The 144179-nt window shown below is 37.5% G+C and overlaps 1 protein-coding gene and 1 pseudogene across 3 annotated transcripts; one reads left to right on the forward strand and one right to left on the reverse strand.

The window, feature by feature from the left end:
* Positions 1–4472: 4472 nt before the first annotated feature.
* On the reverse strand, positions 4473–13172 carry LOC117064245 (annotated as a pseudogene).
* Positions 13129–89936, forward strand: SS18 (SS18 subunit of BAF chromatin remodeling complex). 3 transcript variants are annotated; one of them, XM_033178083.1, is made up of 11 exons: positions 13129–13525; positions 16448–16524; positions 26382–26466; positions 47489–47642; positions 52701–52922; positions 66093–66260; positions 66918–67022; positions 69643–69735; positions 70438–70560; positions 73088–73221; positions 87833–89936. In XM_033178083.1, the coding sequence occupies exons 1-11, from the start codon at positions 13457–13459 to the stop codon at positions 87857–87859; spliced, it is 1257 nt and encodes a 418-aa protein (XP_033033974.1). In that variant the 5' UTR covers positions 13129–13456; the 3' UTR covers positions 87860–89936. The 3 variants fall into 3 exon arrangements, with proteins under 3 accessions (XP_033033974.1, XP_033033976.1, XP_033033975.1); XM_033178085.1 differs by lacking the exon at positions 69643–69735 and having other exon boundaries at positions 13328–13525; XM_033178084.1 differs by lacking the exons at positions 13129–13525; positions 16448–16524 and adding an exon at positions 25628–25911.
* Positions 89937–144179: the final 54243 nt, after the last annotated feature.

Below are 144179 nucleotides of genomic sequence, written 5' to 3' on the forward strand. Positions count from 1 at the left end.
TGGAGACTAAAGTAAAGGCTTCCTGTCTCTAGACCCTATTGTCCTGCCTCACAAGTACATTTTGTGTGTGTGTGTATATACACACACATACATAATGTCATATAGATACATAATATATATACATTATATGTGTATATATATGATTTCCTCTTATGCTAGTGGTAGAAGAAGCATCCTAGGTCCTTAAAATGTCCCTTAGCTACATGACTGCCTACAACTGCGTGCTCCTATAAACGTGGAATAGCAGACATTTTAAAAGCTAAAATTTTGGAATAACTGTCCTGGGTGATCTTTCAGCATTAACCCAAATATTGGAAAGCTGTTGGCAGTTTTGTTCTGTCCTCTGAGATTTCTGATGAGAAGTCAGGTGTTAATCTTATTAAGAATCCTGGCCGGGCGCAGTGGCTCATGCCTGTAATCCCAGCACTTTGGGAGGCCGAGGCGGGTGGATCACAAGATCAGGAGATCAAGACCATCCTAGCTAACACGGTGAAACCCCGTCTCTACTAAAAATACACACACACAAAAAATTAGCCGGGCTTGGTGGTGGGCACCTGTAGTCCAAGCTACTCTGGAGGCTGAGGCAGGAGAATGGCGTGAACCCGGGAGGTGGAGCTTCCAGTGAGCCAAGATGGCACCACTGCACTCCAGCTTGGGCGACAGAGCGAAACTCTGAAAAAAAAAAAAAAAAAGAATCTTTTGTATGTAATGAGCTATTTTCCTGCTTTGAAGGCTATTTCTTTGTCTTTCAACAGTTTGACCATGATACATTTAGGCATGGATCTCTTTTGGGTTTATTTTACTTGGAATTTGTTGCGCTTCTTGAATACACAGTTTAATTTTTAAAAATCACATTTAGAAATAATGGAATTATTTCTTCAAATAATCTTTCTTTTTCTCTTCTTTTTTCTTCTGGAACTCCTATAATGTGTATGTTGGTGGGCTTGATGGTGTCCTGCAGGTCTCTAAGGTTCTAAATAAAGTTAATTTTTAAAAATGGATACATAATGATTGCCCGTATTTCTGGGTTACATATGGTATTTTGACACATGCATACAATGTATAATGATCACATCTGGGTAAGTGGGATATTTATCACCTCAAGCATTGATCATTTCTTGTGTTGGGAACATTCCAAATCTCTTCTAGCTACTTTGAAATATACAATAAACTATTGTTAAATATATTTACACTACTGTGTTATAGAACACTAGAACGTATTCCTTCTCTCTGTAATATTGTACTTGTTAGCCAACTTCTCTTCATTTTCCTCTCTTTTTTTTTTTTTTTGAGATGGAGTCTTGCTCTGTCGCCACGGCTGGAGTGCAGTGTTGTGGCGCTATCTTGGCTCACTGCAAGCACTGCCTCCTGGGTTCACACCGTTCTCCTGCCTCAGCCTCCCGAGTAGCTGGGAGTACAGGTACCCGCCACCACGCCCGGCTAATTTTTTGTATTTTTAGTAGAGACGGGGTTTCACTGTGTTAGCCAGGATGGTCTCGATCTCCTGACCTCGTGATCTGCCCACCTCGGCCTCCCAAAGTGCTGGGATTACAGGCAATTGAGCCACCATGCCCAGCCATTTTCCTCTTTTCTATGCTTCTCAGACCCTTGTAACTGCCATTCTACTCTCTACCTCTGTGAGATTAATTTTTGTTTGTTTAGCTCTTACATGTGAGTGAGAACAAGTGATACTTGTCTTTCTGTGCCTGGCTTATTTTATTTATTATAATGTCCTCCAATTCTATTCATGTTGTGTCAAATGATAGGATTTCATTTTTTTTTTATGGCTGAATACTACTTGATTGTTTATACACACCACCCCTTTTTTTATCCATTCATCCATTGATGGACACTTAGATTGATTTCATATTTCGACTATTGTGAATAGTGCTGCAATAAATGTGGGAGTGCAGATATCTCCTCAACATACTGATTTTCTTTCTTTTGCAAATATACCCAGCAGCAAGATTGATGGATCAGATGGTAGTACTATTTTTAGTTTTTTTTGAGGAGCCACCATACTTTTTTCGTAATGGCTGTACTAATTTACATTTCCCTCAGCAGTGTATAAGTTTCCTTTCTCTGCATCTTTACCAACAGTTATCTTTTGTCGTTTTGAAAATAGCCATTCTAACTGGGGTGAGATAATATCTCACTGTGATTCTGATTTACATTTCTTCAATGATTAGTGGAGTTGATCAGTTGCATGTACTCTTTTGAGAAATGCCTATCAAATAATTTGTTCATTTTTAAATTGGATTGTATTTGCTTTTTTGCTATTAAGTTCCTTATATATTCTGGTTATTAATCCCTTATCAGATGAATAGTTTGCAAATATTTTTTCCCATTCCTCAGGTTGACTCTTCACTCTTGATTGTTTCCTTTGCTATGCAAAAGTTTTTTAGCTTGATATAATCCAATTTGTCTGTTTTTGCTTTTGTTGCCCGTGTTTCAGGGGTCTTATCCAAAAACTCTTGGCCCAGCTGGGCACAGTGGCTCATGCCTGTAATCCCAGCACTTTGGAAGGCTGAGGTGGGTGGATCATGAGGTCCGGAGTTTGAGACCAGCCTGGCCAACATGGTGAAACCCTGTCTCTACCAAAAAATACAAAAATTAGCTGGGCGTGGTGGTACATGCCTGGAATCCCAGGTACTTAGGAGGCTGAGGCAGTAGAATTGCTTGAACCTGGGAGGCAGAGGTTGCAGTGAGCTGAGATCATGCCACTGCACTGCAGCCTGGGCAACAGAGCAAGACTCTGTCTCAAAAAATAAAATAAAATAAAATAAAATAAAATCTTGTCCAGATCAGTGTTCTGAAGCGTTCCCCAATGTTTTCTTCTAGTAGTTTCATGTCTTACATTTAATTCTTTAATCCATTTTGATTTGACTTTGTATATGGTCAGAGATTGGAATCTGGTTTCATTTTGCATGTGGTTATCCAGTCTTCCTAGCACCTTTTATTGAAGATAATGTCCTTTTCCCAATGTATGTTTTTGGCACCTTTGTTGAAAATGAGTTCACTAGATATGTGGATTATTTCTGGCTTCTCTATTCTGTTCCATCAGTCTATTTGTCTGTTTTTATGTTAGTACCATATCTGTTTTTATTTTAGTACCATGCTGTTTTTGCTACTATAGCTTTGTGTTAATATTATATTTTGTATTAATAGTATATTTTGTATTAATAATATATTTTGAAGTCAGACAGTGGGATGCCTCCAGCTTTGGTTTTCTTTCTTTGGTTTCTTTCTTTGGTTTTCTTTCTTTTCTTTGAAAGTTCAAGATTGCTTTGAGTATTAAGGATCTTTTTGTGGTTTCATACAATTTTCTTCTATTTCTGTAAAAAATGTCACTGGTATTTTAACGGGAATTGCATTGAATCTATAGATCACTTTGGGTAGTATGGATATTTTGACAATATTAATTCCTTTAATTCATTAGCATGGAATATCTTTTCATTTTTTGGTGTGCTCTTGAATTTCTTTCACCAGTGTTTTACAGTTTTCTTTGTAGACTTTTTTACTTCTTTGCTTAAATTTATTCTTAGATTTTGTTTCGCTTTGTTTGGCAACTATTGTGAATGCGATTGTTTTCTTGATTTCCTTTTCAGATTGTTCACTGCATATATAAATGCTACTGATTTTTTGTATGTTGATTTTGTATCTTGCAACTTTACTGTATTTGATCTTATATGTTCCTAGATATAAGATCATGGTTCTGCGAACAAGTATAATTTGACTTTTTCCTTTCCAATTTGGATGCCTTGTCTTTCTTTCTGTTGTGTAACTGCTCTGGCTAGGGTTTCCAGTACTATGTTGAATAAGAGTAGTGAAAGTGGACATCCTTGTCTTTTTCCAGATTGTAGATGAAAGGCTTTCAATTTTTCCCCATTTAGTATGATGTTAGCTGCAGGTTGGTCATATACGGCCTTTATCGTTTTGGGGTATGTTTTTTCTATACCCAGTTTGTTGGGTTTTTTTTTTTTTTCGTGAAGGAAGGGATGTTGAATTTTATCACATGCTTTTTTAGTATCTATTGAAATGTAATATGGTTTTTTTCCTTTGGTTCTGTTAATGTTATATATCACATTTATTGACTCATGTATGTTGAACCATATTTGCATCCCTGGCTAATGAAGTTAACTTTTTCCTAATTATTTTTTCTGTTTCTCACACTACACAATCTCATTTGACATATCCGCAATTTACTGATTTTTTTTCTTCTAGTTCTAATCTGCTTTTGAGCCTTTCTCATGAATTTTTTATTTCAGATTTTGTACATTTCAATAATTTTTTTGGTTTTTGTGTTTTTAAATAATATTTATCTTAATATTTTTGGGGGTGAGAAACATTGTTTTCATATTTTTCTCTAATTCTTAATTTTTTTTCAGTTTATTAATCCTTTTGTGAAAACTCTATGCAGTCAGCACAGATAAAGTCATTAGTCATTGCAGAGTCTATACTCCTGCTCTAGCTCACTTTTTGCTGGTACCAACATTGGCCTTTGCAGTCCTCCTGACTTTCTTCATTCTGTTCTTGCATTTCTTTTGCTGTTTTTCTTAAGGTCTTCTTCTTCTCATACAGGCCATGTCTTGCAAGTCTATGTTTGAGTTCATTTTTCTTTGCATAATCCAAGAAATTATAAATCATGCCAAAGCCAGTTGTCTTGCCACCACTAAAATAGGTTCTGAATCCAAATTCAAAGATGACATCCAGTGTGGTATTGTACATTTTGACTAGCTTCCCCCAGATTTCTGTCTTAGGTACTGTTGCCTTCCCAGGGTGAAGGACATTGATGCCCATTGGTTTCCTCTGAAGTAAACAAATGTTGATAGGTCATGAACTTCCTCGTTGAAATAGTTACTGTTTTGTTTGTGATGGCAGTCAATCCTTAGGCAGCCAGGAAGTGGGGGGAAAGTTTCTTTAATTCTTGAAGCATCATTTCTTTTAGTTCTTTGAATGTATTTACAATGGGTGATTTAAAGCCTTTGTATAGCAAGTCTAATATCTGGGCTTCCTCGGGGGCAGTTTCTATTGATTGCTTTTTCCCCTTGTTTACAATCCACAGTTTCCTGATTTCTTCACCTGACAATTTTTTTGTTGACAAGTGTACATTTTCATGGTACTGTTAATATGGTAACTCATATTCTTCTCTCTCCATCGTTTACTGTTGCTTTTCGGTTATGACTTTGCTGTGATAATTATCTAAAGTCTATATTTATGAAATTTCTACTTCATTAGCTAGTTATCAGGTGATGTGTGGGTCAAGACTTCTTTTTAAATGCCTTGAACCAATATATCTCTCTCCCTTTGCCAGGGCTTTATGTATATGTTGGGGCGTAATTTCAATTCTCCATCAGTTAAAATCTCTGCTTTCCGGCTGGGCGCGGTGGCTCAAGCCTGTAATCCCAGCACTTTGGGAGGCCGAGACGGGCGGATCACGAGGTCAGGAGATCAAGACCATCCTGGCTAACACGTTGAAACCCCGTCTCTACTAAAAAAAATACAAAAAAAACTAGCCGGGCGAGGTGGTGGGCGCCTGTAGTCCCAGCTACTCGGGAGGCTGAGGCAGGAGAATGGCGTAAACCCGGCAGGCGGAGCTTGCAGTGAGCTGAGATCCGGCCACTGCACTCCAGCCTGGACGACAGAGCCAGACTCCGTCTCAAAAAAACAAACAAACAAACAAAAAAAACAAAAAAACTCTGCTTTCATTTTAACTTCCTGCTTTCTCAGATCCTCAGGGTCAAACAAAAATGAGAGATTAGGGTCTCTGCAGATTGTACCTGGGCATGTGCACAATTCTGCATATGCATGTGGCCTTTTACAGCTCCAAGAATATGACAGAGCTTTTCAAAGCAAGTCTCCTGTGTATATCTCATTTCCCTAATTTTCCTTTTCAGTTTTTTTTTAACTTATTATTATTTTTTTGAGACAGGGTCTTGCTCTGTTGCCCAGGATGGAGTGCAGTGGTGCAGTCCTAGCTCTCTGCAGCTTTGATCACCTGGGCTTAAGAAGGCTTAGGCTCCCGAGTCGCTGGGACTACAGGCACATGCCCCCATGCCCAGCTAATTTTATTTTTTTTAATAGAGATAAAGTCTCACTCTGTTGCCCAGGCTGGTCTTGAACTCCTGCGCTCAAGCAATCATCCCATCTTGTCCTTCCAAAGTGCTGGGATTATAGGTGTGAGTCACCGCACTTGGACTCTTTTTCAGTTTTTGGACCAGTCTCTTGTTTACTCCAAAAGGGATCTCTGTCTCAGGCAGCTGCAATGTTAAGCAATTGCCACTGTAGATTCTGAGGTCAAGTAAAGACATGTCCTATGAATCTAGTTTTATCAGAGACCTGCCTGACAGGTCAACTAGTGACAGATCTCTGGGGATGCAGCTTTGTTGTTATTAATTCCAAAACTGCTCTGTCCCCTCCAGTGACTGGTACACTGCTGATTTTTACAAGTACCATGGTTGTGAGTCTGCTGATTTTCAAGTATGCCATGGAGCTTGGGAGAGATGGATGGAGTATAGGGCAAGTTAAAAAGTTACAAAGCTTACTATTCTTACTGAGATTCAGCCATTTTCTTAAATATACAGTAGCCTTTGCAAGACTTTGGTTAATTTAGGATTTCTGCAAAAGTTTATAAAGACCTTTTTTCCCCCGTTTTCCTGTTGTTTTATGGAGGATTGGATTTACCCAGGCAAAGTTCTAACTTCACCATTTAGGAAGTGAGGCAGGAGAATAGGGTTTGGAGACAGGGAGTCTTCAGCTTCTGATTGGTCACGTCTTCATTTGCAATAGGGTGTAACTTCACTTCAGCCTCTGATTGGTCAGAAGCTGAGCCTTCACTTCACCCTCTGATTGATCATGAGCCAAGTCTTCATTTACATAGGGTGTAACCTATAGGAAACCTCTAAAGGGTATTTAAACCCCAGAAGATTTGCAACCAGGGCTCTTAAGCTGCTTGCTCAAGCCTGCTCCCACGCAATAGAGTGTCCTTTCACTTCAGTAAATCTGTATTTTTGTTGTTTTATTCTTTCATTGCTTTGTTTGTGCATTTTCTTCAATTCTTTTTTCAACACAACAAGAACCTGGACAACTCCTAGTCAGGAGCCTCCACCAATATCAGAAGTGCTTCTCCCAATGTCTGCCTTTTTTTTTTTTTTTTTGAGATGGAGCCTCGCTCTGTCACCCAGGCTGGAGTGCAGTGGCACGATCTCGGCTCACTGCAACCTCTGTCTCCCAGATTCAAGGTATTCTCCTGTCTCAGCCTCCCGAGTAGCTGGGACTATAGGCGCGTGCCACCATGCCTGGCTAACTTTTTGTATTTTTAGTACAGATGGGGTTTCACCGTGTTAGCCAGGATGGTCTCATCCCCGGACTTCGTGATCCACCCACCTCAGCCTCCCAAAGTGCTAGGATTACAGGCATGGGCCTCTGCGCCCAACCATGTCTGCCTTTTAACTGGAGTCTTTTGACTATTTGTTTTTAGTATATCAATGTGCTTGGCTTGAAATCTATTATCTTACTTTTTTTGTATTTGTTTCATAAAAGTTTTTTCCTACCCTTTCTTGAGTTATTTGAATACTTCTTAGTATTCCGTTTTATCTTCTTTATTAATAGTTATACCAGTTTGGTTTGTAAATATGATTATTTTAAAGTTTATTGATGCTGGGAAGTATCATTTTGGGGTCCCTGGAGGTCCTTTGTATCCTTTTATGGGTTCAAGGAGTTAAAAATATTTTTGTAATGACACTAGAGGTTTTTTGTCTTTTAAAATTCATTTTCTCTTATGAGTGTACAATAGTTTTTCCACGGTCTACATGATGTGCGATGATCTCATTGCCCTGACAGCTAATGGAGTCTCTGCTTGTGTTTAAAAGTTTCCAAGTTTTAATTTTTAATTAGGTAAATATTAAGAGATATTACCCAGCTAAACAAAAGGGCTTTCAGGCACATGCTAATTTTTAAAGATGCAAAGTATTTCTGAGACCATGCAGTTGGAGAACCACTGTTCTTGGGTTTGCGATGTGCATATTGAATGTATGATAGTGTACTTATAAATAACATTGTCCCCAACAGTGCAATTTTATTTTCCTCTATGTTTTGTACTGGCTTTAGCGTGGGTTTTATCTCTATAGGTTATAATCTCCACAATATTATATTATTTTTCTTTTAAGGAAAACATATAATAAATATAATCGTTAGGTTAGTTTAAGACACCATATTTTGTAATATATTTAATAATTTATTCTTACTGCATAATGTCTAATTCAAACATAAATGATATACTGGAGAACAACGTTGTATCGACTTCCTATTGCTCATCTAACAAATTACGAAAAATTCAGTGGTTTAAAACAACACATATTTATTAATCTCATAGTTTTGGAAGTCACATGTCTGAAATAGGCCTCACTAGGCTAAAATCACGATGTCAGCAAAGCCAGGAAGGGCCGATCAAATCTTTCTCTCAAGATGCCCTCTCTCTAATTCTGATTCTTCAGCCTCACACATTCCCATTTAAGGACACTTATGATTTCATTGGGCTCACCTGGATAATCCACATTAATCACAGTATCTCAAAGTCAGTTGATTAACCACCTTAATTCTATCTAAAACCTTAATTCCACTTTGCCATGGAACCTAACATAATCACAGGTTCTGGATTTGGAGGTCGTCATTTTTAAGGTGATGAAATTATTCTGCCTACTACACCCATTCATAGCGAAATTAGTTAACAGATAATATAATCCTCTCTATAAATTGTGAAATAGTTCAAGAACAGTAACATTGTTTTACTAAGTGCAGAATAACTGCATATCATGCACAAGGGCACAGAACATGCTAAATGTGAAAAAAGAACATTTGATATTTAAGGTCAGCAGATTTTCCAAGGGTAGACTGCCCTATCAAGTACTTTGGATTATAGTCCTAAAATGTCCATTTTTCCATATTATATTATTATATTACAAATCTTGTCCTTGTTTAGTAATTTACAATATCCCATTTATTTGTACACATTTTATATGTTAAAATTGAGACTTAATTAAAGGATCTAATGGAAGGTAATCGCTTAATTAAAGGATCTAATGTAAGGCACAGAGGCTAGTGCGTAATAAATGCTAAATAAATAAACATTGTTTGTAATAGCTTTTTAGATATGGCAGCTGTTTTTCAGGAAGTCCAGTGAGATACAGAAGTGACCTGTCCAGTATTATACCATGGGGAGAAGAACTGGGAACTCCAAACCTATGCATCTTTCACAAAGAGTGAAAGCTTTCTATAGGAATTACTTTTTTTTTTTAAAGCAATGCTTTTCTCTATCACTGAACCAAAAAATATAATTGATTCAGTTCATACTTAATTCATTCTATATTTGATACTATAAGAAGAGATGAAAATGCCTCCGATAGGCTTTGTTATAGTCTACTTTGAATGAAATCTTCCATAATATCAAAAATAAAAGTCCTTTACAGAGAATTGAGAAGGGTGATTTGTTCTTGCCTGCATAATGATTAAATAAATATATAGATGTATGCTTCTTTCTTTACGGTCTTGAAATCTGTGGGAGCCACAACTCAAATTGACTCATCAAATGCCACAGGGACTGTGAACAGAAATATTTTGAAAGATATTACCTGAGGGGTTTTGCTCTGAGCCCAATTATGAGCAGACAGGCTTGGTCTGTGCCTTCCCAATGTATTCTAAAAATTTATGACAGCTCAGGGGCTTAAAATACCAGCACATTTGGTAGTACGGATACTCTATTAATTCTAAAACATACATATTAAAGAAATGCTTGTATGAAAGCGAAATTATTTTAGTTATCTATTCGTACATTTTTTTGTGGATTAAGATAATTTTTAATGCCATGGTTATATAGTTTCACTAAATATTGAACATATTACAGGAGCACTTCACTTTGTCAGTTCATAAAAATACATTTAAGGAATACACGGTCAGGTGTGGTAGCTCATGTCTGTTGTCCTAGCACTTTGGGAGGCCGAGGAGGGTGGATCGAGACCAGGAGTAAAGGAGTTCGATAACAGCCTGAGAAAAATGGTGAAACCCGGTCTCTATCAAAAAATACAAAAATTACCCAGGCATGGTGGTGCATGCCTGTAGTCCCAGGTACTTGGGAGGCTGAGGTGAGAGGATCGTTTCAGCCTGGGAAGTCGAGGCTGCAATGAACTGAAATTGTGCTACACTCTAGCCTGGGTGACAGAGTGAGACCCTGCCTCAAATATGTGTATGTGTGTGTGTGTGTGTGTGTATTGGGGGGGGTGTGTTTTAAAGAGTACAGATTTACATAAAACAGTTTAAAAATTGAAACATAAAAATCAAACATGGACAATTTTTTTAAATCTTTTTTTTGGTTAAATCTGCCTACTTCATATTCATTAGTGTGAGTAATCAAGAATTAACTGTTCACACAGATTATTTTTCTTATTCTGATCCACTGTATATGTTCTTCAATTTAGGGTTATTCCAAACTCCTTCTTCCTCTTGGTTATGTGACTTGAATTCCTTCTTTGGATGTCTCTCATTCAAGAGCAGTTTAAATAGTGGGACTGATTTTTTTGGTTGGGTAGATGATTGCCTTAAAGGACTTACCTTAAAGTCCTTAGAGGACTTTCCCAGTTTTAGGCCAACTTCCCTTATTTATTCTCCTTTACTTCCTTAACTAAATGCTAGGGACTGTTTATTCTCCTCCTTCTACCAACTCTGCTGCCACTCAGTCTATCTTGGAATTCCTCTCAAAACTAATGGTCAGGTGAGATGGGACTTATTATGTTCCCCTAAGTATTCCCTAGCTCAGGACTCTTAAATTACAAAGGCCCCCAAATTTTAAGAAAGATCTTTCAGGCTTCAGTCTCAATCTTTCCTCTTTCCGAATTTTCTGTTTTTGCAGGTCAGGCTGATTGGACTGATTGGGTTTTAGCAAGGAAGCTTGAGGGTGAAGTAGTTCTCTTTTCTGGCTGGACTTAGAGAACAATGCTTTTCAACCGATTTCATGTGACCAGACATAGAAATAATGGTATTTTTACAGCATACATGGTGTCACAGAAAAGACTGTGGTTATCCATACCTGGAGGCTGTGGGTGCTCTAGGCCCTACCCTGCTACTCTGAAGAAATAAACACCTCAGGGCAACCTGTAAGCTGTTTTCAGTGGATTTACCTTTCTAACCTTGGGGAAGCTGTAATTTAAACAAAGAAGGTACCTATCTCCGGTGCCTCCCTGGAATAGAAGCTCCCTTGGACTATTTATTTTTTGCTGGGATATAGAAATTAGACAAGTGTTCCTATTGGTTCTTGTTGCCCTTTGAAGTTTCAGTGCTATCTGCCAAATGCACAGAACTGGAGCAGTAGGACTATTTATGATTCATGTTTCCTACTGAAATACTGTTCTTAGGTACTAAGTACTAAGGTACTTTTGTGTAAAGCATGAGACATGACTCTGCCTGCCAGGTGTTGAGTGCACAGTGATAGTGGTAGACAAGTGTTGGTTTCCAAATTCGACAGAAGTTTTCCAATTTGGTGTGGTTACCTTAACTCCAGCTATACCACAGTGTTTTCTTCAAGGCTTAGAATAGTGAAAGACAACAATTAAATTTTTAAGAATAATTGCTATCAGTAGGAGTATAAACTTTCTTCCCTTTATTCTTAGAACAGCTTGAGTCTTCATCCTTTAGGTCTCAGTTTAAATATAATGGGGAAGACTTTTCACACTAACTCATGTAGGTGTCCCTGTCATTCTGTTAGTTCCCCACCCCCTTCTTTTTGGCTATTTTTTCTTGGGACTTTACATATATACATATTTGTTTGTTTCTGGTCTGTTAGTCCCATTAGTGTATAAGCTCCTTGAGAAGAGGTTCCATGTCCAGCTTTTTCACAATTGTACCCTAGGTTTCCAGTATAAAGTCTAACAAACAATGCATCCAGATTTAATCAATGAAACTCTTGACATTTTTGTGAAAAGCATTTATTTGATACTTTTTTTTTTTTTGAGACACGGTCTTGCTGTGTCACCCAGGGTGGAGTACGGTGGGGCAGTCATGGCTTACTGCAGTTTCCACCCCCTGGGCTCAAGTGATCCTCTCACCTCAGGCTTCCGAGTAGGTGGAACTACAAGTGCACACCACGACACCCAGCCAATTTTTAAAATTTTTGTAGAGCCAGGGGTCTCACTTTGTTGCCGAGGCCGGTCTCAAACTCCTGGCCTCAAGTGATTACATTTTTAAAATAATGTATTTTTTTCTTTATTTTTCCAATTTATATGAAAAATGGAAATATTCATTTTTTATTATCCATTAACGTTGTGTAACACTTCATATAAACTTTCCCTTTGTGTTATATGGAAGTCTAAATTTACAGAATACTTTAAAACCCCATGGCAACACAAAACCCACATTTGTCCGTGTTCCTTCCATAATTTGAAAATTTTGCCTTTTTCCCTTACACTGACTTGAAGCCTGGCAGCTTGGGCCTAATTTACAAAGCACTAAGTACTCTTAAAAAACAGAGTGAGGATGCCCTGTTTCACAACTTAATTCCAAAGAGCCAAGTCAGACGAAATCGACCCACTTTCCTGCTAAGGGTTTGTCCCAAGAGGCGAGCTCTTCTCTGTCCGCTCCAGCCAAGTTGGCCGATTGCCCCCGAGCACTGGACACAACCTTGGTGTCCCGGTTTAGGGTCAGGGTTACTTTCCAATTGTTATGCACGACTTTGTGCGTGCGTGCGAGACTGTGGACTCGGAGGTGCGCATTTGGGGCGTAGCCGAGCCATTTAAACCAGCGAATCCGCGTTCACCTTGTCCTTCCCCCTCTGTCCTATCTCGGCAGATGCTCCACAGATTTGCACGAACTCCCGAGTCCTGACCTTCCTCCCCTCTCCGGGCTGCCCGGACATCTCGGGGCAGCGACTTCTTGCCAGGGGGCGGAAGTAAGGATGAAGTTGGAAAAACTGAACTAGGTCTAGGGCACGCTCCGCAAGGCAGTCGGGGAGACGCTTCGGAGCGCCGCGGGGGAGGCAAGCTGCAACCGCGCGAAGGGGGCGGGCCGGCTCGAGCCGCTCGCATTTCCTGTGACAGGGGCAGCCCCAGCCTCTCCCTCTCCCGCGGCGGCGGGACCATTTCCTGAATCGCTGAAGCGGAGGGAGGACTAGGGCGCGACTCTACCATTAGCGCAAAAGGCCAGGGGGTGCCCACAAGGAGAGGTCGGGGGATGCGAGGACGGTCAAGAAAGTTCGGCCGGGGCTGGGGGTCCCCCAGAGTGCGCAGAAACGAGATGTCCCTGGGCCAGAGTGCCTCCTTCAGGCCTGCCCCGCCGCCTGTCCGCTTGGCCCCGGAGCATCCCCCCTCCCCGCATTCCCGAGGTGGTTCAGCCCGAGAGGCCGGCGTCTCTACCCCAGTTTGCCGTTCACCCGGAGCGCTCGGGACTTGCCGATAGTGGTGACGGCGGCAATATGTCTGTGGCTTTCGCAGCCCCGAGGCAGCGAGGCAAAGGGGAGATCACTCCCGCTGCGATTCAGAAGGTGAAACCGCGCGGGGTTGGGGATGCCAGGCCCTTCCCGCCTCTGGGAGAGACAGACACGGGGGGGAAGGGCCGGGCCCGGAGTCGACCGGGCCGGGCCAGGGGCGGAGGCGGAGGCGGGCCTGCTGGGAAGCAGCCGTGTGTGGGAACCAGGGCTGCGGGCTGTGCCTGAGTTGGTGGCGGAAGAGGGTGAACCGGTTTTTCTCGGAGTCTTTCGCGCGTTTACGCGCTTTTCTACAGACACAAAAGCCCAAACAGCCGCCGCCTGATTTCTCTAGGGATGGGGCGGCGTTCGGGCGGTGGGGCGCGTGCGCCCGGCGGCGGCCGCGCTGGGAAGGGCGTGTGTCGGGCTGGGCCCGCGCGTTGCTCCGGAGTTACTTTGGCGTCGCCCCGCCCCGCGCGCCCGGGCTGCTTAGTGCGGACCCTAGCGCGGGTCGCTGCTGGCGGAGGGAAGTCGGAGCGCAGGTCGCTGCCCTGCAAACTCAGCCGAGTTTGGGAGCTCTCAGGAGAACTTGGGGAACGCTGGAGGGAACCTTAGTAGAGTCTGAGGAGCGGGCAAGGAAGGTCCCCATGGACTCTGAGGTTATCCCCAGACCCTTTTGCATCGCTGCCTATTCATTTACTTCTGCAGCAAATATTTATTGAGCGCCTCTTTTAGGCGCTGAGGCGACTGTGGTGAGTCATGGTCCCTGCCTTCCTGGAGCTTACAGTCTAGTGGTAGAGACGACTGTCGTGACCAGTTAATCTAAGTCGTGATAAATACACAGGGAGCTGCCTCCTTTTTAAAGGATAGTGCTGCTGCAGTCGCTGCTGTGTTACTGCCTGTCGGAACACAAAGGTTCTTCATTGTCCTCTACCCCTTGTTGCCTACTAGCAAGGCAGCATTCTAAATTTTACTGACCTAGACTTTCAAAAGTTGCTGCTATATTTAGCAGTTTACCTTAAATATTTTTGTTTTATGCCGTGTAGCAAAGATCAAAATAGAAAAAAAGGTCAAGTTTTAGTACCACTCAGACCACATGGATTATGCTAATCGGTTTCTGTTTACTGTCAGGTTCTTCGTAGTGTGGCTTTTGACATTTGCCCAACTGTTGCTTTATTTTATGAACAAACGGGCTTGGCAGTGCCTGGAAATGCAATGCTTTCATATAGTACTCTGAGTTAAGTCTACAGCCTGGCAAACAGCTCCAAGTACACACTCACGCAAAACTGCGTTTCTGGAGGGTTCACCTTTTTTATTTTTGTACACAGGAAAAGTCCAGAGTTTTTCTTTTTTTCTATAGTTTCTCTTACATACGTGTTAAGATATTTATCATGGATAATGATTAATTCCAAGTATGCTGATCAATTATTTTCCATTCTCAGCTGAACAGAAACATGGGCTCCAAATTAAGTGCCTTATTCTGCAATGGGAGAGATTAATACTAGATGTGAGACACATATTTTAATGGTGACGTTGAATAGTCTGAGGAATATACTGGAGATAAGTTGTGAAATCATTAGGTTGAGGATTTGATTCGTGCATTTTAAAGACTTTTTTTGGTCATACAATGATTCTATCTAAGAAATAACTGCATTTATTAGCAGATCATGTTAGTGGTTTTTTTCCCCCAGTAAGTGAAGGTTGTGATTCACGTGCAGAAAGAAGTGACAGTTAATGTTAAATGGATGTTCCTTTTATTGAGATAGAGTGATTATGGTATTGTGCTAATACTTTTGAATCCTGGTAGGATGGGCCAGGTTCTGGAGGAGCATGTCCTGAGTCCCTTGATCTTGGAGCTGAATCAGCCCCTGAAAACTTAAGTGACTTGCTCAAAATGGCAAAACTGGCACTGAAACTAACTGGCCTTTTAATTGCTACAATCAGTACTCTTTCTTCAGCTCCACTTTACTTATTAGATGAATTATTGAGCCCTCAAAGCCAAGATTGCTTTGAATTGTTAAAAGATGATAGAATGATAAATCGGTATCTTTTTCCTCTTAAACTTTTGAGACAGCGTAATTATGAAGTAAACTCATAAAGTCTGTAACAAATATTATACATGCATAGAAATTACTATGTTTAATTATTATCTCATAATTGGAGAATCACAAAACCATGCTGTTATAAAACTTGGAAACTAGCCAGCTACCTCATCATGACTCGTGGGCTGAAGTTTTCATGTATTTATTTCATTCTGGAGAAGTACAGAATTTTTCTTTACTAATCCAAACCATTAGAATGATGAAAAGCCAACTTGGACTCTTAACTTTAGTCTTAATTGGCTAGAGCTTCTATTACAGATAGCAGAGGTAATTAAATGTTTGATATAAAAGAATTCTGATTTTCCCTTCTGGGCTTGTTTATTCAGAGGGAGAATAATTGGAATATTAAAACTTTATTGATTAAACACGGTATCATTCCAAAGGTGTAAAATTAGGATTTTTTTTGTGGTGAGCTATCGTATATATTAAAAAGACCCAAGAGGATTCAATTTCTGTATTGATGCAACATTTCTAGAAATCTGAAGGGAAAAAAACTCAGTTATTGGAAAGATTGTCCATATGAACTGTGTATGGCATATTTTTACAAGACATTTAAACAGTACTTAATGAAATTTTATGCAAGAGAGCTGCTGATTCACTAATCTTGCTTTAACTCATATTTATTATTAAAATGAATTTTAAAATACTTTGTAACAGCGGGTAGCAATGTTAACAGAAAATCATTTTAAGGAAATTTTGTTTTTTTATGTTTCCATGTTTGCTTAATGGTTTATGATATGTCATGATTGTTGGGGGGGGACAGTATTTTGTTAAGGGATACACTTTAGAGTTCTTGTACAAGCAGTATTTACTAATGCCCTCCCTCTCTGAATTTTCTAGTTTTTTATTTTACTTGATGCACTAGTTTTATGCTAAACCTTTTCTAATTCTGTTTCAGATGTTGGATGACAATAACCATCTTATTCAGTGTATAATGGACTCTCAGAATAAAGGAAAGACCTCAGAGTGTTCTCAGTAAGATTGATAAGAAACTTTTTTTTTTATTCAGTTTTTTGTATTGGTTAATTTTTTACTTTTTACTAACAGCTTTATTGAGAAATAATTCACATACCATACAATTCACCTATTTTAAAGTGTACGATTCAGTGTTTTCTAGTATATTCATAGAGTTGTGCTGGTATTACGTCAGTCGGTTTTACAGCATTTTTAACGTCCCCAAAAGAAACTGGGTATCCTTTGGCAGTCACTACCCCCCGCCCCTCACCCCTTGACAACCGCTAATCTACTCTCTGTGTGAATTTGCCTGTTGTGACACTTCATATAAATGGATTGATATACTATGTGGTCAGTTTTGACTGACATTTTTCACTTAGTGTAATACTTCTGAGGTTCATTCATGTTGAACCATGTTTCAGTACCTCATTCCTTTTTATTGGCAAGTATTTTTTTCCATTATGCAGCTTTACCACATTTTATTTATCCATCGGTGATAGCCTTTTGTGTTGTTTGTATTTTTGACTAATTATGAGTAATATTGCTATGAACATTTGTGTACAAGCTTTTGTGTGACTTGTTAATTTATAAAAGAAATCTTTCTTTGGGAGGAGATTGGGTATCACTTCGTTTCTTATACTTGTTACCCTGCATGATACAATAATGACTTCAAATATATGTGTAGTCTGATCTATGGAAAAGTTAGATCTTTGTTTATGTGGGATATTGAGTTGCATCCATGTATGTGGTGGAGAAAACAAAGCTTATATCTAATAAATACAGAATTGATTGTCATTCATAAGGACCAAACTTTCTACCTTAAAGCTATGTATCTGAAGTAAATAATATGCCCTAATAGAATCTGATGTGGTAGAATGAGTTGAATATATTATCAAAAGTATTTAGAACAGCACTGTCCATTAGAAATACAAATGCGAGCCACATGTGTGATTTTAAATTTTCTAGTAGACACAGTAAACAAGTAAAAAGCAGGTGAAATTAATATTAGTAATACATTTTATTTAACCCATTAGTTCGAAAATAGTATCATTTCAATATACAATTAGCATAAAAATATTGAGCTATTTTATATTTTTTGTTGTTGTTGTTCTAAGTCTTGGAAACCTATTGTGTATCTTGCTTTAATAACACATCTCATTTTGGATTAGCCATATTTTACTGTGTCTAGTGGGTGCTATATTGGTCAACACAGCTGTAGAATATAGTTGACCCTTGGTATCCATGGTGAATTGATTCCAGGACTCCCCATGGATACCAAAGTCCAGGATGCCCGTGTGCCTGGTATAAAATGGTGTAGGATTTGCATATAACCTACTCACGTCCTCCTGTAAACTTTTTTTTTTTTTTTTTTGAGATGGAGTCTCGCTCTGTCGCCCAGGCTGGAGTGCAATGGCCGGATCTCAGCTCACTGCAAGCTCTGCCTCCCGGGTTTATGCCATTCTCCTGCCTCAGCCTCCCAAGTAGCTGGGACTACAGGCACCCGCCACCTCGCCCGGCTAGTTTTTGTATTTTTTTAGTAGAGACGGGGTTTCACCATGTTAGTCAGGATGGTCTCGATCTCCTGACCTCGTGATCCGCCCGTCTCGGCCTCCCAAAGTGCTGGGATTACAGGCTTGAGCCACCGCGCCCGGCCCCTCCTGTAAACTTTAAATAATCTCTAGATTGCTCATAATACCTAATACAATGTAAATACTCCATAAATAGTTGTTATACTGTATCGTTTAGGGAATAATAAGAAAAAGTCTGCATGTTCAGTACAGACAAAACCATCCATTTTTTTTTTTTTCAGAATATTTTCAATGCATGGTTGGTTAAACTATGGATGTGGAATCTGTAGATACTGAGGGCTGACTATTCTCACCCTGGTTTTGGGATGCATCTGTCTTTCCTAGAGACCTCACTGGTGTATCCTCAGGCAGATAATTCCCACCAACCTTGGCCCTTGCTTTGTTTGGTTTTCACATTGTATTGGTCTCTTGCTGTCATTTGATTTAACCGCTGTTTAATTCCAGGTTTCCATTACTTTTTCCCCTTTGTTTAAAAATATTTTTAAATTTAAAAAGTCATATATGGTAATTGTAAAAAAAAAAATTATAAAGTATGAGTTTGTGGAGATAAGTCACCTTTTACATGCCACTATCTTATCTCCTTCCCCTCCATAGGGTAACTGCTTCTGTTGCTTTAGTATGTATCCTTCCAAACATTTTTCTGTGCATTTACATATATGCGTTCATATTTATGCGTACACGTTGATACTGTTTTTAATATTTACGTAGGTTACAGTTTTAGAAATGGAATTACTGGGTTAAAGACCATACTAAGTTGCCAAATTAGCCAGCAAAAAGATTGTGTTGGTTTGCTTTCTCCCAGCAAGGTTTTTAGAGTCCTAGCTTTCAGCTATCCCTGTGAGCAGTGAATATTAGACATCTTTAAAATATTTTTGCACATCCAGTTGCTGAAAAGTGGTGTCTTAAAGAACTTTTTGTTTTGGCCAGGCACGATGGTTCATGCCTGAAATCCCAGCACTTTGGGAGGTTGAGGTGGGAGGATTGCTTTGACGACATGAGTTTGAGAACAGCTTGGGCAACAGTGAGATCTGTTTCTACTTAACACTAACAACAAGAAAAAACAAAAAGCCTTTTTGTTTTGAAATAGTTTCATACTTACAAAAATATTTCAGAGATAGTACAAAGAATTCCTGTATGCGTTGCACTGAAGTTTTTAAACGATAACATAGCCCACTTGCTTTTTTATTCATTTCTCCCCCATAATGTTTTCCAGAAACATTTGAGAGTAATTGCAGATATGAATCCCTCTTACTTTTAATAACCTCAGTGTGTGTTTCCTAAACACAAGCACATATTCTTAAATTACCAGAGTATGATTGTTAAAATCAAGAGTGCAATACTATTATCTAATATTTAGGGCTTTTTTGAATTTTGCCAGTTGTCCCATTAGTGCATATTTTCTGGTCCAGGGTCCAGTGCAGGATCTGGTGGTGTATTTAGTTGTCTTGTGTCTTAAGTATACTTTAATCTGGGGGTCTTTTTAAAATAGTCCATGATTTTGACATTATTGAATAGTATAGACCAGTAGTTTTGTAGAATGTCCCTCATTTAGGATTTGACTGGTGTTTCCCATGATGAAATTCACACTATACACTTTTAGCAGGAGTACCATTGACGTGATATTGTGTCCTTCACAGTGCATCCTCAGTAGCCATATGTTAGTAGTTTGTCCCAATATTGGTGATAACTTCGATGACTTAGTTAAGGTGGTATCTTAACTAAGGTGGTATCATAACTTTGTAGTTTGTTCACTATAAAGTTGCTATTTCTTGTAATTCATACATATCTAATACCTTGAGGCATACTTACATTGTTTCTCATCATACTTCAACACACTAATTTTAGCATCCACTAAAAATCCAATGATTTTTGCGTGTAATAGTTATCACTTTACGTGGTTACCCTTGATGACTAAATCTATCATTCCTTCTAGTTTTACTTAAGTCCTACTGTGAGGAAGAAATTTGTCCTCCTATTCCTTTATTCCTTCATTCTTTCATTCACTTATTTATCTCTAAATAGACTTAAACATTATTACTGTATTTTGTAGGTTATAATCTCTTACTTTATTATTTATTTTCTTTAATTCTTCCAGATTTGGCCAATGGGAGCCCCTCAAGCTGGCTTCTTGATATGTCTTCATTATTTTTTGAGCATTTTCTTATTTTCCTATACCACAAAATGTTCTAGGTTCTTCCTGATTTTTTTTCCTATGCAGGTTGGTAGTCACCCGTTTCTCCAAGCCCTGGTTCTGTTTTTGGAGAATGATGTTTACAAACTACGATCTGAGTGCTAGGTTATCTTACTGTTTAATCTCTTGTGTGTTTTGCATTTTATGTGATTGTTTCCGTTACATATATTATTACTTAGATGAATCTTGTCCATATATTTGAAAATGTTCTTTAAAAAATTAGCTTAATCTACTTCTTTGGTTTAACTGTGGATAATCATCAGTGATAAGGAGATCACTTCCTCAAGTCAACCATGGAATGATAAAGCTTAGAGGCATTGATTAGAATACAGTCATTCACGACCTAAGCTATTTCGGTCAACAACAGACCGAAAGATTATAATACCATATTTCTACTGTAATACCCCTAAGATTATAATACCATATTTCTACTGGACCTTTTCTTTTCAGATAATTGTAGATATACAAATACTTACTATTCACTACAGTACAGCCCACAGTATTCAGTACAGTAAAAGGCTTTGCAGGTTTGTAGCCTAGGAGCAGTAAGCTATACTATATAGCTTCTGTGTGTAGTAAGCTGTACCATCTGGGTTTGTGTAAGTACTCTTGATGATGTTTGCACAACAGTGATGAAATCACCTAACAACACATTTCTCAGAATGTGTCCCCATTGTTAAATGATGAATAACTGAAATTATTTTTACCTTTGGCTTTTAAGAACGCCCCATAGAACCAAGGGTAGTATATGTCACGGATAGTGTATGTTTAGGTCTAGAACCAACTGAGTCAGCAAAAGTTTACACTGTTTTCTTTATATTGTCAACTTTTTCAAGTGTATATATGATCATTTCCCTCATTCTCTACATATTGGATTAGACCTTTTTCTTACATATACTTGGTGAACAATTTAAGCAAATGGGGCTGAAATTGACTTAGGGAGAATCTTAAATTCTGCCCTTTTTGGTGGATTTAATTTCATTCTTTTGTTCTTCAGATATTCTTTCTTTATCAAGTTGTCAGTATTGGTTTGTGAGTAACGAGAAAAACAACGCCTCTTGACCTTAACAGGTGTTCCTGTTTCTCATTGTAGGAGAAGCAAAAGGAAAATAAAGAGAAACATTACATGACAGCCATCTGGGAACTGATACTCCAGTTTTAATTTAACAACTCCTTAAGATGTGATAACTTTGCCTGAAACAGTGTTTTGTGTTTTTTTTTTAAATTAAAAATAACTATTTTATGAAAGCAGTATGTGCAAATTAGAAAACAAAAATATGTAAAAATGAGAGAATGAATACCATATTCTTACTACCCAAAGACTTTTCACTGGTAGTACCTTTGTGTATGTTGCTTTATCAATGCTATCTGCACACACACACAAATTCAGATATTACACTCTTGAGTCAGTGGTCTGAATCGCTTGTGGAGCCCATATGCCTGGACCCTCTTCCTTTAAATTCTGGTAACGCATGTGAGAATGTTTTACTGATTCACTGTGGTATTTGATTTGAGCATTTTGTAAATCAGCCTGTGTTTGCTTAAATCAGCTCTTATTTTTTGCATTTTAGGATGAGTCCAAACTATTCTGGAGTTGCGTAAATCTCAAACAACAAAAAAAATTAGTGTTCATCATTCATCGTAATTTAAAAGAGTTAAAGTTTAAATCTGTAGTTTGGAAGATAACTTTTCTATACAGTGTATTCTTATTGTCCAATAAATATTCATAGCTTCTAGGTAAGGTTTATTTTATAAAATGAAATTACTTTCAGCTTAATTTTGTAATTATGTCAACAAATATAGTGTCCATTTTACTTTATTCAAAGTAATTGATGAGTTACTCTTAGTGGCCTCTTTGGGAGGTGAACTGTCTCTTTTAATAGGTTAATAATCATGGGTATTTGAGAATATTTGTCATATTAACTAGGACACTACCATCATCAAAAATAAAATACTGAATATGTTTTATAACAGCCCTTAGCTTATATACTCCTTTTTTTCCTCATATCAACATACAATATATTTTTTTGTTTGTTTGTTTTTCATGACATGGTCTCACTTTCGCCCAAGCTGGAGTGCAAGTGGTATGATAATGGCTCACTGCAGCCTCAACCTCCTGTTCTCAAGTGATCCTCTCACCTTAGCCTCCTAAGTAGCTGGGACTACATAGGTGCATGCCACCATGCCCAGCTAATTTTTCACTTTTTTGTAGAGGTAGGGTCTCACTTTGTTGCCCAAGCTTGTCTTGAATTCCTGGGCTTAAGTGATCCTCCTGCCTCAGCCTCCCAAAGTGCTGAGATTACAGGTATAAGCCACTGTGCCCAGCACAACATATACTGTTTTAGGAATAAAACATGAAGAAAGTAAACTGTTTCAGTGAGAAACGTAACTATTGTATAGAATAAAAATATCCAAAGTTTCTGAGGAAAATATATTTAATACCATTTTTAGTATTTCAGTATTGTTAGCTGAGTCCAGATTCTCCTGGAGTATTTGCTGATTGCTTTTTAGGTGACCTGTATACAAACTTATAAAATAATACGAGTATTTACTACTTTTTTGTTAATGTTTGTCTTTGAAACTTCAGTCATCTTAGAATATGCTTAATTGGGCTGAGTGTGGTGACTCACGCCTGTAATCCCAGCACTTTGAGAGGCTGAGGTGGGCAGATCACCTGAGGTCAGGAGTTCAAGACCAGCCTGGCCAACATGGTGAAACCCCGTCTCTACTAAAAGTACAAAAATTGGCTGGGCGTGGTGGTGGATACCTGTAATCCCAACTACTTGGGAAGGCTGAGGCAGGAGAGTCACTTGAACCTGGGAGGCAGAGATTACAGTGAGCCGAGATTGCGCCACTGCACTCCAGCCTAGCTAATAGTGAGATTCTGTCTCAAAAGAAGAAAAAAGAATATGCTTATTTGATGAATGCTATAAAAAATGCAGTTTTACAGAAAATAAACATATTGAAGTTAGAAAAGGCCAATTAAAATTTTTCATTTTTACCTACCTCCTTATACGAGGGAAAATGATTTGGAGATATTAGGACAATTGGAGAAATTTGAATGAATTCTGTGGATTAAATAGTGATAATATATCACTGTTAATTTCCGCATGATGGGTGTCCTGTTATATAAGGGAATAGCCTTGTTTGGAGGAAGCCAGTACTGAAGTATTAGGAGTAATGGGGTATCACTGACTCACAAATGGTTTTGGAAAAAAGTGACTGCATGTGTATGTGTGTGTGTGTTGCTGTGTGTATTTAGAGATGATAGGAAAAATGTAAAATGCTAACAATTTAGAGAATCTGGAAGAAAAAATATACGAGACTTTTTACTATTGAAACTTTTCTGTAAGTTTAAAATTATTTCACAATTAAAAATTGAAAAGATTTGATGGTTGAGAGAAGGTTGGGCAAATGTCTTAAAATGAAACTACTTCATAAAAGATGCTGGGTTTATAGATTTTAAAACTGCAAGCAACTTCAGAGTCCTGCTTTAACTCCATTATTTTACATATGAGACCTTAAGAGTGTGGCAGATTAGATTTAATAGTAGTTTCACACTGGCTTTGTCAAGTACTAATCAACATGATACTACAATTTTTTCTTAAAGGGTCATGAATAAACCACGTCTGTTAGTATGGTTTGGTTAGTGGTCCTCAGCAAATCTCATATCTTGCAACTATACTAATACTCAAGCAAAGGAAAACTTGAAGGACTAGACTGAAACAGGTTATATGTTCTAATTAAAAATAGCTGGTTGGTTTTTTTAAAAATGGCAAGATATGGAACACTATATTTTAAGTTCCTTTCTAGATCTCTACGGAATAATGAAATAGTTCCAGCTAGTGGTCCCTGTTAGTGCTGTTGAAGAATTTCAACAACACAATTAACCATTATGTATAATTCAGTACAATATAATTATTTCTTTGTCCATTTTATGTAAAGTTAGCTATCAGAGATGTATCATGTCTGATTGGACAACATAGCGTCCATGTGAGGCAAAGCGTTAAAAGCATGGCCTTGTTTGTGAAAGCGTTATTTTAAGGTCAGGAAGAAACAGTGTTATTTCCTTTCTTAAAAAAAAAAAAAAAGCTGTGAAACCTGTTGTTTGTAGCAGGAAAAAAGTAAGTAGCAAAGAATATGCTAGGATTCGGCTAGATACAGTGGCTCATGCCTGTATGTAATCCCAGTAGTTTGAGAGTCTGAGGCTGGCCGATTGCTTGAACTCAGGAGTTTGAGAGCAGCCTGAGCAACATGGTAAAACCCTGTCTATTAAAAATACAAAATTTAGCTGTGTGTGGTGGCATGCGCCTGTGGGCCCAGCTACTTGGGAGGCTGAGGTGGGAGGATTGCTTGAGCCCAGGAGGTCAAGGCTGCAGTGAGTGATAGAGTGAGACCTTGTCTCAAAAAAACAAACAAATGAAAAAAACCGAAAACGAACAAAAGAAAAACTAGGATTCCTTTTATGGTGTCTATTTTAGAAAATGAATTAATTTGGAATCTGAATTAGAGCCCTTTAGCTGAATAAACTTATTTTTATTGTTTTAAGTTGTATTTAGCATTTTTAGTAAATGAAATTTTAAGAAAGCCTAACAATTTGATGTAGGTTTTAAATTTGTACTCATGGGGCTTGTATGCCTGCACTGAGACAAAACACTAGTGATTGGATCACTGCTAATTTTAATATGGTTTTGTCAGTTAATTTTTTAAAATTGTGAAGAGAAGCTTAGCTAAACTAATTCATAGGTAAGATTACAATAATCATGTTTAACCATATAATGCTGATAATGAGAATTTATTTTATTTTCTTAAAGTTAATATTGAGTGTTGTTGGTGTTGTAACATTTCCCCCATCCTGTTTTAGCGTATCTCTTTTTTTCTGTAGTTGGAGATTGCCTATTCATTGCCTTCTTTATATGCTGAGTCCTGATAGATGGGTAGTATAAACACAGCGGGCATAAACTGTTGGTCACTGCTACAGTAGTGAAAAGGAAAAAAATGTGTGGTTCCCACCCCCTTTCCTACATTTTGGCAGAACATATTGACTGTACTTGGGTTTGAGGTTTTTAGCAAAATGAAAATGGCCGAAGGAAAGGGATAAGCATATTTCTTTTTTTTCTTTTTGAGATGGAGTCTCACTCTGTTGCCCAGGCTGGAGCGCAGTGGCACGATCTCGGCTCACTGTAACCTCTGCCTCCTGGGTTCAGGCAATTCTCCTGCCTCAGCCTCCTGAGTAGCTGGGATTACAGGCGTGTGCCACCACGCCCAGCTAATTTTTGTATTTTTAGTAGAGATGGGGTTTCACCATGTTGGCCAGGCTGGTCTTGAACTCCTGACCTCAGGTGATCTGCCCGCCTCGGCCTCCGAAAGTACTGGGGTTACAGGCGTGAGCCAGGAAAACATTTTATGCAGGCATTTACAAAGCTCCCCTGGCCCGTGGTGAGGCTCACTGGTCTTCAGGAAAGCAAACGTACAGACGTGCCTTCTTCACAGATCTTTTACTCCAAGCCCCCACAGTGACAGCCAATTAGAAAGACTGAGGGAAAGTGCAGCTGGGTTACTGCAACCTCAAACTCCTGACCTCAAGTGATCTGTCCACCTCAGGCTTCCAAAGGACTGGGATTACAGGTGTGAGCCACCGTGTCCGGCTGGGAGAAGCACATTTCACTGGATTCCTTTATTTAGTTCTTTTAAAAAAAACAAACTCAATGTACTAGTATGGACCTATTACATATGTCAGTTATTCCATCTACTAGCTATGCAATCATGTACAAGTTATCAACCTCTCTGAACATTAGTTTCTCTTCTGTACAATGGAGAAAAGAGCTCCTACTTCATAGTATTGGTTTGTGAATTAAGATATATATGCATATAAAATAATTATAACACTATTTAGCATACATGGTAAGATCTCTGAGCTTATTATTTTTAAATATTTATTATTTGGAACTTGTGCAGCATAGGAAAAATTAAAGTGCTGTTGATGTTCAGATAACAAATTTTTAATGAAACTTTAGAAATGATTACAATGCTGTTTGTACTTAGGCAGATAGGAAGAAAATTATTTTTTAATATTGATATTTGTTTTGTTTTAATAGGTATCAGCAGATGTTGCACACAAACTTGGTGTACCTTGCTACAATAGCAGATTCTAATCAAAATATGCAGTCTCTTTTACCAGCAGTAAGTACCTTTAAAATCATGTGAAGTAGACAATCTTTATAGTTACTTATGGTATGGCATATTTTTGTTGAATGATTTTTAAGTTTTGTTTAGTAAATCCTGCTTTACTCTGAGAATATGAAAGTATTCTGTGTTATCTAAAAGCTTTATTATTTTGCTTTATTGTTTTATGTTTAATTTGAATTCACCTAAAATTGATTCTGTGCCTGAGAAAGTTATTCATTTACCTGTCCACCTACCTACCTACCTATTTATTTTAATTTTTAAATGCACAAGTAATTTGTTAGTAAATCTGAAGTATTTCACAGCAAGTCCCAGACATCTTACAGTTTGACCAGTAAATACTGTATTTCCATATGCATCTCTAGCAGACAGGACTATTCTCTTACCCAACTAAGTTAACCATAATTTCTTTCTGTCTTATTATGTTCAATCTGTTTTCAATTTTTATCCGTCACCTAAAACAAACCTAAATGTTTTACACTTGATCTTAGCCAAAAGGCCGAGAAGCGATTAAGAAAACTCTAAATTTTTAAATAGTTGTTTGCCTCAGAATTCAAACAAGGTACACATAGTGCATTGGTTGATATGTGTCTTAGTCTCTTTTAATCTGTATCATTTTATCTTTTTAAATCTTCATTTATTTGTTAAAGGAACTGGGTTATAGGTTGTGTAGAATTTTTAACATTCTGGGTTTGGCTAATTGTATTCTCATGGTCCTTTAACGTGTTCCTTTGTTTCTCTTATTTCATGTGAACTAGTAATTAGAGAAACTTAATTAGTGAGGTTTAGATTTTTGGTAAGAGTATTTTGTTGGTGGTGCTTTGTATTTCCCATAATATCAGATCAGGAAGAACGTATTTGGTCGTTCCATTTTTAGTAATGTTACGATTGATCAGTGGGTATACTTGATACCAGCCTGATCAATCCATTATAAAGTTCCCTGTCTACCTATCACTTAATAGTTTTAATAGTCATTAATGCTTGTGGACCAGAACCTGTATTTCACTTTGGGATCACAGAATGGTGAATTTCTAATTTTATAATCCCTCCTACATTTATTGGCTGTAATTATTTTAAAGAGAGAAACTTCCTTTCATTAAATATTTGGTTATCCTGAAACTAGAGAGTCCCCATAGGAAAGTCATGCATGATAAACACTAGATTCTTTCCCTTTACCAATTTTCAGAATGAGTTGGTCTCTAGCAACCTGTATAGGTTACCATTTTAATATTTTTGTTTTTATTATCTGAACTTAATACATTTTTGGATTTTTAATGTTTAAATCCCTTGCAGTCATTCTTTGTTATGTTGAAATTTTGTTTCTCTGATCAATGGAAACCTCTTCGTTTGGCTCCTGTGTCCCTCTGACATAACTCAAGTATTTCATAGCTGCTTTGTTTTTGTGATTTGCTTTACACTACTTTGTATAAAACATCGAACAACGTAATGATACCGAAATTACCACTAACAGTAAAATGCCTGTCCCTAAGATACATCCCACTGGGGGATATTTTAATCAGTACATTTTGTTTTGAACTTGAAATAGTTCTTCATGTGGCAGTTGTCATGAACTTGATTACCAGCTAGGTAAAATTTTTTTTCGTGAATGATGTAAGGAATAAGTTCAGTTTCATTTGTTTCATTGTGGATAGTTTTTTGTCCCATCATTATTTCTTGGAAAAACGAAACACAATATATTTTTTTGTCATGCAATATATGTTGTATCAGGTGTCCATATATATGTGGGTCTGTGTCTGATCTGTTTATATCATTTCCTTGGTCTGTTTGTATGAATTCCACTCTCCTCATACTTAATATATATTCAAGAAGTTCTTATCCTTTTTTTTTTTTCAAGAATATCTTGGCTGTTGGTTCTTTGCATTTCAGTATATACTTAAACATCAGTATGTCAAGTTATATACACATACACGTAATCCTGTAGGGATTTTCATTCAGATTACCTTAACTGTAAATCAATTTGGGAAGACTTGGTATCTTTACAAAATTGAGTCTTCCAGATCGTGAGCACTGCATATATTTTCATTTAGTTAGTCCTTTAATGTCTGTCAATGAAGTTTTATGATTTTTCCCTATAGATGCTTTGCACCTCTCTCATTGGGCTTATTGCTAGATATTTAATACTATATATTTTTTGAGGCCACTTTAAATCGCGTGTTTGTTTTTTAAGTTTTCTAACTGCATTTGCTGTTCACATGGAAATGCAGTTGATTTGAATCTTACATTCTTGTTCAACTCTTCTATGTTTTTCTGTAGATGCTTTCAGTTTTCTGTATTCACGATCATATCATTTGTGAATAATCAGTTTTGTTTCTTTCTTGTCAATGCTTACACCTTTTATTTCTTTTTCTTGCCTTACTTCTCTGGCTAGGACCTCCAGTACATTCCTGAATAGAAGTGGTGATAGAGGACATCCTTATCTTGTTCCTGATCTCAAAGGGAAAGCTTTCACTGTTTGACCATTAAGTATGATGTTTGCTGTAGTGTTTTGTAGATAACTTTTGTCAGATTAAGGAAACTCCTTTCTGTTTCTAGTGTGCAAAGTAAAAATTTATATCTTAAATGGACGTTAAATTTTATCAAGTACTTTTATTGCATCGAATGAGATGATCATAAGATTTTTCTTCTTTAATCTGTTAATGTGGTAAAATATACTGATATACTTTTAATGCTCAGTCAGTCTTGCATTCTTGTAATTAACCTACTTGTTGATGACCCACTTGGTCATGGTGTTTTTAAAGAAATTGCTATATATTCAGTTTGTGGAAATTTTGGTTAGGATTTTTGCATCTTTGTTTATGAGTGTAATTGACCTGTAATTTTCCTTTCTTATAATGCCTTCATCTGGTTTTTATTTTGAGGCTATGCTAGCTTTATAAAAGGAGCTGGAGAATTTTCTACTTTTTCTTATCCGGAAGAATTTACATAATATTTCTTTCTTTGTTAAATGATTGGTATAATTCTTTAGAAAAGCCATCTGAATCTGAAATTTTCTTTGCAAGGAAGTTTTTATTTACTTATTTATTTAATTGTTATATGACAATTTCTATATTTTATAAATTTCCTATTTTGGTAAGTTGTGGTTTTTAGCATTTTAATAAATTTGAACATTAATTAGCATGAAAATAAAGTAAAAGCTCTTGAAACAATCCTATTTTCATAATGTCAACACTATCTGTAGTGATAATTTTCTTTTTAATGTCATTGTTTGTGACTTCTTCTTTAAAATATTTTTTGATCACTCTTGCCAGGTGTTTATTATGGATTTTTTAAGTCTTTTCAAAGAATCAACTTTTGGTTTTGATTGTGCTTTGTTGCAGCATTTTTCAAACCTTTTGGTCTCAGAACCCTGTTACAGTCTTAAAAATTATTGAGGACTTAAAAGAGCTTGATGTGAGTTATATTGTTAATATAAATTATACATTTTTCTCAGTTGTGAAATTAAAACAAATTTTAAAAATTAGTTTGTTAAAAAACTTATTGCATGTTAATATAAATAACATTCTTTAAAGGAAAAATAACTATGAGATGAACGGCATCATGTTACATTTTTACAAGTTTCTGTTAAATGTCTGTCTTAATAGAAGACACTATATTTTCACATCTACCTCTGCATTCAGTCTATTGTAGTATCTTGTTTTGGTTGTAGTAGAAGAAGAAAATGCAGTCTCACACAGACATGTAGTTAGAAAGGGGAAGATATTTTAATAGCCTTTTCAGATTTTTGTGCATAATCTTGTTTGATATTACAGCAGATCTCAATACTTTATTTTTTTTTTAAGGTTAGTTGCGGTATGGAATCTTAAATTGTATCATTATATTTTTCTTATTCTGGTACATTTAAGCCCATTGGTTTTTATTACACTTTGAATAGATTTTTGCTTATGTATAATTTTATAACATCATGCTTTGGTGATTTGGAAAGTATAAGTTTACTGAGTTAAACAGTTCTTCCAAACATTAACATATTTTTTTGTGTGATACCAAAGACTACATAAATCACTTCTAATCTCATCAGAAAAGTGCGTAAGTATGGGGATGCTGTCAAGCTCAAGGTGATAGATAAGTTTGCATGTTCCAAATTCTTGCTTGAAAATTCAAATTTGATCTTGGCAACAGATGTTATCAGTTGATTTTCTCACTCACTGTTTGTTTTTGAGAAAATGTCTGCCAAATACCCACGCCTGGATAAATATAGTTAACAATTGTTCTTTCAAGTAAAAATGGTGTTCTGTGAAAATGGTGCCTAGTTCAGCTGGCAACTCAATCACAAACTGCTTTTTCTTGATTATTTTACTTTGTGACAGATAATGTTTATTGTTTTCACATTTTGTCACTGAATATTTATTTACAAGACATGGAGAATCTACTAAATAATTTTTACTGCTTCATCAAGTACCTTTTAAATTGAAACTATCTTTTTCTTTCTTCAACTGTAAGTATGGGGCAGTCAGTAACACACTGACTAATAATAGTTTGATGTCATTGCCTTGATTTGTAATGAGATTCCAGCAATTATATCCACTATTGCTTTTGTACCATCATTATAAATGCGAACTTAGCATAAAAGGCAAACCTCATCTTATTGTTATGGAAATAGTTTTGCCCTTGGTCACCTTATGTATGTTTTTGTTTATGATTAATTTCTGATCTTTATGATTTTCTGCCTTTTACTTTCTTTTGGTATATTTTGCTGGTTTTCTGAATTTTAGATGAATGCCTCTTTCATCAATTTTCAGCTTTCTAATGCATTTAAAATGGGCATAAGTTTTCCTCTAATCATAGTTCTGATATGTAGTATATTTACATTTATTTAATTCCAAATATTTCCTAATTTTCATAGTTATTTTTTAATGCATTGGTTGATAAAAATATATTTCTTAATTTCCAAACATGGGTATTTTATTTTCTTCATTTCTGGCTTTATTGCATTGTGGTTAAATAACATTTTACGGTTTGAGTTCTTTGGAATTCGTTGAGATTTGTTTTAAGGTCCAGCATATATGGTCAGTTTTTACAAATGTTTCATGTGTGTTTAAAAAGAATATGTATTGTCTAGCCACTGAGTGCAGAGTTCTATATATGTCTATTAGGTTAGGTCAAGTGTGTTAATCTTGTTTGAATCCTCTAGCCTTAATGATTTTTTTTGCCTTTCCAATGTTTTGTTTGTTTGTTCATCAATTACTGAGAGATGTATGTTTAAAATATACAAGTCAAATTGTGGATTGACTGATTTTCCTTGTAGCTCTTTTTTTTTTTTTTTTTTTTGAGATGGAGTCTCGCTCTGTTGCCCAGGCTGGAGTGCAGTGGCGTGATCTCTGCTCACGAGCAAGCTCCGCCTCTTGGGTTCACGCCATTCTCCTGCCTCAGCCTCTCGAGTAACTGGGACTACAGGCACCCGCCACCACACCTGGCTAATTTTTTGTATTTTTAGTAGAGAAGGGGTTTCACTTTGTTAATCAGGATGGTCTCGATCTCCTGACCTCATGATCTGCCTGCCTCGGCCTCCCAAAGTGCTGCGCCCCACCTGTAACATCATTATGAATTATCCCTTGTTATCTCTAGTGATGCTTTTAAAGTCTACTTTGTCTGATATTAGTATAGCTAAATAAACTTTCTTTAGTGTTTCCAAGGTATTCTCCTTTTCTGTTTTATTGTGTTAGAGATACGATATTATGAGTAAGATGTAGATTTTTTTTTTAAACTCAGTCTAACTATCAAAGTGCTGGGATTGCAGCTGTGAGACACTGCCCGGCCAATAATTTTTATTTTTTTTATTATTCCTTGTTTTTTCTTTATAGTTGGGAAATCTTACATATTTAGTATTCTTTTAGTGGTTACTGTATAGATTATAACATACATCCCAGTCAAAGGACCATCAGATACTTCATTTCTGTTCCTTCCCTCAATGACCTTTTCATTGTTGTTGTCATGTATTTTAAGTCTCTGTATGTTTACCCACAAGTGGTTATTACTGTTTTTTTTTTGAAGTCAGTATTCATTAGATTCATCCACATAGTTACTTACCATTTCTGATGCTTTCTGTTCCTCCCTTCATTTATGACCTTCTAGCTTAAATCACTTTTTTTTCACCTCCTAAAGAACATACCTTAGTATTTCCTTTAGCACTGTTTTGCTGGTGAGACATACCTTCAGTGTTTTTGTTTTGGTTTAGTTTGAGTCTGAAAATGCCTTTATTTCACCATCAGTCTTTTTTTTTTTTTTCCTCTGGAGACAGCGTTTTGCTCTGTCACCCAGGCTGGAGTGTAGTGGCATGGTCATAGATCACTGCAGCTTCGAACTTCCGGGCTCAGGAAGTCTTCCTGCCACAGCCTCCTGAGAAGCTAGGACCACAGACATATACCGTCATGCCTGGCTAAGTTTTGTATTTTTTGGAGAAATGGGATCTTATTATATTGCCTGGGCTAGTCTTAAACTCCTGGCCTCAACTGATTCTCCTGCTTTGGCCTCCCAAAGTTCTGGGATTAAAGGCATGAGCCACCACACCTGGCTCACTGTGATTCTTAGAAGGTATTTTCCAAGGACAGATACTAGGTTAGTTGTTGTTTACTATTAGCACATTACATTTATCCTTGCATTGTTTTCTGTCTTGTATCTATTGAAAATTCAGCTATCAATGTAATTGTTGATATTTTGAAGGTAATCTGTTTATTTGACTGCACTTAAGAGTTTTGCTTTGTCTACGATTTTTAGCAGTTTTAGTTAGGTTTAGCTGTGGGTTTCTTTTTTTTTAAATAAATTTTCTTTTTCTCACACCGTAGTTAGATATTGGAAGATTTCTTTTTAATTATACTGCTTGGTGTCTGTTGAGATTTCTGAAATCTGTAGGTTCATGTCTTTCATCAGTTTTGGGAGTTTTCAGTCATTATCTCTTCAAGCAAATAATTCTTCCGTAAGACTCCAGTTAAACTTAGACTAGACCTTGTAACTGTATCTTTATGTTTCTTAATCCCTCCAGACTTTTCCAACCATTTATCATTCTAGGTATATATTTTTCTGACCAGTTTTCCAATTCATTTTTCACTGGGCCTAATCTGTTATACCTATCCCTTGAGTTCCTAATATATATTTTTCTATTTCTAGAATTTCTATAGGTTCTTTTTTAGATCTGCTCTGGCATTTTAAAAATAATTTTTGCTCTTTGCTGATGGGGTGTTACTAACTATAGTTTGAGATATTTGCATCTGAAAAAGAACTGTTATGTTTTAGGATGATCTTAAGTTTTCTAGAATGGGGTTTTTCACTTCATTTCAGTTGAATAGGGTGGGAATTAGAAATGTGTTCATAATTATATGTAAGTTTATCTTTCAGTTTTTTCTCATGTCCTCTAAAGAGAAGAATTATTTATTTATAGTTCTATTTCATGTGTCTGGAACTGGCCAAGATCGAGCACTAGCTAGAATCCAAAAATCAAGAATCTAAACACTGAGAATAAAAGGAGGAAAATAACTTCTAATGCCAGTGCACTAACACTTAGGCATTTTGCTTCTTAGTTTCAGCCTTGTGTCTTTTTTCTTAATGCCAAAGCATTATAACTTTATAACAAACTTACTCTTCACCTTACACACATTTTAACCGACTTGTTTACTTAATTTTAAGCCAGGAGGCAGCAAATAGCAAAAATGGGAGAAGTTGTTCTGTAAACAGACATATATACATGCAGTGTTACTTGACAGCCAAGATGGCAGAGAAATAGACATAGAATTTATAAAAAGCTGACAATTCAAAATGAGCACTACTTTGGCTCCATTTAGTGTAGATAGATAGGGCCTCTATTACTCTATTCTTGGTAAATCTTGCAGGCATCATTTAAATGTTGGTTCTCAGAGTTGGTATTTAATTTCTGAAACAACAAACTATTGACATAATTCTTTTCATAATTAGGAACCATTTTAAATTTATTTTTGTAGGTTTGTGGGTACAGGTGCAGTTTTGTTACGTGGATTTCTTGTGTAGTGGTGAAGTCTGAGCTTTTAGTGCACCCATTACCCCCAGTAGGGAACACTGTACCCAACAGGTCATTTTTCAGTCCTCATCCACTCCCCCCACCTGGGAACAATTTTACCAATAGAAAGTGTGGCTTTTTTTTGTGTATGCAGATTTTTCCTTCTCAAACATACTTTGAAGAAATGGCATTTCTAAGTTTTGATTTCGTGTTATTGTTAATTTATTTTTTATCATCTAGTATTAGCATATACAAAGTGGTAGGCACCATTTGTTTAGAAAAGAATTATGAGAGAACAATTTCAGTCAAGAAAAGTTTTTATTCATTAATTTTTCTTTGAGAAAAACCTGGCGAGAAAATAGTTCTTTCTATTGTGGTAGTTCATTTTAAGGCACACAGTCTGAAAGTATTTCTGTGTAATCAAACATTTTTAAGCTAGAAAGAACCTGGGTAATCATATAGTCTAGTGTTTCTCAGCCTTGGCTACACATTAGAATTATGTGGAAAACTTTTAAAAACTTCCAGTAACTTAATCGATCTGGGTTGAGGGCCCTGTCACAGTATTTCTTTCTTTTTTTTTTTTTTCCTTTGGTAGGTCTTTGTGGCAGACCTGTCACAGTATTTCAAAAGCTTCTTAGGTAATTCTAATGTACAGTTAGGTATAAAGAACCTTAAATTTCTCTGCCTTTCAAAGGGAGTATCCAGTGACATTTTGAGGACTTCAGAAAAATATAATTCCTGTTTCTGTGGTGTCAGCTTCACTTGATATTGTTTAACATGAATCATTTTTACAATATGAGAAAGATAATACGTATTACATATTTTATTAGAATGCAGTAAAACAGTTCATGGTGTCCAGCATGTAAAGGTACTCAGTGAATATTGGTGATGATGATGATGATAAAGATATAGGTACACATTTGAGGATATCGATGGAAAGGGGCATTAGGTTCTGGAGTATTTGAAGTAGAACTAACAGGATTCAGTTACTGAGCAGATATAAAGAGTAGAAGAGAGTGTTTGGAGACTTGACTGATGGTGATGCCATCCACTAAGTTGAGTACATAAAAGCATGTCTTGATTTTAAAAGAAGACTGAAAGCTGATTGGAATTCCTTATCTTGTTTTTACTTAATTCATTATGAGTACTGAGTTTGAAATATCCCCAGTTTAGCCAAATACACTTCTTGAATTTTAAATTTATTTAAATATATACTTAAAATTTTTGTAAGTATTTGTACGAAGATATCTGTACAAAGAATAAAAGTCTGACCTGTTAATAAAAATTGTTTGAAGCTATGTAGTCTTATATTTTATATATTGTTTGAAATTGAGTTGCATTTTTTTGGTAACATCATATTTGACGTTCTGAGCAGAGCCCTTGGGTAGCGTGTGATTAGCTGTTTCTTCCACAGGCTTTAGTAAAAATGATAATATTAGTCTTCAGATTCAGCAACTGTCCTGGCAGAGCATCTGTTAAGGTACTTCTCTGATTAAAATTTGATCTTATAGTTTCCTTTTTACAGGTGTGATTCGAGTAAGGTGAAGGAACACATGCTTAGAGCTGTGGAACATTTTGAAGATTAGCAGATTATATTACATTTGTAACATTTACTAAATTTTTACCATAGGTAAGTTTGCTATGGTTAGAACACCAAGGACTACAAAAAGCCATGCAAAAACCTACTGTCAACCTGTCTTCCACCTGCTTTTTATGCAATAAAAGCCAATATAAATACGTACCTTGCTCTTTTCTACACAAGTAGAACCTTGCCATGTACACTGTTCTGTACCTTGTTTTTTTAATTACAGTAAAAAAAAAGAAAGCATCTATATTCTCATTTAAAGTTATGGAAATAACTTTTCTTAAATTTTGATATTTTAATAATAATGTTTTAAGTATTTGATAAACAGGATAATGTTGTCTTATTTCAGGGGTCCCCAAACCCTAGGCCATGGCCTCATATGGGTCTGTGGCCTGTTAGGAACTGGGCGGCAAAGCAGGAGATTAGCGGTAGGTGAGAGAGCATTACCGTCTGAGCTCTGCCTCCTGTCAGATCAGTGGCAGCATTAGATTCTCAGGAAGGTGAACCCTGTTGTGAACTGTGCATGCAAGGGATCTAAGTTGCATGCTCCTTATGATAATCTAATGCCTGATGATCTGAGGTGGAGCAGTTTTATCCTGAAATCATCCCTCGCCGCCCCTCCCACCACCCGGCCCACCATCAGTGGAAAAACTGCCTTCTACAAAATCAGTCCCTGGTGCCAAAAATGTTGGGGACCACTGGTCTTTTTGGTAAGCATGATAATACTATTTTCTCCTTTGAAACTTACTCTTTAGTGTCCATGCTAGTTATCTTTTTCTCTTTCTGGCTGCTCAGCTCATCATTTTTACCATGTCCATTAAATGTTGCTATTCCATTATTGAACATTTTCTCATTATATGCACTCTTCCTGGGAGATTTTATCCATACTCATGGTTTCCTATATTCTTGACTTCAGGTGTTCCATCTAAACATTGATGGTTCCCAAATACAGATCTTTTTTATGAGTATGAGCCATGAATCCAGCTTCCAATATACATACCCATTTGGACATTCCACAGGCCTCTCAAAACAATATGGACAAAACTCATTTCTCCTCAATTCCCCCTCTGTTGTTCCCTGCTGTAAAAAGGGGTAAAAAGTTCACAGCCAGTATTTTCATATTTTCTGTCTCAAGCAAGTAGTATTATAAACACTTAGTTCTCTTAGTCAGAAGCTTGGTGGTCATCTCAGAGTTCTCCCCTTTCCTTCACCTGCCATAGCTTGGTGTCCAAGTGTTTTTCTTTCTGTGGTACCTCGCATGGTGCTGCACAATTAAAGGTGTCTAGTTAAAACATTTTGATATTAAAAACAGGAAGCAAGACTATGAGTGAAATGTCTCTGAAGTGTTTATTTTTGTGAGTTTTAGTGCAAATTAAGACATCAGTATCTCTCTGATATTGAAGTGAGGAAGGCTGTGTTGAGAATAAAAGCAAAAGAAAACTATAGAGAAAGATAATTGATTCCTTTAAGAATGTGTAACAAACCTTTATATATGCCAAAAAATTCTATAATTGAAAGACAACTCAATAGTTATTCTACAGTATAACGTGCTATTTTAGAAATACTTTGTATTCAGAATACATTTGAAACAGCAGAAGATGTGATTACTTCTGCCGTTAAGGATTGTAGAAAGTTCCACAAAGGCAGTATTCCTGTATTTCATAGAGAATTTGTCTACAGGGGCACATTTTTCTGAATTGATATTATAGGGAGCGTTTTACCAACATCATTGCCTACCTTCTTTTTCAAGTATCTTAGGGAAAAAAAAATGATGTTCACTGTTTGCTGGACAGTATATATAAAATTCAGAAGACTGAGTCCAGATAGGTAAAGAGATTAGATATATCTTACTGTGAAGAACAGAAATTGTGTGTGTGTGTGTGTGTGTGTGTGTGTGCACGCGCGCGTGTGCGTGCGCGCATGCGCGAATTTCCAGAACTATAATAACATCAGCGAAAGTAGCTTGCAAAATTACTAGGGAACCGAAAGAATGTCCCTTTGACATTAGGGATGACTCCATGGTTTTCAGAAGGGCAACTGGAAAGATGGAATTACCATCACTGAGAATATGGATAAGGCAACTTGAGGGTGAGGGGAAGTATCAGAGATTTCATGTCTGATAGACTTCCAAGTGGAGATGTGAAGGTGGAGTAGGCAATTTTGATAATTAAAAAACATGAAAGTTGGCAGAATGATATTGCCTCCTACTTTAATTCTTGAAGTGTTCATATTGCACAATCACTTTTCATTCAGCAGATACTTACTGAGTTCCTCTATTTGCTACTAGATGATTGGGGGCTCCAGTAATAAGCAAATATAATCATGGGCGCAGTCCTTACAGAACTTAAACCTGTAATGGGGAAAACAGACCTTAAATCATTACACATTTGAAATTATAGCCGTAGTAAGTGTTATGAAGGAAGAATATCTGAAAATGTTGGAGCAGACAGTGGGGATTTTATAATTCTGGTGCTCAGGGAAAAAGTGACATGAGGTATAATTCACATACAATAGAATCCATTCATTTTAAATACATAGTTAGATGAGTTTTTGACAAATCCATGTAATCACCACTATAATCAAGGTAACAATGTTTATCCCCAAAAGGTTTTCCAAATATCCCTTTTCTGCCCATTTTTAAATTGAGTTATATGTATGTAGACTGAACTCAATTTAAAAATTGAGCTTAAAATGTTTAAATAGTCATATATATGTACATATATATAGATTTGTAGGCGTTCTTTATATATTCTGGAACAAGTCTTTTGTTGGCTATATATATTGCAGGTATCTCCCAGTTTGAAAATTGTGTCTTTTTATTCTCAGTGGTGTCTGATGAACAGTTTCTAATTTAAATGAAGTCCAATTTATCAATATTTTGAAGGGATAATTCTGTATCCTATTTAAGAAATATTTTCCTATGTCATAGTCATGATATGAAGATACATGTATATTTTGTTGTATAAGTTTGTTTATTCATGATCCATTGCAAATTAAATTTGTATATAATCTGAGATAGGACTCAAGGTTCATTTTTGTCCATGTGATAGTTGATCCAGCACCATTTATTGGAAAGATGATTCTTTAACCATTAGATGTAAGTTGTTTTGTTGTGACTGTATGTGTGGGTTGCTTATTATTTCTCTGTTCTGTTGGTCTGTTTGTTGTTGTACTAATTATGTCTTATTTATTGTAGCTTATGATAAATCTATTTATATTCTAGTGTTCTTCCTCAAGATTTTCTTGGCCATTCTGCATCCTTTGCATTTTCATGCAAAATTTAGAATTGGCTTGTGAGTCTGCAAAAAGTTTGTGGAATTCTTATTGGGATTGCATGGAATTTTGAGGTCAGCATCAGGGAAACTGATTATCCTCTACAGTATTATTAATAAATCTTCCAGTCAACAAAGATGGCATATCCTTCCATTTTGTGAACTCTTTCTCTCAGCAGTATTTCATTGTAGAGGTATTGCACATCTCTTGTTAGATTTATTCCTAGTGATTTGGGTTTTTTGGATGCAATTATGCTATCAGTTTTTAAGTTTCACTTTCTAATTGTTTTTTTGGAAATATGTAGAAATATAGTTTATATATTGACCTTAATTATTATATTCACTTATTCTAATGGTTTATTATAGGTTCTTTCGGGTTTTCTATGCACTTAATTATGTCATCAGCAAATAATGATAATTGTAAGTCTTCTGTGTAAATCATTATTTCTTTTTTACTTTGTTTTCTCCTTTCTTTTATTCTTTATGCCATTGATTTGTGTTGGTTTATTTATTTTGTTGAATAGAAATGGTGATGTATATTCTTGTCTTATACCTGAATTCAAGGGGAAAGAATCCAGTATTTCATTAGTAAGATGACGTTGGCTGTACAAATTTTTGTAAGTTAGTTTTATTAGATTAAGAATGCTTTTATTCTTAGTTTCGGGAAGATTTTATTGTGAGTAGATACTGAATTTCATTAAATTCTTTTTCTTTATCTGTTGAGATGGTTATATGGGTTTTACTTTGATGATTTGGTGAATTACGTTGATTAATTTTCAAAAGTTAAATTAGCTTACGTTCATGTAATAAATTTCATTGATTATAATGTATTATCTTTTTAATAAGTCTGGATTTGATTTGCTAAAATTTTGTCTCACATTTTTGTGTCTGTATTCATGAGAGATGTTTTGGCCTGTCATTTTCTTTGTGTCTTTGTCAGGTTTTGGCAGCTTCATAAAGAATTGGGAACTGATCCCCTTCTTTTTGTTTTCTGGAACAAAATGGTGTGAGGTATTATTTATTCTTAATAGGTTAGAATAATTTTCTTTCTTTTTTTTTTTTTTTTTTTTTGAGACAGAGTCTCACTCTGTCGCCCAGGCTGGAGTGCAGTGGCCGGATCTCAGCTCACTGCAAGCTCCGCCTCTTGGGTTTACGCCATTCTCCTGCCTCAGCCTCCCGAGTAGCTGGGACTACAGGCGCCCGCCAAATCGCCCGGCTAGTTTTTTGTATTTTTTTAGTAGAGACGGAGTTTCACCATGTTAGCCAGGATGGTCTCGATCTCCTGACCTCATGATCCGCCCGTCTCGGCCTCCCAAAGTGCTGGGATTACAGGCTTGAGCCACCGCGCCTGGCCTAATAGTTTAGAATAATTTTCTATTGAAGCTATCTGAGTCAGGAGATTTCTTCAGGGAAGATTTTAAATGATGGATTCAGTTTCTCTAACAGATAGAGGATTGTTCCAGTTTTCTATTTCCTGTGCCAGTGTCTATAAGTTATGTTTTTCAAAGAAGTTGTCCATTTTACCTAAATTATTAAATACATTGTCATAAAGTTGTTGTTAATATCTCCTTATTTTCCTTTTACTGCCTATATTAATATCCCCTTATTTTCCTTTTACTGTCTATAGCATATGTACTAATACCTCCCCTTTTAATTTTTCTGAAATTGGAATTTCTGTCTTTTTTCTTGATTATTTCTGCTAGGGGTTATTGATTATTAATATTCTCAAACAGCCAACCTTTGGCTTAATTTTCTCCTAATGCTTTTTATTTCATTGAGTTTTGTTCTTGTTTACGTTATTTCCTTCTTTTTACTACTTTGGGTTTGATTTGCCATCTTAAACTACTGAAAATAAAGGATGATAGTGTGATTTTTCAACTTTCCTTCTTTTAAATAGACATTTTAAAGCTATAAATGGTCCTGTAAACATAGCTTAAACTGCATCTCACAAATTTTGATACTACATTTTCATGACCAATTAAAAATCTTTTAAAATTTCCTGTGTGATTTCTTATTTTATGATTAATTTTGTTACTGATGTCTTTTTTTTTTTTTTTTCTTCTTCTCTGGAGACGGAGTCTCGCTCTGTTGCCCACGCTGGAGTGCAGTGGGGCCATCTCGGCTCACTGCAAGCTCCACCTCCCCGGGTTCACACCATTCTCCTGCCTCAGCCTCCTGAGTAGCTGGGACTACAGGTGTCCGCCACCACGCCTGGCTAATTTTTTGTATTTTTAGTAGAAACAGGGTTTCACCATGTTAACCAGGATAGTCTCAATCTTCTGACCTCGTGATATGACCTCGTGATCCGCCCGCCTTGGCCTCCCAAAGTGCTGGGATTACAGGCGTGAGCCACCGCGCTGGCCTGTTGATTTCTAATTTAATTCCAATGTGCTCAGAAAATACATTTTATATGATTTCAATCTTTTGATATTTATTGACTTGCTTTATGGCCCAGTATATGATTCAGCTCAGTCAGCATTCCTTGAGTACTTGAGAAGAATGTGTATTGAACAGTTATTGGATTCTATACATACAAATTAGATCAAACAAATTTGTTACTAGTAATGTCAAATTTTTTTGTATTCATTGGAATTTTTTTCTTCTGTAAATTACTGAGAGAAGTATCTTAAAATCTCCAGTCGTTATTTTGGATTATTCTCTTTTTCCTTTTAGTTCTGTCAACTTTTGCTTTATAAATTTTTGAACCTGTGTTGTGAGATGTATACACATTTATAATTGTTAAACATTCCTGTTGAACTTTTATCATAATAAAGCATCTCTCTGTATCACTAATAATTTAAGCCAGCTATTCAATATTAACATAGCAATATCATCATACTTTTAATTAGTATTTGCGTGATATCTTTTTCCATTTTTTTCTTTTAACATATCTGTTCCCTTGAATTTAAAGTAGTTGTGTTGTACATAGAATATAGTTATGTGTTTTGAAATCCAATATAATGTATTCGATATTTAATTGGAATGATGGGTCCATTTACATTTAATGTGGAACATGATATACAAGGATTTGTGTCTTACAAGGCAGGTATTTGTTTTCTATTTGTTCCTTTCTTGACTTTCTTTAATCAAGCGTTATTTTTTTCTATTTGGTTTTACACATAATTTTACAGTATACATCTTTAATATGTGTGCATGTATTTTTAAGTAGTTGCCCTAGAGATTAAAATATTCATCATTAAAATATTAAAATATTAGTTTATTAGGTTCTAGTCTAAATTTGTATTTTTAACACTTGTTGAAAAATGCAAGAAGCTTATAGTGGTTTAATTTCATTTACCTCACTTGTCTTTTTCTTTTTTTAGATGGAGTCTTGCTCTGTTGCCCAGGCTGGAGTGCAGTGGCATGATCTTAGCTCACTGCAACCTCTGTTTCCTGGGCTCAAGCAACTCTCCTGCCTCAGCCTCTCGAGTTAGCTGGGATTACAGGTGCCCACCACCACGCCTGCTAATTTTTCTATTTTTAGTAGAGATTGGGTTTCATCATGTTGGCCAGGCTGGTCTCGATCTCCTGGCCTCAAGGGATTCCCCTGCCTCGGCCTTCCAAAGGGCTGGGATTACAGGCATGACCCACCTCGCCTGGCCTAGCTTAGTCTTTTGTGTGTCTTGTCCTATACTTTATTTTTCTACATTTGTTTAAACCAATAGAGTCATCGTTATTGTTATTTTAAATGTTAATATTAATATTTATTTATCCATATATACTTACTTTTCCATTCCTCTTAACTAACTCCTCTAGTTCTGTACTTCCATGTGGGGCCATTTTCTTTTAGCTTAATATAGTTTGTTCTCTTCTTAACTTTTGTTCATCTAAACTTATTTTTATTTCATCTTGATGTTAGAAGGTATTTTCTTCTTAGTGTGGAATTCCGGGCTGGTTGGTTGTCTTGTTTTCCTTTTTTGTCTTAGCACTTTACAGATGTCATTTTGTTATCTTCAATTTTTACTATTTCTTTTTTTTTTTTTTTTTTTTTTTTTTTTGAGGTGGAGTCTCGCTCTGTTGCCCAGACTGGAGTGCAGTGGCGCAATCTCGGCTCACTGCAAGCTCCGCCTCCCGGGTTCACGCCATTCTCCTGCCTCAGCCTCCCGAGTAGCTGGGACTACAGGCGCCCGCCACTTCGCCCGGCTAGTTTTTTGTATTTTTAGTAGAGACGGGGTTTCACCACGTTAGCCAGGATGGTCTCGATCTCCTGACCTCGTGATCCGCCCGTCTCGGCCTCCCAAAGTGCTGGGATTACAGGCTTGAGCTACCGCGCCCGGCCAGTTTTTACTATTTCTGATGAAAAATGAGTTGTTAGTTTTATTGCTGTTCCCCTCCAGGTGATATGTCTTATTTTCACTGACTGCTTTTAAGATTTTTTCTGACTTTAGTTTTTAATACTTTGATATATCTAGGTTCAATTCATTTCTTCATTAAACCTGTTTTGCTGTTTCTAACCTAATGATTTCTTAATTTCAGTGATTATATTTTCGTGTTGTGGAATTGTCATTTGACTTTCTTATAGAATTACAGGACTTTGCTGAAATTCTCCATCTGTCCTGTGTTTGGTTGTTTGTTTGTTTATTTATTGAAACACGGTCTCACTCTGCGGCCCAGGCTGGAGTGCTGTGGCGCAATCTTGGCTCACTGCAACCTTCGCCTCCCGGGTTCTGGCAGTTTTCCTGCCTCAGCCTCAGTCCCAGAGTAGCTGGGACTACAGGCACACGCCACCATGTCTGGCTAATTTCTTTTATTTTTAGTAGAGACAGGATTTCACCATGTTAGCCAGGATGGTCTTGATCTCCTGACCTCGTGATCCGCCCACCTTGCCCTCCTCATGATCCGCCCACCTCACCCTCCCAAAGTGCTGGGATTACGGGCGTGGGCCACCATGCCTGGCCTTGCTTATTTCTTGAACATACCAATCACAGTTACTTTAAGTCTTTGGTAATTCCATAATTTTTTTTTTTTTTTTTGAGGCAAAATTTTGCTCTGTCTCCTAGGCTGGAGTGCGGTGATGTGATCTCAGCTCACTGCAACCTCCAACTCCCAGGTGCAAACGATTCTCATTTCTCAGCCTCCCAAGTAGCAGGGACTACAGGCATGTGCCACTACGCCTGACTGATTTTTTTTTTTGTTTTTGTATTTTTAGTAGAGACAGAATTTCACCATGTTGGCCAGGCAGGTCTTGAGCTTCTGGCTTCAAGTGATCTGCCCGCCTTGGCCTCCCAGAGTGCTAGGATTACAGGCGTGAGCCACCACGTCTGTCCTGGAACTCCAAAATCTGAATGACTTAGGTGTCTTTTTAAATTTTCTGTTATTTCTCTTGGGTGTCTATTCTTGTTTTTAATTGAGGTACAGTTTATATAAAATTTACCATTTTAACCATTTTAAAGTACACAATTCAGTGGTTTTTAGTATATTCATAATTATGTAAACATTGTAACTATCTAATTTCAGAATATTTTCACTACCCTAATAAAGTGAAAACTGTTGGCAGTCAATCTCAATTCTCCCCCTCTGCCCATCCCCTGGCAACAGCAAATCTACTTTGTCTTTGTGAATTTGCCTAGTCTAGACATTTCTTATAAATAGAGTCATAAAATTTATGTGGCCTTATGTGTCCATCTTCTTTCACTTGGCATAGTGTTTTCAAGGTTCATCCATGTTGTGGCATGTGTAAGTGTTTCTTCTTTGTGGCTGAATAATATTCCATTGTATTCATATGCCACATTTTGTTATCCATTCATCAGTAGGTGGACATTTGAGTTTTTTCCAGTTTTTGACTGTTATGAATAATGCCACTGTGAACATTTGTGTAGAAATTTTGCATGAGTGTGTGTTTTCAATACTTTTTAGTATGTACCAGGAATGGAGTTGCTAGATCATACGGTAACTCTTTGTTTAAGTTCTTGAGGAACTGTGAAACTCTTTTCCACAGTGACTGTACGCTTTTACATTTCTACCAGCATATATGAGAGTCGCAATTTCTATACATTCTTGACAACACTTGTTATTTTTCTGGACTTTTAATTTTTATGTTATTGCAGCTATCATAGTGGGTGTTGGTCATTTATTTTTGTTTTTTAGAAAGCCTTGCAATTTTTAAGAGTGTTAGACATTGTGGTTGAACAATTATAGAAGCTCTAGTTTGTGTTACTTTGCTCCAAAGAGAATTAAGTTTTCCTTTGGTATGTGAAGTATTAAGAGGTCACCTTGAATCTATAAAGGTTGGTTATAAGACTTTTTAGGGCTGATCTCTTTCAATTAAGGAGTAGCTGGCCCTTTGGTAGTCTCAACAGAGAGCTGGAGTTATTTATGAAGGCTCCTCTAACTTGGTGGGGCCTACACTCCAGTCTTTGTCTCCATAGCAGTGAGCAGCAGCTGGAATCTCTGCTGAGCTCTTTAGCCTCCTACCTACAATTTCAACTAGTTTTCTTGAATGTTTCCCCTCTTGTGGTCCTTTTTCTCTGGAAATTTATTCTTTAGTTTCCAGCTCTTTGATAGTCAAAATTCTGATTCTTTTTTTCCTTCGTCCGATTGGACTGCACTTTCTTCTTGAGCTCCATTTCCCTGTTACTCAGCAAACTCAAGGAAAAAGCCAAGATAATTGTGGAGCTGATCGTATATGCTTCCGTTCTTTCAAGAGTTGTAGCCCCTTCTGTTCCTCTATATATAACTCACTCTTTAGTGCCTTCAGTTTTTACTTTTTGTCTAGATTTTATGAGTTTTATTTAGCAGAGGGTTAGTTTGATACAAGTTATTCTAGCATGGTGGCAACAGTAATGATGTTTTATTAGTTGAATTACAAGAAAATGACCTCACTATTAAGAATAAGAACATGAATTTTTAAAAGAAAAATTGGACAAGAATATGGGGAGAAGGATTTCTGTTTTCAGACAGAAGAAGGTTAAGGTAGCCAGGTTTGAATTATGATAAATAAGCATGATTAAAAGTAAGATAATGTGACTCAAATTGGTGTTTGGTATTTTTTTTTTTCTTTTTTTGGTGAAAACTGAACAAGGTTATCAAGTGTTTAAAGAATACAAGTTGGAGAAATAATATGAGAATTTAAGAGAAAATAATAAAGAGCATTCATCTGGATTTAGTCGTGAAGAAATTAAAATTCTGATTTTGAAATGTGTGCTATTAGAGTAGACTTGTTTATTTCTGTAAATGTTAGTGATTATTAACTGTTAGGAGGTTTGAGTATTTAATGTGCTGGCCAAAGAACAATGTATGTCTATTAAGTGTGCCGAAGAGAATTGTGTTCATAAAATGGAAAGGTGTACAGTAACTGCCCATTTTTAAATGTAGGAGGAAGAGAACAACTAATGTTACAGGAATGGACATTCTAAATGGACATTTAGAATATTGAAGTACAGAAAGAAGCCAGAAATAGATTCCTAAAGAATAATGCGTCCCTCTCCTCCTACGGTATTAAAAATGGGGGTTTGGAAAGAAACTAACCATTTGCTTTTTCCACCAAAATATCCCTAAGAAGGGACCCAGTTGTGGCAGACTACCTAATATCTATGTTTTTCCTTTTGCCCCTTTGTGAACTCTGAAGGTTAGTTAGTGGTTTTCTTCAAAATTGCATTGGGAAATTTGCCAAGGGCATCCTTTTGAGGCAGCTGTCTCTGTACCCTTGGAGGCCATCAGTAATGTTTCCAATCTATAGCACGAGTCGGCACAAAAATGTTGAACTGTTGTATTCATGTTTTAAAACATTCCTCTGCTACCACTATCCTCCACCCCGAAATAGTGTAAAATATGGCACATTTTGGGACTTAGAGTCCTTTCATCATTTTTTGTTACTGTACATTTTTAGGTAAAATCCACCATTAACGATAAATATATCCAATACATCAATAATGAAAGGACACTTAATTTTTTTCACGTGATTTAGATAATAACAATAGACACATTAGTTAATATATGAGAATTTTTTGTATGAATGTTAACATTTTAATTTTCACTATTGAGATTTTTTTAAAGTAAATATGCTTTAAAGTTTTAGGGGTTATTAACTATGTTCATCATGAAAATGCATTAGAAGAATTTGAAATGCATTTGTGTTTTTGTTCTTATGCAGTTTAGTAACATAAGCAACTCTTTTACCCTATGCGTCTTTAATATATTAGTCTGTTTCTCTTGTTTTAGTAAACTGTCTTCTTTCAGCCACCCACACAGAATATGCCTATGGGTCCTGGAGGGATGAATCAGAGCGGCCCTCCCCCCGCTCCACGCTCTCACAACATGCCTTCAGATGGAATGGTAGGTGGGGGTCCTCCTGCACCACACATGCAGAACCAGATGAACGGCCAGATGCCTGGTAAGTTTTTCTCCTCTAAGACATTAACACCAGAGTTGCTTAGCAACTGAAACGACATGGGGGCTCAAGGGATACTAGATTGTTGATGACAAAACTGCTTTGAATGCCCCCGAGTACGAGCTCTCTTAGAGTTTGTTAGCTACAGAGCTACGTGACCTGTATTCAGTGTTTATCAGGCTGCCCTTGGGCTTTGATGTAGCTGACACACAGCATTCCTCTGATGAACAGAACTGGCTAAATTTAGTCTGTCTGAAACTGCAATACAGTTGGCTTTAGAAGCTTTTTGGAAAAAAAGGACATTGCACCATGGCTTAAGAATTAAAGTCTGTTAAAAAAAGATAATATAACATTTCCCTGAGTTTTTATTTACTTAAATATTGATTGATCTCAGAAGCAGTATCACTGGGAAAAACACGGAGAAAGAAACAAAACAGTCTCTGAAGTGCTGGTGTATTTAGTATTTCCTCATTGATATTATTGAAACTGAATCTATATTTTTTAATACATATGTTTATAGCATAACATAAATATGGGAATGGATTTTAAAGCAAAAATTAAAGGCTGAAAAATAATGTAAACTTTCTTACATTATTTATACACTGAGCCATTCTCTTTTCTGTTTGTCAATTTTAAGTTTAGGGTCACTAGGTTGATATGCTTTAAGACATTGGATGCTGATTTAGTTACCTTTTGCTGGTTTGAAATTTTAATCAGAAAAGTATCTTTACACTATTTCGTTTTTGTAACAGTAGCATCAACCCATAGCCATAATTTTTGGTAGAATATTATGTATATTAGGTATCAGAATATTTTACTTTCTTTTTTTTTTTTTTTTTGAGGCGGAGTCTCGCTCTGCCGCCCAGGCTGGAGTGCTGTGGCCCGATCTCGGCTCACTGCAAGCTCCGCCTCCCGGGTTCACGCCATTCTCCTGCCTCAGCCTCCTGAGTAGCTGGGACTACAGGCGCCCGCAACCGCGCCCGGCTAATTTTTTTGTATTTTTAGTAGAGACGGGGTTTCACCATGGTCTCGATCTCCTGACCTTGTGATCCCCCCGCCTCGGCCTCCCAAAGTGCTGGGATTACAGGCGTGAGCCACCGCGCCCGGCATATTTTTACTTTCTAAGACAAAAGTTATTTTCATTGATAAAAAGAAGGCATTATACAACTAGCAGTAATGGAAATAAAATAACAGACCAATTATTAAAATTAGTAATTAGCATCTTTAGGATTCTAATTTCTGTAGCTGATTGTATTGATTGATAGCATTGGTGGCCAAAGATGATGGGTGCAGTAAAGAAACAAAAGAGAGCACACAGCAAAGAGGCAAGGTAGCCTGGCTTATAGAAGATTGAGGTGTGACTGATCATATAGGAGGGCAGTGGTGTTTCAGTAGCGGTCTCCTGTTTCCTGCTAAGGCTTGCAACATTGATGGCACACATCCAGTATGGAGGTAGGAATAAAGACATCACTACTTTTCAGTTTGTAGTCATATTGTAGTCAAGAGAAAACTTCTTGCCAAGTCAACATTTAGTTCACCAGCACACACTGTTTTTAGAACTGGGAAGGTAGTGATAGTGCAGGTTAGCTAGTTAGGGGTTTTGTGACTTTTTATGATGGTACCTTGAATTAGGATTTTGACTTAAATTCTCTATGTAACATTGAAGCCTAAGGCCAAAGAAGCATTTGAGCAGCAGTACAATTATGGTTAACATGACATTTTGGTTTTGTGTAAGGCCTTCTGAAGTAGTTATATTCTTTTATAAGCTAGTTATTATCAACCACTTATGACCTAGGTTGTTCAGAATACTGTAGAGCTTCCAAAACAATACTTAAGAATTTCTCCAGGCCAGGTGCCGTGGCTCACGCCTGTAATCCCAGCACTTTGGGAGGCTGAGGCGGGCGGATCGCAAGGTCAAGAGATCGAGACCATCCTGCCAACATGATGAAACCCCATCTCTACTAAAAATACAAAAAATTAACTGGGCTTGGTGTTGGGCATCTGTAATCCCAGCTACTCAGGAGGCTGAGGCAGGAGAATCACTTGAACCCAGGAGGCACAGGTTGCAGTGAGCCGAAATCATGCCACTGCACCCTAGCCTGGCGACAGAGTGAGACTCCATCAAAAAAAAAAAAAAAAAAAAAGAATTTCTGCTAACAATAATTTCTCCTAACGATAGTTAAGGAGTTACAGTTAAGCACAGGAGAAATTGGAAGGCCAGTAACTTACGTTTTCTTTATTTGTTCCTTATAGCATTTAGCCAACTTTTTATGCACACAAATTTGCATCTTGGCTTGTTTCCTATTTCAGTTTTGTTTTTAATTTATATTTCATTATGTAGACTCAGTTTTAGAGCTACTTATGTGCTCATTGATCCTGGTCAGATCGCTACTCGGTCTCAGGTTCCCTTTTTAAAAAAATTAATTTTTTTTTCTTTTTGAGACAGAGTTTTGGTCTTCTCACCTAGGTTGGGGTGCAGTGGTGCAATCTCGGCTCACTGCAACCTCTGCCTTCTGGCTTCAAGCAATTTTCCTGCCTCAGCCTCCCGAGTAACTGGGATTACAGGCGCACAACACCACACCTGACTAACTTTTGTATTTTTAATAGAGACAGAGTTTCACCATGTTGGCCAGGCTGGTCTCAAATTCCTGACCTCAGGTAATCCACCCACTTCGGCCTCCCAAAGTGCTGGGATGGCAGGCATGAGCCACTGAGCCCATCCTAAAAAAATTAATTGATTTTTTTAAAAACTGGGTAACATATGCCTATGGGACCAAAATCAAAGGGTACCAAAAGATGCCTAGTCGCCACCTCTCCAGATAGTTCTAGAGAGGCATTGGTTTCTAGTTGTCCTTCAAGAGATCTTCTCTCGCTGGGCATGATGGGGTGGCTCACGCCTGTAATCCCAGCGCTTTGGGAAGCTGAGGTGAGTGGATCACTTGAGGTCAGGAGTTCAAGACCAGCCTGACCAACGTGGTTAAACCCTGTCTCTACTAAAAATACAAAATTAACTGGTGTGGTGGCGCACACTTGTAATCCCAGCTACTTGGGAGACTGAGGCAGGAGAATCGCTTGAACCTGGGAGGTGGAGGTTGCACTAAACCAAGATCACGCCATTGCTATCCAGCCTGGGCAACAAGAGCGAGACTCCGTCTCAAAAAAGAAAAAAAAAGAGATATTTTCTCTATATAATAATAATGCATGTATATTTCCTTTTTTTCTTATTCTTTTTTTAAAAAAGTACAAATGATAGCACTCATTAAATAGTATTATGTATCTTTTCTTTCTCAAAGATATATCTTGGAGACCATTATTTTATTACATATGTAAATAGATGCCTTATTCTTTTGGTCTCTGTATCATGTTCTGTTTTACAAGTTTAATTTATTCGAACATTTGGGATAGAAATACAGGCTTCTAGTCTTTTATTATTATGAATTATACTGCCATGAATTTGCCTGTAAAAATATATATGCACATATATATGTATTTTGTGTGTGTGTCAATACACATGCTCACAAAAATTTGTATATCTATAGCATAAATTTCTGGAACTGAAATTGCTGGATTAAAGGTATATGTATTTTAAAATTTGACAGTTAGTGCCAAATTGCTTTGTGTAAAAATAGTAATATCCATCAGTTCTGCATTTAGGAATTTCACATTCATGGATTTAACCAACAGTGGATTGAAAATACTTGGAAAAACAAATTGCGACTGTACTAAACATGTACATACTTTTTTTCTTGTCACTGTTCCCTAAACAATACAGTATAGCAACTATGTACATAGCATTTACATTGTGTTATGTAGCAGATGTAATGTAGAGATGATTTAAAGTATATGAGAGGATGTCCATAGGCTATGTGGAATTACTGCATCATGTTATGGACATGAGCATTTATGGATTTTGAAATCTGTGGGTGGTTCTGGAACCAATCTCCCACAGATATTGAGAGACAACTACTTTATTTGAATTGTTATTTGTCATCACAAATTTCCTTAAACTTGATCCCACCCTTGATTCCACAAGCTTGATTCCCCATGAAATATAAGTAAGATTTATATTCCTTCAACAGTGGATGAAAGTGCTTCTTTATTCATAATATAGTTAGATCAAACTTTTGATTTTTGAGAATCTGAAAGGTGAAAGTTCGGTCTCATAGTTTTAATTTGGTTTCTTATTTTAAGTGAAGCAATCAATCCTTTAATGTTGGTGAACCTTTTTGTAGTTTTTGTGTGAACGAGTCGTTCCCTCATTATGTCCTTTGCCCATACCTTTATTGGTGGTGATCTTTTACTTACTTCATATGTTAAATAATTAATTTGGTCTGTGATATATCTATAAATAATATTTTCTTATTTACCTTTTTATTATTTTTGAGTTTTTTGTGGCGTGCGAATTTTTAAATTTTATATAGTCTTAATTTATCAATTTTTTTTATGGCTCTGAGTTTTCTGGCATACTTAAGAAGGTCCTTCCATTATTATTTTTAAAATTCTCCTTTTTGAAATTCTTTCATGGTTTCTTCTTTTTAAATGTTTAAGTTTTCTGTTTATCTAGAATTAGTTAGTGGAAGAAAGGAGATAGTGATCCAACTTGTTTTTTCTAGGTGGCTCCCCAGTTGTCACAATACCATTTACTGAATTAGTTTTCTGTTGCTCACTAATACTTAATATTACTGTGATTATTTACTCAGCTTTGTATTTGGGTCTGTTGTTAGATTCTGTTCTAGTCAATCGATCTGTTAGTCTATTCATTTATGTTCACAGTTAATTACTCCAACCTTATGATATGTTTTGCTCTTTTTATAAAGAAGCTAGTCCTCCCTTCTTTTTCAGAGTGCTCCTGACTTTTCAAAAGCATCAATTTCTTAATCTGTAAAATGGAAATAACTACCTCACAGTATTTGCTGTCTTTCCTATAAACCATTCTTTGCTATCGATTAATTATTGTTTGGTATTACTATAATAATGCAAAAAATATATTCTTTCTGGGTACTTTTGTATGGACCATCTGTTTAACTTTCGTATTTTGCTTCTTGTCATTTTTCTTCAAAGGGCCTAACCATATGCCTATGCAGGGACCTGGACCCAATCAACTCAATATGACAAACAGTTCCATGAATATGCCTTCAAGTAGCCATGGATCCATGGGAGGTTACAACCATTCTGTGCCATCATCACAGAGCATGCCAGTACAGAATCAGATGACAATGAGTCAAGGGCAGCCAATGGGAAACTATGGTCCCAGACCAAATATGAATATACAGCCAAACCAAGGTAACTAAGCTTTATGTCCTTGACTAGAGTGCTCTATTAGCCTTTGAAAGTAAAATGATTGTTGTCAGGTTCTTAGCTGGTTCATAAAAATTTAAGTTTAGAGTGAGTGACAGTCATGCCTATAAAAAGGAAATGTTGTGTTTGAAGCTAGTTTAAATCTCTTTGCTCAGTTTGGCTGTTTAAGCTTATTTATTTTTGTGTCTTTTGGACAGTTTGAGGTTCTTTATTGTTGAGAATTGTTTTTTGAAGCCAATCAATGACGAACCAAACATTTGGTTTAGAGCTAGAAAGTTGAGAAAATAAACACCTGCTCTATAGTTCATTTTACTTATTAAGGATGTATTAATTTATATGAGTTTCGCTTGATTTACATGGATATTTTCTGATGGTGTGTTTCAGCATTAAAAGGTAATTCTAAAATAATTTGCCATTAGAATGTTCAGTGGAAGTGCTGCTATACTCGTCTTAGAGTGGTGTAAGTCCATTAAAGTTTTTTACCAATCTCAGAATGAAATTGTACCATGTTTCTCTTTTAAGTATTCTGTGAATAATAACTAAAAGCCAGTAAGTGGCGCTCTGCTCTGCTAATTGTTTGTTAAAATATTTGGCATATTTCCAGCTTAACGCGATTTCAGTTACAAAATGTAGTGAAGACTGTAAGATAGGATTTAATGTATTTGGAATAAAATTTTCTAGATTTTGATTATAAAATAAACAGCACTAAAATGTACCCAGATAAAAGAAGTTAATGTTAATCTGTTGATAATTCCTTATGATGAAATATAATTTTAAAATAATACAGATTTAAAAAAATAATTTTCATGAGATATACTGAAAACAAAAGGAGATAATGGAAAAAACTGCCAATCATTGTAGCTTCACAAAACCGGGACTTGGCTACGTTTTTTTCCCCCAAAGTTACTTAATGCCTATGCTGGAATTATTTTTTTTTGTTTTTATTAGGTCAATTAAAAGTCCAAACAACAGCAAGATCCAGTCAGTGCTAGATCAGAAGGGAGTTCATGTGTTTCTCTATACAGTTTGATTACCAGGAGAGAGAACAGGAAAATTGATGTTTCTGACAGCAACTCCATTAATGATGGTGCACTTCTTAAAAACCTATAGTTAAGAAAGGTATGGTGTGCACAATAAATGGATGTTGCTGCAGCATGGTTTGATATGACATAATAAGATTTGAAGAAGAAAAAATAATGCATACAGCAATGTGCATATTGACTTTTTGGAGAAAAGTATTGAGGTGTTTATAGAAATTTTTTGTTCTTAGGGACCAACTTTTATTTTTTAAAATGTCGTATTTTGTAAGTATGTGTAGGTCTTCCTTTTACTATAGTACAATAGTTATATCACTTTTTGCCTTGTTCTCATAGTTTATACATTTCTTTTTTATTTTTATTTTTTGTATTTTGTTAAAACAATAGAAACAATGTCTTGGTATGTTACCCAGGCTGGTCTTGAATGTCTGGGCTTAAGTGATCGCCTGCCTTGGCCTCCCAAAGTCCTGGGATTACAGGCATGAGCCACTGCACCTGGTCAGTTTATGAATTTCTTAATAGAAAATAGACTGTACAGAAATGACCAGGTAAAGATCTGAAGAGATTATAGACAATTTTCAAAAAGAAAATACAGTGAAAATCATTGAGGAAATTTTTATTGTTTTAAAAATCTCTTTAGGACAAATAAAAAACTTCATTTAAATGTTGATATTTCAGAATCAAAAGAACACAAAATTACAGTTACCAGAAAAAAAAGTTATACAGTGTTCTGGCAACATCTACTTTTTTAATCATATGAGTTTCTTATACAAGCATTTTAATTATATGTTACCTTTTAATAAGTTTATGATGAGTTTTATTAATGATTTTTTTTTACTAGATGCTAGAGGTTGATCGAAGAGTTTTATTAATGAAGTTTTAATATTCATTTCATTATAAAACATTTTCTTAGTTTTTATAAAAATAAGCTGTATATTTTACGTTAAAAGTTTTTCTATTTATTATTTATTTTTATTTGTTTTAATTCAGCAACTAAGCTAGTATTATTGCAAAATGTTTTTCTCTGTCCTGTCTTAGAGGGTCCATTGCTTCCAGGTGAACAATTGAGCACAATTTTTTTTTTTTTTTGAGATGGAGTCTCACTTTTTGTCACCCAGGCTGAAGTGCAGAGGTGTGATCTTGGCTCACTGCAGCTTCCGCCTCCTGGGTTCAAGCAGTTCTCCTGCCTCAGCCTCCCTAGGGGCTGGGATGACAGGCGCCTGCCACCACGCCCAGCTAATTTTTGTATTTTAGTAGAGACATATTGGCCAGGTTGATATCGATCTCCTGACCTCAAGCCATCCATCCACCTCAGCCTTCCAAAGTGTTGGGATTACAGGCGTAAGCCACCGTGCTGGGCCCAATTTTTATGTTAATTTGTTTCTTAAACTGCTGGCAAAATGTTGCTTAAATATAATAGTCAATCCAACATATACTTTCTCATGTTATTTTCACTGTTATCCAGATAAAATTTATTGATTTATCATTTTGAACCTTAAGAGAAAGACCTGGCTGGGCGTTGACGCTCTTGCTTGTAACCTCAACACTTTGGGAGGCTGAAATGGGAGGATCACTTGACCCCAGGAGTTGAAGACCAGCCTGGGCAAGATGGCGAGACTCGCATTTTCTACAAAAAGAAATATAAAAATTAGCTGAGCATGGTAGCTTGTGCCTGCAGTCCCAGCTACTCAGGAGGTGGGAGGTTCACTTGAGCACAGGACTTCGATGCTGTAGTGAGTTTGGTGGGGTCACTGCATTCCAGCTTGGGTGACAGAGTAAGATCCTGTCTCTAAAAGAAACAAAAAGAGTAACTCCAGTGTTCAGAGTAAACCACCATCTTCCTGCATAAACTTATTTGCATATAGAGCATAAGCTTCACTAGAATTCAACAAGCTCTAAAAAAGCAGGAAGTGTGTCTGTTCTCTGCTGTATCCCAAGTGCCTAGAAAAATGCCTGAGGATGGACACACAAAATCTTATTTATGTATTTCATTTCTTCAGTAAAAATCAAGTATTATATGATCACTTGTCTGAAAAATGTTTATTTAATAAAGCAACAAGTACATTCAGTGTATGAAAAGGCAAATTGTATAGAAAGGATTTCTGAAGATGTTATATTGGACAGATACCTGTGTATTTTTCATTATCAGGCATTAGTAATTATAACTTTCCACATTTAACAGAATTTTACTAATTATATATTCAAATGTAAAGAATTTTACAAATTGCAGTGTTTGTGTTAAAGAATATGTTTTGTAAGTTCCATGTGTGTAATTCTTTAGGTTTGGATTTGTCTTGGCCCTGTAGCTTACTGTATGTGGGACCTTTGACTAAATTACTTAATTTCTCTAAGTAAGATTAAATGAAGTGATGCAAGTAAAAATCCTTACTTGGTAATCATTTGCATAATTTTTACAAAATCAGTTGGTCAATAATCAGGCTTTTTTAAAAAGGTGAACACAAAAACATTTGAGATTGGTTTATCAGCTACTGTCTTACTGTAGCCACAGCATCTAATTTATTTCTGGTTGCCTTAATAGTATTAAGAAAGTGTTGATTCATGTGGCTAAGTTACAAATGACAGTATCTTTAAAACACTGCTGTCAGTGTACTCTTTGGTTAGCTGACCCAGAGGCTTGACGTGAAAGTAGGAGGACATTTTTATTTTTCTTTCAGTACCTAAACTGTTCACATTAGTTATGTAAGTATGAAGGGCAAAGCGTACATATTATCACAGCTGAGATTGTTTTATCTTTTTATTATCTTATTATCTCTTACTATTACACAGTGGATTATTAAGAGACCAAAAGGGGGTGCTTGAGATAAGCCTAGCATTTACTTTTACATATGTATTTTTACATGGTATTTTATTTCCTTGTACTTCTGCTATTCGAATATATAGATCTTTCTCATTTTTTAAATGGCACCATTTTTTATATGGATGTATTATAATACAACAAAGCCATATTCACTTTTGATAGATGTTTCTAGTCTTTTACTATTACAAACACTTCTGGAGCAAATGTCTTTGTACCTATGTCTTCGATTACTTGTACAAAATTTTTGTAGGATAAATTCTAGAAATAGAATTATTGAAATGTATGAATGCTTAAAATACTTGAGAGACATCGCCAAATTGTTTTCAATAAAGGTTGCATGAGGCCACATTCACATTTTTGCAGCATATAAAAGTGCTTATTTTACTCCGTACCCAGTGACACTCAGTCTCCCTATTCTTTGCTAAATATGTAGGGGAAAAATGTAAACTTAATTTCTTCAATTATTAGTGAGGTTGCATAACTTCATATGTGTATTTACTGTTTGCATGTTTTCTATGAATTGCCTATTCATGTTATGTGTTCTGTGGTTTGGTATTGAAGGAGTTTATAGATTAAGTCTGTTTACCTTACAAGAATTTCACGTGTAAAAACATTTTGTTAGTTTTAAGAGACAGGAATTTAACTTTTTGTTGTTGTTGTTTTTTGAGATGGCGTCTTGCACTGTTGCCCAGACTGGAGTGCAGTGGCATGATGTTGGTTCACTGCAAGCTCCGCCTCCCAGGTTCATGCCATTCTCCTGCCTCAGCATCCCAGGTAGCTAGGACTACAGGTGCCTGCCACCACGCCCGGCTGATTTTTTTTGTATTTTTTGTAGAGATGGGGTTTCACCGTGTTAGCCAGGATGGTCTCAATCTCCTGACCTTGTGATCTGCCCGCCCCTGCCTCCCAAAGTGCTGGGATTATAGGCATGAGCCACCATATCTGGCTGGAATTTAACTTTTTAAAATGGTTTTAGTGATAGGATTCTGAAATGGTAATATTCATGGAAAAAATGTAATTCTTTCCCAATTATATCAGAACTTTGACCCAGCATTTGCTAAGTTATGGTATTAATAGATTTACTAATTACTAGTAAAATACTTTGGAAGGTTCAGCATGCTTATTAGACTATTAAAAGGCCGTAGAAGGTTTTTAGTAAAGAAACTGATTTGATTTCAGTTAACATGAGTATATTACCATAGAGCTTTTCTTCTTTTCTTTTTTGGCATATTGCTTATCAAAAGTAACAGCTAATATTCAGTGAGTACCTGTTAGTGCCATGCACTAACAGAAACAAAACTATCAAAATGCTTTGCATGTCTTCTTTAATTCTCACATCCTTGAGGTAGTAGGTAAGGTACTATTACTGTCATTCTGTGCGTGAGGAAACAGACGTCCTATGGAAAAACAGGCAGGCCTTGCTGTATGTGTTTCTGATACGCATGAATATCAGTTACCACAGTTAAGTTAAATAACACCTTTTCCCCCAACACCACCATTTGAATTTCAGTTACCATGGTACATTAACTAAGAGTAATTGTATAAAGTACGAATTCTTAGCTGCTCTCTCTTCAGTCTGCAAATCACTACATAAATAACAGATGCCTGTCATGATAAGTGATGGATGTTGCTTTTAGATTTTGTCGGTGATTGGTCACTGTGCATCTGTCAGTTGATGCACATACAGCAAAGCTTGCTGTGTTGCTTCCTTGGCTCCCAGCAGTAAACTTATATGAGATTTTACAAACCTGGATAATTGAAATAGGGACTTGGCCAACATAGATAAAAGTGCAACAAAGAAATGAAAAATGATAATGCTGGAAATGAAATCCAAATTCAGTGTAAATGGAGTTACTGAATAAATTGCTGACTGTGGGAATGTTGACGTAACTGCCATTTGAAAGAATCTGGGTATGCACTGCAGGTGCTTAATGAAGGAGAACTCATTGATACAAATGAGAGAAGTAGTTGTGATGAAAAGGATGAAGATGTCCCAGAGGAAGCAAGACTGGCAAAATATTTCACATTAAAGAAATTCTTGGAAATATTTCACAACTTTGAAAGTGTAAAGGATAAAATGTTGTATGCCAATCCAAACTTAGAAAGGAGTATAACAATTTGCTAAGCTGTGGAAGAGAGACTTACTCTAAATTGTCATATATACCATTAGGAGAAGGGAACTACTTTTCAAATTATTCTTGATAGGATTTTTACAAAGAAGTGAAACACTTTAATTTTCAGTGTTTCTTTTTTTTTTTTTTTTTTTGAGATGGAGTCTTCCTCTGTCACCCAGGCTGGAGTGCAGTGGTGCAATCTTGGTGGCTCATTGCAACCTCCACTTCCCAGGTTCAAGTGTTTCAATTCTCCTGCCTCAGCTTTCCGAGTAGCTGAGATTACAGGCACACGCTACCATGTCCAGCACATTTTTGTATTTTTAGTAGAGGTGGAGTTTCACTATGTTGGCCAGACTGGTCTTGAACTCCTGCTCAAGTGATCCACCCACCTTGGCCTCCCAAAGTACAAGATTACAGGTGTGAGCCACTGCACCTGGCCAATTCTCAATGTTTCTAATGTTTAAAATTACAGTGAATTAAGTATTTTCTCATTTTCCTATGTATTTTTAACTGACAGGAATAGAGTTTTCAATGTTTTGACCAAATTTTTAAAGACCATGGAGAATAATTATGATTTTTTTCCTACTGATTATTAAGATCATTTTGCATGATTTCAGCTTGCATGGTCATTGATATGGTCTGATAACTACTCTGCAAAGTGAAGACTACAAAGTTTTATAGACACTTTGGGAAATGCTAGTAAGTTCCTAACAATATAAATGTTATAAAGTTAAAAGCTCTCTGTTTGTCTTAAGGATTCAGATACAAGTATGTCAGATAATGTTATGTGTTATGAAGAGAAATATGCAAAGTAAAGGGAAAAAGAAAAATAAGGATGTATGCCATTTTAGGGTGGTGAGCAGATACCTCGAAAAAGAGTGTGGCACAGGCAGATGGCAAGCATGCGCTGGAGCATACTTGGTGTGTTTGAGGTATAGCAAGGAGACCTGTTGAACTGGAGCTGAGTGAGTGAAGGTGGGAAGTCATAAGAAGTAAAGTCCAAGAGATAGTTGAAGGCTAGGCCTTGAAAGTCTTTTAGTCTATAAGGATTTTAGAGTTTATTCTGTGGAAGGAGATACACTGCTGGAAAGTTTTGAGCACTGGAATAACATGATCTGAGTATATGGTTTTGAAAAAATGCCTTTGGCAGCTGTATAGAAAATGGGCTGTAATTGGGCAAGGGTGAAATAGGGAGACCTGTTAAAAGGCTCTTGTTGTGTTTAAGTAAGAGATGATGGTGGCTTTACATAGTATGATAGCTATGGAGGTAATCAGAAGTAGTCAGTTTTGAGATATTTACCATGTATTTTGAAGGTAGAGTGGATTTGCTGATAGATCAAATGTGGAGAACAAATGCAAAGTTTGTGTTGTCCTCTCCTTGGACAGTCAGTATATGTTGTGCTCCTCTCACAGATGTGTGATAATACACACAGGGTATATTGCTGACCAGGGGAGTTTCCCTTAGCCTCAGTGTTCAAGTTTTTATTGGGGCTGTATTATGTAGCTTTGATTAATCACTTGTCCATGTGGTTGATCTCAGTCCCCAATCTCGATCCTTTACCCCCTGCATGACCCAAAACCCCCATCCAGGATGAAAGGAGCTACAGGAAATCCCAATTAAGTAAATTTACTAAATTTTTCTGTTTTTTTTCCTGATTTTAGTAATCAGTAAATTTTTCTGATTATTAAAATAACTAATGTTAAATTTGAAAAATCTTCACCAGGTGTGGTGGCTCATGCTTCTAATCCCAGCATTTTGGGATGCTGAGGTGGGCGGATCACCTGAGGTCAGGAGTTTGAGACCAACCTGGCCAACATAATGAAACACCGTCTCTACTAAAAGTACAATAATTAGCTGGACGTGGTGGTGTGTGCCTGTAGTCTCAGCTTCTCGGGAGGCTGAGGCAGGAAAATTGCTTAACCTGGGAGGTGGAGGTTGCAGTGAGCTGAGATTGTACCACTGCACTCCAGAAAGAGCGAAACTCCGTCTCAAAATAAAAAAACCCTAAAAAATATGAAAAGCATACAACATAAAATAAAAAACACCTCTTCACTGTATTTTAAATTATTAAGCAAATTCACATAAGTATAGTAGCCTATATACTTAAAATCCTTTAAGCAGTACTACTTACAATTACATAATTTTTAAAAAATGTGTTTAATTATTTTTCTTTGGACTCTGAGTTCTATGAATTGAAGAACTGTATCTTGTTGTCTTCACTGCTTTATCCTATTTGTTGACTGATTAGCTGGACAGGTATCTTCTTGCTATAACAGTGTCCCCTGAGGGACAAAATTGCCCACAGTTAAGAATAACCAGCTTGAAGAAATGGTTAGCGTGAATAATTGTGTGTAAACATGGTCTGTGTCACTAAAGAAACAAATGGCAATAACAAAATTGTTATTGATACTATTTTTAATACCTTTTAAAACTTTTATGAGTTTTTTTCTAAAGTTTTAATGTTATGAAAGATTTTGTATCTCTTAATGAGCTGTTCTCTTTACTAGCTAGAATCATGGTTCCATTTTTTCACTGGGTGCTGGGAAACTCAGCTAAGTTTGTGCTTGGCTGCAGTGACCTTACTGAGCTGGGATAGTCATCCTACATTTTCTTTCTTGTCTTGTTCTTTTATCCTTAATATTATGTCTAAACATCCTATTAACTACTGAAAATTCTTGATGTGGACAGGTATATAATTTAGGTAAGTAAAGAATCCTATTCTTTTTAAGCAGCTATTTAAGCAGATAGTAAGTTAGCTAATTGAGTTTGTTGGAATACAGGGATTCTTGCAAATAAATTATTAGAAATAACTCCAAATAAGAGCTGTAATTGGATTAGTTTGAGATTAAATGGTTAAGGAACAAGTAGTAAAATGTGAGCACTAAATGATGAAATGTGAATGTGAAAATAGACCTGAGGAGGGTATTATCTATGGAGTTTCATGGTCTTAAGCTTACAAAAGGTAGGTGGGGTGAAGAAATTTCTTGTATTTTAAGATTTTTTATTACAGTGATAGAGATGTATTATACAGAACTGTTTTCATGGGAGATAGTGGCATGGGAAAAGTATGATTTCAATTTAGAGAGGAAGTACACATGGTGATTAAGAGCATGTGCTTTGGACCCTTTAGTAGCTATGCAACTAATTTAGAGCCTTTCTTAGCAGTACAGCTTAGGGTAAGATCCTTAGTGTTTGTGAGCCTTAAATGTTGTTGTCTGTGAAGAAGTTGATAATAATAATACCCGTTTCATAGGGCTTTGGGGAAGATAAATAATACAGATAAAGCTATTAGCTTAGTGCCTGGCTCATAGTAAGTGTTCATTAAATGTTAGCTGTCATTTTAAACAATATTATTTAAAATAATTCATAGATAAATGATACAATTTTTATAAAATTTTAGTGTATTGGTTTGCATCTGAAGATGTGAAATATATGTGTATATGTATCAACGTTCTATATACGTAGAATATTTGTAAAATTACATCATTCAGAATTCTTGACAGATTAACACAATGTTTTCTTTATAGTTAAGTATTTAAAAGTTATTTTTTTCAATCTAGCTAATTGTGTGTCACTATAGACAGTGACAGTGCTCATCACATCTCTATATCACCATGGCTTCTAGCCTGGGGTGTTATACCTAATAGGAACTCAATAAATTTGATCCTTGACTTACTCTTCAAAAAAAATTCTTTTTTTTTCTTTTTGACCACTGACTTAAGATAAAATTAAGTATTAACCATCTCATTGGAGCAAAGAATTCCAATAATATAAAATATGGTAATTTGGGAGGATTTTACATGTGTTTAAAATAAAGGGTGTTGTTTTTATAGAATGTCTATTAGAATATAAAACTCAAAATGGGAAGAAATAATGTGCTAATGGTAAGTATTTGTTATATGCCCTTGCAAAACACTTGCAAAAATATATTCTAGGTAATTAAGATATCAGTAGGGTCTTTGCATATGTATTATCACGCTTTGTAGTGTGTCTTAACATCAAAATGGTTTATGTAAAAGATGAAGAATAACCTTTAAGTCTGTAGTAATGTATGATGCCATTGTTTGCAGAAAATAGTTATAAAAGACGCATTTTATAATGCTATTTCACTCCGCAGTACAAATTTTTAGAACACATTTTGGGATAACCTTTTTTGTTTACTTCTTTTAGTTTCATTAGTATCTCAAGAGATAATATACATTGCCAGTGTAGCATAATTTAATTATTCTAAGAAGGAAAATAATATACTTCCTAAACAATCAGAATTGATGTCATAAAGTCATAATTTTTTTTGTTTAATGGATAAACAAAGCTTCAAGGAAAATTATGAAATGTACTGTGTTTTGGTAGTGTTAGATGACTCCATTCTCTCTGTGGTTTTAGGTTTGATCCTGAAATGTTCAGGATCAGAGGATGTTGGGATCCTCTGAGGGAGAGAAGTGACAGTAAAAGAAGAGTAGTAATTGAGCTCTTTGGGATTGGAATTGCTCACAGTCCCAAAAGATAAAGCACAAGTGGCATGGTCTTTTCTGTCTAGGGCTTAAGCTACAATTACTTTGCTTTCCTTTAGAGCAAGGTTTAGTGTTTTGTTATATATCTTTTTGGATTTTTTTTTCTTTTGGCTACTGTGGTTTTGCTTACTTTTTAATTTTGGTTCTAATATTACAGATTTTAGTTATATAGTTACCTTCTGTTAAGACAGGAGGTCTTTAGAAAGTGTTGGAGAAGAAGTGGCAAAACCTTCATTTACTGAAAATGAATTACATAAATGTCCGATCAGGTTACCTATTAAATTATGAGTGTTAGTGTTTAACAGTTTAGTATATACAACATATATTTGAAAGTTATAACTGCTATTAAACTAGTTAGTGTTTTGGAACTTTTTTGTTGCAGATTATTTGCTTTGGAACTACTGAATTTGTTTTGTGTTATGTTTTGTTTTGTTTTTGAGGCAGAGTTTCACTCTTGTTGCCCAGGCTGGAGTGCAATGATATGATCTCAGCTCACTGCAACCTCTGCCTCTCGGGTTCAAGCGATTCTCCTGCCTCAGCCTCCCGAGTAGCTGGAATTACAGGTGTGCACCACCATGCCCAGCTAATTTTTGTACTTTCAGTAGAGTCGGGATTTCACCATATTGGCCAGGCTGGTCTCGAACTCCTGACCTCAGGTGATCCACCCATCTTAGCCTGCCAAGGTGCTGGGATTATAGATGTGAGCCACCACGCCTGGCTTACAAATTTGTTATAGCTTATTTTTTAACAGAGGCAGTGAAAAATAGCATAAACATGTGCTTTGAAATCAAATTTGAGGTTTGTCTTATTCTCAGTTTATATCTTTTAGCTGTGTAATCTTGATTTTTAGATTCCTTGGCTAAAAAAATTGAGAATTACGGTCCTTACCTATGGTAGTTGTTAGGAGTTTATAGGAAATGACTGTGAAAGCATGTAACTGGCAGTGTTGTAGGGTACGTTCAGTATTAAGTTCTCTTTGCCTCTACTCTCACCCAGCCACTTTGTCTCTAGTAAGAGTGTATTTGCTTGTTGAAAGAAGGGTCCCAGAGTTTTTGAGAGGCTTAGATTCACATTTATGATAATAAAATTGAAAAGAAGGAAAAAAGAAACAGAAGCACAGAAGGCAAATAGGAGAAAAACAGCTCTGAAACAGTTCTTCTGATTGGAAATGTGAAGTCTTTCTGTTTACATCGTTGCTGCTGTTTTAAGTCAGTAATGTATTTCAGGAGGTGGGCTTGTTTTGTTTTTAATTGTTTAAGTAATTAAGTAGTGAACTTTGGCTCATTTGGGCAGTTTCATCTGCGAAACCTTTCCAGGCTCTCTAGTACTTTGCCTTTTGTACTTAAATTTTCTCCAAGTCACTCAAGGGGGAGAAGGAGTATGTAGCTATATAAGCAGCAAGTTGGGAAAGGACTCATCCATACTTCTGAGATAGTAATGGTTATAATGACAAAATGATGAGTTCACCATACCATAACTTGGCCCAGTGAACCTCTCAGGAGCTGCTTAACATTGTTAGATGGCAATGTGGGACTTTATGGCCATTGTTGATTGTTTCCTGTGATACGTTTTTACTGTTGCCAGTGTGATACTATAGCAGTAGTAGTTTGGCTACCCTGGTATTGCTCACTTTGGAAACTCTAGTTCAGATTTCTTAGCCTACAGGTTGTTGCATGTCTCTGCTGTGTGTTTTTAGAGGTGTGAGAGTCTTTATGTAATGTATGTGTGTTTTAACATATTAAGCACTATAGCCTTTTGATTTCAAAGAGGTCTTTTTAGGTTGTAAATCTTGTAGTTGGGAAAGGGAAAGAAGACTTTTTAAGATTTTGTCCTAAATTAAAACTTATGAAAATCTAGTAAGTGTTTGTATAGTTTCCCTGTCTTACCATTATATAATGAGTGAGTATTGAAAAAGGGAACAAAGTAAAAATCTAGAGATTTGGTTTCTTTCCCTTGATTTGACCGCTGATTTGCTGTGTGATTTTGTAAAGTTTACTTCTGGTGTATTTCCCAGTGTAGCATGAGGATGATACCTTCTCAAGAAAGATGGTATAGATAAATATTAGATAGTGTGTAATGGAAAATACATTGAAGATGTTCATATATTATATCATTTTGTTTTAAAAAATGACTAAGAATCATCTTCTAGTGGATTTTTGTTTGTTTGTTTTGAGATGGAGTCTCGCTCTGTTGCCCAGGCTGGAGTGCAGTGGCGCGATCTTGGCTCACTGCAGGCTCCGCCTCCCGGGTTCATGCCATTCTCCTGCCTCAGCCTCCCAAGTAGCTGGGAGTACAGGCGCCTGGCACCGCGCCCTGCTAATTTTTTGTATTTTTAGTAGAGACTGAGTTTCACCATGTTAGCCAGGATGGTCTCGATCTCCTGACCTCTTGATCCGCCCTCCTCGGCCTCCCAAAGTGCTGGGATTACAGGCGTGAGCCACCGTGCCTGGCCGGATTTCAAGTTAACCACCATGGACTGGTTATTTTCTTTTGTTTGCAGATTATTTTAGGCATGTGAGTTTTAGTTCAAAGACTTATTTTTATTATTTGAAATCAGTTTTTACTGCATTTCGTTATATATTTTGGGGACTATATGATAAAAGATTATCATTTCTCTTGAGATGTTAAAGTTATATACAAAAAATTATGTATATAATGTTGTGTCTTGTTTCAGGTCCAATGATGCATCAGCAGCCTCCTTCTCAGCAATACAATATGCCACAGGGAGGCGGACAGCATTACCAAGGACAGCAGCCACCTATGGGAATGATGGGTCAAGTTAACCAAGGCAATCATATGATGGGTCAGAGACAGATTCCTCCCTATAGACCTCCTCAACAGGGTAAGATTCCATTTGGAAAATTTGCTACCTCATGTAATTGAAAGGCTGTGCATTTTAATGACCTTTTAATCTAGACAAAGTCAGGACTTTTTGTTTCTTTTTTCTTCTTCTTTTTTTTTTTTTAACAAATGATAGGGTTCTACTAGGTACAAAGCTGTCACAAAGTAGATAAGAACTTCTTGATACACAGCTTTCTTTTATCTGTTATTTTCTGGAAAAAGTTATATCATAAAATTATATATCGAAAGCTCACTAATTTACAACAGAAAATACTGTTTTGTTTTTGAAAAATTATTAAAGGATCAGGAATAAACCCAATTTTACTTCACAGCACTGTAGTGTCAAAATAAAAAGGAAATAAATTTGCTACCGATTTGAACCTATTTTTAAGAAGTTAGCATTTGTTTTTCTGAGTTGGTATTTTTTGATATTGCATGTATGGTCTTAACATTGATTTTAGTAAATGTGGTATGTGGAGCTACTGTGTGTGTATCTGTATGCGTATGTATAGGAATAGCTAAAGGTATCTGAAATGCCAAATCAGGAGACAGGAATCTATAGTTGAGAAATAATCTTTCATAATATCAAATTAGAAAGAAAGCCTTTGATGACATAGAGAATACATTATTTATTTCTTGACTGGTTGTCATTTTTCAGGCCCACCACAGCAGTACTCAGGCCAGGAAGACTATTACGGGGACCAATACAGTCATGGTGGACAAGGTCCTCCAGAAGGCATGAACCAGCAGTACTACCCTGATGGTAATCTCTCCTGATGCTAACTTCCCGCTTTCTATCTCTGCCTAGTATCAATGTAGAGAGTCATATAAAAACATTTTAATGAGGATGAAGAAGCTAACAATTTGTTTCTTCTAAATTTAGAAACACCTCAGTACTCTAAAGTACCAATGATAGCATTAGTTTATAATCTAATTCAAAGTATGTTTTGTGTAGCTGTTCCGTTAGTACCATCAGGAATCACAGTCTCATTGGAATCCTTAGATAAAAGAGGATCCTTTTGTAATATATTTAGGGTCGTTTGATTTCAGCCAAAGCTTATGTTTATTGACTTACTCTTTTTTTAATAAGAGCTTTGTTAAGATATAATTCACATACCATAAAGTTCACCCTTAGTTGACTTGTATTCATTACATACATAGAGAATATAGTTCTTGAGTTATTTTTCCAAGTCTCATCATTTTAATTAGTGTTTCATACTTCTCAACAAACTAAGGTTTACATTAGTGCTTGCCTTTGAGAAAAATTTGGGAGACCAAATTATATCCATAATATAGCTGTGTAGAGATTGAGTAGAATGGGAAAGGCATTTGGAAATAAGGTTTTTAGTTAGGGTTTTTTTGTTTTTTGTAGAAGGTGGCTTGTGAAAAACTGGTTAGTAAGATGCACAGTACTTTAGGAAAATTTGAATAGCAATACTCCAAGCATACAAGTAGATTTTCACAGTATAGTTTCATCCATTTTTCTGTATGCTTGAAAATTTTATAATACAATGTAGAAGAAAAAAATAATTCAAAAATACATTACAAAATGATGTGGGTTGTTAGGATTTGCCAAAAGCCTTATTCATATATGTGATCCTTTGATGTAAATATAAATTACTGAACAGAGAAACTAAGAAACTTAAAGCTAAAGTACTAGCAGACATTGACTAGCAGCCCATGTAAGCTAGCAAGAAGATATAATTTAGGATATTTGAAAAAACATTTTGCCTGTCATTTTTTATTAATACTGCATAAAGGTACATTTGTACTTAAGGACATTGGTTTTTGTTTTGTTTTGTTTTTCTTTTCATATGTAAACATGGTATTAAGATTTTTTTTTAATTAAAAACTTTAGTAAGGTTGTAAGCTATACATATTTTAAAGAGGTGAAATCTTTGTTAAATTATATGTATTGAGAAGTCTGCTGAAAATAAATGATTGTTTCTATTTTTTAAATTTTTAATTACATTTTAAAGAGTTAAACTTGACATTGTTATTTTGATCCTGGCTATCTCTTGAAATGTGAAATTTGTGTTGTTATAGTATAACCTTTCTGTTCAAAATATATTGATTTGTTATTTTGTAAATACCAAAACGTTAAGGTTACTTTCTTTCATTTTATTAGTGGATTTTAATTTGAAGGGTATCATTTTTGCTTAAGTGTGTATCACTTTATATCTGACATTTACATAGAGTATTCTATTTATATCGACAATTAATATTTGTAAACAACATTGGCTCTTTTCTCTCATGTCCAGATATTTATGTTAGTAAATATATAGATTAGGAATTGGCAAACTTTTTCTGTAAAGGGCCAGATAATAAATACTTTAGTCTTTGTGGGCCATATGGTCTTACTGAACTCTTATTGTAGCATGAAAGCAGCTATGGACAATACTGAAATGAATGGGCATCACTGTATTCCAATAAAATTTTATTTACAAAAACATGCCACTGGCCATATTAAGACTGCAGGCCATAGTTTGCCAACCCTTCATGTAGGTATTTATGAGGTGGCTTGGGAACATTAGAATACTAAAGCACTGAATAACGTTTATTTGTAATTTTTATTCCTGGGTCCTTAATTAGGCATTTTTGTAAAATTGAGTTTAGATTTTAGATAACTGAAAGGTTATTTCCTATATTTTCTTAGTGAAACTTAAAAAAAGAGTGAGACTGTTATTTTTCACTAGAGTCCAATTATCTCGAAGGTAAAATTTATTGTGCTTTAAAACTGAAGATATATTCTCAACACAATATTAATTTTATGAAGATGTATGTTTATGATACTTGAAATATTTTCTAAAGATTTCCAAAATGGCAGCATTAAGATATATAATTTTGCATCTGAAGATACTTTGAGATACTTAACTTTATGCAAGTAAATGTTAGAACGTGAAAATTTTTCAGTTTCTTTCAGGGGAGAAACTTATGGAGCTCTTTTATATTTTGCATTGTTTTTAGCATATGCTGTGGAATTGGAGACCAGCAGAACAGGTGTTTGACAAAATATGATAATTGCTTTCTTTGTTCATTCTAATTTAATTTAGGTTATTTACATGTGAAAGACCTAGATACTTTTATTCTCTTTTTTTAAAATGGGAGATAGTTTTTTTTTTTCCCTCAATGAGGATTATCAGATTTAAGACAATAAGTGTAATGTTTCTAAAACTACTGCTTTTTGCTTTTACAAAAATTGCACGTTATCTCAGTATGAAAACAATCACATTGGTAAATCTTTGGCTAATGCAATTGAAATTATTTTTTATGTTCCATTTCTTTTCCTTTTTTTTCAATTTTATCTGAAAGTTGAAATATTTTTAGGGTTTTCACTCAGTGGCCATTAACGTTTCTTCCTGTCTCTTGTCGAATTGATGTAGGTCATAATGATTACGGTTATCAGCAACCGTCGTATCCTGAACAAGGCTACGATAGGCCTTATGAGGATTCCTCACAACATTACTACGAAGGAGGTATCTATATACCTTCACACACATACACATATATATCCCCTTCTACAGGAATGAAAATTCTTGCATAAGACAACTTCTACCCATGCAAAGCTCTTGTAGAATACTAGTTGCTGGCTGTCTTGAAAGGTGCAGGGAGCCCAAAACAATCAAAATAATTTCCTTACAAATATTTAAAATGTATAACCATGACTTGCCATTTCTAACAATAATAAAAAGACTAAAACATTAAAGATAATTTTTTCCTCAGTGGAAATTTTCTATTTGAACATAAATCCATTCAACTTTTTTTTCTCGTGTGTGTTTACATATGTATAATTTTACATATAAGTATAGTGCCTTTAGGAAACAGCTTGCTGATCTCGTGTAGCTAGTGTGTGCTCTTGTAGCTGTCTTTAATTTTGTCTTTTTTATTTTATTTAGCATAGTCATGATCTTATGACTGTGATGTTCCAGTAAATGTAATGCTCGTATGGCAGAGACGCTGAAAATGCTGCAGTTCAACCTTGCAAAATTGGCTTTAACTGCAGTTTGTTTGGCCGAAATCCTTCTGTTTGGTTTGAGTTTTTTCTTTGTTTTGTTAACTTCTAAAATCAATATGGCATTTCATTTTGTTCTTGTGTTGTTGGCTATGCATCTTAGAGGGAAAAAAGTTACTTAAGCAGACTTCTCAGTTTTTTTTCCTCTTCTCCAATTATCCTGTAGGAAATTCACAGTATGGCCAACAGCAAGATGCATACCAGGGACCACCTCCACAACAGGGATATCCACCCCAGCAGCAGCAGTACCCAGGGCAGCAAGGTTACCCAGGACAGCAGCAGGGCTACGGTAAAGCTTTGTACAGTTTATTTTTATCCCCCAAAAAATGTGGTGCTGATTGTTTTAAAATATGGAAGTGGATATTTAATACTTATTTTTCCAAGAATTATCAGTTGAAAATTCAGTTTTAGCCTAGTCTGCTATTAAAATGTTGGTTTAAAATGTTGCTCTTAGATAAGCTAGTAATCCATTTAAAAAGAACAAATTGGAGATGGTTCATTGACCAAAGGTAAGGTGTGGAGTCATTTAAAAGACATGAAAAATGAATTATCAGACCTATTTGTTGTGCCTAGCCTTGTGTGTGCTTGGAAAACTGATGATTGGATAATTATTGACCATATGCATATAATCTGCTTAGCAAATTTATTTTTAAAAACTAATGGCCAATACAGTTTTTTTTAAGATATACTGATTTTTTTATTTTGAGTAAAAATGAGATCTATTCAGAATGCATAATGAAAATGTTTTTGGCATTCCCTAGTTAAATAGCAATATACATATCCGTCGGGATTAATTTTTGCAGCTATGTATTATACAGAATTTGGGGAAGTGTAGCAATATTTTCCTATTATATACTCACTTATAATACCTACTACCTGGATATCTGACTAACTTACTACATAGGGAGTGGGGAATGATGAGGATCTAATATTTCAATCTTAACTCTTAGGCTTCTGTAACCATTTTAGATATAACTCTGTTGAAAGAAAAGTAGCTGCTTACGAATACTGACTCCACCTCTTCCTAACCAGGGTCTCTTTTTCACATAGGTAATATCTTATTATTTTTAGTCATTGACTTAAACTCTGCCATTGCTGTGGACATCTCTGTCTACCTGTGATAGCAAATCTTAGAACCAAGGTCAGACTGAAATTCTCTTGCCCTCTCAGCATATTTGTTGAAACTCAGTCAGATATTGGGAGTCAGATATTTTTCTAAAAATGTTAAATTCTGATTTCCAAATTCTAGATGTGACTTTAGAAATATTCCATGGGTTTTTGTCTTTCATAAAGGAACTTTCTTGCCCTTCCCAAACGGTCTTTTCATTTTGTGACTACTTAGTATTTATACTTTGAATAAATACAGTATTCTGGTTTTATTGCATTTGCATGAAAACAGATGTAATGCAGCTAAATCAAGTCAATTCGTTGTCTTAAGAGAAATATCTTCAAAATATCTTCAATGGTAAGAGAGGGTGAAAGAAAGCTTAATTTTTGTTAAAGTATGTTATAGTTAAATGCTGTTTTGTTAGACATCAGGAATCCTAAGAGAAATTTCTATTTTGTTTATCTATAGGCTTGTATTGTCAAAAAAACCTTTATTTCCACTAGAAATAAAGTTTTAATAATTGAATATATAATAAATAAATGATTGATATAATTTATTTAAGCTTGAAAACTTGTTCTCTTTTGACACTTTTCTCTGAAATCAGTGTTTTTATGGCAGGTTTTGCATGGCTATGATGAAAAACATTTAAGTGTCAAAGGTTTTCAGCTTATGGTTTGTTTTGTTTTGTTTTGTTTTTTTCCGACGGAGTTGCACTCTTGTTGCCTAGGCTGGAGTGCAATCTTGCGATCTTGGCTCACTGCAACCTCTGCTTCCCAGGTTCAAGCGATTCTCCTGTCAGCCTCCTGAGTAGCTGAGATTACAGTCATGTGCCACCACACCCAGCTAATTTTTGTACTTTTAGTAGAGACGGGGTTTATTATATTGGTCAACCTGGTCTCAAACTCCTGACCTCAGGTGATCCGCCCACCTCAGCCTCCCAGAGTGCTGGGATTACAGGCGTAAGCCACTATATCCAGCCCAGCTTATGCTTTTTAAAGCATTCTTTACAATGGAAAGTAGTAGAGTTTATAAAACAGACATAATTGTTTAGCAAACCAAATCAGTCCCTTGCCATCTCTGGAATTTGTAATCATTTTTATGGATAAAGTATTAAAGGTGATTAATTCTCAGTGTAACTTTTGAATCAAGTTTTTTCACATGTAACCTGTGGGTTTTCAAGTTTTTAGTTTCTATTTTAAAATATTTTGGTAATTTGTCAATGCATAGTATAGACATATACTTTTGGTGATTGCAAATATAAATCTAGAGTCATACAGTTGTAAGTATCATTTATTCCTCCACTTTATTCAGAAATTATTTCAGTATTTTTCTTTGAATCTGCCTCTTGCTTTCTCTTTTTCCTCTTGCTCATACTGGTTAATGCTACCAGATACATTGATTAATTTTCTTATCATCATAGAGTTAACCTGCTTTGCAACTCCCTGAGTCTTTTTTACCCATTTTGAAATATATTTTGTATGGCTAGGGAATAGTACAATAATTACAGTGAAGTAGCATTACAGTATTTTTACTCTTGTTATTACCATCCAGATTTATTTCAGAAAGCATTTGAGGAAATCAAGGTACCAAACTATCTTTTTAAAGTTTAGCTAGAAAAATATTGTAACATCTCTCCAGTTCAAATCCTTCCCTGAGTTCTAGGGACTTAACTTTTTATGTGGGTTTTTGTTGTGTTAATTATTTGCAGGTCCTTCACAGGGTGGTCCAGGTCCTCAGTATCCTAACTACCCACAGGGACAAGGTCAGCAGTATGGAGGATATAGACCAACACAGCCTGGACCACCACAGCCACCCCAGCAGAGGCCTTATGGATATGACCAGGTAAGTAGTTTGAACGGCTGCAGAATTGCCACATTGTTTGTTCACTTTCGATTAGGTGAACTTTTTTTTTTTTTTTTTTTTTTTTTTGAGACGGAGTCTCACTCTGTTGCCCAGGCTGGAATGCAGTGGCGCAATCTCGGCTCACTGCAAGCTCCGCCTCCCGGGTTCACACCATTCTCCTGCCTCAGCCTTCCGAGTAGCTGGGACTACAAGGCACACACCACCACGCCTGGCTAATTTTTTGTATTTTCAGTAGAGACGGGGTTTCACCATGTTGGCCAGGATGGTCTCGAGCTCCTGACCTCGTGATCCACCCGCCTCAGCCTCCTAAAGTGCTAGGATTACAGACCTGAGCCACTGTGCCCGGCCAGTTTTTTTTTTTTTTTTTTTTTTGAGACGGAGTCTCGCTCTGTCGCCCGGGCTGCAGTGCAGTGGCCGGATCTCAGCTCACTGCAAGCTCCGCCTCCCGGGTTTACCGCCATTCTCCTGCCTCAGCCTCCGAGTAGCTGGGACTACAGGTGCCCGCCACCTCGCCCGGCTAGTTTTTTGTATTTTTTGGTAGAGATGGGGTTTCACAGTGTTAGCCAGGATGGTCTCGATCTCCTGACCTCGTGATCCGCCCGCCTCGGCCTCCCAAAGTGCTGGGATTACAGGCTTGAGCCACCGCGCCTGGCCCAGTTTTTTTTTTTTAATTTAACTTGAAGCCTCATGTTTCCCTCATGAGGGAATGTTTATGGTACATTTGTTAAAAAGTATATCACTTTTGAGTCTCATGCTATTTAATAACACAGTTGATCATAGTTACTCTATCATATAAAACATGGCCTTAACATAAGACAACAACATAGATATTTTCTCTCTCTCTCTCTCTGCCTCTCCGGTCTTTACCCTTAGGCATGCTTTGTTTATTGAGGTAAAATATATATACAGAGTTTATCATATTTACTATTTTTGAGTGTACATACAGTTCAGTGTTAATAAATTCCTTTATTTACCACTCCTTGATCCCTTCTCATCCCTTTTCTTCCCAACCTCTGGTAACCTTAGTGATTTCTGTGATCCTTCCTTATGTTTATTGCTGAGACTTTGCCTTTGAGCTACTGAGATGTGGAGTCCATCTGTGTTGACGCTTTCATTAGCACTCCACTTCACTCCAGCATGTCCACTACACTTCCTTCACATCCGTAATATCCTATCTCTTTAAATCCAAACTTTCTGCCCTCTGTTGCCTCCTTCCACACACGTAGCTATTGTTTCAACTGTTATTTCTCCCCTACTTGTCATTCTACTTTCAAATATTTAGAAGTGTATCTCATCTTATGATGACTGATTCCCTTGAACCCAGTGTTCCTTTAAGTTTCTTCTTTTTGTCATTAAACTCCTCAGACTTGTACCACAGTCATTGTTTTATGAATGTACTCATATATACTCTGAGTTGTTATGGAAATGATTTATTATGGCAATTCCTTTAGGCTGGTTTCAGGTTTGTGCTTTTCAGTGAAGGTGGTCTGGTTTGTTCACCACTTAAGCTATCTAAAATAGGTTATTTTTTAATATGTAACTGTCTTTAATACGCAGTTTAGGCTTTCAGGGCCAACGTGGGTATCTGGTTTGAGGAAAAACTCAGATGCAGTGGTAACTAGAATTTGAGGCGTGAGCAGTTCTTTTATCAACCCTCTCTCACTCCTGCGACCCTCTTGTATTGGCGCTTCTTATTTAAGACAAAGGAGATACAAAAAGCAAGAATAGATAAGTAATATTTTTCCAAAATGTACTCGAACAAAACATAAGGATCAGTTGGAGGTTTTATTAAGTTTTAGAAGTGAAATAAGTCATGGCTAGTGAGTATTTAAAGGCAGGATTCCTAAACAGAACAAATTTAGGCTCAATTTAATCTACAGGTGAACTTTTTAAAAAGTGAGATTCTGATTATGTTTTCCATCATTCAACAAATATTTATTCTCCACATGTTTGATACTGTATTAGGTCCTGCAGAGGTAAAATAGGCAACCAGCTATCTTGATCTTCCTTGACCTCACTTTAGCTATTGGCACGTTTTCCTTTTTCATTTTTAAATGGTCTTCTTTAGCTTCTATATTCTGAACCATTTTGTTCTTCTTGCGTTTACATTGATTCATTTTTTTTAAATTGGTTTTCCTTTTTTTTTTTTTACCCTAATATCAGTTTTTGACTCTGTGTTTTTTTTCTAGCCTCTGAATCATCCTGCCCTCTATTTTCAGTATTCTTAGCTCTTACCTCTCAACCCAGTTTCAGCTCCTTTGTACAGAACATCTGTACAAATGTACAGCTCTGTATCCAAATGTACAGAACATCTCTTGTCTTTGGATTCCCTCAGCTTTAGCATGTTGTAGACTAAACTCACCATTTTCCTTTCTAAGTCAATATATTTCCAAATCTCCTAAACTTAAAGCCATTCATTAAGCAAATGTTTATTGAGCAACCATTATATGCCAAGTGCCATGTGAAGATTGGGAGCATATTGGGAAATAAGATAGACATGGACTCAGCCTTTATGAACTTAAGTCTAGATGGCTACAGGCAGGTAAACATATGATATGATATAGTGTGATAAGTACTTAGATAAGGGAAGCTAAGATTTATGTGGAAGGAGCTTCTAACTCAGATCTTGAGAAATATTCCTTGGGAAATATTATATTTAAGTGTGAAGTACCAAGGAAGAGCCAATATTAAGCAAGTAGGTGTGGATGAGGAAAGAAGAGCATTCACAAAGGGACTAGAGATAAACCGTGTGTGGTTCAGTAAAGCAGAAGCATGGGGAAGAAGAGGCAAGACTGGAGAGAAGTGTTGGAGTTAGCTTAGGAAGGCTCTTACAAGCTATATTAGGGGACTTGGACTTTATCCTGACATCAGTGTGGAGCTTGAAAGCAGCATATATAAAGTGTCTAGCAGTGGCTAGCACTTGGTAGCTAGGATAGATACATGATTTACTTCTCCTTTTATCATCATAATCATTCCACTTTCTAAAGTTCTCAGGAATTTGAAACTGTACTGTGGATAAAGACTCATGGTGTTTGAGTAGTTGCCAGCCACATCTCATTCCCTACTAGAAAAGAATATGAGGGTGGGACTATTTTAGTTGTTTTAGTGCCAGTAGCGTTTCCACATTAACCTAATGTTTAACCTTATCTTTGGCCCCTACCCGGAGACCTATTGCTGTCTTTATTTTAGGAAAAATAGTTCATTCACCTCTTGATGGTTGAGGCAGTGGAAAGCTAATGAAGATTCTGAAACCCAATACTAACATAATTATAATTGTAGTTTAGGCAGATTAATCTTATAGCAATATGCAAGATAAAAGGGGAGAAATTAAAAGGGTGGAAATTGTTAGGATACTTCCCCATCGGTCCTCCCTATCCCAATAAACAGTGGCTCCATTCTTCCTGTTCCTCAGGTTAAAAACCTACAGTCCTCTTTGACGCCCCTCTTTGCAAAGCTAACATCCAGTCAATTAGCAAATCTCCTCGCCTCTTCCTTCAAAATATATCCAATATCTAGCCATTTTTCACAGTCTCCTTTCACCCAACTCAAAGTCACAACTAGCACTCATCTGGACTGTTGCAATATATCCTTCTTTTTGGTTTTCTTGATTTTGTCCTGCCTCCTCTACAAGATACTCTGCACATGGGACCTAGAGTAATGTTTTAAAGACATTAGTCAACTCTGTGCTTACAACCCTGTGGTGTTTTAAGTAAAAGCCATATGATATACTGGCCTACAAGGCCGTATAGGACTTGTGTTAGTACCTCCTATGCTACCCTCCTCGTGCCTGCGTATTTATATCCCAACTGCTTGCTGCCCTAATTCACTCTGCTTCAGTCACACTGGCCTATTTGCTGTTCCTTATATGCATCAAGTGAGTTTCCACCTGAGAACTTTTGTATTTGCTACCCCTCTTCTGCCTGAATGCCTGAGGTGCCTCCAACCTCACTTTATTAAAATCTCTGCTTAAATGTCACCATATCATCTCAGAGTCCTTCACTGACCACCTAAGACAGTAACACCCTCCATTGCATCACTCTTTTTCCCTACCTTTTTCACAGTTTTTTGAACAGCTCAATTGAAATATAATTTACATACCATTAAACTACATGTAATAAAAGTGTACAGATCTTTTTTGACATGTGTATACGCACCTGTGAAACCATCAGCAGATTCGAAATAATGGAGTATCTATCATGCCCAAAAGTTTTCCCTGTGCCCCTTTGAAATCCCTCCACTTGCATCCCCTCTCCAGACCATGTCACTGATGTTTTAATTAAACTGTGGATTAGTTTACATTTTCCAAAATTGTATAGAAATTGAATAATACAGTATGTTCTGTTTTTTATCTGGCTTCTTTTACTCAGTGTAATTGTTTTGATACTTACGTTGTTTGTGCCAATAATTGTAGTAGTGTTCCGTTATATGGCTATTTGTCCATTGAGATGGGACATTTGGGTTTACAGACAAAGTACTATGTTTATCCTTTGATCTACAGATGGGACATTTGGCTTTACAGACACAGTACTATGAATGTTCATGGACAAGTCCCTGGGGACATTTTTCTTGGGTAAATACCTAGAAGTGGAAAGGTTGGATCATATGATAGGTATATATTTAATTCAACAAATTGCCAGAATGTTTTCCAAAGTAGTTGTACCATTGTATATTCCTACCATTTTACATTCCTACCAGGAGTGTATGATTTCTCCCATATTCTTCCTAACTCATTGCCAATTCTTAGTATGACTCAGTCTTTTAAATTTTATTTATTCTAATAGGTGTGTTATAACACCTCATGACTTTAATTTGAGTATCCCTGAGGACTAATGATGTTGACCATCTTCTCTCCCTTATTTGCCATCTATATTTCTTCTTTTCATTTTTAAATTGGAGATTTATTTTTAAATCATTTTTAAATTGGAGATTCTTTTTTATTATTATTATTAAGAGGTCTTTGTATATCCTAGATACAAGTCCTTAATCAGGTATCATTTGCACATATTTTCATCCTGTCTGTTTTTTCATTCTGTAAATAGTGTCTTTCAAAGACGGGAGAATCTAAATTTTGATGAAGTTTAGTTTATCAGTTTTTTTCTCTTATGGATTATGCTTTTGGGATCATATGTGTAAGAAATCTTTACCTAACTGAAGATCACAAAGATTTTCTCCTGTACTTTCTTCTAGAAGTTATATAATTTTAGAGTTTACATTTAAGTGTATGATTCATTTTGAGTTAATTTTTATGTATGCTGTGAAGTACGAAATAAAGTTTGCGTGGCTTTTTTTCTTTCTGATGCATGTCTATTTTTCTCAGCGTCATTTGTTGAAAAGACTATCTTTTCTTTTTTTAAGACAGTCTCGCTCTGTCACCACCAAGCTGGTGTGCAGTGGCTCGATCTCAGCTCACTGCAGCCACTGCCTGTCAGGTTCAAGTGATTCTCCTGCCTCAGCCTCCCAAGTAGCTAGGACTACAGGCGTGCACCACCATGCCCAGCTACTTTTATTTATTTATTTATTTGTATTTGTATTTTTCGTTGAGACATGGTTTCACCTTGTTGGCCAGGATGGTCTTGATCTACTGACCTTGTGATCTGCCCACCTCGGCCCCCCAGAGTGCTGAGATTACAGGCGTAAGCCACCACACCCAGCCAAAAAGACTATCTTTTATCTACTGAATTGTCGTTTTACCTTTGCAGAAAATCAGTTGTCCATAAACATGTGTCTGTTTCTGAACTCTATTCTGTTCCATTGATCTGTTTATGTATCTTTATGCCAGCACCACACCGTCTTCTTTTCTATAGTATTATAAGTTTTATAATTAGGTAGTATTAGTTTTTGAACTTTGTTTTTTTATACAAAGTTGTTTGGCACTGTAGGTTCTTTGGATTTCCATGTAAATTTTAGAATCAGCTTGTCAGTTTGTACATGAAAGCTTACTAGGAGTTTGATTGGAATTGCCATGAATTTATAGATTAATTTGGGGAGAATTGACAGTATTATTTAGTCATCCAACCTATGAACATGGCCTGTGTCCCTTAAAATTTTAACAGTGTCATATAATTTTCAGTATATAGGTCTTAACATTTATTTTCTAAGTATTTTATGTGTTTTGATGCTATTGTAAATTTTTTAAAAATTTTAATTTCCAGTTATTAGTTGCTAGTCCATACAAATGCTAGCTTATTTTTTGTGTATTGATATTTTATCACAACTATAACTTTACTAAAATCACACATCTAGTAGTGTTTTTGTAGATTTCATTGAATATTCAAACATAGAAATCATGTTTATGAATAAAGAAAGTCTTCTTCCTTTTCAATCTGAATACTCCCCTATGTTCCTTCCCCACCCTCCTGCTTGCCTCAGCCAGAAACTCCAATACCATGTTAAATAAAAATGGTGAAAGTAGACATCTTTTGTCTTGTTCCTGATCTTAGGGGGAAAGTTGTCAGTTTTTCATCCTTATATAAGATATTAATGTAGGGTTTTTTGTAGCTATCCTTTATTAGGTGTTATATTTCTAGTTTGCTGAGAATTTTTATTGGGAATAAATGTCGAATTTTGTCACATGATTTTTCCTTATCTATTGAGGGAATTATGGTTTTCCTTTTTTAGTTTGCTGATTTTTGAATTACATTGTTTGAGTTTCAAATGTAAACCATTTGCATACCTGGGATAAAATCCATTTGGTCATGATGTATATATTCTTTTTATATGTTGGGTTAATTAGCTAAAATTTTGTTAAGAATTTCTGCGTCTGCATCTCTTGAGTCCAGGAGTTCAAGACCAGTCTGGGCAACAAAGTGAGACCCCACCTCTATAAAAATCTAGCCAGTCATGGTGGCATGTGCCTGTAGTCCCAGTCAGATGCGTCCTGACATAACAGTGGTTCAACTTACGGTTTTTTTTTTTGACTTCACAAGGCTGTGAAAAGTGATGTGCATTTAGTAGAAGCTCTACTTCCAGTAACCATACAATCATTCAGTGCAGTGTTTAATAAATTACATGATGTATGCAACTTACAGTGGGTTAATTGGGACATAACCCCATGGTAAGTCAAGGAACATCTGTATTTTCGTGACAAATTTTGGAATCTGGTTTTCTTTTCTTGTAACATCTTTGTCTGGTTTTGTTATTAATGTAGCACTGGTTTCATAGAGTGAGTTGGAACGAATTTCCTCCCCTCAATTTTCTGGAAAGATCTGCAGAAAATTGGTATTATTTTTTCTAAAATGTTTGGTGCAAGTCACCAGTGAAGCCATCTGGGTTTGTAGTTTTTTTTGTGAGAAATTTTTAAATTGTAAATTTAATTTATGAAATATAGGGGTATTCAGGTTATCTGTTTTTTCTTGAGTAAATGTTTTATGTATTTTTCATAGGAGATGTCTGTTTTATCTATGTTGTTGAATAATTTATTTATCATCACTTAATATCTCTATATAGTGATATTACCTTTCTCATTTCTGATATTAATAATTTGTGTTTTCTCTCTTTGTCCTCCTTTATCTGGCTAGTTTTAATCTACCTATTGATTTTTCTCAAAAAGCAGCTTTTGATTTTATTGATTGCCTTTTGCTCATTTGCTTTTCTGTTTCTTTGATTTCTGCCCAGAACTTTATTATTTGTTTTTTTTCTGCTTGCTTAGATTTTATTTGTTCTTCTTTTTCCAGTTTCTTAAGTTTGAAGTTGTAGTCCCGTTGATTTAAGAACTGTCTTTCTTTCTGATACAGATGTTTATTTCTAAGTACTCTTAAACTGTATCTGATTCTGTTATTTTTAAGCAGTTCAAAATACATCCTGGTTTCACTTTTTATTTCTTTTTTGACCCATGACATATCAGAAGTGTGCAATTTTATTTTCAAGTATTTGGAGATTTTCAAATCTTTCTGATGAATTTACTCCTTTACCATTATCAAATAACTGTCTTTATCCCTGCTGATATTTTTTGCTCTGAAATCTAGTTTGTCTAATATCAATACTGCAATACCACTTTTCTTTTGATTCGTATTAGAATAATATATTTTTCATCCTTTTAACATATTTGTGTTTTTATATTTGAATTATATTTCAGGTAGACAGCATATGTAGTCAGTTGGATCTTGCTTTTTTTAAAATCCAATCTGATGATTGCTGCCTTTAAAATGGGATTTTTGACATGTTTAGTGTGATTATGTATATGGTTAAGTATATCATCTTTATTTTTTCTATTTGTCCCATCTGGTTTTTGTTCTCCTTTTCCTCTTTTTCTGCCTTCCTTTGATTTTTCTCCTGTTTTTAACAAAAACAGATTTATTGATACATAATTCACATGTCATACAAGTCACCATTCTAAAGTATACCATTCAGTGGTTTCTAAGCATATTCAAAAAGATAGACTGGGGTTGGTGGCTCATGCCTATAATTATAGCACTATGGGAAGCTGAGGCAGGAAGATTGCTTGAGCCCAGGAGTTCAAGACCAACCTGGGCAACAAAACGAGACCCCACCTCTACAAAAAACTAGCTAGGCACAATGGCGTGTGCCTGTAGTCCCAGCTCTTCAGGAGGCTGAGGCAGAGGATCACTTGAATCCAGGGGGTTGAGGCTGCAGTGAGTTGTGATTGTGTCACTGTACTCCAGCCTGAGTGACAGAGCTAATAATCCTGTCTCAAAAAAAAAAATGCAACCATCACCACCCTCTAATTTTAAAACATTTTCACCAACCTGATAAACCTGTTAGCAGTCACTCCTCATTCCCCTTGAACTACTCAGCCTTAAGTACTTAAATACTCAGTCTGTAATTTTGTTTTCAAATATTTGGAGATTTTCCAGCAACAGCAGTTTACTTTCTGTCTCTATGGATTTGCCTATTCTGTACATTTGAGATAAATGGAATCATACAATATGTGGAGTTTTGTCACTGGCGGTTTTTTTTTTTAAACTTAATAATTTCAAGATTCGTCTATGTAGCGTGTCTCAGTGTCTTCAAGTGATAGTATGCCTATATATAGTGTAAGAACCTTAAGATAGTCTGCTTTTCTTCTCGATCTTTATGTTATTGTTACAAATTTTACTTCTGTATATACTATAAATCCCGCAGTATAGTGAATTTATTTTTGTCTAAGAAAATCAGTTATTTAAAGATACTTAAATAGTAAGGGGAAAAAAATTTAAAATTTGCCCATGTAGTTACCATTTTTGGTGCTCTTCATTATTTATGTGTAGATTCATATTTCTATCTGGTATCATTTTTGTTTGCCTGAAGGACTTTAACATTTCTTAAAATGCAGGTGTACTGGTAATAATCAGCTTTTGTATGTCTGAAAAAAAAAAGTTTATTTCGCCTTCATTTTTGAAACATTTTCTCTGGGTATAGAATTCTAGGTGGACAGTTTGTTTTGGTTTTTTTTCCATACTTTAAAGATGCTCCACTCTTTTCTTCCTTTCCATACTTTAAAGATGTTCCACTCTTTTCTTCTTTACATTGTTTCCAAGGAGACATTTGCTGTCATTTATCTTTGTTCTTTTGTAGTTAATATGTCTTTTTTCTCTGTTTTTAAGATTTTTCCCTTTATCAAATTGTTTGATTGAAGAAATTTCTCTCTTGCCCAAATTGTTTTGAGCAATTTGATGAGAGCATGCCTCGGTGTCAATTTCTTCATGTTTCTTATGCTTGGAGTTTGTTGAGTGTTACCTCAGACTTCGTCGTTTTAATCTCTAGAAGTTTGGTTTAGGTCTTTTTAATATCTTCTGTGTCTCTCCTTAATTGTTTGGAACATATGGAATACAAGTATAATTCTTATAATATCCTCTTCTGCCAACTCTAATAATCTGTATCATTTTAGGGTCAGTTTTAATCAGGTTTTTTTTCTCTCCTCCTTTGTGTGTGTGATAATCTTTGATTGGATTCCAGACATTGTGAATTTTATGTTGTTGGGTTATGAAGATATTTGTATGCCTAGAAGTATTCTTAAGTTTTGCTTTGGGATTCAGTTTAATAAGTTACAAACAGTTTGAACTTTCTGAAATTGCTTTTAAGGTATTTTAGGCAGGACAAAAAGCAGTGTTTAGTCCTGGGCTAAGTATTCATCACTGGTAAGGTAAGAGCCTTTTGGGTATTTTGCCCAATGCCCTTTCGATTGTAAGGCTTTTTACTCTGGCAGGTGGGAATGAGCACTGTTTCTGTTCCTACGGGACAAACAAGTATTGTTTCCCCTAATCCTTTTGGGTGTTTCTTGCCTCAGCCTTGGGTATTTTCCTCATACATTTGCATATCTGTACTATGCTGAGTAGGAAGAGGGTTCCTCTGCAGATCTCCACAGTTGTCTCTTTAGGCAGATCTTTCTTCTAGGGTACTCTGTCCTGTTAACTCTAGCTACCTTTTTCTCTCCAGACTCTAAGCCTTATCTCCTTAAGTCAGAACATCTGGCAGACTTAGCCTCAGTTCCCCTTCATGTAATGCAGACTGGAAACTCTCAAGGCAGTTAGCTGTGGTGATCAGAGGGCTGGCCTCGTTTGTTTACCATGTCTCAGGGATCATTGTCCTTTGTTGGCTGTGTCCTGTGTGTCCTGAATATAATTATCATAGGCTTTGTGTAGTTTTTTTTTTTTTAAATATTGTTTCAGGCTGCCAAATAAATCCATCTTGAATAGAAATGTGCATTAATTTTTCAGCATTTCTCTTCATTTGACAGATTGTTACTGTTTATTGTCATATTCTTTCCCTAGAATGTAACCTCTTTAAAAGCATCGCTTTGTCTGTTTTTATTACTGTTGAGTCTCTGTCACCTAGAAGAGCACAGCACATAATAAATATTGGTGAATAAAGTGTAAACAACTGAGTAAATAAGGCCATTACTTTCTAGATTTGAATGCATGATCACAAGACCAGAGATAAGAGGAAACCCCTAAAATGTATTGTGAAGGAATAATGTTAAGATTTTAAACTGATTTGATAAATAGAATGAAGGAAAGAAATGTAAAGATGTTGGTATTGCTCAGGTTTCTACCTTAGGGACTCTTCTCATTCAATATACTCTCCCTAGGCATTCTCATTTATTCACAAGGTCTCAGTTCACCGTGCTGTTGACTCCCAAATCTCTATTTATAGTCTGGATCTCTCTTCTGGAAATCAGATACCTACTCGACAGCTCTGCTTAGATGTAACATAGGCATTAATTCAGCAGAAACAAAATAAATTTGTATTTTTTTCTGACAAAACTTTTCTGTATTCTATATCAAAGAGAGGAGTATATCACCAAACTAGAATGCCAAGTGCCTATTTGATATTTAAGTATCCGTTCTTTTCCTCCCTTGTCTGATAAATGACAAATGTTATTGATCTTCTTTTCGAAAAGCTTTTGAATCCATCCATTTCTCTCTAACCTACTCCCTTATCTTAGTTTAGACCGTGTTCATCTCCCATCTTCATCGCAGCAGGATCTTCCATACTATCTTCTTTCCCACTAAAATTATACTGTAGTCAGAGGAATTTTTTTAAAAATTGAAGAAGCAAAGAGAGAGAAGGTGAGGCTTAGAGTGTTCAAGTGATTTACTCAAGATGACACAACTGAGGAGTGGTGAAGCTGCATGACTACTGCTGAGTGCTGAGAGCCCATGCTCTATTCACTTTATACCACACTGCCACCCATACTGTTAATGAGTACTTGAGTAGTTCACAGAGCATTTTCATGTTTTTCTTCTTGAATAACTTTTTAAAATAGAGATTATAATTACCCTTGTGAGATGATAAAATTGAAACTCAAGGGAGGTTAAGCAACTTACCCGAGGATAAGAAGCTGTTAAGTGGTGACGTTAGCACTAGAAATTGGTTTCTGGCTCCAAAACCCATACTTATAATCCTTAATGCCACCTTGGAATTTGTTAATGGTTACAGATACACAGCTTACCTTTTTAGGCATGATTGTGATTTTGTTTGGTCCTAGCATTGTGATCAAGTATGGGCCAAGTTACATACACTCTCAGTGCCTCCATTTCTTCATCTATAAAATGGAGATAATACTTAACTATATAGATTATAGACGGACACAAAGCACTTACTACAATGTGTGACACATACTAAGGTATTATTATCGGGGTATATTATTAGCCTCTACTCCTCATTATTGCATATTCTTTCTTCACATTTCCCTAAGTATTCTATATTTTATCCTCTGTGCCTTTGTTTCAGCTGTTGCTTCTATTTGAATTGCCCCCTTTTCTTTTCTTTTTTCTGCTATTTAGATCTTACTATTTTCTCAAGGCTCCCACATTCTTGGGAATATTTTTCTAATTAATTTAGGCTGTGTTAACGTTTTCCTGTCTGAACTCTCCCAAGTTTGCTAAGACTTAGAGAACTTACGTATTTTGTAATTATACTTAATTTCTGAGTCTTGTTTTCCATATTTATGATGATGATGAGTATTTGTTCCATAAGTGTTCATAGTTGCTTGGATATAATTTATTTGGTATACATTATTGACCTGATCTCTTTCTTCAAGTAGTTCATAATATAGTTGATAAATTATAACTTATAAACTATGGTACAGTGGTTCTTAACCTCTCTTCTGCTTTCACATCATTTATATTTGCAACTCACTTTCATCATTAGCATCTCATTTTACACATTGGCTAGGGGAGTATTTCCCTCCAGCACTGAGAGTCACTGATTTATAATTCTAAAAAGCCCTTTCTCATGTCCTCTCTTATTTAAGCATCATAACAAACAAATGAGGTACAGGAATTAATGTAGCCATTAACAGAAGGGAAATTGTGATCCAGAGATGTATATGTTACTCTCCCACTGCTCAGTGAAGAAACTGAGTCTAACAGAGCTTTTTTTAGACTCAAATAGGAAGTTAGCAATAGAATTGGAACTTAAACTCAGATTTAATATTTAGACAATCTAACAATTCAATAAGCTTGTTCAATAAGCTCCAGTATGCTAAGCAATACGTTTCTTATTTTAAACCTTTTATTATGTTTATTTTACACACATACAATAAAGAGAGTAGTATAGTGAACCTCTGTGTACCCATCACCCAACTTCATCAGTTTATCAACATTTTGCCAGTGTTGTTTTATCTGCCCCTCTACACTATTTTTTTCAGAGTATTTTAGAGCAAATCTTAGCCATGATATCATTTTATCCATAAATCCTTCAAGATGATCATTGACTTTAACTGAATATAACTATGTAAAACACACTAGTGTAAAATCCTTAATCTCTCTTCTTTTCTTTTCTTTTCTTTTTTTTTTTTTTTTTTGAGATGGAGTCACTTTGTTGCTTAAGCTGGAGTGCAGTGGTACAACCTCCGCCTTCTGGGTTCATGCAGTTCTCTTGCCTCAGCCTCCCAAGTAGCTAGGATTGCAGATGTGCACCACCATGCCCAGCTAATTTTTGTATTTTTAGTAAAGACGTATTTTTATGTTTTTTTAGTTTGTATTTTTAGTTTCACCATGTTAGTCAGGCTGGTCTTGGACTTGTGACCCCAAGTGATTCACCTGCCTTGGCCTCCCAGTGTGCTGGGATTACAGGTGTGAGCCACCATGCCCGGCCCAAAAAAATCCCTATTTCTGTTTAATTCATTATTCCATCATATCTGTGGTGACATTCAACACATTATCATGTGTATTTACTTCTGTGGAAATGTAGATTTTTAGGGTACTGTTTCTTATGGTAGAGAAGTATTTCAAGTCTAGAATGTTTTCGAGTTACATTATTACGACTTGGAGAGGGAGTTGTTTAGCCAAAGGAAACAGTTAACTAATTATATGCTTCCAGTGAGTCATGCTTTTTGAAAATTAGTGCTTTTATGAATATTTATTTTAAACACATTTAAGAAATTTTTAATAAAATACATATTTCATAGTATGTCCTTTTTTCTACCTTTCTTCTGTTTTAACGGAAAAGATGTTGCTTCTCTTCTCTAAAAGTTAACCTGAACAGATGTATACTGGACATTGTTCACCCCCACTGACAGAATTGTGCTGCTTCATCGTGTCCTTTTTATCTATATTCCCTTTCTGTCTCATCCTGTCATCCTGAGGGTCAAGTCTACCTTATTAAAAAAACAAAACAGGCAACACAAAAAAACCAACTTTCCTCTATTTTATGTCCCTGTGGCCTGTCTAAATACCTCTACTGACACTTTGTCGACCTCAAGGAAAGGCTCAAATATGTTAGTATGGATAGAAGGTTCTTTACCTTTTACCTCCCACATACCTTTCCATTTTCATATATGTATATTACATTCCATATATATTCATACATATATATTCCATTCCATATATATTACATCAGAGTTTAGAACTAGAACTTCTCACTCAATACCTGCTCAATTCATTCAACAAAATTCACTAAACATTTAAGTTCCCACCCTGGCAAGTATTACTCTAGGCTCATTTGCTAATCCCTAGCATATTTTGGACTATGAAATTCATTTGTAATTGAATATAATATCAGAAGAAATTACAGGGTGTTACGGTGTACCTAAAGATATTTAAAAAATTGTTTATTGTAGGTACAGCCGCTTTTTTGTGGTATTACAATGTTAGAAATGATTCGTTTGTAACTATTATCTAATTATATTTTTAAATTTATCTTTTAGGGACAGTATGGAAATTACCAGCAGTGAAAAAGTACTTACATTCCAATAGCCAGTATCTATTAGCAGCCATATTGTCACCTCAGCACTGTGGACACCTCCCTGTGAAGAGATCCTTCCATTCCATCTAGTTTTTGGAAAAACCTTGTGGATAAGTGGCTGTTTCATCAGTAAGCAGCCTTTGTGGTTTAGTTATAAAAGGCTTTAGTAGCTCAAAAATACTCTTGATTTCACATTTCTACTCTAGATGGCAACATTGGACAGAAAATGCAATGACATAACCAATTTGTAATGATTTTGGAACTGTGTTTCAAATGGACTGTTACAGACTGAAAGGTGTGAACAGCTTTGTATGTTTATGAAGGGTAAGGGAATTTAATACTTTTCCACAGATTTTTTTGTAAGGGGAAGAGGGAAATGTACACTTTTTACAGCAGCAATATTTTGTATATTATGTTTATTTCATGTGGTGAATATGCAAGGCGGTACACTACGCACTGGACAGAATCAGAAATCCTCTGTTGATGTGGACTGGAGCATGGTAGATGCTTGATTGTTTTGGTCTCAAAATGATGTGCTATAAAGATAAAGGTGAGGGGAAGACAAAGCACACCATATGTCCACTGTTCTGTTCTTATAGAGGAAATTCAAATCCCTTTTATCTATTAGATAATCAAGGGCACTGTGATACAGTTTTGAGTAAAAAGACATTTTTAAAAGCCTTCCAGTTTTGTGGATTAAACCTTTTTATAAAGATCATTTATAATACTGTTTTAAAATGTGAGGCAATAAGAATTACTTTATGTTGGATCTGAGGAGGCTTTGGTAAAACAGTTTCATGTAAATGAAAGTGGTAATCCTCTTCTAAAATAGCAATAACTGAAAATGAAAGTGTTAATTTTACCTTGTTTGAGTTATCAGGGAACTTAGTAATATCAAAACATTTTATAAATGATATCAAAGAAGAGTCAACATTGATCCAGTAATTTTATTTTGTAACATTGAGGGATAATTGGTTATTGAACAGAATAGGAGACTTTACAACCTTTGTTTCAACTTTCTTATTTGGAAATAATATCATTTATAAAGGGACACTTTTATGTTTTTTCCTTTTCTATGTTGGTTAATATAACACAAAGATATTTAGGAAAATGCTTATTGATGAGGTTTATTCTCTCTGTTTTTAAAGCACAGAGGTTGCATTCTAGATAACCTTGTTTATTAGCATGGCATATTTTAATCATTATTTGAGACTGTCCTTTGCCTGATTATTTTAGCTAAATTCAGAGAGATTGGTGGGGCAGGAAAGCATGCATTGAAAAATGTCTAACCACGGTTATTTAAGCATAATCTGAAAACATCTAGCCCAAAGGTAAGTTGCTATTTTCATCACAGTTGCCTATGCCCAGGGAATAAGATGTATTCTTTATAATTGAATTGGTTTTTCCCGCTTCTAACTGGAAACAAAACAGAAGGGGTGCCATAAATTTGAATAAACAGAACATACTGTTCTCAACATACTGTAATCAAAAGGAGGAATTTCAGTGGGTCTCTGTGTGTGTATGAGAGAGAAAGAGTGTGTGTGCGTGTTTCAAGGTCAGAATAGGGGTGTGTGTGTGTGTGTGTGTGTGTGTTTGAGATGGAGTCTCGCTCTTGTTGCCCAGGCTGGAGTGCAGTGGTGCAATCTCAGCTCACTGCAACCTCCACCTCCTAGGTTCAAGCAGTACTCCTGCCTCAGCCTCCTGAGTAGGTGGGATTACAGGCACCCGCCACCACACCTGGCTAATTTTTGTACTTTTAGTAGAGACGAGGTTTTGCCATGTCAGCCAGGCTGGTCTTGAACTCCTGACCTCCGGTGATCCGCCCACCTCGGCCTTCCAAAGTGCTGGGGTTACAGGCGTGAGCCACTGTGCCTGGCCAGAATAGGTTTTTTCTTTCAACTTGGTCGGTAGAAAATGGACATCAAGTTTGAACAGATAAAGCATGGACAGCCTTATTGTGATTGAAATGCTTGTAGGTTCTGTGCCAATTTTCCACCACTGTGTACTTTGTTGCTATTTAAAACTGTATCAACTCTAACGGAAGAATAAATTATTTGTGATTTTAATTTTCTCATTTGTTTCTTTAAATTAGATCTCTTTGACTCTCTTGTTTTGTCTGGAGACTATGCTGTGGGTTTTTATATAAGTTAGTCCAGTATAAGCAGACTATATTTGTATTCTAGGACTTTATCAAAATTCTCTTGCCATACCCAAGTTAATTAGAATTAACTGTTCAGTAATCAGCATGTTGTGTAGGCTGTTTGTTACAGAATTCTTTCTCTGAAAATGAAGTCCATGAGGCTATAATCAAGATGACTGAATTAGATAAATGAGTTGAGGAGTCAGAATTGTACTGAACCCAACCTGGTGTAGATACGTTATCTCATTTGAAATAAGCTCAACTGACATTAAGAAATAATTTGTCTTGCCAACCCATCTTCTGTTGTCTTATTCTCCTTTTAATGGAAACTAAAATTGCAATTTTAATAAGCAGAGTTTCCTCCAGGACTTTCTTCCTGGAGACTAGTGCATTTGCAAGGTTTAATTGTTTTATAACAGTCCTATTTCGTAAAAGTTTTTAATTGGTGGTGACAAAAATTACCTTACTCCTCTGATACCTAGTAAGAGGAATAACTTTACCAGTAGCTGTCTACTAGATTCGACATTTCTGTACAGAGTATATATTCTACAACTAAAGTTTGCATTTTTTCAAAGTAATATACTATCCCGTAAAATTCCAGAAACAAAGTATTACTAAGAAAAGAGTGGGGTGACTATTAATAAACATTTCAAAATATGCTAAGTGTGCTAGTTCTGTTATTTGGGAGTATGTTATTATTCTGTAGCATTATTCAGGTGGCACATTGTTTTTTGGTTTTGTCTTAAAATTTTGTAATGGAATTTTTAAACATGCACCCAAGTGTAGAGTATGGTGCTATGGCCCCCCATGTAATGGTAACCCAGTTTATATACTTAGCAACTCATGGCCAAACTTCTGATTGTTCATACACTAATCCCCAAATAGAAGCAAACACTGTTATTTAATCTCTTAGATAATTCCAGTAAAGATATCTAAAAAATAAGTACTTGAAGATTCTTACTCCTAAATTCTGTATTTTCAATGTTAACATTGAATTAGAAACCACTTCAGAATTTGTACGTATAAGTCACTGCCTTTTCTTTCATTTTAAGAAGTCATTCATGTTAAATAAAAGATTAACAGACATACATTATACATAGAGTGAACATTCTTCATAATTTCATCCATTAAAAGTCACAGTTATTAAAAATTTGGTACTTTTCTTCCAATTTAATTTTACGTAATAAGCCAACGTATATGTTGTTTTTTAGAACAAAAACGGAATTATACTGCATATTATTTTGCAACTTTATTTTCTTTTTAACTTAGAAATATCTTGAATGCTCCCAGTTCCCTTGTTGCCTCTTAATTTTTTACTGTTGCAGAAACAAAGCTTTTATAAGCTATATTGCAGAGGTTTTGGGGGTTTTTTTTGTGTGTGTGCTGTTGGGGTATTTCTATATAGTAAATTTTTAATATCTTAGGTGTAAGGCTATGGATGTTGAAAAAAGTATCAACATAAAAAGTATACCATTGGCAGCACCAGTTCATTAGTCTTACTAATTTTTGCAATTCTCATCAATTTTTTTAAATGTTATCTCTGGATTTTATTTGAATTGCATTTATTTGTAAGTTGAGCATCATTTTAAATGCCTATTACACTTTTTTTTGGGGGGGGGCTATAAAATGCCTTTTAATGTTCTTTCTCTATTTTTCTGTTGGGATGTTTGTTGTGTAAGAGAGAGGAAATTATACGCAGACACACACAGGTGTGTGCACACACATGTAAAATTACATATGTCCCTGCACAGTTAATCCTTTTTCTCTTCTGTATGTTGCAGGTCTCTTCTGTCCATTATTTTGTAACTTATGATGTCTTTCACTGTATTAAAGCTTTAAGATTTTATGTAGTCAAAAGTTTGGCTTATGACTCCCTCCAGCTGTTAAATTTGTAAAAAATATTCCGCATATTTGCTTCCATTTTTCTGAAACTTATTGTACATGGTATAATTTAGGACATTAATTTTTTTCTTATGGATAACTAGTAGCTTAAGCATCATTTTTCTTCCAATGATTTGAGAAGCCACTCTATTCCTTTAATTTAAAAAGTTAATTATAGTTAAAGCTATTTATTTATGTTTGATGTATTCCATTTCAAGGACTAGTTAATTCCATTTAACTATCTAATTTAATTGGCATAAACTTGTGAGTTGTTTTTCCGTAACACAGTGTTTTTTTATTTGATAAAAGTTATCTGCAAAGTTATACATAATCACTAGCTTTTTTGTTGTTGTTTGTTTTTGGTAAAGATAGAGTCTTGCTTTGTTTCCTAGGCTGCAGTGCAGTGGCGCCATCTTGGCTCTCCGCAGCCTCCGCCCCTCAGGTTCAAGGGATTGTGGTGCCTCAGCCTCTTAAGTAGCTGGGATTACAGGAGTGTGCCACCATGCCTGGCTCAGTTTTTCTGTGTTTTTAGTAGAGACATGGTTTCGCCATATTGGCCAGGCTGGTCACGGACTCTGGCCTCAAGTTACGCACCCACCTCAGCGTTCCAAAGTCCTGGGATTGATCACAGGCATGAGCCACTATGCCCAGCCCCTAGCTTCTTAATAGTAAGAAAATTATTGAAGTGTGTTTTTATAAAGAATGATTACAACCTTTTAGAGATTTTTGCTTGCTGATATTTAAAAGCTCTTTAATTTTTTTGTACCTTGCTAATAGACTATCTTTTTAGCTGCCCCAAAATATCTCTGTTTGATTACTAACAAAAAAAAACTAAGAAATCAGTAGAAAACCTTGTTTTATTGTTTACAAATTGAAGTCTCAGAAATAGACAATGCAATATAATTTTTATTAATAAAGACCTATAATTAGGGTGACTGTGTAATTTATTGCCCAATTTTATAAACTTGAGAATGGGAGATTGTTTTACATATATATACACACATATGTATATATGTACATATATATGTGTATATGTGTATTATATATGCAGATATGTTAGATATATGGGTAAATGTGTATATATTTTTTATTTTGTCTTTTCCTGATAGAGATCCATAGTTTAAGAACTTAGAGCCAGGCGTGGTGGCTCACGCCTGTAATCCCAGCACTTTGGGAGACTGGGGCAGGCGGATCACCTGAGGTCGGGAGTTCAAGACCAGCCTGACCAATATGGAGAAACCCCATCTCTACTAAAAATACAAAATTAGCGGGAGTGGTGGTGCATGCCTTTAATCCCAGCTACTCAGGAGGCAGGAGAATCGCTTGAACCCGGGAGGGCGGAGGTTGTGGTGAGCTGAGATCACGCCATTGCCCTCCAGCCTGGGCAACAAGAGTGAAACTCCTTCTCAAAAAACAAAAAAAAAAAACTTAGATATGTAAGTTGATGCATTTATGTTATAATTTTGAACTGTGATATCCTGAGAGGGTTTCTCATGATATAGTATATTAAAATATTATTTAATATTAAAATGGATGAATAAGAAATCCTGAATGTTTTGAAAGGTTGTTATCATTTTTGGTCTCTCCTAGGAATAATGATTTTCCTCCATTATTAATTTTAAAACATACCCCTTGTTTTGAGTGGGTGCATGGCTGCCTGCCTAGAGACGTTTAACATCCTCCTTTGCAGCTTGGTGTGGTCATATGACTTTAAGTTCAATCCAAGAGGCTATGAGTTGTAATGTGTACAGCTTCTAGACCACATTCTTAAAACGGTGCTTTCATTTTTCTTTTCTTTTTTTCCAATGGGTTGGAACGTGACCTATTGGTAGGAAGCTTTGGCTTTACAGATAGAAAGATACTCCAGAGAATGAGTGTAGGTAGATAGAATCAAAAGTCCTCTGAAAATGGTTGTCATGAAGCCTTCTCCTCTCCCGCCTATCAACTTGGACTTTGACATGAGAGAAATACCACTTCTATGTTATTAAGCCCTTTGTGATAGGAGCAAATCCTGTAGTCTGATGTAGGGTGATGCAGTAGGGACCAGTTCATATTACTCTATGATATGTTCTGAATGGAATCAATTTTTAGGAATGACAAGTGAGTGTATTGTGTGTTTAGCATATGTTATAATCATTCCATTCATGTTCATGACTAGTGAAATAGGCCAAAATTATGTAGCATTTTGTCTAAGATCACTCTCTGCTTTCCATCAGTTGAATGAATAGGAATGCCACATTTAATAACAATCAATTTGGTTAATTTGAAAAGTATTGGTAAAAATATACTTAATATTGATCTTCCTTTGGCATCTGTATAATTATATATTTTATAAATACCATGTTTTCCATGTACTTATTTTGAGCATTTTATAAGTAGTACCTCATAAAATCTCTGACGATTTTAACTTTGTTTTGACTTCTATCACTTTAATTGATTCTTTGAATTTTTTTTCTCTGCTTTCTTGCTGCTTCCTTAGTTTTCTGACTTTCACTCTATAGTATGTGTACTTTGATTCTAGTTTCTCTGCCATCTTTTCTTTGAAGATAAAACCATGCACCAAAAGTGTTTTGATTTTACTCTCATAGTAGGTCTTATTCAGCTTAGCTCAAATGTAGAGTTTTATGTCTACAGAAGCTGTAACTATATTAGCTATGGAATGATATTTAGAAATGATACTTATCAGGACTCCTGATATCAGTAGACCAAAATATTGCATGTAGCTCTCAAGGATTTTACCTTCTTTTCAATCAATATGGCTATACTAGGGAATTTTGTCTGTTAATGCTTAGAAAGTTAAGAGCAAGGAAGTGTAGTTTGGCTTTCTTTTTAGCACTAATATTCTATCCAAAGAAATCCTGATTCCTGTTCATTAATTTCAGTATTCCATTCTTTCCCAAGATCTTGCTTCACAGCAAGCTTTCATACTTCAGGCTCTACATGTTAGTGTTCAGTCCTCATTCCCACATAAACACAACCATTTTGAAAACATGAACTGATATTAATTACCCCCTTGGCACCAAAAAGTCAGGATTTCCTGATGCGACACGCTAATGTAAAATGCATTAGTGCAAACGGTGGCTCCAAAGGATAATACTCTCTAAATAAACATAGCATTTTTTTTTTTTATTCACAACTCTCAGGCTAGACTGAAAGTCATTCATCCTCCACACCCCCCAAAAAGCATTTTGATTTTTGATAAGTTATAACTGGAGCTTTATAAGAAGGAATTGAATTCCAAGCTGCAAATCAGTGGCACTTAACTGTTTTTGGTTCTGTGAAATAAAATTCTACCTGAATGTTCTGGTGATTAAGTGGCTTAAGTGGCTTTGAACCATAATTTGCAACAATCTATTGGAAGATAACAACAGTTCATGTTTAGTCATTAGTATCACTAAAAATGTGTATCTTACATTTTTACTTAATAAATTCTTTATTTCAAATGTCAGTCATTCAAGGTCAAAGTGTGTGTAGTTTTGGTGTATGTGTTTATTTGAATATTCCATATAAAGACTTCTGATTGAGAAGGCATTATATCATACTTTGATGTAACCCTCCATACACATAATACTGCTACTACTAATAGAAACCAACCAAGGAAGAATTAAACTACAGAGAGTCAGTTTCAAACAAGGTAAGCATCTCTGTGGACCAAAAGTGGAATAAAAATGTAACAGGGGAAGGCAGAAACCATGAGCCTCCTAGGTTCTGAGTGTAGAAGTTTATAGTGATACTTGAGAAATTGGTTCCTGTGGAGTAACTGAGCCGAAAAATACTATCCATAATAATAAGATAAGATAATATAATAATACAATAAGATAATGGAGCCAGGTTTGCTGCTTTAAGGCAGAGGCTAGAATGTGACTCACCCACATTCCCACCTATTTATAAAAGAAAACTAACAAAAGCTCGCTTCTTGCCATCCACCACCTAGGGCCTTGTTTTGAGGAAGCTGGACATAATGATGCTAGAAGATACGTATTTAGCCTCTTGATCTAGAACTGAACCAAACTATTTTGAAGGTTAGTATTGGATTTTAAGTAATTTCTAGAATCATTAGGAGAATAGGAAGAAATTTTCTCAAAAGTTTTGGTTCTAGACTTGGTTTAGGATCTGGGAGACAAACGGATGCACAGAAGGAAGCAGGAAGGGTGGGGAAGAGAGAGAAAAATGAACCTCTGGTTTTAAATAAGCCCATGAACCAAACTTTCAAAATATGTTAACAAACTAACTTGGAACCTTGCGTTCACACCACATAACATTCATTTTATTTAAAAGTCTGACAGATTTTAAAATAATGTATTTTGGAATGTTTAAAGAGAGAACCCATCCATCCACATAGATTTTCAGATATTATAAAACAAAAACAAGTGAAATAACAGGTACGTGTAAAAACCATTTGGAAATCGTATTACATGCAACATAGTGAGACCTTGTCTCTACTTACAAAAAAAAAGTTGTTTTTAATTAGCTGGGTGTTGAACCTGGAGTCCCAGCTACTCCAGAGACTGGGGCCGGAGGATCACTTGAACACAGCAGGTAGAAGCTGCAGTGATCTATGATCACACCACTGCAGAACAGCCTGGGTGATAAAGCAAGACCTTGCCTCTTTAAAAAAAAAAAAAAAAACTTTTAAGTGAACAAATGTAGTAATTGGACCAGTTCAATTGGCATAAACTATAGGCTGTACACAGTTAAGAAAATCTGTGAAACGAAGGTGTGAGAAATTGCCCCATACCAGAGCACCAAGAAACAAGATTTTTAAAATTGATATATATGAAGGAAAAATTAAGACATGTGAGTGCAGAGTTTTAATATGGGAGCTTCAGCAAAAGGAAATGGAAGCATTGGTAAAAATAATATAATAATAATAGTAAAATATAAAAAAACAATGAAAGCTCACAGTTTTCCACAACCGAGTGTGTGAATATGCAGATTGTAACTTAACCAAGTTACAACGAGAGTTAAGAAAAATGAATCCCGTCCATATTCAGACACATTACATTGCTGTTAAAAATCTCAAAACTACCTGAAAGAAAAGGCACACACTAAAAAGAAAATTTAGACAGAATTCTCTGCAATAATCGAAAGATAGGAGAGTTAAATACTGAGGGAAAATAAATCAGTCTAAATGTTACACCCAGCTAAACTATTAGGTTGGTGCAAAAGTAACTGCAGCTTTTGCCACGAAAGTCATGGCAAAAAGCACAATAACTTTTGCACCAAGCTATATAATCCTAAAGTGAGGGCAAAATGAACATTTTCAGGCTTGCAAAGACCAAGAGAGTTCATCATCCAAAGAAGATGTACTGGAGCAAAAGAAAATAATCCAGTAGAAAGGTGTAGGATGTAAACAAGAATAGAGACTATATAAAATTTATCAAACTAAAATAATTATGGAGAGGAAACATTACCTTTTTGGGTGTGAGAAAGGGTACAGTTAAGTGTGATACGTTGGTTCCATTAATGACCTCATTTTTTAGCCCTCTAAGTTACCATGCACCCCCCTTTTATAGAAAAGTCAAGACAGATTTTAAAATATGTTTGTCTCAGGAGTGGGACTTACTTTCCTGCCCCTTGATTCTGTTTGGCCATGTGACTTGCTTTGACCAAGGTGATGTTAGTTGTTGACTCAGGGAAGTTTGTAAAAGCCCTCGCGGAATTCTGCTTCCACTCCTGTACCTCTGCCCTTGCCATGGAAATGCCCAGGCTAACCTGCTGGAGGAATGTGAGAGACACATGGGGCAAAGCTGAACTGGCACAATCAACACCAGCTAACCCCTAACCAAAATCAGTAGAGTCACCTAGCCAACCAGTCTGCTGACTGCAGAAGCATAAGCAAGTCTAGCAGAGATCAGCTGGGCTGTGCAAACTCTTTTTTTTTTTTTTTTTTTTTTTTTTTTTTTTTTTGAGGCGGAGTCTCGCTCTGTCGCCCGGACTGGAGTGCAGTGGCCGGATCTCAGCTCACTGCAAGCTCCGCCTCCCGGGTTTACGCCATTCTCCTGCCTCAGCCTCCCGAGTAGCTGGGACTACAGGCGCCCGCCACCTCGCCCGGCTAGTTTTTGTATTTTTAGTAGAGACGGGGTTTCACTGTGTTAGCCAGGATGGTCTCGATCTCCTGACCTCGTGATCCGCCCGTCTCGGCCTCCCAAAGTGCTGGGATTACAGGCTTGAGCCACCGCGCCCGGCCTGTGCAAACTCTTAAGCTAAATAAATGTTTATTGTTACACAAGCTGCTGATTGTGTGTGTGTGGTTCTTTGTTATGCAGCATTACTGTGGCAATAAATAGCTGATACAATACTAAGATACAATGACAAGATAGGAAGCATGACCAATGAATAGATTATAGGTCATGATAAAGGGTTGCATGCATGCAACTAAAGGGTTAGCATGCTAAAGGGTTTTCATGGTCAGGAGAATAGGAAAACTGAAAAACTTCGTTGGAAAATGTTCAGGTAAAACAATAAAACAGAGGCTGGGCACGATGGCTCACACCTGTGATCCCAGTGTTTTGGGAGGCTGAGGCAGGTGGATCACGTGAGGCCAGTAGTTCGAGAGCAGCAAGATCCCGTCTCTAATACCCCGTCTCATAGCAAAATCCCATCTCTAATAATAATACAAAATATTAACTGGGCATGGTGGTATATGCCTGTAATCCCAGCTACACAGGAGGCTGAGAATGAGGCATGAGAATGGCTTGAATCTGGGAGGTGGAGGTTGCAGTGAGCCAAGATCACACCACTACGCTCCAGCCTGAGCAACACAGCCAGACTCTCTCAATAATAATAAATTGTAAGAGTCATTATTAAGAGAAGACATACAATTCAGAAATTTAGAGCCAGTAAAGAGAAGAAAGGAAAAAAGAAGAAGAATAGAGAAAATGTGCTCATCCAATGGGAGGAATGAATGGAGAAAAAAGTGGGGAAGGTGTTTAGGAAATACAAAAGAAGATAAAATTGTGTAAATACATCAGTGATCACAATAAATATATATAGATGAAGCTCATTTAAGGACATTAGGTTGGGTGGAACCCAACTTCTGCTTATTAAGAGATGTTACTAAAAAGACAATGTAGAAATCAGATGCAGGTATATTAATATCAAACTGTAAGGCAAAAAGCATTAATAGGGATAAGAGGATCCTAAGTATTTAAGATATAACTTTGGATTATATAAGCAAAAACAGAATTATAAGCAAAAATTTTAAAGTCCAAAATCATAATGAAAAGATTTTAGTCCACTTGTAGCAGAAACTCTGTTTAAAACAGACAAAACATTAAGGATGCAGAACACTTTTTTTTTTTTTTTTTTTTTTGAGACAGTGTCTCCCTCTGTTGCCCAGGCGGGAGTGCAGTGGTGCGATCTCGGCTCACTGCAACCTCTACCTCCCGGGTTCAAGCGATTCTCCCAAAGCCTCCCAAGTAGCTGGGATGCCATGTTGCTCAAGCTGGTCTTAAACTCCTGGGCTCAGGCAACCCACTGGCCTTGGCCTCCCAAAGTGCTGGGATTACTGGTGTGAGCCACGGTGCCCAGCTGGGGTGGCAGTTTTAATAAGCAGTTTTAGGGCGGGAAATGGGGATATGACTACATATATCCTATATATTCTAAATGTTTACTAAAAGAATAGCACAAAAAAAAAGCTGTATGGAAAGCCTGATTATGAATTTCCTGTATTTGACATTGATATGATGAAATATAAGTAGCTGTGTTATATGATGTGGTCACTGGTCTTTTTGGCAGCCATGACTAGATTTAGGAATGAAACACTAAACTCTTTAATTATTTATAGCTCATTTATGAATTTTCTTATTGCCCAAGGGGAGTCATCGAAAGCTCCCTGAAGGCAGTGGTTTTGTTTTGTCTACTACTGATCACTCCATGTGTAGAATGATGCCTAGAATAATGCCCAGTTATGTAATGGGAGTTCCATAAATATTGATTGAGTATTAGAAATGTTATTAATTAGGATGTATACAGACATTTAGGATTCATACATTGAAAATGAAGTAGTAAAATAGATGGGTTAGAGGTAAAAGGGTTTTAACCTGAGTCCACAGTGCCTTAGCCAAAATTCCAAAATCCTGACCAGTCCTGAGGGTCATTTGGCTGTAAAACCTGATCTGACCCATGCTGAGGTTATAGTCTCTTTATCTGACTCAGAGTCCCCTGGAGGTGCCATGTAATATACTGTCCATGCATACATCTGGTCCCACGAGGCTGGAGAGGAGATTGTGAACCTGTATAAATGTCTGTACTTAAGCTGTATACTGGAAGGGTACATTTCATTTTGAGTAGGCCTGGAGTAGATGCTTGGTCATACCATTAATTTATTAATGAATTGTAGCACTGCAATAATTAGAATGATAAACGTAGCTAACTGTCCCATTGCCCCTCAATTAAAAAAAAAGTCTCCTTGGTGGAAGATATTTTGTGGGAATGCAGATGGAATGATGACATTGATCACAACATTTTCTCTCTTTACTCTAGTGTCTGTTAGCTGCTAGTCTGTGCACAGAGCTAAACCATTAGAATCCGACTCGCTAGGAAAGCATGCACTATTTTGCTCTTTCACCAATATAGACAATGATATGATACCAGTAACAGTCTCACCATCATGAGCTTCCCTCCGCCTCTGTGCTTCACAACAGTCTCATAGCCTTGGCTCCATGCCAGTTCCACCTTCACAGTGCTCCTTCTCTTTCCCAGTGTTTCTCTGTCCCTCTGTATAATCTTCCCTAAATAATCGGTGATATCCCAAATGGCTTTCCTTACTTCATAGTATTCACTCAACCATGTTCTTTCAAGCCACCTCTTAAACCTGTTGTCTTTTTAATATTTTACGGCTTTGAAGAATTCCCAAGTTCCTCTGCTATAAAGTTCCCTTCCAGTGGGAGTGATGGGCTTCTGGTCTGGCATATGTAATTATTAGTAATAATTTCTCCTCTTCTATCCAAAATAGATAGCAAGGGCTCCTTGATATGAAGGATCGTTGACTCATATTTGGGCTAATGGATCAATAAGGTTGCCACAATGGAGAAAGGACTTTGTATAAACATTCAGGCCTAAAAGAATAGCCACACTGCATTGAGTTTCATATTTGGAAACTCAGATCAAAAATTATCTTCAGAGAAAGAATACCTCCTAGTTGAAACTAAAATCTGAGATCCATTGAGTTCACATTTTAATATATCTGAAATTGGGATTTGTTCTCTTTCTTTATAACGTAAAATAATGACATGTCTTACTCTTAACAATTGATAGTGCTTTAGACTAGAGGAAGTACAATATAAATGTTTTTAAAACCACACCATATTATTTGCATTTTCAGTACACCATGTCATTTTAATTTTCTTAATAAAGTTTCTTAGAGTCTGTAATAACCTAAATAATAACCTATAATTTAAAAACTGTATTTTAAAAAAGTATACTATATTATCTCCACTGTCTTTTGCTTAATCATTTCCCCTATTGTAGAATATTTGGCTTTTCTTATGGAAATTCCTATCATCAGTATTACTGAGGCAAACATCTTTGTATTTCTGTTTATCCTGAGAGACAGTGCAGCAGAGTGGTTAAGCACATACGACCTGGAGTCAGACTGCCTGGGTTTGAGTCTTGCTTTTTTAGTTTCATCACTAACTGGTTTTGGAACCTTGGGCAACAATTGAAACTGTGCTGCAGTTGCTGTATCTCCAACTAGAGAGAATAGTATACTTACCTACCTCAGGGTTGTTGTAAGGATTACATGAGTTAATATACATATATTACTCACATTTCTCAATGTTATTGCATGTTAATACATTAGATATAGTAGTGCCTGGCATGTGGTAAGCGCTAAATAAGTGTACATTGTTATTATTTGAGGTTATTCTTTAGGGTAGATTCCTAAAATGGGATTATCTTGTCAAAAGATACAAACCTTTTGTAATACTCTGGATAAATGCTGCCATATTTCTTTCCAATGAGGTTATACTAATTTATACTCCTAGAATAGACTGAGTATATATTAATCCTCCTTCGTCAATTTTTAGCATTTTTATTTTTAAATTTTTAACTAATAACTTATTTTTTTAGAGACAGGCCTTGCTCTGTCAGTCAGGCTGCAGTGCAATGGCATGATCATAGTTCACTGCAGCCTTCAATTCCTGGGGGCGAATGATCCTCCTGCCTCAGCCTCCTGAATAGCTAGGACTACAGGAGCGCACCACCACACCTGGCTAATTTTTAAAAATTTGTGTAGAGTTGGGGTCTCCCCACGTTGCTTAGGCTGATCTTGAGCTCCTGGCCGTAAGTGATCCTCTGGACTTTGCCCCCCAAAATATTGAGATTCCAGGTGTGAGCCACTGGGCCTGGCTTAGCATTTTTAAAAAGTAAGTCTTCGTTAATCTCACAGATAAAAGTGGTAGTTTATTCTAATATTTATTTCTTTGGTTATTAGTATGAGTTGAATTAAGTATTTTCTATGTATTAGCCATTTGTATTTCCTTATTTATTCATGTCTGCCTATTTATCTGTTGCTTACTGGTTTTAAATGGTTCCTTATATATTTGGATAAGCTCAATAGATAATAAGTCATGCTTTTGTAATATAGTTACTTGGATAAGATAATTAAGCAGTAATTTATACTTAAAAAGTAGTTTTTTCATTTTGGTATTTTATATGTGTATAAGATTGATTATTTAATACAGGTGAATATGTCTATTTTATTGCTTGAAAGCTTGAAAAGTCCTTTAACTTTTACCCATGTTTTCTTTGTTTTATAATGTTTAGATTTTTATTTTTATTTATTTATTTATTTTTATTTTTTTTTGAGACGGAGTCTTGCTCTGTCTCCCAGGCTGGAGTGCAGTGGCCGGATCTCAGCTCACTGCAAGCTCCGCCTCCCGGGTTTACGCCATTCTCCTGCCTCAGCCTCCCGAGTAGCTGGGACTACAGGCGCCTGCCACCTCGCCCGGCTAGTTTTTTTTATTTTTTTATTTTTTAGTAGAGACGGGGTTTCACCGTGTTAGCCAGGATGGTCTTGATCTCCTGACCTCGTGATCCGCCCGTCTCGGCCTCCCAAAGTGCTGGGATTACAGGCTTGAGCCACCGCGCCCAGCCATAGATTTTTAAAACATAAAACTTTAATCTGTACTTTTAAATAAAATTTTTTCCTTAAATATATTAACCAATACATTTAGACTAATTCATTGCTCTTAAAAACATTTTTAAAGTAATACATGCTAATTTTAGAAAAAGTCAAAAATACAGAAAAACATAAAGAAGAAAACTAAAATTGTCTATAATTCCACTCTCTATTGATAAACATCATTAACATTTTGAAGTTATTTTCTCCCTTTTTTTCCCCTTTGCCCCCTTTACGTGATGTCATTCTGGCTTTATTGTTGCTTCTTTTATCATATATTGAAGTCTTTTTCTGGGCTATTTATCTGTTTTTTAATTTTATCCTTGCCCTAAAACCCACCCCTTTAACTGTTTTAGGTTTAAAGTATGTTTTAATGTAAGGAGGTCACACATGTCTCCTTGTTGTTCTTGAACTTGCCAATCACACTTCTGTCCCAGGGCCTTTGCTTTTGCTTTTTCCGTAGATATCCACGTGGCTCACTCCACTCTCCTCTCTTCCAGTCTCTGCACAATGTCATCTCAATTGTATGGTTTTCCCCGACCACCCATTTAAAATAGAAACCTCTTCCCCCGGGTACTCCATATTCCTCTTTAATTTTTTTCCAATTTATTATCATCAACTCACATACCATATTATAAACTTGTAATGCACGTACACACACACACATCTTGAGTTTCATTTATTGCCTATTCCTCTCCACTAGAGTATATGCTTCACAAGAACTGAGACTGTGTTTTCCCTTGTATTCGGTTACAGTGTCTGTGCCCAGAACAGAGCCTGGTATATACGAGTATTCAATAAATGTTTACTGAAAACATGAATGAATGCATATGTAGCAGGGCAAATCCCCCTTCCTATTATTCTTATTTTGACTGTATCTATTTATTTTTGGTTGGCCATATAATTCTGTCAGCTTTTGGTTTTTCAAGTAGTCGAGAAAGCTTTGCTACTTAACACAGAAATATTCCTTTCTTCTGCTTTTCTTGCAGTAGTGGGAATAACATTTTTCTTCTTTTCTTTTTTACTTCTACTCATGTTCATTTGGATTTCTCTCTGACTTTCAAGGGAGTGGCCAACTGAGTTATTTTCAGATCAGTCCACCTTTTCAATTGATTCTATTACTCTTTTAAAAAGTAGAGATAGGATCTTGCTGTGTTGCCCAGGCTGGTCTTGAACTTCTAGCCTCAAGCAGCCCTCCTGCCTCAGCCTCTCTAAGTGCTAGGATTACAGTTGCGAGCCACAGTGCCTGGCCCATATTACTCTTTCTACCATATATAAGTGTCTACTGCTGCTTGCTAGACCTGAGTCTCTTGCTGCCCTTCTGTTTTGTTTAAATCTTTAGTTTCCTCTGTTATTTTAAAAAATAAATTTCAAAGCATAGTATATCTGTTATTTGTACTGTTAAACATATTTAAATATGTGTAAAGAATATAATTCATTTCACCTTTTACCCCTGAGATAATCAGCAGTAATGAAATGGTATGTATCCTTCCAGAGTTGTTTCTGGGCTCACACAGATGTAAATATTACATTGTGTTTATTTTTTAAATGATTTAGTTATGCTATGTGCATTACACATTACTCTGCAACTTCGTTTTAAACAACTTTATTGGTGTATACTTTACATACCATAAAATTCACACATTTTAAGTGTACTGCTCAATGAATTTTACTAAATTCATAGAATTGGGTAGCTGTCATCACCAATCCAATCTTAGAACACTTCCACCAGTCCAAGACATTTCCTCATGCCCATTTGTACGCAAAACCTGTCCCCATCCCTGGCTCCAGCAACCACAGATCTATTTTCTGTTGCTATATAGTTTTTCCTTTTCTAGAAATTTCATTTAACTGAAGTCATACAGTATGTAAACATTTGTTTCTGAGTTTTTCACTTGGCATGATGATTTTGAGACGGATCTATGTCGTGTGTAACAGTTTTCCCCTTTTTAGTGCTGAGTAATATTTCATTGTATGGACATAGCACATTTGGCTTCTCCGTTTATCAGCTGATAAATATTTGTATTGTTTCCAGTTTTAGGCTATTATGAATAATGCTGCTATGAACATTTATTTACAAATTCTTTTGTGTGTCCATATGTTTTCATTTCTAGGAGTGAATAGGAGTAAAAATCTAGGAGTCGAACTTTGGATTTTTTGGTAAAAGTTTTTAATATACTTCTGGCCATTTGCAAAGATTTTAGAGGGAAGATGTAGGGTTCATGTTTCATGACCCCATGAGACAGCTAATTTAGGGTTGCTTGTAGTCAATTGGGAGTCTAAGTACCGAACCAAAGAGATAGGATGGGCTGGAGCTATAGGATGTGTCATAAAACACAGGGGTAACATTTGGCGCCATGGGAGAGGATGATACTGCCAGGGGAGTTCCTGAAATATAAGGAGAACTGAAACCTTGAAGATGTAAACACTTGGAGGGAGTGGGTGGATAAAGAAGAACATAGTGAGACAATGTGAGAAATCAAGAGATAGAAAACGAGGAGAAATTGTGTCACAGGAACTAAGGAAAGAAAATTCAATACAGTAAATGTGTGGCTGTGTCCAATTCTTGTCCTGAGAATTTTACTGCTGGCTATTTTGTCCTCTTGATCTCCATCCAGACATATGATACCCCCAACATTTGTGCAGAGGTCACCTAGCCCTCTGGCAAAACTCTCTTAAGCATGATACCTTACAAAATTTCCGGCCTGAGGTTCCTATTAGAGGTAGTACAGTAAGTCCTCAAATGTAGCCCTGGACTCTGTGTCTATGGAATGTACTCTGTGCCACCTCAGGCTGTCTGTCACCTGTACTCTTTTTTTTTTTTTTTTTTCTGGGATGAGTCAGACATCAGTCTACTGTGTCTCCCAAGCCCCAGAAACTTCAGGTGATTCCAAGGTGGTTCTGAAAGGCATCCTGGGCTTGAAGTAACTGAAATGCCCATGGAGTTATACACAGCCCTGAAAACTCTTCAAAGAAATTCCCACTTTGATATCACTTTAACTTACTCTCTTTATGGCCTTTAGATGGGGGTTGGGAGGAAAGCCTTGGCAAACCTCGTCTAGGTGGGCTGGGGCCTCATGTGGAGTGTGTTTTGGGTCTCAGTCTACAGTAAGACTGAAAGGTCCTACTTTAGTACATTTGATTTCCAAGCATTCCAGAGCACTCACTAAAAGCGAATTCTCAGAAAACGTTGAATGAATAACAAGTGATCCCATAAATGACTGCATAATTTCCATTCCTGGTCATCACCTCTTGGTTTTCTTTTACCCTCTGACCACTCCCTCTTTCTCAATCACTCTTCTCCACTGGCTTCTCGACCACCTTGTCTCCTGGCTACATTTCTACTTCTCCATCTGCTATTTCTCATCTCTTACTCGCTTCCTACTGCCTGCCCTTTAAATGTTGGTATCCCTCACGCCTGTAATGTCAGCACTTTGGGAGGCCGAGGCGGGTGGATCATGAGGTCAGGAGTTTTGAGACCAGCCTGGCCAACATGGTGAAACCCTGTATCTACTTAGCCAGGCTTGGTGGCGGGCGCCTGTAATCCCAGCTACTCAGGAGGCTGAGGCAGGAGAATCACTTGAAACTGGAAGGCGGAGGTTGCAGTGAGCCGAGATGACACCACTGTACTCCAGCCTGGGTGACAGAGCGAAATTCCGTCTCCAAAAAAAAAAAAAAAAATTGGTATCCTCCAGGTTTCATCCTTTGCTGCTTTTTCTTCCCTTCTTACTAAATATATTCTCCCAGGAGGAATTTCATCCATATCCCTGGTTAGACTGCTACCTGTATGCTTAATGTCCCAGCCTACACCTCTCTACTTCACCTTAAACCGATAGTGTATGTTGCACCGTCTCATGAGAGCCAGTTGCTAAAATTTCAGGAATTTTGTAAGCCAGTTGCTAAGCCCAGACATTATTTAAATTGTACAAACTTACAATGAAATAAAGTATATTAAAGACAAAAGTAATAAAACTCATTATTTTCTAGTTTGCTACATTTCTGTGTTATCAACGCTCTTGAGATTATGTATGTCTGTTGCATCTGTATGGTAGAAAGAATATTCAATGGTATACTACCACACAGAACTTCCAACTTTGCGTTTAGTGATGTTACATTGGTCACTTGAAAACTGCCACAGTGGAAATATTTACACCATGGAAATTGGGAAATGCTACAAATTGGTGCTCATTTATTATTTTTGTTGATTGTCTAGACTTCAGAAAATGATCAAGAAAATGTTAATGTAGATTAAGCTGAATAGTGTGTCATATCTATAGGTGTTACATTATGAATAACACAAACAATTGAAATATTCTTCTAATACTCAAAAACTGATCCAATTCAACACAAAATCATTCATGTTATTGAAGAACAAGAGCAGTTCTGGCCCACAACTTCATCATTTCACTTAGTCTTACTCCTTAATATAAACATAAATATCAACCAACATTCATGTGGTGACTGCACTCATTCATCAATGGCAAGCATTGATTGACTGGATACAAGAGTTTGGCAAAAATCAACGAAAACATTTGATGAGAATTGATTGGTGATACGGAATTTACAATAAAGTGTATTGTGTATTTTATTATTTATACACTAGGTACTATGCATCTGTGTATGTCCATTCAGGCTGCTATAATAATATACCTTGGAGTGAATATAAATAGTAGAAATTTATTCCTCACAGTTCTGAAGGCTGGGAAGTCCAAGATCCAGATGCCAGCATATTTAGTGTCTGGTGAAGGTTGGCTCTCTGCTTCCAAGATGGTGCCTTCTTGCTGCGTCCTCACATAGTGGAGGGAAAAAAGGACAGACTTGCTCCCTCCATCCTTTTTATAAGGCACTAATGGCATCCATGAAGGCAGAGCCCTCATGGCCTATCACCTTCTAAAGACCCCTACTTCTTAATACTGTAGCATTGGGGGTTAAGTTTCAACATGAGTTTTTCAGGGACACAAATATACAAGCCATTGCAACATCCTTCATGTCAGTAAAATACATACATCTGTATGTGTGCATGGCCCCCTCTCTGGAGAGCTAGTTAAATATTTACCAGCACATCACTTCTTGAGACCCTTATTATCAATTGCCTATTCAACATTTTAAAAGTAATATAATAGGCATCTCAGACTTATTTAACATGTCAAAACTAAATATATGTTTCTCTTAAAAGCTTTTCTCTTTTAGTACAATGTGTCTTGGAGAATTACGCTATCCTAAGGAGGTAAAAAACTGAGAACAATAGCTGTAGATTGCTTTTTCAATATGTCTTTTCTATGAAGGCAAGAAAGAAGGCAAGAGGGAGGTAAAGGGCTGATGGTGTTTTTGTTTAGTTTAGGTTTCAGAAAGGGTGGTGTTATAGATATGCGCATGGGAAGGAGCCTATGAAAAAAGGCCACACTGGAAGTTCCAGGAGAGAGAGAAGATAGAAGACAGAACCAGAACTCTGATGAGGCTGGAGAGGGTGGGTTCCAGAGTACGCTGGCCTTTGACGGGGAAGCGTCATCTCTTCCACACTGACGGGGAAGGAAAATGAGTATCGGTGTGTGTCTTCGCACGGATGCCCTAGGAGCAGAGCCTGGGAAAGAGATTCTTATTCAAATGATTTTGGGAGATGATATGGTTAGGCTTTGTGTCCCCACCCAAATCTCGAATTGTAATCCCCATAGTCCCCATGTGTCAAGAGACAGACCAGGTGGAGGTGATTGGTTCATGGGGAAGGTTTCCCCCATGCTGTTCTCATGAGAGTGAGTTCTCATGAGATCTGATGGTTTTATAAGGGCTCTTCCCCCTTCACTCGGCAGTTCTCCTTCCTGCCACCTTGTGAAGAAGGTGCCTTGCTTCCCCTTGGCCTTCCACCATGATTGTAAGTTTCCTGAGGCCTCCCCAGCCGTGCTGAACTGTGAGTCAAACCTCTTTCCTTTATACATTTCCCAGTCTCAGGGAGTCCTTTATAGCAGTAGGAAAACAGACTAATACAGGGAAAATGCTCTCAGGAGAAGGGGAATGAGAGAATTGGGATAGGGCAGGGGAAGGAAGCTAAGCCAGAGTGTGACCTTCACTGGAAACTAACTTCAGCCTGATTCTGGAGGGAGGTGCTGCATCACAAACTGCACCACCAGGTTATCCCCACCTTGAGGCAGGAGACTGGCCTTTCTCCCTGTGCTGGCCATACACTGGCTGAGGTCTGCCCACCAGGGGAGCAGGGCATAGCCTTCCAGGCTAGATGGATCCTGTCTGGCTGAGGGCAGTTCTCTAAAGAAGGGGGTAACTGTGAATTTTAAACAGTCAGCACTCAGAACAACCGAGGGACAACAGCACCTGCCAGCGAAGGGGATTGGAGTGGCACCAACCGCATCCTCTGTAGTGTGGATACATACATTGTTATAAGTTGGGGAGAGTTGGAAATGGGAGAAGGAAATGAGACATTTCCTGATGAGTGGTCTCTCCCTCTCAAAGAGGAATCCAAATTAACTGCTCAGGGTGGGGAAGGGTCCTGGTGAGGGCAGGGGGCTTGATTAGGATGGGTAAGTTTGGAGTAGATGATGGGAGAGGGGCCACTCTGAACAGTGCTCAGGGTCTAGTTACTGTTGGAGACCATAGAGTGGGTAAGGACAGCAGTTTGCATTGTTATTCATTCTTCATTAGTCCTAGTGTAAGAGTGCAAAAGACAGGTAGTTTAGATTTTGCTGGGTAAGCATGGTGCAAGCAAAAAGGGTAAGACATCCGAGGGTGATGGTGAGAGAGTTCTTGAAGTCTCTTATGACCTTTTGAGAAGCCACACATGTACACAACAAACTGCAGAGCAAGACTGTGTCTCACTGCAGTGACAGAAGTACAAAGCAGTGGGGAAAATCAGAGGACAGTGAAGCATTTTATTAGAGTAAAGAAGGAGAATTTCTTTTTTTTTTATTAATTTTTTTTATTATTATACTTTAAGTTCTAGGGTACATGTGCATAACATGCAGGTTTGTTACATATGTATACTTGTGCCATGTTGGTGTGCTGCATCCATCATCTTGTCAGCACCCATCAATTCATCATTTATATCAGGTATAACTCCCAATGCAATCCCTCCCCCCTGCCCCCTCCCCATGATAGGCCCCGATGTGTGATGTTCCCCTTCCCGAGTCCAAGTGATCTCATTGTTCAGTTCCCACCTATGAGTGAGAACATGCGGTGTTTGGTTTTCTGTTCTTGTGATAGTTTGCTAAGAATGATGGTTTCCAGCTGCATCCATGTCCCTACAAAGGACGCAAACTCATCCTTTTTTATGGCTGCATAGTATTCCATGGTGTATATGTGCCACATTTTCTTAATCCAGTCTGTCACAGATGGACATTTGGGTTGATTCCAAGTCTTTGCTATTGTGAATAGTGCCGCAATAAACATACGTGTGCATGTGTCTTTAGAGCAGCATGATTTATAATCCTTTGGGTATATACCCAGTAGTGGGATGGCTGGGTCATATGGTACATCTAGTTCTAGATCCTTGAGGAATTGCCGTACTGTTTTCCATAATGGTTGAACTAGTTTACAATCCCACCAACAGTGTAAAAGTGTTCCTATTTCTCCACATCCTCTCCAACACCTGTTGTTTCCTGACTTTTTAATGATTGCCATTCTAACTCGTGTGAGATGGTATCTCATTGTGGTTTTGATTTGCATTTCTCTGATGGCGAGTGATGATGAGCATTTTTTCATGTGTCTGTTGGCTGTATGAATGTCTTCTTTTGAGAAATGTCTGTTCATATCCTTTGCCCACTTTTTGATGGGGTTGTTTGTTTTTTTCTTGTATATTTGTTTGAGTTCTTTGTAGATTCTGGATATTAGCCCTTTGTCAGATGAGTAGATTGCAAAAATTTTCTCCCATTCTGTAGGTTGCCTATTCACTCTGATGGTAGTTTCTTTTGCTGTGCAGAAGCTCTTTAGTTTAATTAGATCCCATTTGTCAATTTTGGCTTTTGCTGCCGTTGCTTTTGGTGTTTTAGACATGAAGTCCTTGCCCATGCCTATGTCCTGAATGGTATTACCTAGGTTTTCTTCTAGGGTTTTTATGGTATTAGGTCTAACATTTAAGTCTCTAATTCATCTTGAATTAATCTTCGTATAAGGAGTAAGGAAAGGATCCAGTTTCAGCTTTCTACTTATGGCTAGCCAATTTTCCCAGCACCATTTATTAAATAGGGAATCCTTTCCCCATTTCTTGTTTCTCTCAGGTTTGTCAAAGATCAGATGGCTGTAGATGTGTGGTATTATTTCTGAGGACTCTGTTCTGTTCCATTGGTCTATATCTCTGTTTTGGTACCAGTACCATGCTGTTTTGGTTACTGTAGCCTTGTAGTATAGTTTGAAGTCAGGTAGCATGACGCCTCCAGCTTTGTCCTTTTGACTTAGGATTGTCTTGGCAATGCGGGCTCTTTTTTGGTTCCATATGAACTTTAAAGCAGTTTTTTCCAATTCTGTGAAGAAAGTCATTGGTAGCTTGATGGGGATGGCATTGAATCTATAAATCACCTTGGGCAGTATGGCCATTTTCACGATATTGATTCTTCCTATCCATGAGCATGGTATGTTCTTCCATTTGTTTGTGTCCTCTTTGATTTCACTGAGCAGTGGTTTGTAGTTCTCCTTGAAGAGGTCCTTTACATCCCTTGTAAGTTGGATTCCTAGGTATTTTATTCTCTTTGAAGCAATTGTGAATGGAAGTTCATTCCTGATTTGGCTCTCTGTTTGTCTGTTACTGGTGTATAAGAATGCTTGTGATTTTTGCACGTTAATTTTGTATCCTGAGACTTTGCTGAAGTTGCTTATCAGCTTAAGGAGATTTTGGGCTGAGACAATGGGGTTTTCTAAATATACAATCATGTCATCTGCAAAGAGGGACAATTTGACTTCTTCTTTTCCTAACTGAACACCCTTGATTTCTTTCTCTTGCCTGATTGCCCTGGCCGGAACTTCCAACACTATGTTGAATAGGAGTGGTGAGAGAGGGCATCCCTGTCTTGTGCCAGTTTTCAAAGGGAATTTTTCCAGTTTTTGCCCATTCAGTATGATATTAGCTGTGGGTTTGTCATAAATAGCTCTTATTATTTTGAGGTACTTTCCATCAATACCGAATTTATTGAGCGTTTTTAGCATGAAGGGCTGTTGAATTTTGTCAAAAGCCTTTTCTGCATCTATTGAGATAATCATGTGGTTCTTGTCTTTGGTTCTGTTGATATGCTGGATTACGTTTACTGATTTGCGAATGTTGAACCAGCCTTGCATCCCAGGGATGAAGCCCACTTGATCATGGTGGATAAGCTTTTTGATGTGCTGCTGAATCCGATTTGCCAGTCTTTTATTGAGGATTTTTGCATCGATGTTCATCAGGGATATTGGTCTACAATTCTCTTTTTTTGTTGTGTCTCTGCCAGGCTTTGGTATCAGGATGATGTTGGTCTCATAAAAAGAGTTAGGGAGGATTCCCTCTTTTTCTATTGATTGGAATAGTTTCAGAAGGAATGGTACCAGCTCCTCCTTGTACCTCTGGTAGAATTCAGCTGTGAATCCATCTGGTCCTGGACTTTTTTTGGTGGGTAGGCTATTAATTGTTGCCTCAATTTCAGAGCCTGCTATTGGTCTATTCAGGGATTCAACTTCTTCCTGGTTTAGTCTTGGAAGAGTGTAAGTGTCCAGGAAATTATCCATTTCTTCTAGATTTTCTAGTTGATTTGCATAGAAGTGTTTATAGTATTCTCTGATGGTAGTTTGTATTTCTGTGGGGTCAGTGGTGATATCCCCTTTATCATTTTTTATTGCGTCCATTTGATTCCTCTCTATTTTCTTCTTTATTAGTCTTGCTAGCGGTCTGTCAATTGTGTTGATCTTTTCAAAAAACCAACTCCTGGATTCATTGATTTTTTGGAGGGTTTTTTGTGTCTCTATCTCAAGAAGGAGAATTTCTATGGCTTCACATAAAGGAGGCAACATTTTAATTGGCTCTTGAAGGGACAATGGAAAAAAAAATTCTCACTGGGGGGAATATGGAAAGGAATGAAAAAAGTGCATGAAAGCATTCTGCTTAGGGACCTGTGGTTTAGAAATATGATAAATCCTGTAACAAGACACCCACAGTAAGTGAAGTTAGAGGGATTGGTATTGATTGTTGTCCTCATTCAGCCTCCATTCTTAAACAGGGGCAGGCTGAGTTTCTTATACTGGGGGTTGAGGGGTGAGAATGGTTTGGGGTGGAGCCTCATCTGGGAAGGGGCATGTAACCCCCATCTTTGGAATTGGGAAGGTAAAGGGTGTGTTGCCACATCCCAGTAGTCTTCTAGACAGAAGACTTCTAGATACTAAGTTTTCTAGATATTAAGTCTTCCAGACTTAGAAGACTTCTAGATATTAAGTTTTCTAGATACTAAGTCTTCTAGACTTAGCGTCTGTTTCATGGCTATGAAACAGACACTGATTAACCAGGATATAACTGGAATTTTTCATTGGTACTTTCTTTGACATCCCAGCCAGGCACAGAGCCCAGAATTTTCTCTATTGATATTTAAACCAGAATAGACACAACCACTAGTAGACAAACCAAACCACAGCTAAACTACATTTGGATCTGACACCTGACCCGGAACTACCAGTGGATAGCTGTGGAGGTTCCCCAACCTTTTGTTTACTTTACAATGACACATTTTACCCAAATATTTTGGTTTCTGCATATGTGGGATTTTGGCAGGGTTTTATTGTGTTTAGATGGTATGGAGGACAGAGGAAGTGAAAACAGTTGAAAGGATTTTTTTAGTTGAAAAAGTATTGTAAAAGTAATACATATGCTTTACAAATAATCCAAATAATACAGAAGTGCATGAAAAAAAAAACAGAAGTAACCATTACCTCCACACTACTAAAACAAGCCTTTCCCCCAAGAGATTATTATTGTGAATAGGTTGTTATATAGCTTTTCACACATACATATGCACATATAGAACGTACATATAATATATGAAAATATACACACAAATTATATATATGTATGGCAGGATGGAGTAATCCCAGCACTTTGGGAGGCTCAAGTAGATGGATCTCTTGGGCCTAAGAGTTTGAGACCAGCCTGGGCAACATGGCAAAAACCATCTCTACAAAAAATACACAAATTAGCTGGGTGTGGTGGTGCATACCTCTAGTCCCAGTTACCCACGAGGCTGAGGAGGGAGGATCACTTGAACCCTGGAGTTCGAGGCAGTAGTGAGCTGGGGTCATGCCCCTGTATTCCAGCCTGGGTGACAGGGTGAGATCTTGTCTGAAAACAAACAAACAAATTATATATACTATTACAGTTTTTAATCTGCTACTCTTCAGTCAATAATACATCTTGGGTTTTTAACATGATTGGATAAATAGTTTTGCCTTTTTTCAGAACTGCCTAATATTCAATGGTATGGAAGGAAGTACCATTACTTATTTACCAAATTTCCCATTGATGAGGATTTAGGTAGATTCTGCTTTTTTATTATTGTAAATAATGCAACAATGAACATTGTATATATACTTCTTTTTACACAGCTAATTATTTCAGATAATCTCTTAGAAGTAGAATTACTGTATCAAGGGATATGATATTTTCACATATCAGCTAGCTAACTTTTATGTACATCACCAGATTGCTTTCAAAAACTTGTATAAACTTACTTCTTAGCCAACAGTGTTACAGTGTTTGTTTCTTTACCAGAATAGAACATTACTGATATTTTTATCTGATTGGCTAAAGTTCTATCTTAAGAAGCCATTTTTAATATTTCTGGTGATAAAGAAGGAAGACTTGCACGGGGACAGTGGATATTGCAAATGGAAAAGATTCTCTGGGTAATTGAGCTTAAAAGTGTGTCTTTAACTCTTTTGAGAGTTAGCTCTTCTGAGAGCCTTTAACTCTTCTGAGAGCCTGTTGTGAGTTTCATTGGGTTAATGAAGATGGACTATAAATCTGGTGGCTGCTGCCTCCACTCCTCATTTAGTTTGAAATGCTCCCAACATTCATGAGTGGAATTAGCCTCTAAGGATGGAGGCAGTAACATGGTAGAATTCTTCTTAAGAATTTCCCTGTAGTTTGCAGAAATAACACTTTCAAAACCTTTCAGTATATGGGGAATGCATCTCAGGGGATCTAATCTCTCCATATTATAGAACCGTTATAAAGTTCTTTAAGTTTAAAAATAAAAATGCCTTAGTTGTTTTGTTTTGTTTGACGGAACCTCGCTGTGTTACCCGGGCAGAAGTGCAGTGGTGTGATCTTGGCTCACCGCAAATTTCACCTCTTGGGTTCAAACGATTTCCTGCCTCAGCCTCTCTAGTAGCTGGAACTACAGATGCATGCCACCGTGCCTGGCTAACTTTTTGTATTTTTAGTAGATACGAGGTTTCATTGTGTTGACCAGGCTGGTCTCAAACTCCCTACCTCAAGGTGATCTGTCCACCTTGGCCTCCCAAAGTGCTGGAATTACAGGCATGAGCCACTGTGCCTGGCTGCTGTAGATTTTTTAAGCAGTTATAACAAAATTAGTGTCAGCCATTACAATTATTATATGCACAAGGGAAAATATACACTTAGATGAAAAGGAAATTGAAAACATCAACATTACAACAAATAGTTTGTTAAAAGTGTGTTTCTGTATTCAGGTCCATTTTGATCTCTGGACTGTTTTCTCAGAGCTATACTGGTATGTAACTTTGAAACAAAAATGTGGTTGATTGAATTCTCAGTTCTTTACCCTTGCTGGATCCTCACGACATGGATGGAGTATACGTCCATGCTCATGACTTTGGGCTTGTCCATAGTCCTTACTTTGGCTAACAGAATTGGGTGAAAAGTATAGTTTTGAGCCTAGACCCATGAGGTAAGCATGCCTGGCTAGCCCACTAGTCCAAGGAGGATGAAAGACACATAGATCAAAATCACCTGTCTGATTCATAGAACCATGAAAACAAGTGTTTCTTGTGTGTTACTGGTTTTGGTGGTTGTTTGTTATGCAGCATTGTTTTTGGCAATAGCTAACTAATACATAATTTTTTTTTTTTTTGTAGTTCTTAGTGTTCCTACAAATTTTCCACTGATTTTTATTATTTTATTTTATTTTATTTTTTTGAGACAGAGTCTCACTGTGTCACCCAGGCTAGAGTGCAGTGGTACAATCTTGGCTCACTGCAACCTCCGCCTCCCAGGTTCAAGCAATTCTCCTGCCTCAGTTCCTTGAGTAGCTGGGATTACAGGCATGTGCGGTGGCCCGGCTAATTTTTGTATTTCAAGTTGAGATGGGGTTTTGCAATGTTGGCCAGGCTGGCCTTGAACTCCTGACCTCAAGTGATCTGCCCTCCTCAGCCTCCCAAAGCATTGGAATTGCAGGTGTGAGTGACCGTGCCTGGCCACCACTGATTTTTCAATTTGACATACCCACTTCTAATATGTTTTGTATTTAATGCTATGGTTTTTATTTTGTGTAAAGATTTCTTGATTTCATCAGAGCCCAAAAGAAAATTTACCCAATTTTGTTCTCTCATATACTGGTAAAAACGAGAAAGCAAGTTTGATTTTATTTTCCTCAAATCTCTATTTAAGTGTAAATAAACTTTGCCTGCCTTTTAAAATTCTGTGCCAGGGTGATGACAATGAGAAATGGATACTGAAGTTCATAAAATGTTTCCTCTTTGCATTCAGTTTTCAGAATTCTCCTTATGTCATGTAGGTTTGAAAGGTTAGAAATAACTGTACCTCCAGAGACTTCTTCTTGGGCTGTATTCTTCCTTGAATGGATTCTCTAAGCTTTTCCCACCCAAACTGGGTCATCATCCTTGCCTAATTTTAAAATCTCCCAGATCCAGTGCTCTATAAAAATCAATGAGATTCTTCCCACCAGATAATCCCAGCAGTCACACATTATATTCTCTGGTCTGATTCTGCATGAGTTTGATTTTATGTGCTCTATTGTAATAATTTATTAACTTGATAAAATCTGCTGACTCCTCATGGAAAATATTCTGTTTATATTTTATATTTCCTGCTGCTTTCTTTCCATAGCCTTTATTGTGGAGTATTTACATGAGAATAGGGCCTTTGTTTTTTAAAAGTTCATTTGTGCCTGCTGTTTCTTGTCTTCCCTGAAGTCACAGCCCTGTTTGTGACATACGTCATATTTTTCACATTGAATGCACTCAATGAACCCCAAATAGCTAATTTTCCCATCATGTGCGAGTTATCTAGGTTAGTTGAATTAGCCCTATCTTCCAGACAGGGCAACCTAAAGAGATAGAGAAGGTGGTCATTTGAGAACATCTGAGTCCAAGTAAAGAGCCCTTGCATCTCTTGTACTAGATGAAGCCGTTCTCCTTGGTTACAGTTCATCTGCTGGGTTATGATCACGTATATTATGTTAAGCTTGCTTTTCCTCTGCAATATTGCTGAAGAAAAGGGAAAGGAAAGATGCACAATGTATGATGAAACTTCACTAATAAATAGTTAATACTACTGTTTCTCAGGGGAGTGGTTTCTGAAAAACCTGTTGTGAAAGTGGAGACAGTGGCTTTACGTAATACCATGTGTGCATGAACCAAGGGGTGAGTTCCGACTTTGAGCTCTCTTGTCTACATGTTGTCTATACCTGGACCAGACTTTGGGGTCAATTGGCAGATAACAAATTGAATCTTTAATAGAAAATCCAGTGTATCCACATTAGCCATTAAACTAGCTCGATTTATGCAGATTCTATTGATGGTTATGTTCACAGATTTAAGGATTTGCTTACTGATTTGTGATCAACAGCAGTGATGATTAAAACAAAATGTAAAAAAGTCTATGGAGCAGTTTTAACACTCAATTTTTTTTCACAGAGAAAGATAAAGTCATGCAGTTTTCTTTTCTTTTTTTTTTTTTTTTTTTTTTTTTTTTTTTTGTGATACAGAGTCTTGCTCTGTTCCCCAGGCTGGAGTGCAGTGGCATAATCTCACGTCGCTGCAACCTCTGCCTCTCAGGTTCAGGCAATTCTCTTGCCTCAGCCTCCTGAGTAGCTGGGATTACAGGCACACACCACCACGCCCGCTTAAGTTTTGTATTTTTAGTAGGGATGGGGTTTCACCATTTTGGCAAGGCTGGTCTCAAACTCCTGGCCTCCTGCCTCGGCCTCCCAGAGTTTTGGGATTGCAGGTGTGAGCTGCTGCATCTGGCAGAGTCATGCAGTTCTTCTAAATGAACAGTAAGAGTGTCCCATGCATTCCTGCCCTCTGGGACATCCTCAACTTTCTATCTTCTCCTTCCCACCCCCATAGATTACTATTAAAATCCTTCAAGGCTCTTGTCAATTGCAACAACCTCTATCTCTTAACCCATCTTTTTCTTTTGAATCCACATTGTATTTTGAATGAAGCTTTCTCATATAAGAGATCACAGCCTACTGTCTTAACCTCCTGCTAGATTATATACTTCTTGGGGGTAAGGACAATAATTAATTCATCTTGATATTCTCTGAAGGCCTAGGCTTCCAGAGGTATTCTTCTATTCTTTCTATTTGAATAATATCCAATTCAAATTCAATGCTAAAGTAATGAAATGTGAAATTTAAAAATATATATCTCTTTCCCCAGTTGGGTTAGACTTGGATAGAGAATCTAGTCTCAGGGTAAATCCATGAGGAAGACCAAACGTTAACAAAATTGGAATTGTTATGTTATTAGGAGCATATCCAAACCAAATCCAGGATGACAGTTTTGGTGAATTTCATAATTTTGTAGCATCCTTGTAATACAGATTCCAAAACCTTGTAGTTCCAAATTTCCAAAGGATTATGCTACCTTGGTAGGAAACCAGGGACTGTAAATGAAAGCTCTGCTCAGTGTCATCTACTAAAAACAGACACACAAAAAAAAGGGGACATAAATAGGGGGAAAGCATGTTTGTTCTCATATGTACTAAGAATTAATTCCACTGTTATTCACTAACCTTTAGGAATCTGGAAATAATATGCCTGTTGGCTATTTATGTTAGAACAGATGTAAAATTAATCGGTCTAGCTAACAGTACTAGGTCTGCCTGATGGGTGAAAGACTTTAAAATAGTTCTCTCAAAACAGGAATCATAAAAAAGTCCTCCGAATCACATTATTAGTAGGCCAAAATATTGTCATTGTGTCATGTTTATTCGTGTTTCCCCTTCTTGTGAATCTTTTTTACCTTCCTCCAGGAAACAAAGGATTGTTTTCTCTGAATACCTCACCCTTCCTGGAAGGCAGTTTTCTTGTCCACTGTTATCAGCGCCTTTGCTCAGAACAATTGGTCTGATCTGAGCAGCCGGGTGTTAGGCTGCTCTTCTGGGTACTGGGATCCTCTGTACCTGGCAAAACTGGGCAGCAGGGGATAGCCCTGTTGGATTCCAGAGAAGGCAGGGTGCGCCCTGTTTGCCATGTTATCTGACGCAATGTGCCCCCTAACCTCTTTCTGCCTCGCCTGCCATTTTGCTGCTAACATAAAGATGGAAATGAATATTTTAGTAAATATTCCATTTCTACATTGATTCTGAATCTTCTTCCAAGATTGAGTCACACAGGAAAGTTATCAATTAAATTTTTAGATGAGAATGACATCTACAACCCTTAAAAGTGAATTAAGGTAAGCCAAGAGCTTTATACCTTAAAAAATGATGTAAACAGCGTTTGGCTTTGAAGGAGAGAATCTCCACTTGAGCCCTGGCTTTAACATTTCCTGACTAATCCCACCCAGTTGCTAGTAAATAGAAATCTTCGACGTGTGAACAGTTCTGTTGTTTCGTGGCTATTATCCAGAACCTTCCTTGCTTAGTTAATGCCCACTTGCTCCCAAGCATTCTATTTTTCTGTCTTGTTCCTCTCTTAACTCCCAACATTGTTTGGAATATAGTTTCACACTCACTTCACAGCAATTCAGACTCACTTCCCCCTGAGCCTCTTTTAGCTCAGTTATCCAGCCCAGCACCAACCCCTGGTGACCCAAGAACCTGTGAGATGAGAGTTACACATAATTTCTCAGAGCCTCAGTTTTCCTCATGTGGATAATGGAGCCAATCAGCTGTCTTTTATTTTGTGAAATTAAAGCACCACGTTAGTTCAATTTTATTTATCAAACTTATTAACCACTGTACTGGGCACCAGGGGTCTACAGATTAATAAGTCATAGTTTTCTTTTCTTTTCTTTTTTCCTTTCCTTTCCTTTCCTTTCCTTTCCTTTCCTTTCCTTTCCTTTCCTTTCCTTCCTTCCTTCCTTCTCTTTCTTTTTTCTTTCTTCTCTGTTTTCTTTCTTTCTTTTCTTTCTTTCTTTTTTTTTTTCTTTCTTCTCTGTTTTCTTTCTTTCTTTCTTTCTTTTTTTTTTTTTTTGAGATGGAGTCTCACTCTGTCGCTGGGGCTAGAGTGCAGTGGCCGGATCTCAGCTCACTACAAGCTCCGCCTCCCGGGTTCACGCCATTCTCCTGCCTCAGCCTCCCAAGTAGCTGGGACTACAGGCGCCCGCCACCTCGCCCGGCTAGTTTTTTTTTGTATTTTTTAGTAGAGACGGGGTTTCACAGTGTTAGCCAGGATGGTCTCGATCTCTTGACCTCGTGATCCACCCGTCTCGGCCTCCCAAAGTGCTGGGATTACAGGCTTGAGCCACCGCGCCCGGCCTTCTTTCTTTCTTTCTTTCTTTCTTTCTTTCTTTCTAGTCTCACTGGGGGTCTACAGATGAATAAGTCACAATTTCCTTCCTCTCTCTTTCTTTCTATCTTTCCTTCTTCCCTTCCTTTCCTTCCTTCCTTCTTTCCTTCCTTCCTTCCTTCCTTCCTTCCTTCGTTCCTTTTCTTCCTTTCTTCCTTTCTTTCTTGACAGAGTCACACTCTGTTGCCTGGCCTGGAGTGCACTGGTGCCATCTCTGCTCAATGCAACCTCCGCCTCCCGGGTTCAAGCAATTCTCCTGCCTCAGCCCCCTGAGTAGCTGGGATTACAGGCATGTGCCACCACACCCAGCTAATTTATTTGTATGTTAGTAGAGGCAGGGTTTCACCATGTTGGCCAGGCTGGTCTTGAACTCCTGAACTTAAGTGATCTACCCACCTCGGCCTCCCAAAGTGCTAGGATTACAGGAGTGAGCCACCACGCCTAGCTTAAGTCACAGTTTTCTGCAGAGACAAACAAAAGTCAAGGCTTGTGGAAGAATATACGGGAAGTTATGGGAGTAAGGGGGTGCTCAGTGAAGTGTGAGTTTATCAGCTGGGGTAGTAGAGAAGATTGTATATGAAGGCTTTCAAAAGTCACACTTGAGCTGCGTTTCAAAGCACCTTTAGGAGTTTGACAGGTGAGGAGACAGGGTAAGACCATTCTAAGTAAAAGGAACAGAGAGGCGTTAAGAAGCAGTGGCCACACAAAAGAGAACTGACCTTTGTCATTGTAGGCAAGTGGCTTAATCTTTATGCACTTCAGTTGCCAAAACTGTAAAAAAAAAAAAAAAGGGAGGACAGTGTTGGGGAAGAGAGGGCATTATTTGTGATCATGGTTTTAGTTTATAGGTGTTCATTATTTTTATTATTGTTTCCACCCTCTTTTTGGTTATACTATATGCTAATTTTGCTTTGGGGAAACCATGTCTCATCTGTGGGTGAACCTCGGAGTTCACTCTCAGCTTCGAGGAGAGGTGTGTGTCTTGGACACAGGGCAATCGGCACCTTGCATCTATTGGTTCAGGAATGGACACATGAGGACGGCCAGCCAGACTCAATTTTTAGATTTTTGTTTGAATTCTCATTTTTTTTGAGTTCTTTCTTTTCTTCTGGATAATCTTGAACCTAAAATTACAGAGGGCATAGGAAGTTTGGAGCCAATATAAAGAAACCAGAGCTCAGAAGTGGGAAAAGGAGAACCAGGCCCCAAGATTCTTGCTCTTTCCGCAGTGAAGCCAAGCCTGACACCACTTTTACCCCTGGACTCTTCTGCTGTAGGTCTCCTTTATGCACACACCGGTTTCTGTCCCTTGACATAAAAACAAAACTAACTGAGATAGGTTATTTCAAGGACTAAATGAGATAATATATTAAAAGTTCCTGGTACCATATTTGACCTATAAGAGGTCTCAAGAAATGCCAGCTCCTGCATGAACAAAGGCCTAGAGAGCTGAGAGCATGCCGTGCATTTGGGGAATTGCTGGTAAGATGCTGTGGTGGGGACAGATTGTGCTCCTGAGGAAGTGGCAGGACATGAGCTGGGCCCATGAGCAGTCGCAAAGACTACAGGTGATACCTTGGTAAACAGTTGGAACTTTGTCCTTAAAAAGTTTCAAGAGTGATGAAGACCACAGTGAAGAAAGACAGGACACTAGGAAGACAGCTGCCCTGGGCACCCAACCCTGTGTAAGGGGTGAGGAAAAACACATGACATTTCAGCTGAGGCCTGAAGGTTGAGCATAAAGTTCAGAACATCATTCTTTCTGACATCATTGTGGAGAATGAATTAAAGTGAGGTAAGTAGGACCCATTTGGATGTCACTTCCATGACAACAAGAAATTTTGGGGTCTGTTTTGTTTATTGTCATGGCCTCAGGTTTTTAAATAGTGCTTAACACAAAGTGGGTGCTTAAATATTTGCATGAACACTATAGTATGAATGGTAGTAGGAAAACCTTTTTTTGAGATGGAGTCTCACTCCAGTCGCCCAGACTGGAGTGCAATGGTGCGATCTCGGCTCACTGCAACCTCCCCGTCCGGGTTCAAGCAATTCTCCTGCCTCAGCCTCCTGAGTAGCTGGGATTACAGGCACATACCACCACACCTGGCTAATTTTTGTATTTTTAGTAGAGACGGGGTTTCACTATGTTGGCCAGACTGGTCTTGAACTCCTGACCTCAGGTGATCTGCCTGTCTTGGCCTCCCAAAGTGTTGCAATTACAGGTCTGAGCCTCTGTGCCTGGCCTGGAAAACATTTTAGAAGGTTAGAAATTCCAGCAAATAATTCGGGCAAAAAATACTAAGAGCTTCAACTGAGGTGGGGAGTGGGGCAGGAAGAAGGGGGTTGGTATAGATTTAATATGTACTGATAGGGTAGATTTAATAGATCATAGTGACTGGGATAATAATAAAAATAGCTTCCATTTGCTGAGAATGGAAACTATTCTCTGTGTTCTGAGCTCTGTTGGATTAAGGATAAAAAGCTGTACCTCATTATCTCACGTGTTCCAGAGAGCAGCAACTTATTTTATTTGCTGTTAAACCCTACTGCCTAGCATAGCACTTGATGGGTACCTTTTCGTAAACTGATTAAATGAGGCCTTATGACAAATTTAAAGCCAGATATTGTTATTAGGTAATAAATATCTCCACTTTACACGTGAGAAAGTTAAGGCTCAGACAGTGTAAGTGATTTGCCCAAGATCTCACAGAGTTTAGGTTTGAGCCTGGCTTTGCTCTGCCCCCGTAAAGCCTCTGCTTTTGCGCCTGGTTTGCTGACTACTCTCACATGAAGGTAGTTTGAGGGTGAGAGGAAGATCCAAGATTTTCAACTGGTCAAGCAGGCAGATGGCGATGCCCTTCCGTGAGAGCACATGGAGACGAGCAGGATGGTTCTGGGTAGATGGCCCCGGGGTGGGGGCTGTGGGACAGCAAGGGGAGGTGACACATGAGCAGGTAAAAATACAAGTGTGAAACTGAGAGGCAAGAGCTGATCTGGAGGCAGACGTTTGGGAGTCATTGACTATAGGCGATAGGTCGAGCCCTGAATACTCTAGCACTTAATGGATATGCACAGCGACTGAAGATTAACCAGAAATCACAGAGGCAGCATTTAGAAGCCAGGAGGGCAAGATGTATGCAATGAAGTGAGCTGCCAACCCGGCAAATGTGGTATGTTGGCTACAAAAAAGGAAAAGGAAGGAATGAAGGAAAGAAGGGAGGGAGGAAGGAAGGAAAGAAAGAAATTAAGAAGAAAAAAGAGAGAAAGGGAGTTGTCCATTTGGATTTAGTGATTGAGCAAGAATTGCGGTGGTGGTGTGTGGCCTGGTGGAGAGAGAGTCAGTGCATACTGAAGGACTTGAAGAGGGAGGCTGTTGAGGAAATAAAGCCATTGATTAGTCATATAAAAAGTTTGGCTAATTACTTCCAGTCAAGTGCAGAATTCAGGAAATCCATTTTCTCCCACCTCAAACTTTTCTATAGAGATGAAAGCAGGCTAAAAGAAATATCAAATAGAGGCTTAGTCCTAATGAGACAAGGTCTAGGGGAAAAGCGAATATTGAAGTGTGGGCTCTACACTGAAGGTGTGGATGTAAGAGTGTGTTTTTGTACTTATGTTATTTACAGGTTTGCATTCATTTGATTGTTCAACAAATACTTATTGAGTGTGTCTCCTGTGCTAGACACTATTCCAGGAACTAGGGAACGTCAGAGTGATCTTTAAAACTGCAGAGTGAACTTTATTTTATTTTTGATTTTTGTGGAGTGAACTTTAAAAAAGACAAAAATCTGTTTCCTCAAGGAGATGTCTAGAAAGGTGTGCGTGTTTGTGCATGCATGTGTGTGCATGTGTGTGTGTGTGCATGTGTGGATGTGTGTGTGCAGTGGCCTGGGGAAGAATAAAGCAGAAAAGGAGGATTGGGATTCAGGCTAGAGGGGGTTACAATTTTAAGTAGGTGGCCAGGAAGGGCTCCCATCACGACATCTGCATCAAGAGTATTTTAGGCAGAAAGAACATAATCACATGAACAGCTCAGAATTTTTTTTTTTTTTTTTTTTTGAGACGAAGTCTTGCTTTGTCACCCAGGCTGGAGTGCAGTGGCATGATCTCGGCTCACTGCGAACTCCACCTCCTGGGTTCAAGCGATTCTCCTGCCTCAGCCTCCTGAGTAGCTGGGATTAGAGGTGCCTGCCACCACGCCTGGCTAATTTTTGTATTTTTAGTAGAGACAGGGTTTCATCATGTTGGCCAGATGGTCTCAATCTCCTGACCTCGTGATCCGCCTGCCTCGGCCTCCCAAAGTGCTGGGATTATAGGCGTGAGCCAATGCGCCCAGCCAGCTCAGAATTTTTTTAAACATTAGGTAGTAGTGGCCAGGCACAGTGGCTCATGGCTATAATCCCAACACTTTGGGATCCTGAGGTGGGAGGATCACTTGAGCCAAGGAGGTCGAGGCTGCAGTGAGCTATGATCCTTCACTGCACTCTAGAGTAAGTCTCTGTCTCTTAAAGACAAAAAAAAAGGCAATAGAGCAATTTTCTTTCCCCTTGGGTCACTCTGCAGAATCAATGCAGGTAGTTACGTGTGAAGTATTCTGAAAAGAAATAGTTCTACTGAAGGGAACTTGGCACTGGGGCCTCTTAGTCATTGCTTCCTCTAGTCAAACGTATTGGCCCTGTGAGGTTCTGGGTCTAAAACTCACCAAAAGAGAGAGTCCTTGTCACCCCAGAGAGATGCTAGAATAGCAACTGTAAAGACTGATGAAATTTAAAATATAAATTTGCCTTTCGATGTTTATGTATAAATTTACAATGATGTTTTACTAAGTATAAATGAGTTCATTTTGCCTTTGCTCAGAACCAGTTTATGAGAGAAATGTTACATATCATCCTTTTGTATTTGCCAAATCTGGACTTAATTCCATTTTTCAAGAAATTGTGTTTGCAGAAATAAGGCCACATGGAAATGAACAAATAATACAAAATTGAGTATAACAAACCCCTGAAGTCCTAGAGAATTAAAACCCTGCCAGAATTATTTATAAAATGTGCACCAGTATCCAGAAGTATTTACAATTTACTCCGTGGCTTGTAAAATCTGGTGCAATCCAAACAATACTTGGTAGTTCCATGAGACCCAAAACATGTTTCTGAAATCCTGTGCCCAACTCCACTGCAAAGCAAAGAGCCCCATATGGTGGAAGCATAATCCCAACATGCAAAGTTCTTCATAACTAGAGACTTTCAGGGCCATTCAGAAGACAAGTAGATTTCTGCATGTACCTGTAGGCTGCTGTCTAGTTAGTCTAGATGAACATCCAATGTCCTATGACTCAGTGAAGGTGTTATAAGATAGGGAGTCAGGAATTCGCAATTTGGGGTTGGTGGGAGTAAAAGGGATGTGATTACACAGAAATCAGAATGTGGCAAAAGTGAAGATCGTAAGGCCCTTTGAAATGCAAAGGGGCATTTCAACACTAAACTATCAAGTGGTTGATTCATGTTTGAGTGATGCAGACTCAGATCAAGCTTTAAAAGTTCCCCAGGATATGGCGATGCTGCAGGGAACACTGCAGAGGGATTCTGGTGTTCCTCTTCACTTCGTTGAACTATACATCCCTTGTTCCTGCTACCCATTCAGATGGTGGCAACACAATGCCATCCATCTGTACCTCTTTGAAACAAGAATCTCACATTCAAGCGTCCCTTTTAAATGGTGGATACAAGAGCCAACTCTTGCTGCTATCATAAGGTCTCACAAGGCTGTTAATCATCAAGTACTGATAGCTACTGTTCAGCATTGGATGAATACCAATTAGAGAGATGGGGCGACCTGAGGAATGGAGAGGAGAGAGTCGTGGGGGACTGGCTTTGTTGTTTTGGGGAGGGGTTGCCAAAAAATATTACCTAGGGTGCCAGTGCTCTTCTCGCCAACCCTGAGGGGTGAGTAATGAGCACAGCAGCCTAATTTACAAAGTATAAAGTAGGGAATGTATCAGAGCATCCTATTATTATAAGTGAGGTTTGTTTTTCTGGATCATAACAGCTGACTCGAACTTGTTTCTAGTTTTAGAATCAGTCAGCGTTTGTCTAAACTTTATAATTCTGTTTGCATATTCTCTCTTGGTGATCCTCCTTTGTAAAAGTGTTTGTATGAAGCTCCAGGCAAGCTTACAAAAAGGCTCAGAAACTGAAAACTTACCATATGGAAAAGAAAAAATTTACCAGAGAGCACTGAGGAGACTAGAATGAAGAGTCCCTCCAAATGAAAGAACGTCTCAGTTGGACAAACAGTCCACATTGGAGCAGATAGCTTAAACTGATAGGACTTTCGCCTAAATGAGATTTTACTTGCTCGTGTGCATGTTTCTGCCCGGTCAATGACACACAAATCCAGCATCCAGCGCAGAGATGTGCTCTCTTGAGTGCTCTCTCCTTTGTCTCTCGCAAATCGCTGTCGGATATCAGCCAAGTGTCTCAGCATCTTTGGATGTGTCTTGAGGGCAGTGATTCTCAATATGAGGATAAGGTTTTATGACTGGCTACTATATCAGAAGCGAACTTGTTGAGAGCCAACTACAGACTTGGGAATAGGGAAGGGAAAACATGTTTTCTCCCACTTTAGTTTAGAGCTGTCTTCCACTGTCCCTGAGTGCTGAGAACACAGCATGGAGCTGCTCAGAAAACCTGATTAGGTCCCACAGTGCTAAGCACATAGAGTTTCAAGAGGCTGGGAAATTGTTCATACCATTAGAAGTCGTATGAAAAATGGCCCATGGAGGGAGGAGGGCAAAAAATTAAACTGAGATGACTAAGAAACATATTAACTAAAATTATGTTTGATTTGCCATCAAGAGCTCTGCTGTTTGAGATGGTTGGGAGAGTGCTTCCATGGGGAGTTGAAAAGCCGTATTCAAGCCATATTCAAGGCCTCTCCTGAATTGATAGTGTTCCCAGGGTGATGTGAACACCTCCAGGAGTGGGGACAGCCACAGAGACCTTTCAAATTGGGTGGGAAGCCCTCGTGATGGATTTGAGAAGAAAAGTCTTGAAGAAATAAGACAAAATAACTTAACTGTAAGAGTTGTTCTTTGTCCTTTTGTTCCTTGTGTGTAATAGGTACTCAAGGAATGTTTATTCTAACATATTAAAGTAGTGTGCAGTTTGAAACCAAGGAGTGGATCTGGCCAGATGTTGTTTCTCAGATTATTATCCCATAACAAGAAACACCACACTCCATGTGAATAGAGAGTCAAAGGCAGCTCTGTAGAAATTTCTCCTGGATTCAAGCATTTTGGCTCATTATTTTCTCAGGTGATACATGATCTTAAGACTGTGAATGTCATGACTATACTGAAATGCCAGCTAGACATAAAAGCAAACCCTATGTAGCAAAATCTTATATTGAATATAATCATGATGGCAACTGAAAAGCAAGCATATTTTGGAAGAGAAGGGGAAGAATCTATAGAGGCTGGCTCAACTACAAAGCTGACTGTGACCTTTTGGTTGATATACTAGTTAACATTAGTGGTTGATTGGACTTTGCCATAACTAAATCTTTTTTTACCTTTAGGAACATAAGGCAATGAACTTCATGCAGATAGGTTTGTATTTGTCTCCCTTTTTCTTTTTCTTTCTTTCTTTTTTTTTTTTTTGAGACGGAGTCTCTCTCTGTCACCAGGCTGGAGTACAGTGACGCGATCTTGGCTCACTGCAACTTCTGCCTCCCAGGTTCAAGTGATTCTCCTGCCTCAGCCTCACACCATCACGCCCAGCTGAATATTTTTTTGTATTTTTAGTAGAGATGGGGTTTCACCATGTTGGCCAGAATGGTCTCAATATCTTGACCTCGTGATCCACTTGCCTTGGCCTCCCAAAGTGATGGGATTACAGGTGTGAACCACTGTGTGCAGCCTTGTCTCCCTTTTTCTTAGAGCAAAATATTAGAGGGTATATGCCCTCATATGTTGATGCTCTTTGCAACCTTCTAACAAAATCATGGAGAATGGGAAACATTAATCTATCTCTGTTGATAAGGAAGAGTGAAAAAGTGGAAGCTTGAGAAGGGCATGGAAGAAAGCCTTCAGGGTTATTCGGGGGAAGACTCCTGATTGGTCACAAATGTTACTTTAAAAAAAGGCTCCCTCTGCGTAAAGACTGCCAGATGAAAATGGATTAAGCCCAGACTAATGAAGAAGAAAAGCAGAGTAGTATCTGTAGAAGAAAAACTGAAAGAAGAATAGAAAACTTCATAAACTGCCAGGCACGGTGGCTCATGTCTGTAATCTCAGCACTTTGCTCCTAAAAGAGGGTGGATCACTTGAGGTAGGGAGTTTGAGACCAGCTTGGCCAATATGGCAAAACCCTGTCTCTACTAAAAATACAAAAATTAGCTGGGCGTGGTGGCGGGCACCTGTAGTCCCAGCTACTCAGGAGGCTGAGGCAGGAGAATCTCTTGAACCCAGGAAGCAGAGATTGCAGTGAGCCAAGATTATGCCACTGCACTCCAGCCTGGGTGACAGAGCGAGAGTCTGTCTCAAAACAAACAAACAAACAAACAAACAAATTTCCTAAACTTGCGTTGCTAATTTGATGCAGATTGTGAGATTGGAGAGACATATGACAACTATGAAGATAAAAGCAATTTGTCCTAACAATTTAAGTGCAAAAAGATCAGTCTAAGGACTAAATTGAAAATGTTTACAGCATCAATATCTTGTCAACATTTCTCTAAGAACCTCAGTGAAAGCTGTTCTGGAAAGATGAGAGAGGATGTTCAATCCTCTGCATAGTGGGTTATTTGTAAAGAATTCTGGAAAACTGCCAAAATAAAGTGTGGCTTTTGGAAGATCAGCCATATCATCAAAGTCAAAGAAGGACTGACAAGTGGAAAAGTGGGGAAAATATGCATTGGAGACACCACAGTTTGGTGACTAAAAGTTTCTGTGAATTTAGGCTAAACGAGGTATCCAAAAGCAGATAGGAAGTAAAGGGTCTATGTACTTTTCAAACGTAAATATGCATTGAATCACTGAGGGATCTTGTTAAAATGTAGATTCTGATTTGGTAGGCCATGGGTGGGCCCTAAGATTCTGGATTTCCAACCAGTTCTCACACTATGCTCCTGGTACTGTTCCAAAGACCACACTGAGTATCAAGGGGCTAGATAACCATTTTGTCTTAGACTGGTCAACTTAAATTGTCTTTGAAGAGAGGAGCTTAGCGTGATAGTGTGTTCAAGATTATATCTTTTAATTATGTTAGACAATTCAACATGTTTTTAATTGTTAATATTCTGGGTATATTTGATTAGAGGTTGCTTAAACTGCCACTGGTGACAACCACCGTTACCAATATTCTACTGAGATTGCTGACAATTTGTATTTTGGGTTGTTGGGGTTTGATGGTCTTGCTTCAGATAGTATTATGTAAGGAAGACTCTGAAAAGTAACATTAACTATCCAATTCTAATTGCAACAATATATACTGGGGCTATTTTCCCCCTATTTCTTTCTCCTGATTTCTTTTTCTTTTCTTTTTTTTTTTCCCACTACTTAGTCAGTGGAACCCAGCCAAATCCTTGGAAATAATCCAGACCTACACACTTCTCTTGCCCATTACGGCTGAAACAGTAGTAGCAAAACAGAAATAGCTCTATTTACAAAAACATTTTCCCCCTACAATTTAAGATTACAACTGGCATGCCAAATCAATATTAGGGACATGTTTAATACACTTATGTATTTTGGGGGTGGGGAGTAGAAATAACACCTTTTATTTCAGAATCAATTTGAAGGGAGCTGACTTCATACACTGAATAGAGATCTCAGCCCATAATCTTGGGTTCCTGAGCACACAGCACCCGTTTAGCTTCTAATTTACTCTCGGGTGACTTAATGGTATTGCTTAATTATAGCAGTTGCAAATTCCACCCCCCAAAATATATCACAAGCAGCCAAACATCTGCAGGGTTTTGTAATAGGGAGAATGCCAAAATGAAATGCTCATTTTTTGTATTATTTTGTTTTTATTAGTTTTTAATACATATATGTAATAAACAAGATGAGCAAGACAACACTTAAATATGCACCAGTGGTAATCAAATGTAAGATATTAAGTTCCAAAAATGCCCATTCTATGGAAAGGAATATGCTCCTCGGGAGAATCGAGGCTGTGGCAGGGGACATTTTAAAATAACATGAAGTTTTCAGTGATATAATCGAAGCAGGAAGACTTCTCAACATAGTAGCTATAGATCAGAGCCGGAGAAAACCCTCCACAATGTAGCAAACACCAGCAAAACATTTTTTTTTTTTCTCTGAAGAGGAAGGCCAACTTCTGACTAATTTAAACCCCTCTTTTACCCAAGGATCTTCAAGAAAGGATTAGAAAGGAAAAGTGCTGTCAACAAACTCAGAAAGTTAAAATGAAATCATCTCTGGTTTGTCTCAAGCTTGTAACTGACAAACAGACATGAAGATAATATGTGGTTTTTTGTTTTTTTGTTTATTTTTGAGATGGAGTTTTGTTCTTTGTTGCCCAGGCTGGAGTGCAGTGGTGAGATCTCGGCTCACTGCAACCTCTACCTCCCGGGTTCCAGAGATTCTCCTGCCTCAGCCTCCCCACTAGCTGGGATTACAGGCCTGCACCACCACGCTGGGCTAATTTTTGTATTTTTGGTAGAGATGGGGTTTCACCATGTTGGCCAGGCTGGTCTCAAACTCCTGACCTCAGGTGATCTGCCTGCCTCGGCCTCCCAAAGTGCTGGGATTACAGGCGTGAGCCACTGTGCCCGGCCTAATGTTTTTCTTCAATAAAAGATATTTGCAAGATGAGCATTAAATATAACTATCTTTTTCAGAAATTAAATTTATACTTTATGTAGCAAAGTAATGAATAATATAATTTTACATGCAAGACAGTGTTTGAAAAAATATTTTGGGGGCTGCTTTTTCTTCATTTTGTTACAGGAAGATATCCCCCATTATTGACAAAAATATGTATATATTTCTGAATTATATAGTGTTTTGTTTTGTTTTGAGACAGAGTCTCCCTCTGTTGCCCAGGCTGGAGTACGGTGGTGCAATCTCAGCTCACTGCAACCTCCACCTCCTTGGATCAAGCAGTTCTTCTGCCTCGGCCTCCCGAGTAGCTGAGATTACAGGCACACGCCACCATGCCCAGTTAAGTTTTGTATTTTCAGTAGAGAAGATGGGGTTTCACCATGTTGGCCAGGCTGGTCTCAAACTCCTGACCTCAAGTGATCCACCCTCCTTGGCCTCCCAAAGTGCTGGTCAATTGTACAGTGTTAAAAAGAGAATAATATTCTTTACCCTGATGCCTGAAAAACACCCTACAAACAAAACTTCAACTTCACCAATGACTCGTCTCCCTTATGCAAAAGTATTTGTATAAATTTTTTTGAATGAAAGAAAAGAAGAAAGAAAGGCACAAAGTATATATATAAAAAAGGCAATTAAAAAATCGCTTCTATGTATGCTCAGCAGGGATCTGGTAAAAATTAAACTGAGGCTAATGAAGCTCCAAGCCCCCGCATAACGCCACAGAGGGAGGAAGACTGAATATTGCCTGCTATGAGGCAAACTGCTTAAGGAGCTTTGTGAAAGTCTCACTGAAACCAACTTAGCAAATGCTCCTGTCCCAAAGCCTTTATGACGATCATCTCCAATCAGATAATGTTCCTGCCACCATGGAGCTAGGTGCCACTCCAGTGCATGCGAAGTCACCTCGGTGAGGTGTTAACTTGAAAGTCAAGGGAGACTAGTAAGTGGATCTTATTAAACAATCCAGGACTCTAGGCTCTCGTTGATCCCCGGGTGGGTGCTAGGCATGTAGATGGTTCATTAGAAGACTCACCCATTAGCTTTTCTGAGCCCAGTTGTGTATTTTTTTGTAAACTCAGGCGGCTTCCAGCAAAACAGAAGTTTTGGTTTCCTGACTTTTCTGTGGCTTGCGACCATATTCAAGCCTTTCCTGGAGGATTTGCAGAGCCTCCCACCATAGAAATCTCCCAAGTGCTGGCTTTCTTGAGACCAGAGCTCATGCATCATTGTCACCAAATTTATCCCGTGTTCTATTCCCTCTAGGTCTTTTCTGGAGACTTGCTTGCTAATTTCAGATAGACCACTGGAAGTGTGGTCCTCAGCCCAGCAGCATCACAACACCTGAGAGCTCGTGAGAAATGCAGAAACTGGCCAGGTGCGATGGCTCATGCCTATAATCCCAGCACTTTGAGAGCCCAAGGTGGGCTCATCACTTGAGGCCAGAAGTTCGAGACCAGCCTGGCCAACATGGTGAAACCCCATCTCTACTAAAAACACAAAAATTAGCTGTGTGTGGAGGCAAGTGCCTGTAATTTCAGCTACTCAGAAGGCTGATGCAGGAGAAGTGCTTGAACCTGGGAGGCAGAGGTTGCAGTGTACCGAGATTGCACCACTGCACTCCAGCCTGGGCGACTCTGTATCAAAAACAACAACAACAACAACAACAATAAAAACAAACAAACACAAACCTCTTAAGTGTTACCATAACCACTCCTCTTCAAGTTCAGCCACGAGGGGACCCTCTATCCCATCCCAGTAAGGCCAGTCTTAGAGAAAGCCAGGGCAGCCAGCCATGACTAACCATGAATTGAATATATAAAAGGAAGGAGCTGGCTTCAGTACAACCACAGTAATTCCATCCACTGTGGCAAGACACAGAAACAGCTGGAAAAGGTTAAAGGAGAAAGTTGAAGTGTGCATCTGTTTTTCCATGGAACAGGAGATTAGAGCAATTATCCAGCAGATATTATTAAACTTAGTGCCATAAGAGTTGTAGACCGTGTGACAGTGGCAGTCATAATTGTTTTATTACTATTATTAATAACCAAAGACTAAATATCAATAAAGACCAAAACGAGCGAAGAAAGTGGCAGCCTTTTTATTTGCAAATATGCACGCACTCTCGGGCCAGGTTCACTGGTCCGCGAAAAAGGGGCCAGGGAAGTCGCGGGGGCGCTCTGGGCTGAGGTTCTCCAGTCCACAAGTAAGAGGGGCCGAGAAAGTCACACAGGCGCCTGCCGGTGGTGGACTTTTATGCATTGTTAAGGGAAAGGGGAGGGCCGTGGGTGGGACAGGGGCGTTTCCATAGGCGTGGCTAGGTAGGTTTCGGTTTTTCCCAGATTGACGTCACTTGGCGCATGCTCAGTTGATCTGTATTTTCCCGGGAGCGGGTCAGTTGGTGATGAAGAACCCGGAAGCAACAGGTACTGCTCCATCTTGTTCACCTTCCTCCATCTTGTCCCTTCTCCCTCACCCAAACAATAATGTTACAAGAAAGGGGTCCCAGTCCAGACCCCAAGAGAGGGTTCTTGGATCTGGCAAAAGAAAGAATTCAGGGCGAGTCCGCAGTGCAAAGTGAAAGCAAATTTATTAAGGAAGTAAAGGAATAAAAGAATGGATACGCCACAGACAGAGCAGCCCTGAGGGCTGCTGGTTGCCCATTTGTATGGTTATTTCTTGATGATATGCTAAACAATGGGTGGATTATTCAGGTCTGCCCTTTTTAGACCATATAGGGTAACTTCCTGACGTTGCCATGGCATTTGTAAACTGGGTCATGGCGCTGGTGGGAGTGTAGCAGTGAGGACGACCAGAGGTCGCTCTCGTGGCCGTTTTGGTTTTGGTGGGATTTAGCCAGCTCCTTTACTGCAACCTGTTTTATCAGCAAGATCTTTATGAACCGTATTTTGTGCTGACCTCCTATCTCATCCTGTGACTCAGAATGCCTTAACCATCTGGGAACGCAGCCCAGTAGGTTTCAGCCTCATTTTACCCAGCTCCTGTTTAAGATGGAGTTCTCTGGGCCAGGCCCCATGGCTCACGCCTGTAATCCCAGCACTTTGGGAGGCCAAAGCGGGCGAATCACGAAGTCAGGAAATCAAGACCATCCTGGCTAACACAGTGAAACCCCCTCTCTACCAAAAATACAAAAATTAGCTGGGCGCCGTGGTGGGCGGAGGCTGAGGCCGGAGAATGGCTTGAACCCGGGAGGCGGAGGTTTCAGTGAGCTGAGATCGAGCCACTGCACTCCAGCCTGGGCGACAGAGCGAGACTCCGTCTCAAAAAAAAAAAAAAAAAAAAAAGATGGAGTTGCTTGGTTCACTCGCCTCTGACAATAAAATTCCTGGAAAGGGGTCCCAATCCAGACCCCAAGAAAGGGTTCTTGGATCTTGCACAAGAAAGAATTCAGGGTGAGTCCATAAAGTGAAAGCAAATTTATTATGATCCGGCCACTGCACTCCAGCTTGGGCGACAGAGCGAGACTCCGTCTCAAAAAAAAAAAAAAAAAAAGAAAGTAAAGGACAGGCTGGGCACAGTGGCTCACGTCTGTAATCCCAGCACTTTGGGAGGCCGAGGTGGGCAGATCACGAGGTCAAGAGTTCGAGACCAGTCTGGCCAACATGGTGAAACCTTGTCTCTACTAAAAATACAAAAATTAGCCGGGCGTGGTGGCGGGCATCTGTAATCCCAGCTACTTGGGAGGCTGCGGCAGGAGAATCGCTTGAAACCAGAAGGCGGAGGTTGCAGTGAGCGGAGATTGTAACACCGCACTCCAGTCAGGGTGAAAGAGCAAAACTCCATCTCAAAAATAAATAAAAATAAAATAAAATAAAAGTAAAGGAATAAAAGAATGGCTACTCCATAGACGCAGCAGCCCCGAGGGCTGCTGGTTGCCCATTTGTATGGTTATTTCTTGATGGTATGCTAAACAAAAGGTGGATTATTCATGCCTCCCCTTTTTAGACCTTATAGGGTAACTCTTGAGGTTGCTATGACATCTGTAAACTGTCATGGCGCTGGTGGGAGTGTAGCAGTGAGGATGACCAGAGGTCACTCTTGTGGCCACCTTGGTTTTGGTGGGATTTAGCTAGCTTCTTTACTGTAACCTGTTTTATCAGCAGGGTTTTTATGACCTGTGTCTTCTGCTGACCTCCTATCTCATCCTGTGACTTAGAATGTCTTAACCATCTGGGAATGCAGCCCAGTAAGTCTCAGCCTCATTGTACCCAGCCCCATTCAAGATAGAGTTGTTCTGGTTCACATGCTTTTGACAATAACACTGACTTGAGAATCTGGAGACCTAGGTTCTAGTCCCAGCTTGGCCACTAACTGTGTTGCCTCAGACAAATGACTTAATTAATTCAGGTCACATTTAGGGAGTTCTTACTGAGTGCAGGCCAAAACAGTGATGATGATAAGAAAGTGGAGGCCATCTAGTGGCTTTTATAAATAAGTGTATTGCTCTTGATCAGATTAAGGAGCCTGTTAAAAAATATGAAACATTTATACTCATTGAATAGCAACTCCCCGTTTCCTCCTCCATTGCTGTTCAATAAGTAGAGAGTTCTTGTGGTGTAAGTTGAAAAAGTTCTAGAGATCTGCTGTACATCGTGTTTAGCACATTGTACTTAATGATCTACTGTACCGTACGCTTAAACATTTGTTGGCAAATTTAAGAGTGTTAAGGGCAATTTAAGAGGGCAAACACATAGGAGTGTAGTGTAGACATTTTGTAACATTATGTAAACATTTTGTGTTAGTCCAATACAGAAAAAGATAAAATTTGAGCTGTTCTGTTTGAAGCTGAAGCAGAGTCCTGGGCCACCTGCTCAGAAGTCCCATGGTCCTAGCAGGGGCCCTGTGGCATTTCTCTGGAATTTCATGTTTCCAAAGTTTGAAAAGGATTGAACTTGATGATATTTACAGTCATCTTTCACACTGCCGTCTTTAACATTCTCCAGCTGTTTATGTGTCTTGCTGTCAGAGGCATTTGAACCAGAGCAAATCCATCTTGAATAGGAGCTGGGTAAAATGAGGCTGAGACCCACTAAGCTGCATTCCCAGACAGTTAAGGCATTCTAAGTCACAGGATGAGATAGGAGGTCGGCATAAGACACAGGTCATAAAGACCTTATTGATAAAACAGGTTGCAGTAAAGAAGCCAGCTAAATCCTACCAAAACCAAGATGGCCACGAGGGTGACCTCTGGTCATCCTTACCGCTACACTCTCACCAGTGCCATGACAGTTTACGGATGCCATGGCAACATCAGGAAGTTACCCTATATGGTCCAAAAAGGGCGGGCATGAATAATCCACCCGTTGTTAGGCATATTGTCAAGAAATAACCATAAAAACAGGCAACTAGCAGTCTTCAGGGCTGCTCTGTCTGTGGAGTAGCCATTCTTTTGTTCCTCTACTTTCTTAATAAACTTTCACTTTACTCTGTGTACTCACCCTGAATTCTTTCTTGTGCGAGATCCAAGTACCCTCTCTTGGGGTCCGTCCTGGGACCCCTTTCCTGTAACATTGGCACAATGGATGGAATTACTTTGGTTGTGCTTGAGCCAACTCTTCCCTTTTGTTTCCCAAGATAAGTCATGCCACTCTCTTTTAAGAGATATGGGCACCAAGTAGAACTGTGGGCACCTTACGAGGAAAGAATGATACAAGAGGAAAGAATGATACATTTGACCAAGAAACAATGTAAAGCTTTCGACGTCAGGAGAAAATGTAATGCAATAAATATAATTCAAAAACAAATGAATATTATCCAGACAAATTGGCTATATTAAAAGAATTAAAAATGAATAAACTGGGAAAAAAACATTTGCAATTTTTATGCTTAGGGAGTTAATACACTTATTTAAGGATCTTCGCAAATCAATGTGAAAAATATAGCTCCTAATAGAAATATAGGCAAAAAATAAGTAGTCAGTACATCAGATAATACATCAAATGGCTAAAGATTAACAAACCTCAAATTAAAACAACAGCAAGACACTTCTTAATTTTTCAGATAAGTAAAGTTTAAGAAGAATGCCAAATCCTGTTGTAAGGGTGGCGGGCAAAGGACATTCATAAATACTGCTGTTCTTTCTGGAGGGCAATTTGTTTTACAGCCTCAAAAATAGGCATATCTGTTACTGTGCAATTTTGTTTCTAAGATTTTGTTGGCTGGGCGCGGTGGCTCACGCCCATAATCCCAGCACTTTGGGCGGCCAAGGCAGGCGGATCACAAAGTCAGGAGTTCGAGACCAGCCTGGCCAACATAGCAAAACCCTGTCTCTACTAAAAATACAAAAATCAGCTGGGTGTGGTGGCTCGCACCTGTAATCCCAGCTACTTGGGAAACTGAGGCAGGAGAACTGCTTGAGCCCGGGAGGTGGAGGTTGCAGTGAGCTGAGATCACAATCCTGCACTCCAGCCTGGGTGACAGAGCAAGACTCTGTTTCGGGGTGGGCGGTGGGGGGGCGGGGGACGGGGGGAGAAAGAAGATTTTGTCATTAGAAATCAATCAAAAATGAATACAAAGGTGCAAAGATGCACAGAGATATTCATTGCAGGACAGGAATATTCACTGGCAAAACAAACAAGCAAACTGGAAACAATGTAAATTTTAAATAATTTAGGTATGATACAGATTTTGCTAAGCTGGTACAACAGAATACTACATACTGATTAAAAGAGAAGGAATTGACACGGTATGAAGTTTATGCAAAACGAGTATATACTAGGATGCCAGTTTTGAAAATAGGCATGTATATGCAGATGTATTTTGCAATTTTACAAAGGTGATATAATATAGAGTCATTGCAGTGAAGGGGATTATACTTAACTGGAATCAAGACATTTATATTCTTGTGTTGACTTTATTTCGAACTAGTTGCATGACTTTTGGGCAACATTTCTCTCTTGGTCTCAGTTTCTTCATTTCTAACATGGGCAGTGTGTGAGAGGCTGAATAAGGTCCCCAAAGATATCAAGCCCTAATCTGTGGAGCCTATACATATTACGTTGAATAGAAAAAGGGTCTTCGCAGATGTAATTAAGTTAAGGATTTTGAGATAGGGAGATTATCTTGGATAATCTTAAGTGTAATCATAAGTATCCTTATCAAAGGAAAACAGAAAGGAATATTAGACAGAAGAGGAGAAAACAATATGGTGACCATGGAGGTAGAGGTTAGAGTGATGCAGCCACAAGCCAAGGAATGCCAACAGCCACTGGAAGCAGGAAGAGGTAAGAAATGCATCCTTCCCTAAACCCCCCAGAGGGGACAGAAACTTTGATTTTTGATGGTGACACTGACTTTAGATTTACAGCCCCCACAACTATGAGATAATAAATTTCTGTTTTTATTTTATTTTATTTTGTTTTTTGAGATGGAGTCTCTCTCTGTCACCCAAGCTGGAGTGCAGTGGTGTGATCTTGGCTCACTGCAACCTCTGCCTCCTGGGTTCAAGCAATTCTCCTGTCTCAGCCTTCTGAGTAGCTGGGACTACAGGCACAAGCCTCCAAACCCAGCTAATTTTTGTATTTTTAGTAGAGATAGGATTTCACCAGATTGGTCAGGTTGGTCTTGAACTCCTGACCTTAGGTGATCCACCCACCTCAGTCTCCCAAAGTGTTTGGATTACAGGCATGAGCCACTGCGCCTGGCCATAAGTTTATGTTTTAAGCCATCAAGTTTGTGGTAATTTGTTATAGCTGCCATAGAAAACTTACATAGGCAGTTTGGAACAAATGATTCCTAACATCTGTTTTGTTCTAAAAGTGTTAGAATCACATAATTTGCTTTGCCAGGTAAAGATAAATTAAGAAATAAATATTTTCATGAAATATTAATAGTTTGGGTAGAATAGATTCTATACCCATCATATGTTTTTTCTTTCTTTTTAAATAGAAGTAAAGGAAATTAAGTATTACAAACACAAAGATGTCTATGGAAGAGAGAAAATGGCTTTATATTAACATATTTTATAGAGAACCAAACTGTGCTGTGTTATGATAATTAATCTTAAGGCCAACTTTATTTGCAATTACTTTTATATCACATTTAGCCACTTGTAGACAAATTGGAGACAGGTGAGAAAAAACATAGTCGAGTAGTTTCCAGAGGTCTATGCTCATTCCCCAAGTCTCTGGTGGCAAGGAAATTATCCATGTTAGTACTATTTGGGGGCCTATGAATTCTTCGGAAATGGTCCCATGGAGCTCTGTGGAGGGACGTGAATGCATGTGGTCACTGAGGTAATTGAAGAGGGAAGTCATACACCTGGATATGCCACTTTTAATAGTACAACTAAAATTTTGTGTTGTGATGGAAACGCTCAGGTGCATTAATATTGGCATGCAAATGTAATATACATTTTCCCTTTTATAAGATTTACTTGTACATGTAATATCACGTATAAAAATATTGCATTAAAACCAGTATAAAGAGAGTTTTACCACATTTTCTGACACAGACTTTGTTACATTCCAATGTGCTTTTAATTATCTCAACAGGTATTGCAAGAGTATTAAGAACAGGATGTTAAAAAATGTGATTAGTTCTGGCACTGATTACAAAACAATAGTTGCCACCTACTCCCAAGTTCTGGACCACCAAGGTGGGGATTGTAAAAGGGTTGTCTGAGAACTGGTTTTGTAACCCTTAGCTGCCTATCAGAACTTGGGGGAGACTTAAAAGGAGAGTTAAAAATAAGAAAAAGAATTTTGGAGCAAACTTGGTGTCTTAGACTGTCTTGCTCCTGGTAACAAATCACTATTATAGAAACAGGGTGGCTTATAAGCCACAGACATTTATTTCTCACAGCTCTGAAGGCTGGGAAGTCCAAGATCAAGGCACCCACAGATTCTGTGTCTGCTCAGGGACTGCTCTCTGGTTCACAGATGGCATCTTCTTGCATGTCCTCAAAGGGCAGAAGATTGAGGGGTCTCTCTCTGGCCTCTTTTATAACAGCATTAATCCCATTAATGAGGGCTGTGCTCTCATGACCTAATCAGCTCCCCAAAGGCCCTGCCTTTAATACTGTCACCATGGGGGTTAGGATTTCAACATATGAATTTTGGAGGACATAATAATTCAAACCATAGCATTTGGGAAATATTCTACAATTCCAAAGTGGGAGGAGAAAGGAGTATTTACTTTCTTTCTTTCTTTTTTTGTTTTGAGATGGAGTCTTGCTCTGTCGCCCAGGCTGGAGTGCAGGGGTGCGATCTCGGCTCACTGCAAGCTCCGCCTCCTGGGTTCATGCCGTTCTCCTGCCTCAGCTTCCCGAGTAGCTGGGACTACAGGCGTCCGCCACCACGCCCGGCTAATTTTTTGTATTTTTAGTGGAGACATGGTTTCACCATGTTAGCCAGATGGTCTCAATCTCCTGACCTCGTGATCCACCCGCTTCGGCCTCCCAAAGTGTTGGGATAACAGGTGTGAGCCACCGTGCCTGGCCAGGAGTATTTATTTTCACTTTATTCACAGGAAAAGATACTTCAGTAGGCCTAGGACTGGTTGCTTGCTTTGACAGAAGGGGGAATATTGATTACTGGGTCGGGGTCAGGCTGTATAGTCAGCGTTTGTACTGCAACAAATGCCCGAGAGCTTCTCTATAACCAGTGTGGGCCACAAAAGAGAAAGAGGTGGTGAGAGTTTGTCCAAGACCTTGCCATAAAATTCTACCTGTAGGGGTGAGGAGACCTTGGCAGGAAGATGTTGAAGGAGTACAGTCAGACTGCAGAGACTGAGGGAGATAGTTGTAAGTTCCCAGTCTAAGATGATAGCTTTTTCTAGGATAGGTAAATTGTATTAATGGGTAAAAGATCCCCTATTGCCTAAGAATCCAGTGACGAGCCCGTGGGAAAATGAATCAGCTATAAATGTCTTTAAGAAGACAGTTTCACACTGTATCGCTGCTCTTACCCCTTCTCCTTTCCCATTCCTCTTCAACCCTGAGGTCTGAAGCCTCAGCTGGAGTTGAATTGGGGCTGACAAGGAGGGGCAGGATAATGCTGGCAGAATGAGTCAAGAAGCTCGCTGTGTGCATCTTTGCCACTGTAGGTATTCAGCCCAAATCAGGCCTAGCTGCAGAATGGAAGAAAACTTAACTTTGAGCATAGTTGGAGAATTTGACAGGTATAAGGGACTGGCCATTTTATTAATGAACTAAGACTGTTTGGGGAACTAGAGTCACCAGAGAAACTTTTGTGGCCTAAGGGTATCCAGAAAAACTATGGAACTTGCCCAATTTCATTCAAGGATGTAGGGACACTGAGTAGAAGCACAGTGGGAGACCAATATAGTTGCTTTATAACTACCAGATCTCTTTGTTCAAACTAACAGTTTTAATTAAAAAAACTAATTTATTACCCCATTAATAGATTCTGTTTTTAAGTCTAGAAATGATATTGCAAAATCAAATAAACAATTGTGTCATCATGTGGCCGAGTGCAGTGGCACACATCTGTAATCCCAGCACTTTGGCAGGCCAAGGTACATGGATCGCTTAAGCCCAGAAGTTCGAGACCAGCCTGGGCAATATTCTGAGATCCCTTCTCTACAAAAAAATTTTAAAAAATTAAAAATTAACTGGTTGTGATGGTGTGCATCTATGGTCCCAGCTACTTAGGAGGCTGAAGTATTAGAATCTCTTGAGCCCAAGAGGTCAAGGCTACAGTGAGCCATGATCGTACTACTGCACTCTAGTCTGGGCAAAAGAGCAAGACCCTGTCTTAGAAAAAAAAAAAAAATTAAAAAGGTCATGTATGTTATAGAATATGCAATGGAGGTAATTTGAAAACTTGCTACTGAAAAGTCTCATCTTACATTATTGACTATATTTTCTTAGGTTAAAACTTCCCAAACCAGCTAGTAGGTGAGTGTTTTTAAAGCATCAACCAGGCTACACTTTTGATATATTTGAGTCATGTGAGGGTGAAAAAACACATTCTCTTCTCTAAAAAATGTTCTGACCTTTTTGGGCTTATATAACTCAAGAACAGAAGCCATAAACTTCACACTGGATGGGAGTAGAGTTCTTATTCAGAAAGGACAATGAAGTCAAATTAGGAGAAAAATGGTTTCATATTTTTTAAGATAGGAATATTAAAAACTGAAGCCTGTGTCCAGACATTCAGAAGATTCACATGGCTTTTAGAGTTACTCAGGTAAAATTGAAATAAAGCACCGTTTGCATTAACTTTGAACTTTGTTTTCTATCAAGGAATTTTCTAACTCAATAATTAAATGCAAATACATGTTAATAAAATGTTTGGATTGGAAAATAAAGCACTTTGGTTTGAAATTTTATTGAAATTGGGAAAAAACCAACAATTGGTAATGTGGCCAATTACTCACACTTTATTATGAGTTCCTCTTATTTTCCTCTGGGGAACTTTATCTAAAGCGGCAAGGAGACCAACCCATTCTCCTACATGTTAATGTAAAAACTAGGAACATTTAAAAAGTTATGTTATTAAAAGCTTCTGACTAAATTACTGATGTTAAATACAGAGAAACACATAACACAGATGTTGTGCCAGTGGATTTTGCAGACTATCTAGGGCCATTACTTGATGTCTTTCATCCTGGTATATTCTATTATAGCATAAATAGGGAGTGGGGAGAAATCTTGCTCTTTTAAAAGGTACTGATATTTCAGAAGGCAATTCTTCACTTTGGTAGTAACTTTTTCCTTATCTGAAATAAGCAGCCCTCAGCTTTTAAAATATATTTATTGCTAACATGTAAGAAATCTATCCACATTCTAAGTCTCTTTCCAAGTATCAGACTATGAATGTAATCAACCATGTTTTTCTTTTTAAAAACTTATTGTAGGCCGGGCGCGGTGGCTCAAGCCTGTAATCCCAGCACTTTGGGAGGCCGAGACGGGCGGATCACGAGGTCAGGAGATCGAGACCATCCTGGCTAACAAGGTGAAACCCTGTCTCTACTGAAAAAATACAAAAAACTAGCCAGGCGTGGTGGCAGGCGCCTGTAGTCCCAGCTACTCGGGAGGCTGAGGCAGGAGAATGGCATAAACCCGGGAGGCGGAGCTTGCAGTGAGCTGAGATCAGGCCACTGCACTCCAGCCTGGGCGACAGGGCAAGACTCCGTCTCAAAAAAAAAAACAACAACAACTTATTGTAGATATTTCCTTCTGAAAATGGGGCTCCCTTGCATGTATTTTTAGGATAAAACAGCCCAGTAGAGTCTTGACCCTTTAATGTGCTCCTCTTAAGTAAATACTGCTAAAGGCCATGTAGGATTGCGTGGAATAAAAGTTTAATACTACATATTTTTATTGAAATTTTTTCAGTTGTTTATTTTGACATAATTTCAGAGTTACAGGAACCTTGCAAGCATAGTACAAAGAATTTCCATATATCCTTCACTTTGAGTCTCTAGATTTTTGTATTATACCACATTTGCTTTACTGCTCCTCCCAGTCTGTGTGTGTGTATGTGTCCATTTAATCTTTTTTTCTAAACTGTTTTCTGAAGAGTAAGTTGCAGACATGATGCTGCTATACCTTTAAATACATCTATACCTTTGCTAATGCAGAGACATTCTCTTAACCACAGTGCTATAACCAAAATCAGAACATGAGCACAGATATAA

Source organism: Trachypithecus francoisi, unplaced genomic scaffold (genome assembly GCF_009764315.1).
Source record: "Trachypithecus francoisi isolate TF-2019V2 unplaced genomic scaffold, Tfra_2.0 Lachesis_group19, whole genome shotgun sequence".
In the NCBI taxonomy this organism is placed as follows: domain Eukaryota; kingdom Metazoa; phylum Chordata; class Mammalia; order Primates; family Cercopithecidae; genus Trachypithecus; species Trachypithecus francoisi.

Coding starts and splice junctions, on each gene's coding strand:
- SS18 (XM_033178083.1), top strand. CDS start 13,457: ATGTCTGTGGCTTTCGCAGCCCCGAGGCAGCGAGGCAAAGGGGAGATC. Junction 26,467..47,488: donor TGCAGTCTCTTTTACCAGCA/GTAAGTACCTTT, acceptor GTCTTCTTTCAG/CCACCCACACAGAATATGCC. Junction 47,643..52,700: donor GATGAACGGCCAGATGCCTG/GTAAGTTTTTCT, acceptor TTTTCTTCAAAG/GGCCTAACCATATGCCTATG.